The sequence below is a fragment of the Anopheles nili genome, chromosome 2 (assembly GCF_943737925.1).
Source record: "Anopheles nili chromosome 2, idAnoNiliSN_F5_01, whole genome shotgun sequence".
Lineage (NCBI taxonomy): Eukaryota > Metazoa > Arthropoda > Insecta > Diptera > Culicidae > Anopheles > Anopheles nili.
In genome coordinates this window covers 52,236,255-52,380,433 of record NC_071291.1, presented here as the reverse complement: position 1 = coordinate 52,380,433, position 144,179 = coordinate 52,236,255, and the positions used below count along the sequence as shown (strand labels likewise).

The following is a 144,179-nucleotide window of genomic DNA, read 5'->3' as shown; positions in this document are numbered from 1 at the left end:
TAAGTATGACACGTTGCATCGACAATGAACAATAATTGAGTACCATAGAATAGAAGTCGGGCACAACACATGATGCTGGTAAGCTGTTATGTTAAAGGTTGACAGTATTTTGACACTTTTAAATTTGAAATTTATGACTCAATCAGATGTCCTATCAGATTTTAAAGAATTAAGGAAGCTTCACATTGTATCCAAGGAAGCAAACAGCTAATTATTTACTGAAAAAAAACACAAAGGAAAAAATTATCGATGTTAGAGATAGAATTGGGAAAAGATCTTGAAGCTAACAATTATCAAAGACCCGCTCTTGTAGTTATTGCATCTGAAATCAAGACCTATACTATGTATAATGCACTAACAAATTCACATTTGTGTGGTTAAGTTCTTTTAGTTAAATAAAATCGTTATTAAATTTCTCTCGACCATTCCGACGCCTGCTTTAAAATGTGGAAAGGCAAAACGATGTAACAAAATCAGTACCAACACAAACCCAAATTTGGTCAAAACTATTATCGGTGCCCACAATCCGTTGTGGCCATTGTGTCTGCAAGTGCATCTCTCGCTGTCACCCTATTACAGGAATATGCTCGAGTGACTTTTCATTTCGTGTTTGCGTAGCAGGCTGCGATTTTTTTTGTTCAACACAAAACATTACATTTCGGCACATCTCTGCTGGAAATGTCCTCGTGGCGGTTTTGTAATACAATCTTGCCTTCTTTATATATTCTTCCCGAATCGATGCGGAAGATTCGAGGGACTGTTTTTATTTCTGCATTTTGTCTGCTTTTGCGTTCTGTGCAGCATTCGAGGAGGGTTTGATCTAGTTTACGCTCCGGTTGTTGCAATTTATTTGTCTGGTTTGTCAACAGCGCCGTTACATTCATTGGTCGTCGTCATTCTTCATTGTTCTCATCACAGATTTTTTTTCGAATAAAGATTCAGAAGAAATAATAATCTCCATTCTCTGCAATGCTACAATATTTTGCTTTGTAGTGCGTTTGCAATAGCTTTTCTTTTTCGTTTCAGCATACAATCAATCTTTTTTTGTAGCGACTCCTACTTTTGCCGCTGGATATCCTTTGATGATGATAACGCAAGTTTATGATATTTTCAACCTTCAACGCTATAAACAAAGCAGCGTAAAATGAATGTTGTGCAATGCTATAGCCGGATAATATGTTGCATTGTTAAAATAACTAATGGATATAGATAAAATTGATTAGTTGATGAAAGCTATTCAGATAAAAATTTGTTAAAAATGAAGTTTAGAATTGCTTAAAAATGTGAAGTAAAAATGAGTATCTAAATGAGTAAGGAATAAAATGAGCAATAATTGTATCATGACTTAAATAACAATATTTTTTTCACAAAATGGTGTCAAAAAATCCAATTACCGAATTACTTAAACGAAATTCCATCCATTTTACAACTTTTAATTCCATCTTACTGGTTGTTAAACCTAGCCTTTTCCACTTGCTGACTCAATTACCATTTATTTAGCGTAATTAATGAAGCGTCTCATTAACAATTCATTATGCGTGCCGTTTGAAAACAAAAAAGTTCAAATGATGTGTGAGATATCTGCATTTAGTCTGGCATGGAACATTCGATTCCTTCTTCACTCAGGCATGTTAAACACGACGTGATATACTTTCATGCCCATTACAGCCCTTTAGCGATGGGGCTTGTTCCGCGATCCGGCGCCTCCTCATCCAATGAGGGGTAATTTAATATTTGACCGCACCTGTCACGAATTTGTGGGTTTCGCTTCATTGTTTAGACCTCATCCTGCGAGCCGCACTCATGTGCATCCATGCACCATGTACACAAAATGTGTCTCGCTAACACAGTCACAAGGGTCAGCCCATTCTGGTCGGACGTTCCGTGTGTTCCTTCGTTCCGTGTTTCCGCCAAAGGCAACAACCGGCCGTTTCTCATAGCGACCGGGAACTAGCGGGAACTCTTCTAATGACGTCCCGCCGACGATCCTGCCACGATGGTACCGAGCCCGTTTTCAGTAACTAATCAAACCAATCACCATCATTGGATTCGGATATCTGTTAAGGGCAACGGGCTGGATTTGTGGGCAGACCGTCAATTGAATTAGCCGAGCCAAGAACGCACGCCCGGCGTTCGGATGCGGGAGAACCGAGGCCCGGTGCCGCCGTTTCCGTCCGGCACGGGATTTATTCAATTACGGTCTCTTGTAACGCATCAAGCCAGCACAATAATAATGATGTCGGTTTCATCTCGCCCACACGCACCTTCACGCTAATGGCCGTTAGACGTTTCGTGCGTCGAAGACGGGCGAGATGCGCCCGTGCTCGATGTTTAGCCGGTTCTCCGGGTCGTATGGCCGCGTGGCATTCTGAGGTGTTAATCCCGAAAACTATTGCGCATCGCGTCTGATCTGCCTGCGGAAACGCAGGCTACGCATCATGGCGCGTTTGCTGTCCTGGTGTGCGATCTCGAGTACGATGCACGAGCGCCTTCAAACGCCGGCCGTACGAGGAACGAGGTGGGTTTTGAATTATGAGTTAATTAAATAATCTGAAACGCATTCGAAGAAAGCCTCGATGGAGATTTTCGTCCGCCCGGAAAGGAGGTTAAATATGATTGATGGCGATTCCATACCCAGTGCTCCAGCGTACGGTTCCACGCGGTATGGTTCTCGAATTTGGTGCGAACGACGTTCGCATTCAACGTGCGGTGCATTTTCGCATTCGTTTCCTCCGGCTCCGGTGTCTTGCTTTCTCGTGGGGTTGGACTGGGTAACGTCAGCGGACGGTTTCGCGTGCCAAATCCCCATCCACGAGCGAGATTCGACACGCCGGTGAGTACGGTGGTGGATTAATGCATCGTTTTCCCACAAAACCGAGACCGAACAGAGCCGGTGTTCCGGGTGCTTCTCACCAGCCAGCCAGCTAGGAGGTGAATAACTTCGCAGCAGGCCATGCTTTCTGCACCGTGCTCGTGGGAGAAAGAGAGAGAGAGAGAGAAAGCCGCTGGATCCGGGCGAATGTTTTGACAGATGTCAAGATGCAGAAAATGGGTAGCTTGGGGGGATTACATTAATTGCGATATTTCGCGTTCATTTGGAAATGTGGAACAAATGGGAAACATTGGTGTATGGGGATGAAATGGGAACCACGAAACCAGCGCTCGTACCGGAGGCTGGCTGGCTCTCTCCTGTGCGAGAAGTCTGGCAAACGACCGGGATGTAGGCTTTGGGAAAAACGGCTCTGCCTTCCATTGCGAAATCCCAAAAATGCGTTGCGTGATGGTGATCAATCATCCAGAGCGGTGCACACTGGTTGCAAATTAAAGTCAACAGTGCGATAGTTTATTTAGGCTCCGGCTGCAGGACGAACCCCGCAAGTAATGGGTTGATTGATATCCCACATCGGCCGGCTCGATGCACGGTTTTGGGTTCGGCTGTTGTGGCAAACTTTGAGTGAAGGCAGAAACACCGGAATGCAAACATCATTAGGTGTTCAAATAATTTTCCTTTCTTTGGTTAAATCCCAGTATTTAATTTCGTGTAATTATTTATCTGCAAAATTCGTCCGCCCAAGCTCATTCGGTTTCATACGCTTGGCTTTTTTTTCTCGCTCTGAGAAGATTAATTAAATTGTTTACGCTTTTTGAGATAAAAATACAGAAACAATTCAGAAAATTTCAACCGAGAGTTAATGCAGAAGAGCGTTGATTAAAACTCTTCCCCATTTTCTGCTTTTCTTGCCCTCTTCGAAGGGCCCGCGAAGAGTTTCACAGCAACTTAGCTTCTTGATAACCGGAACACGATGGGGGCGAGTTTTCCAGAAACGGCAACGGTGGCAAGACTTGTACATTTTAGCCGCGCAAGGTGTATACATCAAACGGGAGCCCATCCTAGCCCCACCCCCACCCTTCTCCTCACGCGTAAACAGCCCAGTTGCATGATCTTCCGCAGCGAGCCCCTTTGGATTATCCTTTGGATGGATGTAATGGGTTTTTGGTGCCCTACGAGCTGCCTTTGCTGTTCCCGAGCCCAGCGAAGGTGGCGGAAAAATGAGTGTGCAAAAATATAATTTTGTGCCCTCCGCAAGACGCTATCAGACGAGACTAGATACGAGCAGATACGGCGAAACCGAATGCTTTCGAGCGTCAAATATAATTAAGATGAAAGAATCTGCAGGATGGAAGTGCGAGAAATTTAAAAAATATGAAAACTTCCATCTAGCGGGAGTGAAAGATTAGGACACGGTGTGGGCCGCCACCCCGGCAGGTAGGATTAGTAGCAGCACCCGAATACACCTCCGTGCGGTTGCATCGAGACGGAAAGTTAAGCTGGAAGGAGTGAAAAAAAAAACAAGCGAAAGCGATAGCAAGCGATGTAATTAAAAATATGTAAATGAGAGTCTATGTTCCGTGAAATCCGGGAAGAAAGCCGTTGTGAAAGACGCGCAAGAACCCAAGCTGGTCTCCGGTTGTGGCAAGGTGTTGGCCAAGGTAATGGCATGCTGCGGGCTTGGTTTAATGCTGCTAGCGCTGATAATCATAGAGTAGCGACCGAATCAGCAACAACCGGGCTGGAACACATTGTACAGGTGGAAACATCCATTCGCTTGCTGCTCGACGTATGCCAAGAAAAGCGATAAAGTAAAATATGAAAATGGCGACTAGTTTCAATTTTAAGCCACAACGCATTATAACTTTAGAGTTGAATTTCTTGTTGCTTTGTTGTTGTACCGGCTATTGCAATTTTCTGGTTTCAATGAAATGGTTTCAATTCTTTAAAGAAAATTATGCTTTGAAAGCAGTTTTGAAACAAGTTGCGAAAAAATATAAAAATAACCTTTTCTTTTGCAAGGAACGTGCAATTTGCATGAAATATATTTGCGTGCTCTGAATAACGATAAGGGGTTAAACAAAAAAAAACATGCAAGTGTGCCATAAACATTGTACTGATGGTACAATAGTATGATGATAGAATGGAGTATTTCGGGTCTAAAGATCGATCGAATAATTTTCTTACCAAGCAAATGTCTACGGTCCTGTCTAAGTTGAAATTCTAAATAAGAAATTTTGCTTTACATCTATTTTAACTTGAATAGTTTAGAAATTGAACTAGAATAGTTTATGCTGGAAGCACCTTTTCTGGCATTCAAAATTAATGCTGAACGGAACGATGATAGAATCTCTTGTGGTAGATTGAAGCTGAACTTTTCGCTCAATAACTACAATTAAAATAGTCACTATTAACTATTGTTCAAACCTTATAAGTACTTTTAACCATACCCTTTTTTTATGATTCATTCAACTAAAATAACATGTAATTTTCACATGTATGGCTAAATTCACATTGAATATATCATAGATTTCTTACGTCTTGTACATCTAATGCCGTATCAATGTGAGTAAGTTAGCATCAAATAGTTTCCTTTGGATTTTGGGTGCTGTTTCACTGTAGAAACTACTGGCACTATTTTCCCTGAATTTTCCAAGTATAGTTGTGTATAAAGTGCAATCATGCTTGAAATCATGCCAATTGAATTATTGTCAGAACTGATGGAATAAACTAATATCTAGTAGTTGTTTTGCGATAGCATCTCCTAGAAATACACCTTCGTGACAATTCAGCGCGCACTAAAATAGCCGCGTGCTACATAACCTCGAACGGTAATTTAAGACCACGTTGAAAAGCATTTCACTCACTACGCATTACCGTATTTCCGACGATGCCATATATTCCAGCGCAATACCATCCACCAACCCACCGGGCCCAGATATCACTCGCCCGCTATCGCCAATATTCCACCCGGAGGGCACGTCGTGGGCGTGAATCCATTCCAGGCCAAAGCCGTACCGCACAACCGGGTGGTACCTTTTCCGTGGGTCCAATCCAACAGCTCCACCCGGAAGACGGCGTCTCGGTCCCGTCGCCGGGAGACGTTCAGCTTCCTGAGCTGCCAATGTTGATTCGCCATTTTGATAACCGCCGGCCCTGTGTTTTCCATTCCGTTGCTTCCGGCAATTGTGCACGCCTGGGATGGCCTAGATGCGGGCATGGCCCTCTGCCCGGCATGGAAGCGTATGCGCAAACCAGGGCCCCCACGAACGTGAAGTTATCGTCTTGATAACGCAAAATGGTTGTAATGACAAAGCCCCCGAGCTAGCAGATAGCCGTCGCCGGTGTTCGGCCGAGGATACCACGGGATACCACAGAAATTGACAAGGGAGTTGGCCGGGATGCCCAACCACGGCGACGCTTCCAAGCGCTTTCCAGAGCCTAGGTTGGATCGGCTCAAACTTGAAATCGCTGCGGACATGTTTTGGGTGTGTGCCCCCTGCCAGCCCAGAAGGGGGTAGAACCTGGCCGGCCGCAATCCCGGAACGAGTGCTCGTGAATTTTGTGGTTGCGAAAGACGCTAGTCATGCCACGGATCGATTGCATACCGATGGTGGAAGGCAAAAGCATGTGGCAAAAGAAAGAGAGAGAGAGAGAGAGAGAGAGAGAGAGAGAGAGAGACGCTACCGCAAAAACGATTACTGCAGATGATCCACTCGATGCTGCGAGGCGAATCCCGGTGCTCTTTCCGTAATCCTTTTCGAGTGATGTATGTGAGTTTAAGCCGTGACGGTTCCGTTCAAATTGAGCTCGTATGCACGCTTAGCTCACAAGCTATTTAACAGAGCGCTTCGCAAATTCTACTCGACAAATGCCGTCGTACGGAGAAATAGTATTGATGAAAAACGTCACTACTGACATTTGCGTTCAAGTCCCTTTTCTTTTAAAATTTTTCGCTCTGGGAAAAAGAATTTTCTTCTTTTGTATAACAGAAAACATGTAGAACAAATTGATATGGTAGAAATTGCAGAACAGTAACGTTCTAGCAGCTTTTAAAACTAGCAGCTTTTTTTTTTCTAGCAGCTTTTTAATTAAAACACAGTGAGATCAAAAAATGCATAATGTATTCAAAATACATATGGTGGAAGATCGTTCATAAATTTTCCTAGAATAGTTAATTGGAAATCATTAGAATTTACCTGCAAAAATGCAAATGCAGTAAAATATTCCTTTAAGAAGCCGCGTTTCAACTAGTTACGGTGAATGTTCAATCCGCACGCAAAAGAGCTCACTTGTGCTGCCGAAGTAAATCTAATCACCCGCTCTTAAAACCACCCGCTACGACGCGTACCGGTAATCTTGAAGAGATAAACCGAGCCGCCCCATTTGCGGATTCCTTCCGTACCTGCGAGAACACCGGCGGGCCTGTGTCGCTGGTCAAAATTGAATCCGTAAGAATTACCGCCCGATGGCGCTAGAGGAACCCCCGTCGCCAGAACACTGCCCTCAGTGGGGTAGATTGTAGGCGAAAGATTAAAATTTATGGCCAATGATTGTTTTATGCTTCCCTTCCGTTCGGTGCGGGCTCTCGTGTCCCTTTCTTTTTTTTTTACTTTACTTTACCCCAACGCAGCCAATCGAACGCCATTGTTTGCGATGGTTCGGGTTCCGCTTCCGATAGTGCCGATTCAGCAGCACACCACCGGAGCATCTTGCCCACGGTTTCGGTTTCGTGACGGTGCCAAGCCGATCGATCCTGGCAGACCGTGGCAGAATGGCAGAGGAAAAACCTGTCATGGCCCCAAGGTCCTCGGCCGTGGTAGGAGTTTGTGCATACTTTTATGCTGCATCAGCCCGTCGCCGGTTTTCTAATCTAAATACTTTCACGGTCGCTGCATGTGCCACGGGTGGTGGCTTCTGCGCAACCCTGCGCCAGGGCGGCTTAAGATTTACCAAATAAATCCACGAGAAAAGACCACAAAGAAAGGGCAACCGCTTCGTGGCTGTGGGTTTTTTTTTTCTTCTTTCCAGCTCTACTGCCAGCTAGCGAGTTTCCTCACGCTGCTGTCCCGCAGGAATGTTAATGCCCGGGCTATTATTTTATTAACATTAGAAACGATCTAAAAGCCTTACGGTGCATTTTTGCGACCCCTTCATTTCTGCGACCGAGACCTGTTCGGATAGGATCACCTCGTTAGGAATGGGTCCCGGTTGGCTGTCTGCTCGGGAAAACAAGTGGCTCTTCGGTTTGCGGAACCGCGAGTACATTCTTTGCAACCCCCAAAGGTTTGCCTCGTGCCCTTAACGCTTTGTCGGGAACCGCCGTGCAATATTTGCGATAAAAAGTCCCAGCCCACCGCGGATCGGGCAGAGTTGACGGCGCCAAAACTCCGCTGCTAGCGTTTCGGCCTTCCCGTATATTCAGCCAGGTGCCCCAGAAGGCAGCTACTACGGGATGCCTGGAACACGCTTCCGGTGGTCAAGCCTTAGCTCCGTCGGAAGGCAGAAGGCAAATTTTCCTATCACCCGGCAAGATTGCGCCCTGCCCAAACATGGCTATTAGTAGTACCAGCGCTAAAGTGGCTTATCGAAACATTGTGCTACAGTTTTCAGAAAATCGCGAGAGAACGCGCACGCGCGCACACTCGCCCAGTTAACCTAAGCGTGTTGACCGCGTGGTGCATGTGCATCCGCTAGAATCACGTATCAACTGCAGCGCACGCGAATCGCGTTCGTGCCGGCTGCTGGATGTCGCTGATCGTGCGCGTGTATGTAAAAACCGCTCGCCCCACCGACACCAGACCAATTCCGTGTGGCATTCCGAGCGTACTCGCGTAACGGCGGGCCATAGACGCGTAGGACGCAAAGTGTGCCAGCACCGTTATATTGATATATCTGATAAAAAAACACAGGGTGCTGCACTTTGGTGAAAGCAGCCGTTTCCGTACGGCACGCAGGGACGGCCTGGGTAGGGAGATATTCGTACGCAAATGGTACGTTACCCAAACACCTACTCACCCTTGAGCACGCTCCTTTGGAAGGATAAATAAACACGCTTTCCTGCTGTAAACATCAAACGAAGCGAATATCTTGCATTGTGCAATTTCATTCGGCAATTGGCAGCGCTTCATGTGCACAGGCATTCGTTCCATCAATCTGGGAAGCTGGAAGGCAACTGGACTTTGTTCGATAAAGAATTAGAACGCATACATTGGATGGTCGGTTCTATGGTGGTTATTCCTGTTCCTCTGCCAAAAAAAATAGAAATGAATATATGACATAAATAGCATTTGAGAAAAACTACATATTAAATTCGTGAACGTTGCATTGTAAAGTGGTTCTTAGTAGACGATGGTTCAAGAATACTGGGTAGCAATAAGACAAATAATTTACTCCGTAGCCTACTGCAATCTTATGTGATCGTATTTTTTTTGCTGACATTTAATGTCACCCTTGAATCGAAACGAGCTATATACATCAAAATGTAAAGCTCTTCTAATGTATGTTCTTGAGCATTATGTAACATTCTTTAATACTCTAAATTTAAAGATTTACAGTTACACACAATACCAACAACGTAAGATGGAATCTGTAGTTGATGTTGTATAACTAAAAAATAACAACAATTTGAAATGCTTTTCTATACTTATGCTATAACCTTATCCTATTCCAATCAATAACCAGTTTTTTAAACGTCAAAAACCGAATGAAAAATGAACCCGAAAAAACATGCCCCAGCAACTTTGTCCCGTGCTTGCGTACGTCGTCAGCTACAGCGTGCGAATGGAGTGGGAGTGCTTGAAATATAAACGTCGGTTCGCAACATCAGCTCCCGAACACAGATTCACAGCCAGGAGTCCATATGTCAATCATATAAATTCTCCAGATGCTGGGCACAGTTCTCGACGCTGAGTGCAGCTGCAGCGCGCAGTGTAGCTCGTGCGTAGGGTAAATGTTTACCAGCGTGCTGACCTAAGCTATACGCCCCATTTCGCACCAACGTACGCGGGCGCCCGGTGATCCCTTCGCCGGCTAACAACGGTTGGGGTGTGGTTGGATATGATTTATTTGATCATCAACTCATGCTAAGTGCGCCCACGAGTGGAACACCGATAGCCATTTGTTGTAAATCTGGTTGTGAAATTCCGGTCCTGCCTCTTCCACGCCCTGCTCTAAGCAGAGATTTGTACACCGAGTAGGTTTGTTGTAACCGACAGACAAATTGCAGCTCGGTGCTGATGATGGTATTGAGGAAAAAAACAACTCTTCACTTATCTAAGTCCCCCACAAAAAATAGTACTTTATTTTACTGAAATTAAACTTCATACGCGCAGACCCCATTAGTAGCTGCGGGATTTGAAAACGCGAGCATCTGCGGTCTTTGCGAGACAGAACCATCCCACACGCTTCTTTCAGCTGAGGCAAATTGCTTATTCGCTGCTTGCTGATAACCTTGCTGGGTTCTGGGCCCTACCACGCGACGCGAAATGAATCACTCAGCGCAGCGTTTCTTGAATTGTCATTTGTATCAACGAGAAGCTAACGCCCTCTGGCTCTCCAGCCTTACCTTAAGCGCGCTTTGCATCTCATCAAGGTGTGAATTGCATCGGTGGAGTGCTTTCAGTGCAGCTAACACCGGTTGCGATTGCAAATGGATGCCATCCGCCGACGCCGGACGCCGACAGCACGAAACCGGCTCAACGGTTGTCCTTCTGAGGGCAAGTTTTACTGACGCCAGAGTGACGGGACGCCGCCGGCACACGACGACCACCGTGGGTTGTCATACCTGCTGGAGTGTCTACGGCGTGGCGAAGGAGTGCAACAGAAGTAGTATATTTGGACCTCTATCGAACTTGTATCGGATGCAGCTCGGAAGTAGCTAAAGTGGCTCGGCGAATCGAATTCCGACTATCACCTAATGGTTCGACGTGTTTGTATAATGCAGTTCGATATGCATCTGGAATCATTGATTGATCTAGCGGAAAACTGGTAATGCAACGTCGGCATTTCAAAGTAGAAAAAATGTTGACGAATAATATGTTTTGCAGACAGTGAATATACACATATTATTATTACTAAACTATATATTCCATTCTAAACTTTTCTGTAAATAATGCCGTATAATTCTACTATGTCTGATGTTATGGCATGCATAATTTGAATTTTTAGATGAGAGAAAAAAATGATTTTTTTTTCATTTAATTTACTGCAACATGAATGAAACCAGAGAAATTTTTGGTGATATGGTGATCGGGAATGTTATCATTACACACTGGTGAAAATGCTATACTATTTTAAAGGATGATTTATAGCAACAAAATTTAATTGATAACGTTTCTTGTTTTACATATAAAATACAAGTCGATATTTTTTTTAGGTAAGCTTTCTATGGTCTTTTAAAAACCTCCCAACAAGGCCGTACGTATTTAACGAGCTATCGTTTCCTATTCATGTAGATTAATTTTCGATATCATGGTGGCACCCCGCGTCCCCGCGTATGTGACGTCATGAAATATGCGCTCAATTTGTCGTCAGCCTGTTCAAAATGCACATTTTACAGTGCCCTATTTCTTGCCACCAGGTACCGTCGATCGAGCGACCCACGAGCGTTCCCAGCAGATTGAGTTATTTTTATTTTTTATGTTTTCGCAAGAAGGATTATGTTTTTGTTTGATTCTGGCAAGTGCTAACGATACGCTTTCGCAATCGAAAACGGTTGCCCGCGCACTCGGCACGAAAGTGAACCGAATGGGTAAATTATTCAAGTTTTTCTAGTGAAATCGCTTTTTGTCCCTATATCTGTGCATACAAAAAACCATCCCGCACGGAACACATTTTGCTAGCGGGTTTTGGTGAGTCTCTAGTCTCGTTTGGTCATCACCATACACTGTGGTGATGCATATGGCAGACTGTTTTCAACCCAATTGGATACGGCGGGTACGTAGTGGGTATGAGAAGCAGAAAAAAAAACAAGCAGCAGCAGCATTTTCGGTGCGAGAGAACCTCACCACCGGCGGCACAAATGTACGTTTTTTTATTCTCCGAATTTGGAAAGCAGTTTTTCGTGCAACTGGAACAATTTTCCAAACTCCTCGCTTATATTATCACATGCCAGGATCGGTACCAACACAGCGAAGAGTGAAAGAACGAAAGGCAAGCATGACGTGCCGGCTGGAGCCAGGATACATCGCACCCGTGGTGGATTTAAATTTGAATAGAGAATTTATTCGACTCGCTCACGTGAACCACCGGTATGACGTGCCAAACGTTGAGCCGTCGGTTGGGGATGCAGTTCCACCCCAAAACACCAACAACAAAAAAAGCATATCCACCCCAGCCTGGTTCCGCTGCGTTAAACGATGTGAACCGTTCCATCTGCGGAGGTTAGCCGAACCCGTGAATGGCGTGCCGGCGGTCTTCTGAGAACAAGCGTACCTAATCGCAAAGGTGATAAAGTTGTACGCTCTCATGCTCTCTGCATCGTGAATGAAATGCGAGCTGCACTGGGCAGACAATGCCGAGTCTTCGGGATCCTTGGCAACGAGATAAATATTCATTATTCTCTCGCGTACCCTAATCTAATGCCGCTTGTTGATTTCTTCCACTGCTCGGCGGCGGTAGTGAGTGCATTCTAGCATCAATCAATTTCCGTTTCGTTTCGAATGCTGTGATGCCGTGTCGATTAGCCGGAATGGTACACACGCATCAGATGCACTTTGTGGTATGAAAGTAAAACTGGTTCGCAGAGCTAAAATTGCGATTCTGATACGATCACTAGCGCACCAGCGCAACCCAAAAAAACCAACCCCTTTTTTGCTTTCTCGATCTAAACTAGCTCAACACCAGATGGTGCGCCTTTTTCACAAAAATTTGTGGTGAAATGAAGATTGAATTTCCCTCCCAGGTGAACGCTGAGTTGGCTCTCGTAAAATACTTCCCCATAAAAGATGTCTCACTCGGCAGAAGTTGAGATAGAGATTTGTTGTTCATGCATCGCAAACGGAACCACCAGCATACGTGGGTAGGAGTTTTGCAATGGCCGGAAGATTCATCTTACCCTCCCAAAAAAAGAAAAAAAAGGTTAATAAATTTAGAAGAAATAAGAGCCCCGAGGAAGTGCAGCAACGTCGCCGAGCGTGGCCTTGAGTTGGAGGATAAAAAAAGCATATTTTCTCCAACATGCAAGCAGGCAGGAAGCCACCGTTCGCTGTGGCACAATTTGTCACAGCATACGGCACGACACGGGCACGAACAGGACGTCGTACGAAGAAGTTCGTCCGGTCTCTCCGGCAGCTACTGACTGTTCCTTGCGGCGTACGGAGACGCAAGCCGACCCTGTTTGGAAGCCGGTTGCATCGTCATCGTTGGTGCGAGGCGTGGGCGCAATGAGAAATGACTTTTGTGCGCCGTTTTGTATCACAGTTTGTTCACACGGCGGGCACGAATCAATCACACCGTTGTTTGTCAGGCCGTTCCCCATTCCCTATTGCGAGAGTATGGGTATGGGTTTTTTTCCCTCTGTTTTCTGTGCCTTTTTATGCCGCTTTGTTCGTCCTCCTCCTTTGGTCGCTTACAGTTTCCTGCGTGGCGGGAACGGATCCGTTTGCGTGACGCAAGATGCCTACGATGTACAGTAAATATTTAGCATTTTCGTATTCTAGACAGGATGTGAAGCATAAAACTGTGCTATGGTCGCTTCTTTGGCGATTGCCAAACGAAACAAAAGTGTTGAATTTGAAAAAAAAAATTGTACACGGCATGGAAAATTGCAGAAATTTGTTGAAAATTTAAACAAAAAATTCAACTCCAAACATTTCTTTTATGGAATGACAACATCTTTCTTCAAACTCCAATTCGTCAACGTTCTATATCGAATCATGCTTCCTAATAATAGGTCAGATATTTTACTACGTCCATTTCTCTTACGAAACGGTATTAAATATTACATTTTCCCCCACGACAGGGCGGACAAACTTCGGATCACTTTCGGATTACTCATCGTTGGTCGGCTCCATCTCCATCAGCATGTTCTGTCATTCTCACCGCCACCGGCGGGCAGTGTAGCAGATCAGACCCGGGCTTGTCGGGTGGAATTTGATCAAGCCTTGTTAGAAATTAAATTTTTAAAATAACACCAAATACCAGCAGCAGCATCATTGATAGATAGCACCTCCGCTCTCGTCGAAAAAGCGGACGTAAAGGTTGGCGAGGATCGTTCCATTTCTCGCCCTTTGGCATCTCCTTAAGCTTCCATATCATGGGCCCGATCGAGTGAAGCGAGTGATGCCGTTCTTCTCTAGCCGCCCTCGGTGCGCTATCTTGGGCGGTTTGTTTTCACAGGACTTGACTGTCTGTTTCTTCTGCGATATTTCTGCTGCCGTCGTGTTATTTTTCTGTGTGTTAGCCATAAAGCCCTTAATACCGTGCAGCAGCAGCCGCCGCCGCAGCCGCTGCCAGCAAAGCGGAAACCGGTGATGTCACCATAATCTGCCTTCCAACAAAACCCACCCGTGTACCGTAGGATTAATGTTTCTGTTTATTTTCCGTATTATTCGTTCCATCCCTACGCAGCGCCCTATCGTTCGATACGAATCGGCGAAAATCCGTACGACCGCAGCGAGCAACGCCCGGTTCTGCTCCTGGTGCTCTTCTGCAGAGCATCGAAGGTAAACTACATCACCGACCGGAGCGGCATCCCGATCTATCTGACGGTTTTTTTTATTCAGCAAAAGGCAGCAGGAAGGAACCACCAGCTAGCGTCTACCGATGCGTATGCAGCAGGCTTGACGTGAATCCCCATTTGAAACTGCAGAATCGATCCCGCTACAAGACCGTTTCCGTAAGTCGGACTGTTTTTCAGGCATTTTTTTGTTCATGCTCCTACATCCCTTCCAAAAACCTGAAACTCATATTTGCCTTTCGTGTGTCAATTTCGGGTAAAGTCAAACCGTTCGATGACGGTAGCTTACCGTCCACCAGTCAATGCATAGCGGAGGAATCTTAAATTAAGCGTAACATGTCGGTGGTTGGTGCAAAAGACTCACTCACCGCATGTGCTGCAGTCAGAGTTGACGTTCAATTTACCAGCCCTACTCTGCTGGGACTTGCAACCCCGTGCCTGCCATGACGAGGGTCGGCGAGCACGGGTTTGCACTGTTGCAGCGTCTTGACATCACTTTTCTGCACATGTAGCTTGTAGTTCTCGTTGCAAGCATTTCCAACCGTAGTGACAGGGCACTTTGAGTGCAGGAGTATGAGTATAAAAAATTTAAAACAAGGAACATCTTCTGCAGATACTCGAGTTGGTAAATAAACTTGTACGTTGGCAACACGGTTTTTTTTTCGTCTCCCTCCGCTTTCGCAGTAAACTTTCCGATTCGAACAAGACCGGCATCGTGTGTTTTGTTTCGGTGACCTTTTGACATGAGCTGTTGATTTTCAATGATTTTTTTAGCATGTACATGTGCAAGATGAATGGATCTAATCGTAGAGTTCATGTTGATAAAATAACATGCATGTATCCTGAAAAATGTAAGCCATATTCCCGTACGGTTCATTGATTGTGTCACAATTGTTCTTGTTACAGTTCAGTTTTGCTCTACCCTTGTTGAGGATTTTATTTAAATTTCCTAACAATGCCGATAAAAAAATATTGTCGGTTCTATTTATTTCTCATTCTACAGTATAAATTTTAGCTAACAATAGTGCATAGTGAAAATATAACTAATTTTCAATTTTGTTTTCATGTTAGCCACGTTACAACGGGTCTTTTGTTCCAAACCTTGACTTTTACAGGTGCTTACCTTTTATTGAAATAAATTGTATTAGCTCATACATTATTTCTTCTAGAGCATTAGTATTCTTTTTGACTTCAGGTACTTGTTAGTTCATTGATTATATATTGAATTCAAACTCAGCATTCGGATGTTTTAATTGTTTATGCAATTGTTACTTTAAATTTTTGAAAACTTGCTAAACAACTGCTCTAAGTAGATTAAAATGTTTCGAAATTATGATAATCACTGAAGCATATACTTTTATTAAATTATCATTGAATTGTTTTAAATCGGATCACGGCTCGACTAGAGGAGAGAGAAAACACTGAAATCACACCGTAGATCTATTGTCGTAGTACCAGTATCGTCAATAAAACTGAGGTTTCATATATCAGAAAGACATTCGCACTTGAAAAGTTGGCACAAACAGACAAAGATGTTCTGTAAAGCATCGTTTAGCAAATCATCTTCCTATGAATAGATGCGACTGCTTCATCAGTATCGCAACACAAAAGGATGAGTCTCTTAGATTTATCGTTTTTTATTGGGACCGATTTAGAAATCGACTTTTTATGACATACCGCGACCAGTGACAGCATATTCTCGAGCCGCTTTTGCCGTTTTATGAGACCATTTTAGCGCCATTCTGCTCAATATTCTTGCGGCTTGTGTGCAGGGTTTCTTTTATTATTCGCCGGGATTGCTGCTCGTAAAACATTTCTTTCTCAATATTTATTCAACACTCACACTTCGCGTTCCCATGAGTCCAATCTGTTGTCTTTAAGGCACATTGAAAAATGTCTTACCAATGCCTCAATCACTAAGAGACTTTATTTAAACAAACTGCGTTTTCAAAAGTCTGTCTGAATATTGTCCTGTGAACTTATATTATTATTGAGTACATGTTTAAATTTAGGAAATATTTTTCCCTTCTAAATACGGCCAGGCCGTACTTAATATATAACAACAATAACAAAATATTTTTCCCGTTTTAGATACTCCAACCCATATTTAATATTATTTATTCCTATATTTTTATATCACAGTATATTCAGAACATAAACCTTTACCTACTGCAGTTAGATTACTTGTTCTGTCGGATTAAAAAAATAGGAAAAAACTTAATCGTTACTCAATACATGCTCATGATGAATGATATGAATACATTTTTGATTAATTTATTTCATAGTTAATCTAAATTTACATCCCACGCGTCCTGATCCAGCTGGTTTTGATGTTTTGTCTTCAGGAAATTATTTTCGAATACATCAACTTTCGCATCGGACGGCTCCCCTTCCGAAGCGAATTTGTAAATTTTTATTCCCATATCCTAATGAAATTGGAAGCAAATATGACGGATGGCTTGAAACCGAGGCGTCTAAATTATATCATCAGACGGGTGGCCGTGGTTTGAGGCGGCAAAATCTCTTTTATTATCCAACCATCATCACCGGTGGCCACACGAATGCCGTTTGGCAACACGTACGATTTCAATCCATCATCTCAAGCAGCATGGGCTTAGGAAATTTGCGCTTCCCGTCGCATCGCCTTGCCGAATTCCCTAGCCACACTCCCGGGCGGGCGTCGGGAAGCGGTCTTTCAATATTCGCTGTTTGAATGACTTAATTGTAGCGTTAACAAACATCTAGAAACGGCAGAGAGCTGCATTGTTGCGTTTCGTTCCGTGCCGGCAAGCGTGCCGGCGTACGTGTGACGATGTACAGGAAATGTCCTCAAGGGATGAAGCCACATGAGGGCGATACGAATCATTATTTGCGGGAGTTTGATCGTTGACAGGACGAAGAAACTGCACCACGAGAAAAGGGTATCGTGACAGTGGCCTCGCTTCGCCCAAAGAGGGAGTGAATAATCAAAATCCGCCCGCGTTTGAAGCATGAATTTGTGAAGAGCTGGCACAGCTGGCAGCCTCCGATCCCGGTTCCGATGGCGTATGCTAGGGTGCGACGTGCCGTCATGCTTTGCTCTTCAAAAGCTTAATTATCGACGAGTGGAATTCATCATTTGTTGAGTTATTCCGTTACACGTAACGTTACGCCACGTTGGAACAATTGAAGCTCCGGTGACGACAAACGGCACACGCTCGGAACCCAAAAGGAAGCAGCATCAAATGGGCAAAGCAATGAGCACACGATGAAGTGCGAAGTTCCGGTTTCATCACTTAAAGTGCGTATACGTTTTTGGGTTCGCTTGCCAGGACACCGAAAGAGTGGAATGAGCTGTTACTTGCCTTTTCCATTCTCGCTGTTTTTTTTTTTCATTATTCCGCCAGCTCTTCTGGCTTAATTTTATCCGTTCCGCCGTAATCGGCATGTGCCGAATGCAAACGGGGCTTCGGAAAGCATGATTGATTACTTCTTTAAGTGATTTCTTGTTTAATTTCTTGAATTGTTCACCACGGAAAGCACTGAACAGTCGCCGGGGAATGCGAATTCCCAAGATGCGATGCGTCGCGGGGAATGGATATTTAATCGCGCGATTACCAATTCAACAGTATGCCGCTATTGGAAGCGGACAACGCTGGAACACTGGGAATAGTTTAAAACAAAAAAAAATATATGCTGCGCCAGCGCAGAGACGGAACTGGATCTCGAAGGATGTTCGGATAGCAGGAGACGAAGACAGATGCGGTTCATTCGGCACTGGAAGGAGGAGGTATTCAGTGGCGCGCACGACGCTGCACGCAAGATATCGCATGCCTGGGTGCGCCGTTTAATATACCATCAATCAACATCCATTCTTTCAAGTGCAGTTGAGAGCTCGCAGTCAAATCTACTTTGGACTTCCTTGTCGAAGGGCGTTTTCCTCGAGAGACGGCTTTCAACGGCAGCCAAACGGGTGTCGTAGTTCCTGTTGATCGACTAGTTTATGCTTATGTCGTTGTTCACAGATTAAAGGTGGTTTAAAATTCAGCTTGATTTATGCACATTTTTGGAAACATGCAAAATTGCTGAGTTCTTGTGAGGTTCTTAAAAAAAAGAATTCAAAAATAATTATCTGAAACGGCACGAATCAACAATTGTTGGGATTATTGGATTCCGGATGCTGTATGATTCTCTTCCAGCGTGTGAAGTTCTTTTTAGAATCCAATTTGAAACTTTGAGTGTAAATTTGTTCTTCTTCTTTCCTGATGCATCTAATATATGTTATAATGATATAGACACTCCGGTGGTGAAAACGGCGAATTTAAAAACATGTGACACTGTTTTTGTCACTAATCGAAAGCTGGACTCGATCACCTATTATTCTTGTTGTCAACTATACTTAACGTATGCATATACTTATACCAAGTCAATTGTAATTTACGCAGAAAAAACTTGTATGAATGTTTGCGCTAAAACATCATCGACTCTACACGGCTCCATGCTTTGACAACAAAGCGAACGATGCAGCTCGATTTATCGATCAATAAGGAATGCTCGTACGAATCTTTACCATCTGCATCGGTTCTTGTGCAGTTGACAGAGCTGTATCGCAGAGATGTCAACGTGCGAATGATCTCTCTCATCCGCAAAATCGAAACAGATTTCCCGACTCCTGCCGGGCCAATCAATGAAACAGTGGAGTTCTGTTTTCTCTATCTGAAATTCTTCGGACGCATGCTTTCATGTCGTATCATGTGCGGGACGTTTCCACATCCGGTTGAAAGAACGAACCGAACAACGAGCCACGGAGGGGATACTCATGATCCGATGAAACGATAAGCTAATGATGCTTAAAGAGTTGATTGAGCTTTTGTATTGTCAGTGGATCCATTGCATCGGATTCACCGTTGTCCGCGAGGTTTTCAAACTCGACCAACGTCGGCAAACTTGAACCGGCACGAAATCAACCCGCTTCACCGCTTGCTTTGCATTTATAATTATCTTCTGCACTTGAAACCTGAATCTCTGCCTTCAGCCGCAGCACATTGATGTGACTATTAATCGGATGGCTCGCTGTCGAAGCCGAGACATTGAAGTAGTCATGTTCGACGGGAAAATATTTTCATATCACGGCGCAAACGGCCCAGCATACCTTTAGCCGGTGAGTTCTGGCTGCGAAAAAAAATCTCCATTCTTGTCGCACGCTACCGAGGTTCCTGGGAACATTGTTGTCGTGAAATGTTTTCTCGCTCCGATCGCAAGAACTCTACCCTGATAGTCAGGTTTGAAAGCAGTGATTTGAAGTCGATTTGACGATGGCACTCGTGACGATAGTAGGCGATGCTTGGCGTGCTCATTTCTCAACGGGCGTGATTGGAAAAATCGTCAGTCATTTGAATGGAGATAAATTGAAATCTACTTCAAGCGATTGTACGGTCTGTCACCAACTTCTTCTAATACAGCACCGTTTGATTTTCCCCGAATGCACTCCGCAGAAGCCCATGCAAGTGATGGTACCAATAATTCATCCAACCGACGAAGCTTCCATCGATTGGAATCGCATTTTTGTTTTCGAACTTGCCGCGGCTTGGCATTATCGCGAGTGAAAAATATGCACACGTCCGCATACGATTTCGTTGAAATTGTGAGGCCATTAGTCAACTTTCTCACCCCTCCCGGCACGATAAACGTTACCATTAGCTTTTCACACAATCAATAGATTTAATCAGGATTCATCGCGACCGACGGCTCGCGCTTACCTTTTGAATAACCTTCTTTGTGTGTGTTTTTTTGCCGTTCAGTCGCTAGCTTCTGTCGTGAATTGAAACTGGAGAAAGTTGGTTTGATAAATGCACACTGGTAGAATGATAAACATACTGAGACACCCAAAATCACACGAATGGGGAATGAATGCACATTCCGTGACAAATTTAACGGTTGAGCAGCATTTGTCACAACGTGTTTGTGGGATGCTGCATACTACAATGATAAAATTATTCATGTTGCATTTTCCGTTTGCTGTATGGTTGATAATAAATCATGGAGCTCTCATTTCGAATCGTTTTCCTGTGAGTGCACCGAGTATTCGATTCCGCTAAAAGGGCTTCGATTTTTATCGTACTGTAGGAGATGCATTTACAGATCAAAATGCAGTTAAAATGCAATTGCAGATTAAACAGTTCAACAAACTCGGGAAATAATATTTACGGTGCAGTAAACATTTACCAAAAGTGTCATCATTTCTTACCCATCACATGTTGTAAAAATTAATTAATTAATTGATATAGGATGATGGCTTGAAATGTAGTTAAAATCACATCACAAAGTCACTAAAGAAGTCAATATTAAAACTGAATGTTCGCGATGGATTATCAGATTTATTTTTTTAGTTACAAGCATCAAAAACCACTTTTTGTATGCATTAAATTTTACGTGAAAACTGAAATCACGATAATACATTCTTCTTCGATACTGAATAAAGTTCATCATATGCTGGTTTGGTTGAACGTTGGGCCTTTCCGATACACGCTTGTCACGCTTCCTCTCAACCACTGTTAAAAGGATGGGTGCCCTCGTGCTAGATCACAGAACAAATCAGCAACTCTATTGCTAAATCGATATGTTTATCACGCCAACTTGATCAAAACTTTTCCAATAAAAAATACGCACCGAAACCATTGTTTGCAGTTTGGATGAATGCCACTTTAGCACCATGCCATTCGGATGTGGGACAGAACAGAACACACAAAAAAGCCCACACAGGTCAGCAGTACGCCGGTGTCCTAGATGGTTACGTGTTTCTTTTTTTTCTCTGTCTCTCTCTCTCTCTACGCTTCTGGCCACGTCTGTTTTGGAAACTTTTTATTTACTCCTGAAATATGCTTCCTTCGCCTCTGCAGCGCCTCATTATGCGCATAGTTTAGAAGTTGCGGCCCTTCGACGTCCCTTATGGGGAGAGTAAGGGATGCAGCGAAAAAAAAAAGGAATATGGACGAGTCTGGTAAAGAGGATCATTAAAAAACTTTTCCAATTTAATCCACACATATTCACCGTTTTCATCCAGCTTCGGTTGTCGATATTACCGACTGTATCGCTTCGCAGCGTATGATGTACGATATTTCTCCATCGACAGTCCGTTCCCGCCATTCCCGCGTGAAGTGGTTTAACGAGCAGAACTGGCCGGTTGGCACCGGTGTGGTTGGTGTTTCGGAAGGCAGTAAAACTGCACTAAAAATGCTCAATTTCGAGACGTGCTTGTAAGGTGCCGTCGTTAAAATGTCGCCATTCGGGAACATCACGTAGGATAAAATCTCATCAAATGCTCCTCACATTCCACGAGATGCTGCCGGTACGCAGAAGCCGGCCGTTCCTGGTCGGATGGGTGTCGCACTCAATGGATTGAATCTTTATGTTGGCGTTAAAACGGGGCCATAAAATAATGGCACTCCTTGCAGGGCCCGCGTGTGCGTTCCGTTGAGAGCGATTTACGGGATAATCGGAAGCAGCCAATCAAAGGCGTTTTGCCAAAGTCAACACTTTATCAGCGGTTGATAAAATACGCTCTTTTTTCCGGGCTACCTGTGTAAGTACGAAACATGCAAACGGACCTGTTTCCACTGTTTGTTTGCGTACGCTGGTTTATGCTAGGGGTTGCAACGGACAGCAAAAAGTTAAAGTATTAAATCGTTTGGCGTTTAATTTGAGAGCATTAAAAGAAAAAAGGGTGCAGCGATCGCCATCCTAGTCCCTTTCCCTTTTACTGATTGAGCGCTTTACGACGACGGCAAGAGTTGAGGGAAATATTTCAGAGAAAACTTTAATTTTGCGTGTCCTACCAGCACTCGTAAAATTGCGTGTACCTTTCCCGGTCTCCAAATGAGGCTGGCGTAGGTTCAAACGAATCTTGCATCCAAGGCGTTCGTGCATGAATAAAGGATAAAAAGCGGGCAACGAACGCGCCGAGGTCCGAGGTATCGAACCGAATGTGTCGATTGGTGGGTTGGCAAACTTTTTCCCTTTTTCCCGGCGCAAGTTACGAGCGGGTCTGGAAAGTCATAAATTTATCGTATAAATTTCCTGCCCCGAAGCTTAGGTGAATTCCGTGCAGGCACTCCGCTGGCTGGCTGGCTCGCCCCATCTAAGTGGTATCACAGGACGATATTTGCCCGCCATTTGCTACCAGCCCTGGATGACGGGCCAAACAAAAAAAAGGTAACACGAACACGTTCTCCGTTACTCTGTCGGGGAAAACTTTACGAAGCGAGTAAGAGAGCGAATACACACACTCCAAAAAAAAAAGGCGCCTTCCATCGCCAAAGGCTTCCATCGAGTGGAGCACGTTTGGCGGCTGTTCGGGAAGTAAATAAATTTTATTAGAATGAATCCTCTCGCAGCATCAATGGCTTCCGATGATTTTCTTGTTGAAAATGCAAATACCTTTCGAACTTTAAAAGCTACCGCTCCAGACGTGCGTTAAATCGGGCACGTCCTTCACGTCCCAGCCCGGAGTGAAAGTGTATTCGGAGGGTTCGACGTATGCTACAGGTTGTTATCAGCGTACGATCCGCCATCGCGACGTAGAAGCATCCTTGCTACTGCTATTGAACAAGGTGGCGTGAAGTCTGCTAACTAGGATTCGCTGGTTTTTGGTTATTGAAAACGATAAATATGCGCTATTTGAAAAGTTATACAGACGAAAATTTTTTCCAAATATCTACATTGTAGGGAGCCTTAATAAATGTATAATTTTTTTTTCATCAATATATAAATTTTGTCCTTTTGAATAAGTTCACGGAGTACACTATAGTCTATATTTCGCAATGCATAAGACCATTTCCAGACATTTGTTGCGTGGTTTGTTTACCTTTTCCATCTAAACGTCATATTCCGGTTCTTGTCATTACTAAATCACTACAATGGTTGCTGAGATCGTTATCATCAACTGTACCATGAATGACACCGCTATAGTTATCATCATCGACCGCATCCATCGATTGTTGCAGATGGTTTTTTTTTCTTCTTCTTATGTCCCATTTCATCTTCCCGCAACTACGCCCCAAGCATGTGGAGGCTGGCAGTAGCATTAATGAGCTCATAAATGGAGCGCACTTTCCCGCAAACGACCGAGATTAGGAGCTAGAGATTGTTCGGGTCCAGTGCTTTTTCATTGGCATCAGAGGATGACCCCTCTCTCTCTCTCGCTCTCTCATTATTTCTCTGTCTCGCCCACCGAGAGTCAGCAGTGCTTTCTTGTGCGAGGAGCTGTCTCAAGATGCCATTTACCTTTAACGGTTCGCCACCAAGGCCAAGCGTTCCTCCTCACAGGTTGACCTAATGTCTGCCATCGAAGCAGTCGGAGCAGTACGTGCACCGCGTAAAATTGTGAAGACAAAATGTTTATTGTTTGTGTGTCAAAGCGTCGAAAAAGCTTAGGCCAGGTGTGCACCGTTTGGAAGATGGTGCCATCTGAACACGTCCCTTTGTTGGGAAGCCGTTTGAGGACTTTCGACGTCCGCGGAGCCTGTCCCGGTCACCAAACGGTGAGCCACTATTTATGGTTATTGCGTCGGACCTGCGACCCGACTCATTTACGCTCGACTTCAATCCAAGTGGCTCTTTACCGATCATCATCGTCACCACCACCGCCGGGGTACCATACCGGGCTGCCTATGGATGGGGCCGTTGTTTAACACACCATCGATTCGCTACCATCGGTAGCGGTAGCCGTGCTCCAACAAGAGGCCTTCCAGCCCGTTGGGAACTGGAAGTGTTGCGTACTTTGCAGGACCGTCTCTCAAACGCACTTCAACACTCGGGCGGCTGTGTGACCGGGGACCGGTGGTGGGTGAAAATAAACAGCCAAACTGCCTGAAAATGAGAGTGTCTGTGCCCTTGTTGCCATTTAAGGAAGTGCTCCTTCTGAAGTACTCCACGTGCCCAAGCATCGTCGGGTGGCGTGGACAATCGCGAAGTTTGGCGTTCTAGTTTCTGCGTTCAAGAAAGATTAATAATGGTGCTGCGTAGCCCGGGTGGAACAGCCACGAAGCGTGCCGGTGACCTGTCGCGGGTTGGTAAAAAATGACCGTGACATAAAGCTCATTAAGTTTGAATTTGCTTCAACCCGTATTCATTTGAAAAGATGTGCCAATCTTGTGGCGGTTAGAATAAGCTTTCTGCATGCATAAAATATGCTCAATTTTAGGAAAAGAAATTCAAGCTTTGATTTGAATTTAATCCCATCGATCAAATGGGTCTGTGAATTATGCCGTGCCATTCACCACAACTGCGGTTTCCAGTACACACTTTAGACGACACAAATAGACTATGCGTTATGTTTGTTACCATCAGGTGCGGCAACTGTGGTGCGCTTACGATTGCATTCGATACGACGAGGCGAAACATTTGGCCTTGTATCATGCTGAGAAGCAAAGATTAATGACATTTAAACTGAGATCGTATTTCCACAGGCGCCTGAAGAAAGCATTCTCATATGCATTTTCGATGGCAGCACGGGAAAGTTCCCACCACAGAATAGACCAGCTACGAGTTCGAGTACTTCATCTCTTCACAGTTAGGTGAAAACGGGCGCCCTAAATGATTTCTTGAATTGTTTCTAATGCCAAAAGCCACAGTCGAGTGGAGTTTATTCCTTCCTCTTTTCACGAAACAGTTTTGACATTCTTTACCATGGGCGAACTGACGTCGACCCTTATGCATATCCATCGATGCACTCCATCAACCTCCGGTGCATAAGCACCAATGGAACTGCCGGTGCAGTTGGATTGGAATTCATGCTCAGGTTTCGGTACATATTTTAGAGTTTTGCATATCTCCTAGCTTGTGGTTCTCTTTGCCTGAGTACAACACAAAAACATCCTTTCGTTCTACTTTATGAAAACAAAAAAAACGCTACATATCCATTCCCAGTATCGCCGTGTGTGTGTGTGTGCTAGACAAATAGCATCGTTTGGTCGAAGAGCGAAACATTTTCAATACGTTCGTGATAGCCCGTGATCGTTATTCTTCGAACGAGAGCACGCTAACGGGGCGAGAAACCTGAGATTCCGGCACAAATATGTATATTTTATTCGGTAAATATTGTCTTTCTTGAGAATCTTCAAATGGCACCCGATAGGCGCCTGGCGGGGTGGGCCGGTTTTATATTCTGCTCACTTGCCAAAGACTAAAAGGTTTCTATTATTCCCGTCCCCATGGCGATCGAAGGGGGCAAAAAGCTTTCAGTCTGCATGGAGGCGAAGTCGTGCCATACTCGTGCACTACTGGCGAACAATTTAGTTCAAAAAGTTTTCGTACTTCGAGCTGTCATCATGTGAAAAAGACATTTGCATCAGGGTTCTCGGGATCGAAAAATGTTAAGCAATTCGAGGTACCGTCAAGTCGAACAGGCGGTAAGTTCGAGAGGAGCATAAGGACATGCAAACCGAACATAAAATAGGCGTTCTAATAATGACTAGCTACACAGCAATGCATGGCTGCTCTTCATGGCTTGCCCCTTCTGGCTTGGGTTGTTCCAACAGAATAGATGATAAAGTCAGGCTATAAGATGATAACGAGTTTATCCTGCGATTGCATATCAGGAAAACTGTGCAATGTGAACGCTAGCAGGCTAGTATGGTACCGAAACCGAAGTGAATTGGGCCCATTCCAGCTTCGTAGGATCATAAAAGAAAACGATTTGCGAGCAAAATATCACAAACGAAATGGAGAAATGTTTATTCGTCCATTCGTTTGGTTGGTTTAGATTTTAATTAAAGGGGCTTTTGAAGGGGCTCGATGGCAGTGTATATTCGGAAAATCGAAGAAATATCCTTTGAAGAACATGTCTGTGAATATTCCACATCCAATTGAGTATTGAATGTTAAGATAATTATAATGCATGGAAAACTTTATACAAAGTGAATCTTATAGAAAAAATGTTATATATAAATTATTCAAACATCGTACGCTCAACAAGATTCAAAGGGATATGTTGTTTTTTTTTTCAGTAAACTCTTTCAAAAATTGAGCTGAAGCTCAATCAAAAACGTATTCGTGCTCACTTCCTTTTTAAACTAGCCATTCATTCGGACCTTTAGACACGGTTAAGCCTTACAATTCGAAGCGATAGTTTCAAGGTAAAGTGACTTACCGCTGTCTCGGACAGCGGGCACCGTATCATTATCAGCGGTGGTGTTGTTATTTGACCAAACACGGTACCGTCCATCAGCGGCCATTGTTGGAGTTTGGAGGGACGTTTGCCCTCGAGGCAAAATGCTGGACGCATGTTGGATGATGGCCATGTATAGCATCGTGGTGGTAGCCTATGCTGCCAACCGAAACTAGCCTCGGATTACTTGGATCGGTTTCGGTTTCTACGAGTGTTGTATATAAACTCCTTTGTTGTCTGACAAACTATACAAGGCTACTTTGATGAGATATAGATGGTGATGATGTGATATTAAAAAAAGTAATGTTCGCAAATTATACTCGATTAGATAAATCGAGTTTCTCTGTTAGCGTTGAATGTGGCTGCAGCGAAGCAAGAAATATAATCAAAATTTCGCGACGATGAAATCTTTAACCCATAGTATTAAATCATGTTTCACACTAGATGGCCCATCGCGACAGCGAACGTAAATGACCGGTTTTCTAATAAACAACATAATGATTCCTTTAGCTTGGAAAAAAGGAAGGTGTTTTTTGAGCCGAGAATCAAATGAGAGGGCAGGAAACTCGCTCAGGAAATATACGCTTCCGCCGTCAAATTTTTGCACTTTTTTGTCTTGATCCCTTACCTTTACAATACGACCAAGCGAGCTGCTCGGAACGTTAATGAACAATACCGGTTCAATAATTACTAGCTTGGTGATTTATAGTGCCGACGATATTTTCTACTTTCTTCTATGCGCAGTATACGGTGTCTTATCTGATGTTCGTTCGGACCGGATGCCTGGAGGTGGATGTATCAAGAGCAACTGGTTATAATTGAATGCCCAGGCGCTTTGAAACACACTTGGGAAGACTATCTGTCAGGGAACTCGAAGACCCTTGAATGCCTGGAAGGCTGATGAATGGTTTCTATCGATTCCGTGTGAACTATGAAGCACGAGCTATAGCAGTCTTATAATTAGCCACATCAAACACCTCCGTACCTTGTCGACTGAGGATATTCCTTTCTATGAACTTCATAATGGCGTTTTTAGAAAATTCATTCACTAAAGCAGTTTATTTTTTTTTCGGTACATGCTTTAAAAGTGTTATATATATTTATGCATTTATGCGTTAAAATTTGTAGGGAATTGGTTAAATAAGCCATGTGTGAGCAGGCGAATCAATCACCGTGTAAATTTGAAGCCGTGTCGTTTTCTCCGTTCGCATGAAATATGATTCCCAACTAGTTTTCAGATCGTACGCGCCAAGAAAACCAGTTTTGATAGTTAAATCCCCAAGGCGATGGTCGATGCATAATAAATAAATATGTTCCCACGAGCCCCGGTGTTGTTTTTGGAAATAATTTATTTGTCCAATAAAAAAACCTCATGCGCGGTTTTAAACCGTCAATCAACGGCGCCAAAGCACGAAATCGTCCCGCAATTGAAGGTATCAGTTTTAATCGCGCATACATGCGAAAGAAACACCTAGATGCAGAGGTGTACTGCAAGCTTTACGTATTATACAGTCGTATTTTTAGCTGTTCTGGGTGTTCTGGCTGAATCCGTAAAAAATTCCACGCAATGATCAAACAACATAAAGCGGCAGGATAGTTGCGGTCAAGCCACGTCACGTGCGGTTTTCAAAATGAGCTCGTTATCGTTATTTTCCTTGCATGTTCAACGGAGTGCTTGCGGATACAAACGCAATTGCCGATGAGTAACATGATCCCTTTGAAATGTTAAATGGTTTATCCTTGACACATCCTGTATTTTGTTTGTAAAGAACTATGTATAACAAATTTATAAATGTTAAAAATGTTTTCAAAAGCATATAACAATATTTTCTGTTTTGCTGAATAACGTCTAACAATTACATTTGTATCACTTCACAAGACACTCAAAACATTCTCTGAACTGTTGCTTTAGTTACGTTAATTTTAAAACAAAGTAAAAAAAACTGAACACAAACTAGACAAGTTTCATAGTTAACAAGAGAAAAATATTGCAAACGAGTTTTTTTTACAAAATGTATCTTAATTGCTAGAAAAGTTGAACGATAAAAGTTTATTAATAATGCTCCTTTTTACGCCTCGACACGACGCGCGAAAGCTCCGCAGTAAACAAAAAGATTTCTGAGGCGGGCGAGAAATTAATTGCGGACTGGATTGCTGTTGTCAATGCTACACCTCTGCTACGCGTGGCGTGCAGACTCGTAAAAAAAGCTTCCTTAAACTCCCCCCGGGAAAGAGGAGCGAGATCCCAGCGCCCCGCGTGGACAGTCGCGTGGTTTTGTGGCACGCTCGTAACCCTCGTTATCGCCAGAAGCCCAAGGTGCCTATATCCGTGGGCAGTGACGGCAGACGGACGACGCTTACGACCGACCGGGGAAACTTGCTGTAGAAAATGCGTCTGGCCGCCGGCGAGGAGCGCTTTAGATGGCAGAAAAACCTCATTCCTTCGTACGGCCAACGCATCCCCAGCACCGGCGTGACACGTGGGCTGAAATAAACGTCGAAAGGCTGAGCGGTCGGTGTAAAAAATTAGCATTGAATCAATGTTTCTGAGTTCAAGGTATTGTTTGGTACCACACGCTCTACAATACAACGCGTCATATGTGTAGAGCCGATTCGTCAGCTCCGTGTAAAGGCCATAAAATACGCAAAATCTACTATAATCCCTACAGCATCTCTATTTGTTCATTCCGCTGCTGCGTGAAGCTGACTGCGTGGTTAATATGTCTAGCAATTTTTGTATTCCTTTGTGGCCCTATTTTTTGTTTTGTAATCGATCGATAGTAGTGCATTTGTGGTGTAAAATTTTTCGCGTGCGTGCCAATCCGCATCAGCCGAGAAGTGGAACCGGTAAAGCGTTATCCTACTTGCGCTTTCTTGGCTCCGCGCAGGGCAATAAATATAAACTGATTGAACCACGCGTCTGTATTTTTGTTATTTTTATTCTACTGCCGCCTCAGCTAGCCTCACCCTCAGTATAGGGTTGAAACAAAAAAAAAACGCGTCCAATCTTTTTGTTTATCGTGCGGCGCGTGATATTGCGAGCCTGTAGTCGCGCAAAAAATGACACCCCAAATATAATTTGCTGCTGCAGCCTTCGTTTCTGCTCTACAATGAGAAATGTGTGGGATATACCAGCCTACATCATACCAGCATGCTTATACTACAGACGGAGGGGCTCACATGCTGGTCTTTTAACATATAACGGCTTCATACTTGAAGCTTTAGCTTTTTATGGTACTTATGTTTGGTTATTATGAAATAATTTCTATTACAAGCTACCCTAAAACACTTTTTTGTCGCCCATTTTATTAGACATATTATTTAGTATTAAACCTTAAACTTGCGCTCTTAGAATCGTAAATAAATGTGCAAAATTTCAATTTTAAATGATATAGCATTTTCAAGCGATAACCAGGAATCGTCTTTTGTCCACTACAATGTGGCACATGCACGTGTTTTTTCAAAAAGTTGCCCACCTCTCTTTGGTTTATCCCAAAACAACCGAACGTCGTGAAGGTGCGAAATGTGTTTCCTCATGGTTTGTTTGGCAAACAATTCATTCGGACGAAGCTCTTCCAAAGCGGGTCCGTCCCTTCTTTGCATAACATCTCAGCATATTCGCCTCTACATAGTTCCCCAGCTCCGCCAATGCGTTAGGTGGTTTCTTATTTTTTTGATTGAGTTCGCCTGCGTTTTTACCCAATCTGTCGAATCGTAACTAATTAGTTTCTTCAGCCGCGACCGTGGCGCGATAACGACAACCTGTCGTCGTCGTCATCGTCGTGATGCCGGGCGCGACTCGGAATGCCCCGGTCGCAGATAGGCTGAACCCGACGGGGCTCAATTGCCGTTGCTGACCGGCGTCTGGCTGCCAAGCCCACGGTCGAAATACCGCGGGGCCAGCAACACCTCTGCGCAGCCAGCGCAAGAGAGGCCTGCTTGGCAGAGAAAGTTGAACGATCGCCGCCGCCGGTGGTGGAAGGCAAAAAGTGGTACGGGCATGCGCGCAAGAAGGAAAGGTACTTGGCGCCGAGTGGCCCACCACCTGGATCTGGAGGCGCAGCATAGGAAATACGTTCGACAACTTTTCGAAGCAATCCCACGCGCATCGAACCGCGTACCACGAGAGGACCCTCCTCCGTACGTGGATGAAGGAATTTAGCGCTGCGAAAAACGCGGAGTAGGTGTTGCTGCGCAAATGCAAATATGTTGTACCTTTTCACGGGCAGATCAAGTTGTTGTTACATTAAGATGTTGTTTAACTAAAGCATTTTATTTACATTCTGCTGCGGACAAGTTGCGGAACCAGCTTGATTTTGGCTCAATGACTAACAAATAAACAAATTGAGAAAAAAAAATTATGTAAAATATACAGTAAATATGAAGCCAGTTAATGCTGTTGGTACATCAGTTGCTCCATAATGCTTATTTATACAAATTTAGGCATTTTTTTAGTTTTGATTACGAACTGTTCCAAATGATTTGTTCATAGATTATTCTATCAGGTATGTGATTGACAGGTGGTATAAATAAGTTGTAAACAAATAGTATCGAGTAGAATATGTAATTGAAGAAGAATATGTATCTATATGTATGTATAGTAGAATATGAATTAGATAGTAGAATATGTAATTAAGTGCCTTAATACCGATCGAGTAATGGTTTATTTTTAAACTGTTATTTTTAACTTACTGTAAACTAACTACGCATCTAAAAGTGGACATTGATCTAAAATAAACTACGTTCTTAATTTATGCTTAGCTTCAACAACGAATAATCTTCAACACCTTGAAATTGTTACAACATTGTGAATGCTGATTTATTTCAATTATTTTCAAAAAGTACCAAAAATGCTTCAAAATGTTTTCAATATTACGCCTCAACATCCTCCAACAGCCTGAGCAAACGCTACAACATTACTCCGAGGGGAAATGTATCCGCATCAGCACTCATTCTCCTAGCTGTGGCTGATAAATTCTCTCTTTCACGCGCTCTCTGGGCAAACTAAAACTCTGACTCTCCAGACAACATATCGAAGCGCGAGAGAGGCACAAATTGAACGAAAATGGAGCGCGCCAGAGCCAAAGAAAACTACGACGCCATGAAGAGCAGAGAGCAGAGGAGCGAAAGAGCAAGAGCACAAACTCCGCACACAGATCCGGAGAGTTTCGTCGAGCGTCGCTTGTTTACAATTTTTTGCTCTTCCAACGCGAACGGCGGAGCTGGAAAACTCAACGAAGCCAGCTTCGATGCCGGTCCTCGCGTTTGCAGTTTGGTTGTTTCGTTTAGTTTCTTTCTTCCGATGTGTCCGCGCGTCGACCGTTCGCTCGTTCTCGAGAATAATACGCGCTGCGTCGGTCACGGCGTATTCAACGTGCAATGTGGTGGCTGCTCAAGTAAACTTTTACCTGTGTTCTGGTAAGCAGTGTTTTTTTGTTACTTCTTTGTGTGGTTTTCGTGATAATATTTCTCGAAACGAAGCAGGCGTGGTGATCGCGTGGTCGTGTTCCAGACAGTACAAAAGGTCTAGAACTGCGTACAATTTGGTTTGCTTTGTGACTTGTGTGGCAACTGAGGAGAATAATAATCCCTGAAAGTGGTGCAAAGTCGATTTCTTGGAAATGGTAAAAATTGAATTGTTCTCAAGATATGATTGCCTGTCTCGAAGTAGCCGTGTTAGTGCCTGTCCGTGCGTGAAGTGCTGTGCGAAATACGCCGCTATCGAAACTCGCTCGCAAGTGATACCGTATGGTAGCGACCATCGTGTGCCCCCGATAGTTTGGCATTTACTACCGAGCTGCCCGGATCGAGCCGTCAGTGTGAAGAAAAATTCAATCCACGGTTGCAATAAAATGCGCTTTACGACACGGATGCGTTCCACCGGTTCCGCAGCTTCTTTCATCTGACCGCTTCACCAGGCCCCCGTCCGAACCGGGCCCGTGCGTGGTGCTCCTGCCGAAAAGGCAGAAAGGAAGTTATTAATAGTCACATTTTCCCCGTGGGCCGTACTTCGCTGTGCTGTAGGGTGACGATCTTCGATGCAGCTCCGGAGGCGCGTAGCACGCATCTTGCGTCCATCCCGCGGGAGTGGTTTTTATTAGTGGAAATACGTGCTCAATGCCGGTGCAGATTGCTAATGATTTAATTGCTGCAGAAGATTAGTGAAATAAGGCGAGCTGCCCCAGAGGCACGAGGTAAAGAACGCGGAGTAAAAAGGGCGGAATTATAACGCGAAAGGGCAACAGTTGCGAGTAGTCTCGGGCCACAGTGCATTTGACGTTTGCTTTTTGACAGCGTGTTGAACGGAGTCTTCTTCGTACGCTTTGCTTTTTGAGACCAAGAGTGCAAATTTTGCTAGCTGAAAGTGCGAAGCATTCGTGCTCATGAAAGCGACACAGGTCGGTCGTTAATCCCTGCGTGCGTTCTTGGTGGCGTTTCTAAACGTGTGCGAAGTGAATGCGGAAGCAAGAAGTGTCCGATCCTTTTCCGTTCTTGTGCGTGTGTGCAGAACAGCGTGTAATGTAAAGGGTTTTGTGCGAGCGAACTGCATATGCGACTCAACGCGATCATTTTTCCCCCAAGTAGCTAAGAGTCGTTTGGAATTAGACTCATTTCGTGACTAAACATCCTTGGACATTGAATTCTATGCCTAAATTTGGTTTCTTTTGTGTCTAGTTGGGTAGCTTGTAAAGAAAGCGATCGCGCTAGCATTTCGTGGTATTTATTTATTGTTTACCATCTACAGGCTTTCGCTGAATAGTAGTTTAAACAACAAAAAAAGTAACTACCTCCCGTTTGGTGGAAGATTTATTTCCATACTACCAACACGCGAGTTCAATGTACGTGTGCGATTCGTATCGCGCACCCGCCAGAAGACGAAACGCGAAAGAGGCTCGCACACGCTAAACGAATCAGCCCAGGCCGAAAGTCCCTCTTCATAAATCAACGGATTTATCAGCCAAAGGAGGGAACCTTCCTGCTCAGCCGGAGGCAAAGTGTCAAACGTCACAAATCGCTAAATCATGAGCCTAACATGATCCGTGCCGGCAGCCATGGGCGACGTCGCGTAAAGTGGGCCCAACAATCAAACCCTACGGCGTTGGAGAAAATCTGATCTTTCTTTTAAAACAATACAAAGGACACCTTCGTTGGTAGAGTCTCGTGTCTCGGTCCAAAGGAAACAAAATATTCAAATACAAAGGATAGCCGCGTCATATTTGAAAATACAACCAGCCACGTTGTTTTCTGGGGTTTGACAGAGGAGGCATTCAAAGCCAACGGAAAAGCAACGGTTGTATATTTTGCATTTCGTTCTGACGGAAAGCAGAAAAAACGCTGCCGACAGGAGAGAATAACAACAGTGGACGAAATACTTTTATGGCCATTTATTATTATTGATGGCGATTTATGGTTGGTGCGGTGTTTTTCGGTGTAAAACGGTGTCATATATTTTCCGTGCGATGAACGAAAATTGATGATGTGTATTGGGCCCAACGCGAATGGCCGTTTATATGCACATTACGACCGCTGGTAGTCGTGCGTCTGCATTTTATTGTGCCTTTCGGGTTTGATCCTGTGATGTTAGTGTAGTGTTTCTCGGCTGGTCGGCTTTCCGGGAATAGTGGGTGATGGACGATCGTGTGCCCAGAGGCACACGGCTGCTAAGGACGTGACCGAGAGTTTTTGTTCTCCTAACGCTGGCTGAAGGGCATTTCCTGTCAGCAGTAAAATGATAAAATGTTTGTTTCTGATAAGCTGACAGCTGAAATCTTCAGTTTCTCTTCATAACCTGTGGATGAGCGAATGTAACGGCTCGGTTGTCCCATAACTCGGCGATTGTAAAAACTAACTTTGCTGCAGCCATATTGTTTTGTGTTGCGTAGTAGTGTGACGTTGTTTTTGTTACAAATTCCAATATAAATCCATACTGTAAATCATATTTTAAACTAAGTTAGCGAGATTTAAGGATATGTTCTATTCAAATACATTATTTTTGTTTTTTTGTTACAGAATAGTGACAGGAGTATCATCAAAAGTGTAAAAGTGGAAATAAGCGCAACCTACAAAAGTAAAGCTTCGTATAATTTACAAAAGAAGAATGAAATGCAGTGTTTTCATTTGCAATAGCGTGTTCAGAAAAAGCGTCAGCTTCGGAAATGAGTATTTATGAATCGTAACGAAATTTGAAATAATTAAGCATATTCAAGTGAAAGTGAAAAAAAGCTATTTATAAAGGCGACACAGGCACAGGTAACAAATTTGCGTCTAATAATAGGTTTTTGCATTGGAATTGAGTTAAGAAAGTGCACGTGTGTTTCCTAATTAAAGCGATAATCAACTCGCTGTAGTATTGTTAAATCTCATGTAGAGTGTTCATTCTCTAAAGATTGATCAATATCTCAAGTAAGGTGAGTAAATAATGGTTTGGACATTGATCATTGATGTAGTTTGTTGTTATAGTATTTTTTAAGTTGATTCTAAGCACGTAGCTGAATATTATTTTATTGAATTTTCTTTTACTAAATAGTCCTTGCTAAGACAAAATTAATTATTCAGGTATAGGAGTGGTGGTTGTGTTACTCTAAGGAAGTTTTTTTCTATGACATGAGATATGATAAAGAGTGTCGAATGAATCTAAAATGTACGAGAAATTTGTTTTGTCGAATTAACAAGGTTGTGAGACAAAATCGGAGTTTTTATTGTTATAGTTTTTTCTTAGATATTTTTCATCCGAAGCTGTTGGCGGAAGTGGTGAATTTTTGCACAAGCTTCTTTTTTTGTCGTTCGTTTTAATTTTCTGAATGCAGCGGCATAAAATATGCAATGTGGTTCTTGTATGAGCAGAACATATCCGGTATACCAAAATGTACACTGTAATGTACATTCAACACCACCCTAGACAGCAGCACGTTCCAGACGGCACCACAACGATGAATCCGTTGGGATTTGTATGTGGTGGCGTAAAATTCATCGACCGAAAACCACGATTCAACAACCTGGAACCCGAGGCCGTACTGGAACGCGAGGGGAAATGCAATGAAAATTCGGCAGTAAACTACGAAAAACTTTTTCCGCTGCATCAAATTGAGTTCCGGTTTCTTGTGGGGTTGGCTGGTGGACGGAATAAAGTGTATATTAAGTCCGGTGTGGATTAACCGCACACCACCAACCCAACCACAACAAACCAAAATACGCGCGCTGGTTTCCAAGGGAGTTTTGTTGTTGGGCCTCCCTCTAGGGATTCAGTGATGGTTGGTAAGATTCGGTGCTATAGGACTCGCATTAAATTTTTTTCCATCGGTATCTTAGAATCTTTTGGTAGAGTGTGGTTTTCGAAAACCAAATAAAAATGTGGGTACACATAGCTAGAAGGTATGGTGCTTATATTCGCCTAGGGGTTGTCTCGTTCGTTCTCCAATGGTCGACCAATATAGCTCTGGTTGTTCCCTGCGGTACAGTTAGTGACCGGAACTTTTGCAAGGGTGTCTGGTGTTAGAGATATTTCATAAATTCATACCTGTTTATCAAAATTGCTTCGTATATATACTTTGCTATGTTGTGCAATATTGTAAAGTATGTATAATGTTGAAGTATTTTAATGATACGTTTATCTAAAACAGATATTCAAATTTAAATAAATTTAAGAACAATTAGATTCTATATATTCTAGGGCTAGAAGTGATCTTTTAGATATATCTGGTATCCGTATTGTACGTTATTTTTCAAGTTATTTTTATTAATTGTTAACTGTATGTAGTTGCATCATGCATATAGTTTTGCATTGGGTTTTCAAATAGTAATTGATTGGCCTATTATGACACTGCAAGTGAAAATCAATTTGTCCCCAACACCTTTTCTAAGGTATGTTAATGAATTAATGGTTGAGTACAGTTCGGTCACGTTTTTCCCGTCACCGTAAGCACGCGCCAAGAAAATGACACAACAGAACAGATGAATGTCGGCTTCGTCTTCACGTCTACGACAGATGCAATTGACACATTACCGGTCTGCTAAGCAGCGAGCCGTTAAATGAGGCTGAAATTTAGTTGTCCATTTTTTCCCAGCTATCTCCTTCGCCTTGACGCCATGTCATTCACGGTTATTTTCCGATATTATTGTAATCTGAACCAGACATACTTCATGCATCATTTCTAGTTCGTAACTGATGTATAAATTAAGGTGAGTTACTTACACAACAGACGAATGTGCGTTATGTAGGAGCGTTAACATTGTACAACATTACAATTTTAAAGAAAAAGATGATGATTTTTTGTGCTTCGATTTGTATAACATTGTCCCAAGATAAATGTTGACTATTATTTTTATCAAGTTATATTGCGATGAAGACCACTTTTACAATGTACCAGCCTGCAATTATGTTTGAAAGGTTGAACACTTTTTTCATGTTTATCGAAGTAATGATTCATCCAATATATTGCGTATACGTAGACATTTGAGAATATTTTTTTTTCTCTTCTGTTTCCATTGCTGAAACGATATATGTGTCCCCTTTTGCTCTTTTGTTGTACAAATGCACGATCATAAAACATGAAACCGGCATCGAAGTGTTAACACGTAACCTTCCTTGCGTGTGGTTTTCCCCCAAAAAGGTCGGAAGGCATAGGTTGGAATATAAACCCCCTCGCTATTGAGGGAATGATTCGTGGCGTGCGCGCACTAATGAAGGAATTAAAGATTACTGGTATTTTTTTTCGAAACACGAAACTTTATCGGTGGCTCCCCGGTGTCTCGCGATGACGATTTGATATCTTAGTCAGTTGAAACCCCAGTAGAAATTCGGGAGGCCAACGCGCCACTGAGTCGTTGTAATTGGTGGGCGACGGTACATCCGCATCGGAAGCGGTCGAGGACAATGGTGGGTAATCTTTTTTGTGTCGAGTGGAAAAAAATGATGAAGGCGGTACCGTGAAATGAGGGGAATGTTTTCGTAGATAATCCACGAATTTACTAGTACTTTCATTAATGTGATACGCTCTCATTAGGGGGTGCGTTGGTTTCTTCATGGACGGAGTGATACAATGCCAGAGAATTGTATAGAATTTACTGAATACTTTTTGCAGTTATTTTACTGCAGTACATATTTTCTTTAATTTCAATAAATGTAATTTTAAATGCAATGTTAGATGACTCATTGTGGTGGATATCATTAGTGAAACGTTTGGTGGTTGGAAAAATAGTTGAAAATAAGGAAACTGAGCTGCATGATACGTATCGCATTGTTTCATGTCTTTCTTCCTAAGCCGCGTCTAGAAAATGATGCTGCTTCGCGCCGTTGTCCTGTGCATCGGTAGCAGCTGTTATTACAATCATGATTTTTCTTTCCTCCTTTTCGGCGTCCGGAGAGCAGCATTCCGAGGGCGCTTGTGCCGCGTGCCCTAGGACGCAAGCCGTCGCGTATGTGTTCGTTTTGCCCTGACTTCGCGTCCCCAGAACAGCGGAACATATGTGCGTTTGTCGACAGGCAATTCCCCGTACCCATAAAGGAGGAAAACTCATCCCGTGCGCACCCTCCGCTTTTCTTCCGTGTGTCATTGCATTTACGAGTCGGGATTGTATGCGTTCGCGTAGGAAATTCGATGCCTTTCCAAAATCAAAGGTGCTCGAACCCTCGGCAGCATCCTCCGAACCACCGGAACAGAAGCGTGGTGGGTCGGAGCAAAAGGTCCGCTGTGAGAGGAGTGGTATGATTCCGGGTGTCCCAAAACGGGAAGCCACACACTTCGCTTTTGTATGATATTCGTTTCATGGTGTGCGTTTAACAGCCAGGCTGAAGCTGTCGATCCTGACAGTCCCAGGGGCAGAGAGAGCGGGCTCAAAGGAAGGTGTGATCAACTGTGACGCTAAGGGCCAGGTCTCTGACGCTGTTCGCAAGCAGGCCCTACAGATTCGGGGTGCGAGCTGGTGTGCATGCTCCGAGCCGACACACATCAAGCGCTGCTCTGAGGTTTCTACCGGCATCCTGCTGTTTTTTTTCGGGTATGCCTTTTCCTTTTTTGCTTTCCAACCTCTACTGTCATCATAATAAGCTGCATTTTGCGCCCAGTCGCGAATGCGTTGTCGGTATAACAGTAGAATCAAAGAGGAGCGGGGGCATGCACAAAACTCGAACAATTGATTACCATCTATTTCGAACTTGTAATTTTGCCCAACTTACCTCACCAGCTGGGAAGGAAAATTTGCGTGAAATTATTATTTCGCTGCCCTTCTAGGCACACCATGAACGAAATCAGAGATTTCCGTTTGTGGAGGATATTATTTCAGGTTTCAAAAAGCTGTCAGATTATCCGTTGCTATTTGGGATAAAGATTCGATTGTTTTGTGGTTTCTGGAATGTTACCCTTTTCTGCTTTATACGAAAAAATGATAACTTTAGTTTGCTGTTTATGTATGCTGTTTACTCAGATCAATTGAATGACTCAAAACATTACAAAAACTCTCACTTTTGTGATGGATTTTATTTTGACTAAATTGTGTCGATTTTCCTTTGGCTTTTAATATGAGCTGACAGAGAGAACATTTAGTCGAAGAAAGAAGCCCTTTCTATCCAACAAATTGCGTGTGCGTTTACAACTCCCGTAATAAATTTTCTGCACGCTCCAAAAGCTAAACAAAACGTAAGTCGAGCGACCCAAAAGGGAGATGTTATCAATTATCAAATATTTTAATAGGGATTTACGCCTCTGGGGAGAATCGAGACACGCTCCTGGCACGGTTTGTTGGAACTTTCGTTATGGTTTCGTCACCTTTAACGCGAGAGATCATCACCAGCGCATGCTCGTGTGCTCTCGCCAGTAACATAGGCGACTTTGTACGGTACCCCTAATACAATGCCTTCGTCTAATTCTCCTACAAATTGCTGGCACGTCAAGCAAGGAAGCCTTGACTCCCAAGTTTCGGATGAATTTATTTTCTTCTTTGTTCAAACCGGTTGTTTTACATATATTACAGGGTGAATTAAATTATCGCTGACGCCAAGCCACTAACGATAAGCGTTGTTTAATTTGTCTCACTTTACCCATGTCGTAGGTCAGTTGTTTTATCCGGAACCGCTATCTTTAATTTGAATCACAATGCGATGCATCATTGCTAAATGGCAATGAGAGAATTTCGAATTTCCAGTTCTTTCTGGCAGAATAAAATTGGTCATGGTAGTGCGGTGCGGGTGGAGAGGCGAACGCGAGGCGAACCAAAACGGTGCTAAACGATTTATGTTTGCGAAGTACGGACACGTGACCGATGGGTAGATATTACGGGGCGAACGTTGGGATGAATGTCTACCAATAAAGTAATATCAGCCACGTTTGGAGGAGAACATTCTAGAAGGGCGAAGTAGCGTGCGGTCTTTACTCAACATTCGTGCAGAAATGAGATAGGATTAGGTTGTAATTGGCAATTTATTTAACTGTTGGAGTATGTCTGTACCAATATTTGATGTGCTGTTCGTCCTATACACTGATGGATGGTAATTGGCTTGTACGAATTAATACATAGTAGCAGAAAAAGTGTTCAAGAGAATTTTTTTAGGGAAAATCTATGTTGATTTGAAGCATTAATCAAAAAGCATTTGTGACAAATAAATACGAACAATTCGTTTGTTATTTGCTTTAAATGAACACAGTTTTTTTGGTTCATATTTGATAAAAATATTTATACTGGTTTCTTTTAAATTTATCTGTGATAAAAAGGAATCAAATGTATTGAGTTATATTTGGTTGGTTTGAAATATTACTTGTAAAATTTATTCGTAAATAATGTTTGATATGTTTAAAAGTTTGTACGTGTGTCTAGCATATGTAGCATACATGCGATAGCACATATATAAGCTTCCTGTCGTCACATGAATCGGTTCTAGAGAAAGCAATATCTTTTTAGTTGTTTTTCTGTCTTTGTTGTTGCGGTTGCATTTAGCATAGTTTCATCAGCACAATTACATGGCAGCATACATTCCTCTTGTACCTTAGTTTCGGATGATGAAGCGAGACTTTCCAGGTATAACAATAATCCGAAACATGGTCTAGTGTCATGAGGAAACATCAAAACAAAAGTAGATCGTCTGTCTGTCGCTACAGCACACGTAGTCTTTTGCTTCCCTACCATTGATGTTTTTTGTTCATTGCCCTAGTACTTTCTAGGGCCGCTGTGCCTATCACGCACACATCCGTGCACACACCCAATGCATCTCCGATTTGCGTGGAAGATGCGCTTCTCGTAGCTATGGTCACGTGACTCCATGCCGTAAGAACATTACAGCGCGGGATGCCGGAAAGCGACACCACCGTCGTTTGTTAAAGTGGGGGGGGCTACGGAGATGAACAACATGGATGAAGGCTTGCGGGAGAAAACCGGTTCATATTGTAATGTTTTTGTGTACTCGACACATGCATTGGCATTCAAAACAAAAACAAGAATAAAAGCTAGCCGGCCCGTGCCTAAGAACGTCCCAACCGCGGCATGGGCGATGGGGGACCGCATCGCCGAGTGCTTTGGATTTACCTTTCTAAAGGTAGGTCTCCGCAGCGGGGCATTGCTTTTAGCATGGTCTTCTTCAAATCATCCCCCCCATATGGTTAGTGGTTTTATCAGCGTTTGCCTCGCATGCTCTCGTTTCGTTTCGTTTTTTTAATATTCCTCCGCTAAGCGCAAGCCGCCATCCTTATGTTCCTCTGCTGGAAGAACCCCCGTTGGTCGATGGTGCGGCCCTAAGGTGCTTTTATAGTAATGATATGCTTAATATATGCACACAGTCATACTGGATGCATATGTAACGATGGCTGGTGCGGGTATTGTTGCCGACATGAGGAGCGAAGGCGCAGACTTGGGTTTAATAAATGAATGCATGAAGCCGCAGTATTAAGAAGGAGCTTTTTGGGTAACGAGGAAGGAATGTGTGAGCTCGCTTATTTTTCGTATGCTCCCTACCATGACCATGAAAATTTACCAGGAAGCTGGATTGTGGACAATCATGCGACGGAGGAGCGCAGGGCGAATGTGTCGATCAAGAGAAGAGCCGAAAGAGGAAGCAAAATCACACAAAACGGAAAATAAGGGCATATTATGTCTCGAAAGAAACGACGACAGCCAGGGCATTGTGTTTATTGTGTGACTTTGGAAGGATCAGTTTCGGTAGCTGTTGAAACACTTCACGTATATAGCACGTTCATATCGTACGCGGTTCCTTAAAGAACATATGCAGATCGGTGAAACGTGTTGCAATTTTTTGTGTGCTTCCTTCGTGAATGCGTTCCCAAATTTGGATTGTTTTGGTTTTATACTGTTTCATCCATTATTGAGCCCGATGGTGTTCCAAACAATCGCTTTGGAATAATTTATTGGTTGCTAACAAGATTCAGATTCGGGAATAACGTTGCCAAAAGTGAATTAGATGTAATGGGAACGTTTTTAAAGTAAATTGGGCTGTTGAATACTATTGATATTTCGAAGCGTTATTTTTCACACAATTTCTTTGGATCTCCAGGCATTGAACATCGAAAACCTTGATCGCACGCTACCCTGATATCAGTGCGCGTTTATTTGCTTTCATTACAAAAATCAAACGCTAAAGCCTTCATGCGAATTCAGCTACTCTATTATTAAATGGCCAGCAATCCGCGAGACGAAGAATGTTTGAAATGAAGTCACTCACCGCATGAAATAAAAGCTCGTTCACGACTTTCGCAATGCGCTCTCTCTCCATTCCCTTCCGGGATCTGTAGGCCGTGGATCACACCGTGGCTTTGTGGAGGGTGGTTTTACGAGGTGTGGTTGTTTGTAAACAGCGAGAGCTACATAATTATTATAATAATCAACTGATTGTAGAGCAGAAAGATGTTTCTATCGTTGGTTGAGCAACAGAATTCGGACCATGGCGCGGGCTTCACGTGCGAGTGCCGGGATGCTCCAGCACGCCGAGAAATCACCCGTAATCATCTCTCGTAGATTGTAGATCTTAGACCGTTGTTTCGCTGGCTGCCGTTTTGCGGAATGCTGCAGTAAAATCCCAGATTGAGGCAAGGTGCGCACATTTCGATCGATCGACTGGACGATCGACGGTGACTGTGGGTTGTAGGATGGATGGAAACCGCGGCGCAGCGATGGATGGAAGTTAATAATGCTCCACATTTTGACCGAACCTGGGCAGAACGGTGCTGCGCTAGGCTCTGCGGATTGTGGATGTACTCCTTCGTACAATGGGCTGCTGCTGGTTCGCTCCAGACATCAGACCGTTCGCTTTGTGCTCCAGTTTCAGTCATTTGTGGTCAAGTCGGTCGGTCGGCCATTAATATTTTTCGGCCCGTTCGATCACGAATAATAGGAACGATTTTTTTCTTCTTCTACGGCTTCCTTTGGCAGAATGCAGAGGAAGGGTGACTACAATTTAGGTTGAACATAATTTTTGCTTTAAGCCTTGGCATTTTTGCGCATAATGCTGGGTTTGTGCACCTACTGGAAGGCGAAAGAGGGAAAACGTGTCGTCTACCTGTTTGCACCAAATAAGGAATAGAGCATGGCAATGGTTTTTAGATCGATTTGGTTATGATTGAACTGAACTTTGCATAAGAGCTTGGGTGTCCTCTCTCCCCCTTTTCCGTTTGTTGGCTGGCTTATGTTTGCTAAAGAGGCTGACTATTGACCTGTGCAGTACCGCTGAGATGGTCGTTGTTCGAACGCTTCGCGAGTACATTGAGCCCGAAAAGCTCCCGACCAATGGAACGTGTAGTCTGTTGTGTACTTGTGTGGTGCTTTGTGTGCGCTACTAAAAATCATACCTTCGCTTTTCTTGGAGATTCTTCTTCCCGCTGCGAGCTACGAGAAGGTGGTGGAAACTCGAGAGCTCGCGGAGTTCGGGAGATGCGCTGAGAACAATGACCATTTAAGGAGGGGATGGGATTTGTTCCCAAAGTACTTTACAGCTCGGTTGGATGGAGATGCATATATGTGCCTCCCAAGCGTGGCTCAGCTGTTTGTTTGGTGCCATTTTATTTACGTTTTACTTCTGCCTGTTTCGACTTGAGTGTTTTATGGCGGCAAATGGAATGGCTGTTTTCTGTTCGCGACTTGTTTTATCCTTCAGGATGTTCACTCCGGTGGACGGTGTCTTCTTCGGACTATCGAGTCGCAGGCTTCGAAAGGTGAAATTCCTTAGGGCTAGTTCTCGTAGCATAAAATCCATTCGAAAACAGAGTCAATAGTAGTCAAAACAACAAAATATACGAACAATTTAATACATTATTGAATGAATGTTAGACGTTGTTTTAATTATAAAATGAAATGTTAGCTCAGAAAGGTACTATGTTTACAAGATATGTGCAAAATTTTTATAATAAAATTACGATAAGGGCATCGATAAGAACGGTTTTTTTTGGGGAGACCATAACTCTGGTTGTGAAAAAGTTTCCTTCCAGCGTGTAAGCCAACCGTTATAATTTTGCCACGATGCAGCTTGCCTCCGGCAATTCGCTAGCCATCGGCCCATGGCGTACCACCATGACGCAGTATTTCATGTCTCTCGGACAGTTCCGCTGCATGACGTGATACCAATTAATTCGCCGCCTTATGACGCCACACGGCACACCGCGGCTAGAGAGAGGTTGGATACTTAATTTTAATTTAACGAAAACAGCCACCCCTGCAGACTAGGAGTACGAATGCGCATAATTCGTTCCTGATGGGGGGTGTTGTTTGTAATTTCTGGAGCCACCAAGGGTGGTATGAAAGTTTTGTCATGGGTTAGCAAAGTTTTGGAATGATTTGAAAAGTTTTTTTAGTACCTCCTCGTTTTGCTGCTCATGCTGATTCCTTGATGGGGGACGTGCGTGATGTTAAGCTGAGTATTTTTTAGATAGTAAATGCTAAACTTTAGAATATATATGTTTTGTTCGTGTTAAATTCTGATTAGTAAAATTTTTGAAAAAGGAACCATGGTTGTTTGTACGAATGAAAACTGGTACATACGCACCAAAGCAATTTAAAAATCTCTCACTAAATTATTTGTACCAACTTATCGAATGTTTTGAAGCTACTGAAACATGTTTTGCTTATCTTTTTTTAGATAAGTTTTGATAAACATGTTGTTATCGCTGAACCTTCTACTTGTGTTGGTTGAGTGTCGAAAATAGTTCGAGTTTATATCATTTTTCGTAAAAACATCACAAAATCGTGACTCAACTGGATTGATGGAAATAATCCAATTATTAGAGGTGTACCGCCTGATATGTATTGGAATTGTGTGCCGCCTGGAGAGCGGATTTAAGAATACACGGTAAGGTGGAAGGCAGATTTAGCGGGATGTACGAAACATGGGCTGACCTGGGGGGATCCTCAAAGCAGCGTCATTCACACCCCGGAGTTCGGTCAATTTCCGCAAAGTCAGCATTTTGCATTCAAAAATCCTCTAACCAAAGCCTCGGGATTTCCCCGCTGTGAACCTGCTGCTGATGGTATGGTGGGCTGTAATTTGAAGTGTTTTAGCTAAATAATAGCGTTCCCTAGGCGGGGCGCGCGTGTCCAGCTGATTGCGCGAAGCACCCGCCAGGAGATTGTGGTTCATCGTATCTTCCTGCAAGGTAACGTTCGTCACCGTTCGAGATTTGTTTGGGAATCGCCATGAATGAGTGCCGCTTTTTTTGACAGCTTTCCATCGCGGCTTGTGGTTTTTGTTGGCGATAGCCCGGGTCGACGCTTTTCGCGTTGATTGTGTGAGCGTCTAGCATGGAATGGAGCGGCCCGAGGATGAAGAACCGACGGACCACTCACCTTGCCTTTGTACGCTAGATCGTAAACGTAGTCACAATGTTGCTGAATCACGTACAGGAGAGCTAGGCTGACATGATACACCTCCATAAACACCGAATGATGCGTGTGTCCCGTACTTTGGAATGTTTTCCGGACACCACGGCACTGAATTCCGTGGTCCCAGGTTCCTGCAATAATGTAGGCGCTATATAACGGTTACCCGCAATCTTGGCACTGGAAAGTCAACTGTGGAATCAATTACATTCGCTGTCGGACGGCGGCGGTACTGAGTATGCTGTGTCGAATTTCGGCATGTGCCTGTGATGTGATGGGCATCTTTTCTAGGTGATGCGGTTAAATAGTTGTTTTGGAGCAAATTTTCTCACGTAGTGATGCACCGTTACGTATGTTTTTCTAGCGCTATGCTTTTGGCTCGATCCGTCTGCGTATCTGCGGGCACGCACGGGGGCACTAGATGAGCCGTGAAATAGGGCAAGCTCGCCTTGGTAAATAACGTCAAAATCAAGAGCAGACATTTGTTGATTCATTTTTTCCTTCTTCACAGACTTTTCGACGCCAAAGCACAGATCCTGATCTGCTGAAAGATAGAACGAATGGTCTTTGGTTATGGTTGATGCATGTCAATCGAATGGAAAATTGGGTTCCGAGGCCTTTCTCCTTTTTTTTCATTTTCCATTCAGTTGAGCATCCGCGGATCTGATGTCACTACCAATCGGCTAGTGGTTCCGTTTAAAATGTCTTGAGCTCCGCCTGTGTGTTTTATCAGAACGCGTTCCTTGTTCATAATTTCAGGCGGAAGTACGAACGTGCATCGGGTAAATAACTTCCAGTTTAGCATGAAATAAATTCAAGACAGTATACTGGTGCGCTGCGGAAGATTTATAGTAGGCCCCCATCACCATGCTCATCTTTTTCGTTTACTTCACCCGAGCAAAACTCATTTGTAGGAAGAACCCGGAACTTTGGCGGTCGATGGTACTCTGTCCATCGGCTTTTTTCCCCAGGACGGTAGGGACTCTTTCTCCGCAGACTTAGAAATAAGCTCACTTAGTGTGTAGCGATGCAAGATGGGAACGTTCATCGTGAGTATCGTGTTGGGCTGCTGAAGAGCTAGTAGCAGCCACTTGGTTACGGGCGATGATCAGGCAAGTCACACGCGGTTCCCTATTTCTAGACGTCGCCATCTTTCATGAGGCAAGCGGTGTCACCATGCCCACCCAGCAGTCCTTGCCCCATGATGATGGTGAAAATGAACATTTGCTGGGCCGTTTCCATGTCAGATCGCCTCCACTGCTCGCTTCTCGGTTCGCTATGTCCTTGATTGCCACGCTATCTCTATAGGGAACCATTTTTCGGCTGGCTCCCGTTCCATGGCTTTATTCGATCAAACTAAGAAGATTGCTTTCTCCAAACTCGCTTGGTCAAAAACACCAAAATCTCCTTCCGACCGACATGTTCTGCTTCTACAATACTTCTTCTTGCCTGTGCTAGTGGTAGCTTCTAGCGGAAGTAGCGCAAAAGAGCTGGTGTGCATCTTTCTGGGTACTGGTGGGTTTTGCTGTGTGGAAACTGTTTTCGTTGATTTGGCAACGAGGAAATAACCATCAAAACACCATCTCTCTGCCTTCACTGGCTCGTTTTCAACGGCGCCCAATCGTGTGGATTCGGCGTGTTTTCCTGCTTCTGGTGGTTTGGCGCTAAAAAATTGTCGAATCTTTTCCCGGATCCTTTTTATCACTCTAGTGGCAAAGGGCCTAGAATAGAACCATGACTGCGCGGGTATCCTTTCCAAAAAACATGCCCGTTTGTCAGGGTGGGAGTGTTTTGGGTGATATCTTTTCTCTGCCAACCGTATCCCGGCCAAGAGAAGTTTTCATCCGGTTGACAGAAATCGGGAAATTTATATACTTTATACGTTTTTTCCATTAAATTAACGAATTTTTACTTCTTTTTACTGTGGCCGCCGATGGGTTTTTTAGCTTTACTATTTGCAAAAAATACCTTCAACTCGCTCTTGATGTAATTTATATCCAGATTTGTCCGTCTATATTTCAAGAGAGTTTGTGCAAGCCTTGATCCGTGTGATTCTTGGAAAAAGAAGGATCTCATCATTCTCTGTAGGATGTTTTTTTTTGTTAATATTTTTTATCTTTTTGTCGATGGAGGTGTCTGTTGTTGCTTCAGATAAATTTTTATAAAAAAATTGCTTTACTAACATGCTTTGTTTCTTAATTTCAAGGCGTTTATCGTACCGACCCTCAAAATTTAATGTAAATATTTGCGATGCATACAAACTAAATTAACCGTATTAAAATTTCATGTTTCAATTGTTTCCGTTTAGAATTACCATTTTATATAAAACTAATAAGTGTAGAGACGAATTAGGTTGAGGAAATATTTGTTTGTATAATTTGTTATTTTGTCTTGTTATATTATCTTATTGAGAAGGAATCCGTTGAGAGTATAATGTTGAATTAAAAAAAACCTAGCAAAGTTTTAAATAGCTAAAATTTTAGACAGCAAGATGGCATCTTGGAAGAATAAAATGCAGAATGTAGTCAGTAGAATATTCCTTTAGAATTTAGCAGAACTGTTTTGGTGGCCTATCCATCAAACATTTATGGATCAGCAAGTAAATTGCATGCGTTCTAATCTATTTAAAAAAAACACGAGGCTACCGCTTTTGAAGGGGAGTTGTTCGTATTGCATTGAAGATAATCCACAAAACAAATAAGTGACCCTTTCAAATTTCAGCTGTGTTACTAGAACCATAGAGACATATTTTTTGCTGCTTCTTTTGAGAATCAATTTTCTCTTCCTTCCATCGTTAAACCTAGCTTTAACTGTGGTGACAAAAAATTGCATTAGCTCCATGCTTATGTTTCATGAATATGGAAAAGATATTCGGAATATGATTTATGCTTCATTTCATTCTCGATGCATAGGGGTGGAATAATATGGTACACTTTTTCACAAAGAAGCTTATTTTGTAAGGGCCAATTAGATGAGTGATGCAGGTTAACATATTGGGCATATCAACATTGTACTTTTGAATATATTAATATTGTATTATTTAGGTGGGTGACGCTATGTTCACTATAATGTATTTTTTATTGTAGTATTTTCTACTGAAATATTTTTAGTCGTGTAATTCCATGTGTTATTTCAGTAAGAATTTTTTAAATATTTTTTTATCAATTTTACGGTTGATCATTTAAATTTTAATTTATTGAAGGTTATTGTAATTGTATATATAGTTCTTAAGAAGCATCGTGAAATAATAAATTAGATAAAAATTTTTTATATAATCCATACCAAGTGAAAAAGGCCTAATTGTTACAGTTTTTTTTATGAAATACTTATATTCTAATGTACTATTCAAAAAAATTTCATTGCATAAGCTTTTGAATGCTAAAACCAAATATGATTATGATTTATTGTCTGTATCTCACTTGTTCAGTATTCCTATATTTTAGGCATCAAATATTAAATTACCATTTAATTACTGTTCCTTTATGGTACATTTGTGCAACAGTCGTAAAGGTTGGATTTGGGAATAAATTTTCTTTCTGGGCAATTTCTGGCATTTCTCTGTTCATCATCAACTGCATCACGACCATATGATGCCTTTATGCACTGCAGAACCCCAAGGTGGGGGGTTTGTATCAGTTTCCTGTTTGCTCCTCATTTATAACGCAAGTCCCTTGTTCGAGATGCGTGTATTTTCTTCATCTTGTTCCACTGTCACCACTCGTATACTGTCATAAGTATGAAATTGAGCATAATTCTTTTTTCTTCTGACAGTCGCCGTTCCGACATCGCCGGCTGAGAATTAACGGCGATTTCCCCTTTTGCCGCTACATACAGTGATAGAAAGAAAGAGAGGGGAATAGAACGAGAGCTTGAAAAGGTTGTGGAGAGGAGGTGCCATGAAATTCTGATCCTGCGAGATATTATGTGCACTTCCACTTGGTTGATTTTCGCGTCATTTCAGAGACACAACGCCTCCGGTGGGTTTGAGCAACGCCATACGGTAAAACGGCCAGTCGTCTACTAGCACACATTCTGGTGACATAAATAGGCGCTGGCGAACGGTTTGAGTGCGGCACGTGGTGTGTGTCGGCGACACATGGTGTTGACATGCTTCGTTTGGAACATTTTTGCCGGCATACATATATCCCACGAAGAGCGAAATCATAATTGCTCCTAAATGACTTCTTCGAAATCATCCTCCCTTCGGTTGGACGCAGTGAGAATAGAGCACCCCGCGGTGTAGGAGGAGTGACGGGTACAGGAGCGTAAATGCCTCCCTCCGCGATCTGCTTGCACAAGTTCTTTCTTTTTCCTCCGTTTTACCCCTCATTTGACAGCAAAAGTCGATGCGAAGGGCAGAGCAGCAACATATCGGAACAGCAGCGCATAAATGTCAAGCGTCATCATTAATAATGCTCTCCTTCAGACTCTAAATTTTGCACATCCTTCTTCACCAGCAGCCGCCGCCGACATTTTGACGGCGAGCAAGGGAGTTCAATTATTATTGTCAGCAGCAGGAGCAACATTCACATCATCGCCCGCCTGCAGAAGGGGTTTTCGACCGGTCGGTCGGTCTATCGCATTGCTGGGTAAAGTGAATTTCTTCCCTCGACAACCTCTGTGGCCCTTTCGGCCCCAGGGCCAATGTGAAGCGACAGACTGAAGCTAAGTTTAATTTTCGATACTACAAATCAAAGACCAGCTGCTACTGGTGTCTGCGTGTGTGTCACGGGTCTGAGGCTTTGTACCAGGATGCGACGATCGGAATCATTTCAACCATGCGTTACACGATCTATTTGCATCCCGCGGTTCTGCTTGTGCTCTGTGTCTGAACGAAATTAATTTTATTGTCGTGACATATTTGTCTGAAACGAATTCATGGATATATACTTTATGCAACACTAGATTTTATTATAAACACATATTTATCAAATAATCATCTCTGTATTTGCATTCGGCTTCAAATATTAATGCTCTTTGCTTATCTCTGCTCGCTTGTTTGGTGTCCAATTACTGCCGCGAAATCGTTACAACCTTCAGTATAATCTTATCGTTCCCTCAGTGGTGTTTTAAAATCAGATTAAAGTTTTAACGTTAAATACGCAATAAAAATGTCAATTAAAGCAAATTCAAACATTATCTTAATTACGTTGGAAAGTGGCTTTTGCTTGGTCAATTATCTATAGCGTAAAGCTTTGCTTAGGGTTTCATGCTTTCATGATCAGGTTGAGCCCAGACGCGCTCCGTAGAGTGATTAATGGAATTGGTTCTCACCGAAATAAAACTTCATTTTAACTATCGCCTGCAACCGAACCCGGGGCTTATCGTCTGGTATCTTGGAAAATGCCTTCGCGACCACCCATCAGGTTGGGAATAATTGACGCGGAAACCGCGGCACCTTTTACGAATCTTTATCTTGCATTAATTGTCTTGCGATTGCTTTGGAAAAGTAAATGAATCGTGTATAGTAGTACGGGTGCACTCGGTTGGTTGCATTCAAACCGTGCCGTTTTCATCCTCTGAACTGCCGTCAGGTTCCTGTTGCTAGCTTAAATTGCATCTTTGCTGGTTATCTGGCTGCCGTAATCAGAACCGAGCGAGAGTCGTCGCAAATAATACGCAACACCCATGGTTCTTCGTGTGACGCAGTATATAAAATATCTGGTTTTATGCATCAAAACTGACAGCATCCGGTGCTCTGGGGAAAGCCAACCATTCGTTTCAAATGAAAAAATGCTAAATTATATTCATTATAATCTGACTACCTTCAATAGCGTACGTCGTTAGTAATGTGCCCTGATATGTTATAATTAACACACATATTTGCATACACAAAGCACAAAAGTTTCAGAATCACTGAAAATATAATTTATTCCGTAACGTACGTCTTTAGCCTGTTTTCTTATATTGTTAATGTACAACGAAAGTTTTGCTGTACCGTTGATTAAACAATCACTTTGAGGATTCTCATAATTTCTTATTTTACATGAGAGAAATTTATTCGAGTGCTTGCTTTAGGAAGAATATTTTTGTGATATGATGGTTTATTGGTTTTCAGATCTGTTGAAATTTTGCTTGTTGTTGGTCTCTTTTAAGACAATTTCAATATCAGCCATATACCCATTCGCTCGTAACTGTCGCTGCCGTTGGTTACTCAAATTTAATAAAACAATAAATGTACGTCGATCATTCTATTACCACGAGCACGACTGGCATCTCCTTTGTGGTGATGATATCAAACCGCTGGAAACACTCCCTTCGCATTAGAAATTCGACGAACCAGACCGATCTTTTCTACTACGCCTTCGCTCATCGTTTTGACATTCAATGCTTACGAGTAAATTATGTTTATTTATGTTTAAAACATACATTCACGCACCGCGTTTGCGCCGCTGGTCCCAATGGGATACGTTCTCCTTCTTTCTTTTATTCTTCTCTAAGCAGGCTATCTCTCGCTTCCGTCAAAAAAGGCCATTAACCCTTTATTACTTTATTTTTCTTGAAGCCTCGGGTTACACGTTTTTCTATTTCAAACGTTCTACGACTCTATTGTCCATCCCTGGGATTGGGTGGCTAGTCCGGGCGGGTTTGCCCTGGAACTGCGCTGGTATGTTTATATTCATCGACCGCCATTTGACTTGCACGTGGTTGGTACACGTAATCGATTTTCTATCGTCATTATTTATGTGGGGGAGTAACGAGCCATAAACATTTGGCTTTGTCGGTAAACCACACTAAAATTTTAGCTGAATTAGTTTAGACAACGTGTCTGTACACATTTTCATAGATTTTTTTGGTAGGTAGTAATTGTACTTGAAGAATTCGAACCTGATAATACATTCAAATCAATCCTGTACGCCAGTAAATTATTTGCTATTTTTTTTATTTGTGCATGTCATTATTTAGTACTGATAATTGTTACAAACTGATGTGTTATGTAATTTAAATAAATACATATTTAAAATTTGTAACGTATACTTAAAATTAATAAAGCAAATAATCACTTTATTTTATCATACGCTAGGTATAATATATAATCGAAAATTACAATAACTGTTACTGTGTCAAATTCATGTTTTAAAGAGCTTTACGTATACATTAACAACCATACTTGTATATTATAATTTATACAGAATATCATGCTCAAAGAAAATATAGTTTCTTAAAATGTTGAAAAATTATCATTATTTACTAAAACTTTCCATGGTATCATTGTTATGCCTTTTTTACTACAGGAGCGTTTCACCTTGCGAAGGTAACGATTATTTATTATTAGTTTCAAGACGTAATACCATCTTAGACTCGGCGTGTCTAGATGGAAGGATTTCAAAGCTATCCTTAGAAATATATTGGCCCGTATCACACATTCTATGTTGAAGGTTGCCGACTAGGGGCAAACTAAAGTGGTACTATCCGAAAGGATTCCGATGCCATCATTCTTGCGGAGAAAGAAGTGCACCGAATGGAAGGGAAATGGATGATGGAGGACGGCTTACTGAAAGGCGTCATTAGGTTTTATGTGCAATGTAGACCGAAGGTGCTGAGTAAAGCAGTTGCCGAAGATAACGGAAACAGATAGGGCATGTGAGTGAAAGGATGGAAAGGTATTTTATTTCACGTAGTTTTAGATCCGTGCATGTGGACGATTGGATAGGAAAAGCTTAACTCCGCTGCGAACCTGTGCACCATTTTTGGTAGCGTTCGCTTAGGTAGAATGTGCATGTAAAAAAGAGGATCCTGTGAAGCGGAGGATCAAGGCCAACATAAAGGATGGTTTTCTCCAGATGGTTGAGACCCAAACGTGGTGATGATGCTTTAGCAACGTAGTTTGTGGATGAGGCTGTATATGGTACAACGCTCCGTTCCAGGCTCACCAATCCACTTAGGAGAAAAATGTTGAAAAATTATTCCCAAGATAAGAGCAGCACTTCATGCCATATGTGCTGCTCTCTTCATTGGAGCAATAGTTAGTCTGTGTTCTTCCATTATTTTTTTTCTTTTTATGTCTTGTCTTTTCATCCTCTCTAGCTAACTATACAGGAGAGCTCTTCGTGAGACCTTAAAGTGAATGGTTGACTAGAATTGATCGTAGACCTTTGGTCCACCATCCACCGTTCATTGCGAGTGGCTTACAGTGCTAGAAAAAAATGACTACTTCGTGAGACAGTTGAAATATTCATTGAAAGGATGTTCTTTATATCACAACAGTAGTTGACAAATTGTATTTAAAGCAACAGTATTTTAAAGCCAAAGCGTAACTTTCGGTAGGATAGGTGTATTCATTTTAAATTGATTGAATGCTCTTCTAATAAAAATTTATGAAGTAAACGATAAGTAATAAAGTTCAAGTCTGTCAATATTATTGTAACGCGTACTTTTATTTTATCTATTATGGAGTTAATCAGGCATAGTGAAAGTTATCTTTGATGCCTTGCGATAACGATTTTAGGGTGGATTTGCTTCAAATTTTGCTTACGTTATGATTATAAACGTTGCGTTGACTCCCCAAAAGTCGTTGAAGAAAATGTAAGCGACCTCCAGCAATGTAAATACATTAATTTTCGTTTTTCCCTTGGATTGCTGTTGCCGGTGCTTCAAGATTACTTTAAATGCTGCTCGAAATTCGAGTGTGATTAATGGAGTCACAGGTGGTAGAATTCTGTCAACGGCAGAGCGACCACCCCCCGTCGATGTAAATGGTCACACTAGCAATAACACGGCTTGTCCTTTAAAGAAATCGTTAGAACCTTCATATCGTTGCCAGAAGGCATTTAAGTCTTCCAAGCGGAAAGCACATCCTTGAAAATGAATCACAAACACTTCAAAGATCGTTTTCGTGCCCTAGCCATCCCGAAGAGTAGAAAAAGAGCATCAAAAAGGACAACAAACAGTACGGCGTTCCTTAGATGGGTTTCATCGGTTTCGCATGCCTTCTGGCTGTTGCTGTCCTTGCGTCTGCAGAATTTAGTCGTATTTTTTTAGGTTTTTGTTTTATTTTTGCTTCTAAAAATGCCCCACCGGAAATGAGAAGTCTGGTAGCAAGGGGAGATCGTTAAGGAAATCTAATTTCCCAGTGAAAGAAAAACAAAGGCTCTTTGAATGAATAGGGAAGCAAGGAAAAAATTGAATGTAAACATTCTTTGTTGATTCAATTTAACGCCAATTTGAAGGATAAAATCGTTTTTCGCTCGAGGGTATATTGGTTTTATCCTATGCGTGTGGCACAGGTAGATAATAAGTATGATATGAAGATACGTGCTCTAATAGCATTTGGTAGTGTGATGCTGGGGTTTTCAGGAAAACGTTTTTTGGGATGAGATTTTATTCTAAATATTTTCACAGAACAAAACGTAGAATAGCGTGTTTTTATACAACTCAAATGATATAGAATTTAGACTAATAATATCAGTAAAAAATTACTGATGAAAGAATTTTGAATTACTATAATGTAAAATAGATTTTAATACACATCGTTTTTGTGCTTTTTGAGCATACTTTGTCATTTCATGATCGCAATGTGTAGATTATGCGTTGGTGTTGGTTTCGAATATTTGTAACCATAATCAGAATGTATAAATTTGTCCAATTTGACGAGGTTCGGTAATATATTTTTATCGCTTCGACTTTACGCTTTTTTCGTCTTCGGTTTTACGAAACTGGCAAATAAAGTGGTACTAAATCATTGACAGAAAGGAAAACGTGAGGATTATAAAAAATGGTATAAAAAATATTCAAAATATATTCCTTGTTTTAAATGAGTAGAAAGCAAACGGCGGAGTATCCCGATATGTTATTAAAAATCAATTACAATATCGACGGGGTACCATTAGGGTCGCACACCGGTCTTGGCTGAACCACATGTGAAGGCCATGAATTTGTAGCCTCAACATTTTTCCTCATGTTTTTGTCCAAGTAGGAAACAAACGACATAGATCCCGTGAGGTCGTTTAAATGTGTCGTAGTAATTCATGAAAAAGTGGCGTTTATGAAGATTCTTTCGCACCTCTCTGACCGCGCAACGCTTTAGTCCTCAGTCGAAGAGCAGCGTGTGCCCGGAGCTGCTTCGCACCGCTAGTAGCCCGATTGGAGAGCGGGTTCAAAAGAATCACTTCAAGTTGGTAGGGAATTTATGTGATTGTTTATTAAAACGTACCCCATGGTCACATTTAGGCGAGAATCGGTCGTTATTCGTGCTTCTTTCCCAGCCTTTTGCCGTCTTGGCATGGACGCGCTGGAAAAGAGAAGAGTGTGATATATTTTTCCTTTTCGATCCCAAAACCAGCCGGTAAGATGACGGTTGGGGCTGTTTTTCGTCTTCGGGTGTAAATGCCACTCGAACAAATACCATCATCAATGAAATTCTTTGGGCTGAACCATTAAAAATAATCGGCGGCCCAGCGCGCACCATATGTTCTCATCTTCGATCGTGTGCTATGGAAGTAAACGAAAACGAAGCTAGGCTAGCCTAATCCATGCATGCCTTATGTTAGCAAAAAGTTTTGTTTAAATATATTTTGTATTGTGGATGCAGACTGGCAGGAATTTTGTTTTGAAACCATTTTAAAGCTATCTGCTAGTACGTTTGCATTCTTTTTATCTTTCTACTTGTGCACTGATATTATCTTTATGATATAACAAGATTATGTGCAAATATTTATACAACATAATTATCTTTCATCTATATTTTAAACAAACGAGACAGGATTCAATTTTGAACTATATTTACCAATAGAACAAATTTGAGAGATTTGTGTGTTTTAGATTGCTATAAATTGAATTAGTAGAGTTCTTGGACTGAGTATTTTAATTTTAATTTCATACAAAAAGTTCAGCTTTCTAACGATGGTATAACACTGGAGTAATGTTTATTTAAAACAAATATTCAGTGGTAATAGAAAAAAAAATGCTTCTCATCGAATAAAGACACAGTGCGAGCAAAACGTCGTGCGTTCTAGATATCTTTTAATGAAATTGTAATATATGAAGAAATCGTGATACATAAATTCTGCGAAATGATTCCGTATGCAGAACGAAATTGGTACCACTGGAAAGCAGGAGCCCAAATCCGCGCCTGCTGCCATCGAGCCACTGGTTCGTTTTGTGCGCTGATACGGAATTTTTGCCTTCATGTGATCCAGCACCGCGGGGTGAAAATCTGTCGATGCATGCTGTTCCGCCTCAGATCTCTCGCACAATCTAAACTTTAACATTTAGACCGGAGGGTGGGTAATTGTAAAAACTGTGTACCGGACGACCGGCTGCCTTATTGGTATAACGCGATATTTACGCCTGGGAGGTTTGATTGGCCTTTGCGTGTTGATCTTTAACCGTGCACAAACTCACGACTTTAGTTTTCATGCAATTTGAATTTCCTATTTTTTTGTATCAATTTTAGAGTGTAGCAAATTACTGTTTGTGATAGCTTGCTTATTTTTGTTTCACAAATAGAATTGTGGTTATAATTGTTTGGTTAATATTATTTATTCGTATGTGACCAATGAAAACAGTTTCGAAGGTACTTGAATTTCTCTAAGCGCTGCATTCGATATTTTTTTCTCAATTTGAAGTCACTTTACAATCCATACAATATCATTAAATGTTACTTTATGTCATATACATTTGTCGTGACAATACCAAATTTATTATAGCTTAATACTGGTTTAGTTCAATATTTTTTTTTCATTCTTTTCGCATGAAGCGTGAGTTCTTATTTATTATAAATGCATGAAACATATTCGCTGTTAGCAGTATCTTTAATTATTGTATTTTCATATATTTATTCCTTTTCAGAGTGATAAACATAATGTGCGGTGGATAACCATGCCAGGTTCTGTTGAAACAAATAAGTAAAATTTAAACGTTCGGATCAAAGAGGATGCGGTTCTGCTCGTAATTGCAGCAGATAGAGTGCAAAAGGTATGTTTTCCATACGCACAAATACGCGCTGATGATCATTTAACATCACAACAATGCTTTTTTCGATCGTGTATATAAGCATATGAAATGAGTAGTGCATAAATATTGTTCAATCAAAATTAATAATCAATCTTAAAAAGAAGCTAAAATGTTTTCAATTCTATGAATGTGTAGCGAGTGACGCGTTCGAAGTGTAGTGTCTAATAAAGAGTAAAGTTTTGTGATGCTACGATATTTGTGAAATGTGCATAAAGTGGTAGTTAGTAAAAAAAACAAAAAAACAGCAATAATTGGCTGATATCGATGATGGAAAAATAATTGAAAAGAAATTGATTGTGAGTGCCGTAGTAAAATCTTTATTCATAAATGTCCATCATCTAGAGTAAATTGAAGGTTTGGTTGGAGTGATTGCTGTTTGGTGGAATAGACTGTTCCACCGAAAAAATGGATTACCTGGTTTTAGTGGTGCTGCTTTTGACTTTGTTCATAAGTCCAACAATTCAAGGTAAGCTAGTCTAACATGCTTCTTTTTCTTTTTGCTGATGGTTAACATTTTATAATATATTAATTAATATATAATATATAAAACAAAATCACATTGGTTAATACAGCATAACAAAAAAAGCAAAATTTTAAATAGCACAACCATATGGTTCTTATATTCAAAGCTATCAAAATGAAAATATAATATAACATCAAAATGTATTTTAAGATTTTATTCAATTTAAGAAATTTAAGATAAATGAGGTCCCAAACTTGTTTTCAAAGCAATTTTAAAGATAGCATGCCATCGTAATAATTACAGCAACTTACTACTTTTTAGGCTTGGTAACGCAATATTTGATTTTATAATGATATATTTCATTAAAATCATTATGTTACTCGATTATTGTTTTGGAACAAACATGTAAAAATCAACACTACGTGGATTATCTTTGGATTATGGAGAGCGAATATAAAATAAGATTACAGCCTTTCTAAGCCGAAGTGAAAAATGGGCGAAGCATGTAATAACATACACGCAGCGCCACTCAATGAGTCCTAAACTTATAAAGCCGAATACTTTTCGACATCCCAGGGGATGAACATTGGCACAGTGAAAAGTGAACATGAATCAAGTTGATTAAATCTCTGGTGTCACGCGTGAAGTATTAAACGTAAGAAAGTTTTTGCTGTATGGCGTACCTAATACTTTCGAGTTTGTAGCCGTGCGCCTCCTTAATGGCCTTAGTTGATGTATGAAAACTTTGGATGTAAGTCTAGAATGCATTTTCCCTTGCAGATGTGTTATTTTTTTTTGATATTTTTGTTGCTGCCCGCATTCAGAGTGCGAGCATTATTTCCGGGAGTAGGGACACTGATATGATCATTTTGCTTTGCTTTGTGCATTTCACGGCGTGTTTCAACGTGCTGAGTAATTGAGATCAAAGTTGCCGCTAGCAAAACGCATCAGCTCTGCAAGGAAACAGTTTTGTCTCAATATAAACGGGAGAAGACGGTGGTACACCAAAGCACGCTTTAGACTACTCGTTAGTCAACGGCAATGTTGCTTTGGGGCAGTATTTCCGGTTTCAGCGCACAGTGGAAGACATTTTGCGCTTATCGAACATCGCAAGACCGTCGTTCCAGCAACGCGAGATTCGTACAAAACTGGAGGCTGTCTCTGATGCGCTCACGGTCTGATGTAGAATGTGGTAGCGGGTCTTTCGCTAATGAATTTACTTGTGCAAAATTTTTGGGAGCTCCGGGCTTAAATTAAAAGATACTTATCTGCATAAAATTATCTCCGATAGTCTGAGTCGCGCAGGCCTGCCGTGTCCAACGGATAAGGGCGTTTATTTTCGGGCGTTCGGCAAAGCGGCTTTTCAAGACGCTCCACCATCACCACCGTCTCATCGTTTTATACTTTCTTTCCTTCCTCTGACGTACCAAAAATACATCGTAATGATATTCGCTTGGCGCGTTGACTTGCGAGCTGGTTGGATGCTTGGAAAGTTTTGGCGCCTTTAGGGGTGCAAACGATAAGAACGGTTTCCTGCTTTTTAGGGAAAGCTCCAGCATGAACCGAGAGGGCTGGTAAAATGTAATATGCGGCAGAATCATAACCGTGCCACGGTGGCTGTGAATTTGTGGGATGAAGAGACAAAAAGAATTTAATGAAAATTACCCGAATTAAATGACAGTTTCCGAGAGTTGTTCAAAAACGGTGGTTGCAAGACGGAGGTGTTCCAACAAGTAGAAAATGACTGCGGCTAGTTTGTTAACCGTCGATGCCGGTTGATTACATGATTAAACTCTCTCGCCAGGAGTTTGTTAAATTGGCAAGCTTGAATTTTGATCGTGTAGTTTGACGACCTCTAGTTTCACGAATAAATTTGATTCAAATTCATTCCTAGTTCGTTTTCATGTAAAGGTTTTCATTTTTATTATCTAAGTCCTTGTGAAAGTTTTATCAAAACCTTTTTTTATTGATTGCTGACCATATCGTTCGTTTTTTGAAACATTTTTTCTCCAATGTTTCTTTAGTGTGCTTGTTGGTTTTATCTTGAAACCAAATGGTTCATGCAATTTTTCGGGATTTGATTGGCTTTAATGAGATAATGAACGTATTTTTTATCTTATTCTTTTGGTTGTAATAATGACAAGAGTATGTGTAAACATTGCTCCGTAAATTATTCTTATTGCTAAATTCGTTAAGTAAAACACTACATATCCTGTGGTGCAGTGGAACGATTTGTTTTCTTTTTTGCAATCTTTTGTCTTTAGAAACGCAATGATAGAAAATTTCATAAAAATTTCACATTATTGACATTGGATCAGAAGTTGAACTCAAAATTAGCTTTAAACAATAGGACCTGCCTTAAAGGGCTGGATGCCATGACCACATGATTATTTTTCATGAATCAACATCCGCCACAAGAGTGGTAGCAGGTGGACTTGATTAACTTAATTTTTCCGTTTACGCTATCGTTGCTCTCCCCTGGCTCAGCCACTGGACAGTGCCCGCTTCCCGAGACGATCGCTTAGTTTTACTGTTAATCTTGCTTCAATTCTTATGGTTCGTTGTCAATAATTTATTCCAAGCCATCGCTTACGAACAAGGCTGAAAACAAGCGGAGCAACCGGCTCCGGTAGTAGTGTCCTTGCCCAGCGCGGGCCAGTCGATAATTCTTTGCTTGGGCTGTAATTTATGACTTTCATGGCGCCCTCGAAGCATTCTTCCTTCAAACTGCTCGTTTCCGTTTCTCCTCCAGGGCCGAAGCACCCGTTGCACAGCGATCAATTTCTCTCCCTTCCAGGAATTTTTCTGTTTGCCTGGGTGTATTTCGTTTCGCATAGCTACCGGCGCCAATTTCAATTTGGGGCTTAGTTTGGCCAACACGTTGGGATGATTTTTTGGAACATTTTGATAACACCCCAACGGCGGTGTTTTGCAACGTTGGCTGAGCTCGTGTTGTTACGACGATTGAAAGCGGTGGTAAAAAGGCAAAGTGTATTTTGCTGTCAACATGTTCGCAAGCGGCAACGAAACCGACAAACAGAAGCGTTAGATGGCGCATTGTTTAAACATGACAGCGTTTGTAATGCAGGAGCATAAAATAGATTTCCTTATTATTTTTAGGTTTGAAAATATTTGAACGTTAACTTCTTTGGAGTTTTTCCATATTATGCTTGTTAAAATCGCAATTGGTCCATACGACAATGGGTATATATGTTCTTATTTTTTATATAATTACTAAATTATAATTTGTTTTTATATCGTTTATTTCGATAATTGTTCGTAAAATATGATTATTTTTCTTTGTGAAATTCGTCGTAATTTTTTTTTAATTGGAATCTGCTATGATATATTATGGTGTTTGATGTCGCTTTATTGTTCTATCTTCGACTCTATACCACGTCCGGCTGGGATTGTGTGAGTAGCACACGGAAGCTCCACATTGCAGACGGAAACAAAGAACAAAAGGCATTTTTATTGATTTTACCTGCAGCCAACGGTTTTCTACAGAAAACTGCTCTGGGTTGGCGTAACTTTCGTCCTTGGAACATTTCGTCCATTTCAGAACATTTTCAGAGGGTGTTGGACCGTTGAATCCCTCCTGCATTATGATCCAACATTCCCCAGCCAAAAAATCACCCCTAGTCTTCCCGTTTTACTTCCTTCTAGTACACATGCGCCAAGCTGTGTCTCGCATGCGAGCATGAAGAGTTTTCACATTTCGGGGTCTTTTCGACCTTATCTTGAACTTGATCTTGGATACCGTCGTTATTTGCTGTGACAGAGCTCCATTTTGCGCCGTAGCGTGTTAGAACGTAAGCAGAGAAACCTGCACCTATTGCACACAATGGATAGTTTTCTGCCGGGTTTTAAGGATGGTCGAACGAAGGTGGATTCCGTGATCCGGATGATAGGACTGAAAAAACTGAATGGAGTAAACGAAGAGCTATGTACAGTTGTTAAAATTATTGAGCAAACATTCGTGCCGTGGGTTTTTCATTCAGAAATTTCATCACGTTCCATATTTTCGTTTTGATGATAATAAAACTTACCCTTTTTTGGCCATTCCGTTTGTAATCATCAATATTGCAAATATACAAGAACATCTTCAAGCCAATATAACTAATTTTAATCAAGTAGTACAAACGTATTAGCATTTGAAAAACAGCAATAGATGTGTTGATTTAATTACTGTAGTTTGTTTTTCAAAGTGTGGAATTCCACAGTAGAATATCTTTTACTCGTGTAACTTTTTACTGGGACATTTTTTCTTTTGTGCGGTATGTTCTCGACGACGCCACAGACACAGAAAACGCACTGTGTGCAACGTCCTCCTCCCTACTTCACTCTTTATGTGCCTGCCTTTGGAATTCTCAATTCGTGTGCGAACCCGTTACACTAGAAAAAAGGAAGCATTTTGGTAAATTGTATCTTTTTTTTTCACGCCACGGACTAATACTTTGAATCACGTGACAAGAATTCATGAAACCTACTAGAGCCTTGATGAGACAGTTGTCGTTCTCACCCTATGGGTGGCGTTGCTTTTTTGCTCCTAGCTTAAAATCTTTCTCGTTTCGTGGCATTTTTTTTGTTGGATCCCTACGCCCAATACCTTCCGTTGGATTGAGACACGCGCACTCGTGACTGTCACGATGGAAGCAGTAAGTGTACGCTCTCCAGTAGCATGGGGAAGTTCGTTGGCATGTGTAGTATTTGTTTGTCTTCGCGACGACGACCCTCTGGGCTTGCTTAAACACAGGAGTGGTGGGAGCAACGTTATTTTATGGGACAAAAACGAAACCGGGAAACAAAACACCAGTTCCAAGTGTTGATGGGTGTTCTCTTTGTTTTGTGAAGGACGTACTTTTACGTTGCGAGGTTGAGCACCTATCAAGCTTTTAGTAGTGTACCTTTCCCTCTTTGGTTCTGGTGGGCGATGAAAGGATAAGATTTGCTTCGTTTATGTATAGTAAAATTTAAAGGAAGAAGCAGAATCGTTTTTGTCATGGCTTATACTCTATGCTTGGCCAGGTGGTATGTATAAATATCATTACCCTATGCAGTGTAATACTTCTAAATAGGTGAAACAAATATTAAATTTGGTTTGCTTATTTTGATTTATTTAACATTATAATGATGATTTTAGATAATATTTCGTAATTTAATATGTATGTAAAGTAGTATCTTTCTCAATCAAAACAAAAATTGTATTCTTGGACAAATAATGTATTGAATTGACAATTAATTAACTTGAATTTACTTTAATTCAATTTAATTTAAGCTTCGTTGATTAAATTGTAGTTTTAATCAATGACTGCTTGATCTTTTGCAAGCATTTTTAAGTTCTTCATTTTGTTTATTGTTGTTAATACGATATGTAGAAAGTTTACATGAAGTACAACGCATTTTAGCAGCCTGTATATGGTTCTATCATGTTGTTTTTTGAAGTGTAAATACCTCCAACCATGGTGGGTCCGACAACTCACTCAAGTTTATAGAAGGCTTTTGATCAGCAGAGCAATTCGATATGCTCAAGGTGATTAAACGAATGGACCATAAAATACGACTTTCATGCATATGCGGTCATCTGGAAATATTGATACAAAGAATGTCAACTTCGTCAGCTTAATACATGCCTGCTGCACTGCAACTATTCTTCATTCCCATTTTGGGTGGAATATTGGATGCAAGTGATGTTTTCTTACCCTTCAACGTGAACTATCAATTTCACCAATAAAACAATACGATGTATGCAGAGACCCGTTGTAATCGTTCACAGAAAATAAGCATTGCTTTCAAATTCTTTCACTTTTCCATTCGTTCTGTTGACTTCATTTGTCAATGAACTACGATAATAAAGTTTAAATGAAACCAGAAGCTTATCAGATGTGTTGTTCATACTTAATTTTCCTCTTCTACGATTAGTTAAAATTTTGCTTCGTGGTATTTTATAGTTTTCGTGTCTATAATTCTACCGTATATCTTTGCCTTTGACTTAACTTAATATTAGTTTTACTTCTTGATTATGATATTTACAAGCGATTAATAGTAATAAATTCTATTCAATGGTAAATGTGTTTCTATTGTAAATTAAGATCGCATAGATAAAATTTATTACATGAAACACCTGTTTTGAGTATAGAATATCTTGAAAGACTATCAAAGCAAAAAAAGTATTTCTTAATTATTAATTATTAGTAAGCGACTAAAAAAATGGTGGGGTCATTTGCATTACATTAAAATAAAGTAAATGTATATTATATGTAAATAATGAAAAAGATTGGGACAAACATCTTCATACCTCTTCTTCAAAAACCCTGATCCTTTATTATAATCAATATTTTGAAAATATTGAATATTTTCAGCTCGGGTTTCAAATTGTTCCTTAACTTTTGTGGATAGTTAATTTAAAGTCCTATCGCAATAGTATTATACATACCGCAACCAGCATGCTTGCTTAGTGGTGACGCGAGAATTTTCTTCCCACAGCATTTAGGAGATCTTGCGTCAGTCTTTTGCTGGATGTGTGCTGGATTACATCAAGTGACGATTAGTGAATGTCAAAGAGGCTCAATGAATGAGGGCATAAGGGGTCTATTCTTTTCCTCAAAACGCTAACATATGCCTTTTCTCTGACATTGAGTCATGGTGCACAAACCATTTGGCTTATATGTGCTAGTCACCATACTATGGTGCAATTTTTGATGCGGATGGAATTTGAGAAATGTTTCCATGCGGTCACATTCCGTTACGAAGGCCTATGCAACATTTTACTAATATATCATTTTTTTATAAAGATATGATGATTCAAATTTGTCCATAAATCCCACACGCAGCGATGGGATATGAACTTGTGGGATGTTTTTTCTGTCGTTATTTTTTCAACCTATGTGTGAACGAATTTCATAGGCTCTCTGAATTTTAAATGAAGATGTTTTTTATGTTTTTTTTTTTTAGAATTGTAAGTTCGTCAAACAATTAATTGTATTGTATTTAATATTTTTGTAGCGCAGAAGTATGAATTGAATTATTAGTTGTTATAATAATGTTAAATTAAACATAGTCTTTTTTTCATATATTACGTTTTACTTGGTTTGTTGAATTTTGAACTCAATCGTGATATGCATGCTATTTTCTTTCATTACTTCATTACAGTGTAATTAATGAGGAACATTATTATAACGACGTACACAGTTTCCATATGTTGATTTCCTAGGAGGATACTGCATTCTCGTTTCACTGATGAGCGAATTTTGTTCGATTGCTCGATAATAGTATTCAGTTAAAGGGAGCTGTGAGGATAATTATTGTTGATTTTGTCGAATCTACCAAATGATACCCATTTGGTTGTCGCGTACCCATTATGAAGCAATTGAAATAATGTGAGAACCGACTTAAAATGTATTATTATACTGGGTAAAAACTAAATCAGATCAACTCTCATTCAGTTGAATTAAAGTGCAATATAATTTCAAAGTGCAATAATTTATAACACATTGTATTATCAGTCCTTTAAACTATCAATGACATATATAGTGTATCGCAAAAAACATATCCTCTTTTTACATTTGATATTCTGGATAACGTTACTTAAAACTCCCTGTTTTATGACTTGTTCAAGCAAAGTTAGTTGTGAATTATCAGCAAGTTTTAGCCAGAGCACATTTTACGATCAAAATCAAAGCGTGTTAACATAATGTTGCAAACGTAATTTTTACATAGAACCGTTCTGCCTTTCTTTGCATATGTAAAATTATGTTATGTTGTCATCGCTAGAAATGAAAAGATGACATGGTCGTGAATGTAAAGGTCCGCCGCCGTCCCAGGTAGAATACCGAAGCATGCAAATTTGGTCTACACGTTGGTCGTAATTTTTATGGTTCTTGTTTCAAGTCGCAAAATAAGCAAAACCTCAATTTTACTCCCTTGTTTGTCTGGTTGAACTGACCAACATGCTACCAAAGTTTACAGTCAGTATTTTTATTTTGTGTATCTGACTAGTTTTCCGTGATTTACGATAGTATCTCTCCTTGGAGTGAACTGAGCGTGTCCTGGGTGGTTCAGTTTATGGGATTTTATATAGCTCAGAATTGTATCATGTTTTGGCAAAAATATACCGTAATAAAAGCATTTCATCAGCCTACAACCGAGCACAACGAATGCGGATCGTGCCATCGATGGTGGTCGTGATTTCCGAGTCATAAACTCTTCACCGCTGGAATTCCCGGTGGTGGGAAACATTTGCCGAAGAAATAGCTCCAACTACTTTCTCCCACTGCCACCAGAGTCGCGGACCGATCTCGCAATTTGTGACATGTGTCGGAAAGAACCGTCATTACCGAGAATTGTACTTAACGGTGCTAAATAAATTAGCATTGCATGCAAATGAGTAGGAGCCTTCCGACTGTCCTCGACAAGTCGTTGCGTGAACTCAGACGGTATCGCACATGGTCACAGGAATAGTTAATGTATCACCGCTATCTGCTGTGTTGTAGCTGCTTTTTCGCTTTCTATTTGTTAATGAACGAAAGCATCTTCATCCCTGGTAACCAGAGTCTTGCTTGAGAGTAGTTGCTCCAACGTAGTTTTTTTGCCTGGCTTGTTAAATGTGTCGATATGCTCCTTCCAGCGCCATTACTGTTACATCCCGTCCCGCTTGTTGTGCTGTTCAACTAATGGTATTTTCCTGTTCTCTTTTGCTTTTCTTCTGTTCTGTAGGTATGTGCATATCATTAACTACCAGGGTGATCTCCGGACAAATCTTCTCAGCTTTGCAACGATTTAGTATGGTTTCGGCTGTACGTTCTGCAAATTAGCTCTTTTTAGTTAGTCTGGTGTTATTTTACGAAGATGGTATACGCGATATTTCAGGGAGAGAAGGACGCTGCACCAAAGCCCCCCAAAATGTTTTAGATTGAGCAACAACACACGCTAAATTAGTGATGCATTTAATTGATTCAACTGCTAGCCTGTTTCGGTTACACCGTAAACTTCATCAATATCGTTACCAGTAACACCTTTGCAGGCTAATGTATTCATTTGATGACGTTCTACTGTTTCACGATTCCTTCGAATCGTTTACTTCACATTGCAAGCAATCAGGTTGAGAAACCTCATGGTTTCGTGGAGGTGTTTCTTTGAGACGATTATCATTTTTCGTGCCTTGATCATTAGCACGATCTGATATGCAGTTTGTTTTAAGTTTAGCGACATTATAGAATGGACTTGAGTTACAGAGCTACGGTATTAGCAGAACACTATTAAACCAGTATTTAAAGAACAACAAGTATTACTTGTGTGGATAGTAAAATAATAATAGATTATAGTAGAATAGTAAAGTTTTATAAAGCATTTGCAAGATTGCAACATTTACTTTTGGACAACAAGATGAGTTTTTCACCAAAAGATGAATCCTTAGAATGAATAAAATTAGAAAGATGAATCAAAACACCAATCCTTGGTGTTGGGCTTGGCATTTTGGCCCAAAAAATATTAAACCCACTTGTAAGGCGGTGGAAGAGCGTGTCACGATCGATTCGCCGTTAAACTGCATCCAATCGTTTCATGGCTCTATTTGGGCATTATTTTATTTTCCAACATTTGCCTCCTACAGATCGCTGTGGCAATGACGATGTATACGATCTGTTCGATACCACGTATGCGGTCGTAAGCCTCACTACTGTTTTGTCCCTGGTGGCTGATGACCAAATCGTGATATTAGCAATCGTCGGACAAACGACTCAAATGTTTTTCGGTCGCTGGTTAGTCTACTGTAACGGCATACTTTTAACCACCTGAGCCCTGAAATAGGATCGTGGGCAAATGCAAGTCGCCCACCGATCGTCAGAATAGATGTCGTCAAATCGCTTTTAGCCTGCGGGTTGGCACGATTTCAATAACAAATGTTTTAATTTACCTGAAAGTTCGTGATATTTGCGTTGTCCGTTACCTTTATTGGCTTTATTCGATGCGTGGGAAAGGTAATTTATTGTTGTAATTAGTTTTTCTCCAAATTACTTCAAAGATTTTCAATTTTAGGGCCTTCGGGAATAGTGAAAGGCGACTTTGGCTTGCTACGAATAAAAATCACGAAATGTAGAGCGCGTTTCCAGTTCGCACTGGAATCTTAATGATTGGTCTAAAAAGGAAAAAAAAAAGTTCACCATAATGGGTCAACTACTGCAGGGGGAAAATCAAAACTGAAATAGTTTTACGGCCTCTAATGAAATATACACCAATTAGCCAGTAGGAAGTTTATTGGTGCAAAATAAGGCAACTCGCGGAAGCTGAATGATAAAGAAATTTAGGAAGACGCCTTCTTTAGGGCACAAAATGATTATCTTATCTCTTTGCTAATGAAAGTATGATTTATGCTACACATTTCATGCTAGCCAAATTGTAAACTATAAACGGGTTTATTGTTCATTAAAAATTTCAGCTGCACTGCTTAATGTGGTTCAAGTAAAAAGAAATGAATATGTCTATCAAAATGACAACTTTATAGTTACCGCTACTGGAACTGTGCATGCATTATAATTTAGAATAACCCTTTATTCCTAGTTGCTAATTCACCATGATTAAAAACCAAATAAATTTGGATTTAACGATTCAATTACTGTCTCAAGCCAATCATTTGAATGTTATTCATGAATGATATCATGAATATTTTTGAATGATATTTTCATAGAATATTTTTGAGTGTATATTATAAAAATTGGGAAGCAATTTGTAGTATAAATATAATAAAATAAATGTATAACAAATTAAAAATGTTCTAATTTAATTAATTTATATATATATATATATATATATATATATATATATATATATATATATATATATATATATATATATATATATATATATATATATATATATATATATATATATATATATATATATATAATCTTTTCAACATATTTTCTTATCCTTGGCAAGACTTTATACCGACATTTAATATCTTAACATTCTGTTGTGCCTTCACTTAACGGTTTAGGTAGCCAACCTTACCCGATTATCTTTTTGCTCGTATAATTTACTGTCCGACACGTCGTCGATCGGGTTTTGCCGGGATGAAGCGGGGATGAAAGCAGGATCATTTCTTCCAGCTCTCGATTTTTCAGCTTTCAAGCTGCAAAGGAAGGCGTTGATCAATTAAGCACTTTACGAGTGTATCTCTCCGAGAATGCGTTTGAAGGTCTTATTGCCGTTCACCAGTGTTAGGGCTAACCTACACCCAGTATATTTATACTTTAACGATACATTTGCCTTCCGTTGCCTCGAGCAAGAAGGTCTCGGTCATGCCCTACGATGACATGGCGTCGCCCACGTTGACACGCCAGGCGCTTTTGTTTCATGGCGTTAGTCAGTTGTAACTGGGGTCTCTCGTCAGAGTTATCTTCTACCCTGTGGCAAGTTTAGGTGCAGTCAGAGTGATAACAACTCATTTAGGGAGGGTGTAGTGTGATGGGATAATAAAATCTGGTCGAAAGTATGATCGTAAAACATAAAAAGCAGCTCGAGAGTGTTCGTGGATTGTGGCTTTCTCCTAGCCATGCTGGGACCGTTAATCTCTCATTTCTCAGAATCCACAAAAAAAAACATTGTTTTCCAGGTGGTCGAAGCGCTGAAGAATTTCATAAATAATTATCAAAACAAATAGATGGGACCAGATGCCGTCCGAAATGGTTCATTATCAGTTTAATGTCGAGCGTTTCGGGTGTGCCATTCTCCTCCGGTGTTCGACATTCATAGCAGTGAGATTGACTGTGGTGGCAGAAACGAAAGTAGCACAATTTGCAGCGGAAGCAGTTACAGTTTCGCTCGTTAGCCGCAGAGCTGCAATGATCCCATGCTTCAACCGTTGGGGCCGTCCTAAAACCAAACGTTTTTGCGAGATCTTAAATTCGCTAATTAGTAAGAGGAAACTGCAAAAACCGGGTGCGAAAGGATATGAGTAGCGGGAAAATGCGCACCATTTCCCACAATTGCATTTGTAGCTAAATTAATTGTTCATCTGCCAGCCGGTTCCACCGCAGCAGCTACTCAACGCTTGTTACACGCCGAGTTGAGTCATTCGTCCGCGATCCAGCGTTCATCAACATACAATTGCAATTTTCTGACACTGGTGGTCAAAATGTGGGTAGTAGTGGAAAAAGGTTCACGATTTCAATTTGTTTCTCATGGCCGAGATGACGACTCAAATGGTGGGCGAGTATGATTTAGCCTCGGTCGGTTGGAAGGGTCTGCGCACACGCTGGCGTACGCGGACACAAGTGCGATTTTCTGCCATGAAAAGAAGAGTCGATGAGCTTTCTGACGGAAGTAAGTTGATATTTTCAAGCGAACAACGCTAATGGCGCTACTTACGGTTATGGTTTGTTGATAATACGTTTGGCTCTTAGTGACAGCTCTCTTGTCCTGAGGGTGCACTCCAAAAAAAATGACTCAAATACATAATTGAGTGACAATAATTGGCCTTTATTTTAGCAAAAAAAAATAAATAAAAATTAATATTAACAGAGTCTTCCGTTGCTTGGTTAATGTATGTTTTTCCTTGTAGGTTTCCTACTCATGTATGGAGTAATTAATGTAATACATTTTTAATTTCAAAACTAAGTAAAGAAACTATTTTCCTAAATTCGTTAATCTATACGTACAGTATTGTTAGCAATCTACAACTTCTTCATACGGTGGTTGGTTTGCTATCCATCTCTATAATAGCTGCTCAACTCCGATAACAAAGATTGATTTCAATTAGTATTATCGAGGTCTTCAATAGATGCCACCATTATTCCAATCACGTCTTCTGCATCCAATTTCTGTCGGCCGGGACTTGTAATTCCCATGAGTAATACTGAGATGCGAGATCTTTTCGCCTTCGCTGTACCAATGGTGTCTAGCGCATTACAATCAAATCTGAAACAGGGAGTGTTCGGATGTTAGATGTGATGTCTTTTTGTTGGTTGCGTAGGCTTAACGTATTTTGTAGGATTGATCATGTGTCGTCAGTTTAGAGAATATTTACTATTACTATAACGGCTAAAAATTGTACTTTGGTGATGTTCGTGGAGGAAAGTATTTGAGTATGACAGGATCGTATTTCGATTGAAAAAAAAACATAAGTACCTTGCAGCTTAGAATATAACTCAAAATATAGTAGAAAATGAAACCGATTTCCAAAAAATACCCGGAATATGATTGCAATGCTAATTGTTATAGTTATAATATTTTTTTTCATTTACGACAACTCAGAATCGTTGCTTCCAGTTAAAGCTTATTCAATGAATGCCTTAAAGATTTTTCTCTAAAATGGTAATTAGGATTTTTTAATGTAAATAATTTTGCAGCATATATGCATTAGAAAAATATTGTAATTAGGTTTTTTTAATGTAAATAATTTTGCAGCATATATTCATTAGAAAAATATTGTTGTCGAATGATTCACTTTCGCTGTCTATTTTCAACCGCTCATAGGCAGAGTGAGTAAAGTGAAAGTGCTGAAGCACCTGGTGTTGGACGATATAAAAATTCCAGCCCACTTTTTGTACGTCTGGTCACGAATAACTCGCGGGGATTGGCAAGAGTGCTATCCCTCGGAGTTCCGCGCAATGCATCGTCATGTAGCTGTGGATACTATTGGGAATGTAGATGATCTTAAGCTTGGTTATATCGTTCCTTTGGTCGACAGTTACTCATGGGCCCGACAGGTTTTTTTTTGCTCCGGGAAAGAGGACGGTTTCTCGAGCGAAACTGATGTTCCTTCTTTGTATAGCTTCACCCTTACAGACAAAGTTTTTCTTCGCCTTCAGCATGCAAGCTGAAAATAGTAAATTATTAACAATGTAATTATGAATTATGTGTCTAGTTTTCTAATTAGATTATTATCCTAGTAGGGAGCTTTTATTGTACAACACGATTTTTTTTATTGTTTACATGAACGTGCTGAAAAATTCCTCTGTGCTTGTAAATATAATTTCTTTGAATATATATATTTTTTTATTCGAATAATATATTTTTTTAATATTCTTGTCATTTAACATTTACAAATTTTATCTTAAGGATAACAACATGTGTGAGGTTAAATTTAAGTTCTATCTACCACTAACAATTTCATGTCCTATTTTTTGAAATCTTTGTAATATTAGGACTCTGCTTCCATGAAATGGGCTGTAAATTTTTATCGATGTATTCGCATTAAAGATACCTCAACCGGCAGTTTGATTATCCAACGCCCCCGGTTGCTTGTTACTTGTGAGCGGTTTGATGCGCCTTCCGATGTGGTCGTTCCTTTATAGGCAGTTTGCATAATGCTTACAGTTTGGTGCTCCTGTGTAGTAGAAAATATGTATGGAAAATAAAACATTTAAATAAAAAAGAACTCCAAAAGGCAAACATATATGCGGTTTATATGGCCGTATCTCTCAACTGCTGAACAAACACAGAAAAACGTTGTCACGCACCATCTTTGAAACACAGGGTAAAACATACGCGCTTACATCAACAATTTCATAACATCCAGAGAAGAACAATTTGTTTGCAAATGAGCTGGCCTGCTCGGGCTGCACACATTTTTCCATCGTTGGTTTATGCTTAATGGTTATGCTAAGACGCACTATATGATACGCCTAGTGATTCGTTCATCGGATGGCACTCCAAAAGAAAACAATCTCTGGGCGTCAAGATATTGCTTCCTGGAACCTAATCTATTGATGGCTCTTGGAGGCCGCTACACGCCAGCTGTGAGTTATGTTTCAATGAGCGAAATATGATCCAATTCCTGTGGCATTCAAAATATATGCTATGCACACGAAATATTTTATACAGGCATTAATTTATGCAGTAACAAATGTTAAGAAATGGTGTAGCAATTCCATAGGATCGTTTCTTGTCGGAGGTTATTTGAAGTTTACAAATTACAATACAATACACATTATTATACATTTTTAGGCGATATAGCTGATTGCAAATGCTGTGCGTTTGCCATCAAAGATAAGCGAATTTTCCTATTTTGATAGTCAATACCTCAAGCGCAAAATTGAGATGCTCTAGTTGGTATACGTTACTCAATCCAATTGAATGAGAATAGCACTTGTGTTTAAAAGTTTGATGATAGATGGTTAGAAATGTTTATTTGAAGAAAGGATAAATTGTATCTGTAAAAATATCTATTTTATTTATTGTACAGTATCAATTATTTTAATGTGTATAGAATTGAGTGATCAGCATTGCCTATAAAGATTTATAATATTTGTATGTGTTTTTGGTTAATTTCTTGAAAAGAAAACTATATTTTTTTGTCAATCTGTTATTTGTAGATTTTTTTTGGTTGATACCGCTTAGAAATGTCAGCGTAATTTACGATGGCTATAGTTCATGGAATTGCTGCCAAACAATAAAGTTCTGCAGTGCATATCGGCAGTCTGCTCCGAAATCTACGATTATCATGTGGCAAGTGAGATTGATTACATTGATATGTCGAACACGTCCTCCATGGCGCTCCTTACTCTCTACGACAGTCTGTGGAACGTGGTGTGTAGCATCGAATAACCGGAATATCAAATAGTGCCGTCGAGTTGAAGCGATGGTTTCGGATAAACTTCATCTATCAGCACATTTTTACGACGAAGACAAAGCAGCTAATTTTTCTGTGTCCTCCATCAGACGGCGGTATGATATGCCGCGAGTTGGCTTGCGTTTATGGGAAATATTTACATTTTGCTGAAATTGAGACTTTCGACGACTTGCTTGTACAAAATCTTCGGCCGCGATCTATAGTATAAATTATGGAAGCATTCGCCGCAAATATGTTTTTGTTGTTTATTTCATATTTCTCTCCTTGTTTTTTGGTTTATTTTCTTTTAGACAATGCTTGCAAGATTGCAGGAAAATTGCGCAATTTTGTTTTATTTGTTGTTTACATAACGAATGTACAAAATAGCTTCCAGTAAAGAAAATTTCAAAAGTTGTTGCGAATTGATTGGTTGGTTAGTCTTCTGCGAATGTACAGAGATAAGCCGAAAATGGCTGCGGCAAAATCATAGTGAAGACCTGCGGCGATCCCAAGACGCCGGCATTACCATTAGTTTTTTGATGACTTCATTAAAAATGCCACAAATTTTTATCTTGCATCGAACGCTTTTTTTCTTCTTTTGGAGTTTTATATATTTTAGCCAATGTTAATAGCTACCCGGACGGAAGTTCATTTAAACAAAACGATTATTTTCTTCAGAAACCTGTTTGATGAAGCGCGTTGCCAACCAGGTGGATAGCGCTAGTGTGAGATACGTAAAAAAATCAACGAAAAGGGTGCTTGCCTTCACCTTTTGATTCGTTCATAGAGCATCGAAGAAGTTAGAAAAAACTCGAGAGATTCCAATATTAAGATTTGGAAAACGATCTATTTATATCTTCAAGCTCAATGCCACGGGTGAAAGAAGCGTTCGTTGTTGAATTATCTATAATCAACAGGAGGAATACTATTGGCAGGGAGAGCAGCAGAATCGATAGATTTTAATTGGACGGTAAAGAATTTTTTTACGTATGACCTATTTACTGCATTGATAAACGGCTGTGAAAACTCAATTATATGCCACTGTTGTTCAAAACTGTTTTATGCGAATAAAGTGTTGTGCAACTTAGTGTCCATTAATAATCATCTCTAGTCTTATATCTTGGAAATGTGGATTGTGTGTGGTACCAAATAACACTTGCCTCTCTTCAAAACTACTAGAAATCACGATAACTAAACGTTCAGTGTTGTCCGTTTGAGTAAAATATCTCTAATCATATATGCATTCGTATGGCCGGCTGACTTGCTAGGTGTTCATGCCATGGTCAAGAAATGCTTTGCAAGGCGCATTTTACTGATATATGTCGGTCTATCGGCTTCTGTCCGGTATGAGATACACATATTTCATGCACGTCTCGCTCTCGGACTCTCATTGCTTCTCCTCTTCACACTAGTTGTAAATAAGTTCAAGTTGCCGGTTTTACCAGATAAAATGATAGACAAACAAATTGGAATGCATTACTCGTAGCAACATCGTTTTTCAGATGCATGCGGAATTACGGAGCCGCTGAACGACAGGTTGAGTGATGGTTTGTTGAGAATTAATAGACTAATTTCTTCCTGGTCAAGGGGGTACGAAAGTGTATTTTAATGGTGACGTTGATATAATACGCTGGCGTGGAGGTCAGAGCGATCTATGGTGCTCTTTTCAGTTAGATCTTAAAGGAAATATCATTAAACCAGCTCACCACGATGAAACCGATATGATTTTCTTATAGTAAAATTATAAAAATACAAAAGTAAGCAAACAGCTTAGTTAGAATACAATACATTATTTTTTCTTCTTATATTTCAAAGAATACTGTCAAAAGCAAACTGTTTAGTTTACCTTAGAAAAAATATATGAAATACTACGTTTTATATGAAGAAGTTACTGTTTAAAGCACATGCATGAAAAATTTGGATACATCGAAAAATTTACTTTTTCTCAATAATACTTCCTTTTTATAAGTCACTTTTTATGATTTTTATGATTTCATTGGTGAAATATAATACAAAAAATACAAAAACAAAATTACAATGATATATCATATTTATGAATCTTCATCAATTAAATATATCATACATTTGAAGAATTTCTTCGAAGTTGAAGTTGTTTTTGCGTGTCGCATTGTAGGATGTTTATCCTAATTATTAGTTTAACGCAGCATATCGCTGTCCAACAAGCAGCCATAGGGACGCGAAACGCATTCTTCCTAGCTTTCCGGGTGTCAGCCATTCCAAGTGCCTTATCTCATTATCAACGTTTCCGAAATCAGCTCCACATGGTGGCGAGTTTCCCGGGTGAGACATAAAATCTAATGGAGTCATCATTTTGGATTCTTGTCATTGCGCGTCAAACACACTACACACTGCGACCTACATGCAGTCTTTTATTGAAATCAATTCGTAATGCTATGGTGGCAATGAAAGGATGGGAAGCATGGTTCTAAGAATACAGTTTTTTTTGGTCTTTTTGCTGATACGCTGGAAAATGTCTATTCACATCTTTCAGTGGGGATACAGACGTTCTTGTCGCCATCGTCATCGCACAATCGCTTCGCAATGGGAAACATCTCATTTTATTTCATTATTAAATCCGATGGAAAGATAAACACACACGATGATCACCATCCGGATTTGGCACGTTTGACTGACATCGCCACCATGATATGTGCTATGCTTCGAAATGCGGAGGATTGCCTCATGGATTAAGCTGTATTGCAGTAGACCTGGCTTTAAGAGAATTTAATACCATTTGCTGTTCTCTCTGCAAATACATGACAGTTTTTTGCTTGATATGTCTACATCCGTTAGAAATTAAGACCAGGAAAGTTAGCAGATACCGGAATTTACCATGACACTTCAGCTGCGGCAATGGCTGCGTTTCTGGATTTTGATATCTTATCGAATGTTGTGCAAGACTCTCCAAACGATGTAACATTGAACCATGTTATATCCATTTACCTCCCTGCAGCATACTTATTACGAGCAGGAGTACGATATTATGTCACTATCTTCTTGAGCCACAAGAATTTTGATAAAATATTCCTACGGTTGGTATGAACAAAGCCTGTAACGCAATTTCTTAGTAAACACTGTTTCGATCAAATACCCGACAACGCCAGAGTAAAAGGGTGTCAATTTTTGCGGTGTCGGTGCTTGATTCAGCAGTAAGATTAAACTGCTCCCACTAGTATAAACGTGTAGCGCAATTTGAAAGGTCCTATTTGGATGATTGGCTGAAAACAATGTTCCAACCCTTCCTGACTTTCGGTGTTTGGCTGGAAATTGATAGCAGACTCTATCCGGAACCGGATATACCGGAGGGAAGTTTATTCGTTAGCTCGCCTTGGGCCGCCGCTTCCTTGGGGCCGTAGTATTTGTGTATTTAATTTTAATTTTAAATGCATGAAACCCAGAGGAATGGAAGGAATTAAGCGAACGACAACAAATACTGTTTAGGGAGCGAAGGGTAATAAAGTCGGTTTCTGAACCACCCAAAGCTGGAGCTAGAAAGATACTAAAAGGGGTTGCTATTGTTACTCGATGCAAAACTCTAAAAAGGGGAGAAAATCAAGTTTGAAACTGTAAAAGCCTGTCGGTCCTTCGTTTGCTTATTCCATCACCGTACTGAGAGTTGTTACATTTCAACCTGGCTCCAAACGAGCAATTTCAGCCGATGGTGGTAGTGGTGACTGTACTAGTCCTTTACTAACTTATGCCTAGTAATTTTAAAATCTCTGCGTATACGAATGTGTACAGTAAATGATTTTTTCTAGGTTTTGTGCTTTAAATTTTGATTCTATAAATTTTAAATTATTTTTTTGCTCATCTCTTATCCTTAGAATTTAAATTCGGTGAGAGTTCAAATTCCATTAATTTATTTATTTATTGAGTCGATCTTCCTGATGAGAAACAAAAAAATGGAGAACTATTCAAATGTTATTTCTTTCGTCAAGCCGTTGTTCAAACTAATTGTTTTGATTTTTTGAATTAATTGCCTTATTTGAATCTGAATGAAAGCTTATATATTGTCCCAAAATATATTGTTAAGTTGGATAATTGTTTTTTGAAAGTGTAGTATGTTTGTTTTGGTTTTTGTATTTCTTATTCTATTAGAAAATAATGTATACGGGTATGGACTAATTCAACCCTGCTTTTATTTTAATAAATGATACAATTTCTAATTTTGTTGTGATTGATATTGCAAATCCAGTTTATTACGATACGCTTGTCGATCTTCACTTCCTCTCTTTGGTCTTTGGTGTTTTTTTCATCTGGAATAAGCTCGAATGATAAGCAATAAAATGCTAGATAATATTCACAATATATTAAACAATTAATTTAAGCTGATACGCTATTTGTACTTTCACACATAAGCTTTTTGAAACACATTAGTCTGTTCACATACTAATTTCCGAATATTTTTATTTGTTGATTAAGCATTTTGATCGGTTTTGGTTTATCTTATCAGATGGGAAATTTTTGATTATAAGAGCGATAATGTTACTGCTTGTTACTGAATGTGCGAGTTGACACTTTGTTATTTTTGTTGTCTGTTGTATCTCACACTCATGAGACTTGTCTAAAGGAGATTGTCATCAACATTTCAACAGGATCCAGTTCTCCTAAAATCAACTGGTATAGAGTTTTGTACGGCTTCTGCTAACAACCCGTCACTGCCATAATCCTTAATTTGTTCCAATCGCTTCAATCAAAAAAACACGTTCTCCACTCGAAATATTCGGATTAACTAAACTTGATAGCAGATCATCCGCTCATCGCGCATTCGTGATTGTTTCGTGTGAATTTTTTTTCATAACTCTAAAGAAAAGAGACTCACATAGCATGTTTCTTGATCTCTTTTGACATTTTAAGAAATATTATTGTATGAGCCAAAATTATACATAGTTTACAATGCAATATAATAATAAACATATTAGTTCATGTTACTGCTTGTTAGATGCTTCATATTTAAAAACATGAAAAGTGTGTGGTTTTGGCCAAGAAATAAATTATGCTATTGGAGTAGGTAATTATTATCGATGTCTTGTTTTAAATTAAAAAGATATACAAATTTGGTAACTCACATTGAAATGTGATTATATAAAACATTATTATGTAATCCAACATTATTTATTATTTTGAATTCGAATTATAATACAATTTTATGTATTGTATTTGTTGAAAACATACCGTAACAGCTCGCCAAAGGTGTGTTGCCATCTCACGACGAAAAACAGAATTAAATTTGAGCGTTCTCTTCGGTAGAGCAACTGATGCTGATGTGAACTGGTTGAGATCGATGCTGGTGCTCTTTTCTTCATCCGTAAATTCCATGTTGTATTTGAGGAGTGCGGCGTTCGAATCATCAAGTTATCGAGTTTGACGGTACCCCAGGAGGACGTTTTTGGAGCCGGTTTTCGTCACGGTTTCGTTCGCTTGTCTGTCGCCTGCTTAAACCCGTACCCACCATAAACCAGTTCAACCTACCGCGTTTTTAGTGATGAATTGTGTACAACGCAAAGTAAGACATCTGGGAAAGATGGATGATCCGAGCGCTTAAATTTAGCATTTGTTTTGGCGTTTCAGTTGTTGCCGTTTCGGCGATGTCAACAAGCACACGTCAGGCTAACAGTGGGGCTATCGAAAAGCGAGAGAGGAAAATACCTTTCTGTTCACGCCATGTCACTGCATGCGCGGGGGCTCTTCGAAGAAAGCGGATCGATTGAAGATCGGTGTAAAGAAGAACTTTACAACGAAACTTTACAATGAAGTTGGTAAATTGTGAGAAAAGACCACAAATAAATTCTTAAAGTGTTTACTTTCGATGTATGTTGAAAATAGCTTTAAATCAGTCTCATCGCTGTTTCTATGTTGGCAATTTTTTATGTTGTATGTTTTCAAATTGAATGAATCAACGAATGATGTTTGGGCGTTATAATTAACACTCCGATTGAATGCCGTTGGCTCATTGGTGTCTCTACATGGAGAAACTACATTCTAATTTAACGAATTAATCAAATATCAATGAGGGATAGAAAAATAGCTTATACATATAGTATTGGTACAATAATGAAATAGTATCGTATTTGAAACAAGCCATGATGTATAATTTTCATAATGTGAGAATGTGTCGAAATGTTCACCATCGCTACTAGTGTTGGATGTATTGATTGTTTGAATATTTTTTGAATTGACATTAATTTTATTATCTGGAATTGGGCTGGTGTTGTTAAATATCATATTGTTAAATACACTTGTTAAATATCATCAATGCCAACGACCACAACCCGCGTGATTGGGTGTCAGAAAATGATCAAAACAGACTTTTCAAATTGACAAACTTCATTTTTTTTGTCTTTCTGGAGTCAACTTTAATATCATATCCTACCATCTAAAATCATGCGTATAATAGCTGTGAAAATAAGAAAGAATGTGAAAATGATATAGTATATTCCAAATACACAAAAATTAGTTATTCTTATTGTCATCGGTTTTGTAAAGTTGGCAAGTTATAAGCCTGCCAAACTCGGTGAGGTGCTGAGAATCAAGGGCGTGTCAAAAGTAGACTGTAGTGGCTTCTTGTTCGTAAAGTAAATTCATAAGCTCATAAGAAAAAAGGCCGCAAAACTATACGGGTTTACTTGCATGCCGCAAGTGTAAATAAATGTGAATTCGACTAATATATATTGCAAAATTAGTTTATCAATTTTTATGGATATGTATAAATATACACAGAGGCTCCCATGGCGTTTTAATTGTTACTTTTTGTTTTAAACAAAATTCAGTTATCAAAAAATTATTACATTAATTCCTTCAAAATATTAGCTTATATTGATTCCAAGATAATTTTGAGGGTGATGGAAAGGATGGAAAGATGGACAAGTGAATTTTAGTATGTCTTTGCAAAAGAAATGCTCAAAATATTTTATTGTCACTATATCTTTAAAATTCAATATACAGTGTTCTGGATCCACATAAATGGGTCATTCATTTGATGTATTATTGTACACAAACTTACGACGTTGTCGTTGATTATCAAAAAGAGGTAACATGGCGTTGGTTATTTTTTTCTCACATACATCGAAACGGAACATTGAATTTTGGAATAAAGAATATTGAATGTGTCTTAAATGACTTCTTCATAAGCCATAATATCAGCGGGCAATGATACTCCATAAGTCAAACGAGATTAAAAAGGCTCAGACTAGGACGCATGAAAGTGGAACCGAATTTGTGCATCTTTATGTGTGATTTGTCAGAGTTGTAACTGGATCTTGCTTTCAAAGCAGCACCACGGGATCCCAGCAATAGCGAACGAAAGGTTTTTAAAAGATTCAAATATCAATCATTAATTTGTGTCTTATTGGTGATGCGTCAGATTTTTAAATGCCATACCTATTAACTTGGTAAAATATTAACTAAAGTGCAAATAAAAAGCAGTGACATAAATACATAAACGGGGTACAGAAAAGGAAATATGTTAAAATTCGACTGCAATCAAGTATAATTATAATATATTTGATTTAACGGAGTACGGTTTATTTGGCTGACATTATTAACTGCACAATGCATAATTTATTCTTAAATATTATTTTCATTATATTTTATCTCAAATCGTACAATTGATTCCAGAAAGGAACTGTTAAAATTCAATAAATGAATACGAATGGTATTTTTGTTCCTGGAAGATAATGTGTTTGTTTTCAAAACATAAAATGCTCACGTTGGCTGTAGAAATGCTTTGCGTAATAAGCCTATTGATTTCATGTACATACGTGAAAATAATGTGTGGTGTGAAGTGTTGTTTAGTCAATATTGTGTATTTCGTTTTGAGAATATTTCGAAACTTACGATAAGATTGTTTTTGTCAATGAAAACTTATGCTCGTCACTTCTTACTTCAATGCAAAATTAAATGGTCGCAACTTTTTCATTGTATTAAGTAGGCCACGAGCATTTAGGAAATCATTTGTATTTGGAGCAGCAAAGCGCGTAGTGGAGAATGCTTACGAAAAGACCCACCGTAAACCAATTTGCGTAAAAAAGCATTAGGCAATTAGGAGCAGTAAAAAAGCCTAGTCAAACGTAGGCTCGTTATTGGGCTTTTTTTTGCCTTGCTCGTCAAAGCGGAAATCTCGCTCCTAAATATTCTATGAATATGAAATGATACGCAACGCCGAAATGGGGTTGGCGTGTCTAAAATTAATTAAATCCTTAAAATGTAGCCTCATTCATGAAGGCGGCACTCCCAAGTCTGTTGGAGCGCTGGGACAGAAAGGCAATGGAAGGATCAACACAATTTGGGAAAGAGACAAGGGCACTAGTTGTACGAAGCCGCAGCACACATCGGGTTCTGTTTGCGTTAGGTGTCGTGCCAAGCCAACAACCGTGCCCTTGCATTCCTTGCTGTAGTGGTTCGCGTGTGTATTTTGCGATGAGCAGTTATTGTATAAACCGCCTCACCGCGCACCAAATTTAGTGTACATCCGCATTATTTTCCATTTGTCGTTTATGTTGGGGTCGTAAGAGGATATGCGTGTGATCCGGCGATGGTTCTTTGGAGCTTGTGCGATGGAAACGAGTTGCAAATTTGCGCTGTTTTTATTTTACAAAGAAAAATGTTTTAATAGTAAGATTTTTCTTCAATCCTTTTATCTTAACGTAAGATTGATGTTTCAAAAATTAATAAATGTAATAGGTTTCTATTCGATTAGGTTCAGAATGTGGTCCCCGTAATTTGTTAAAAAATTAATTCCGTATATATTTTACGCCCCATTATCAAGAAACGTATAACATCTGATGGGGACATATTTCCGGATCCTCCACGCGGTCAAACTGCTTTGAAAAATAAATGCTTTTTTGAGGCGTTGAAGCAGAATGTATAAAACACCCTAACAAATGAACTAAACATGGTTTAAGCATACTAGCATAACATCGCAAATTGAAGTCTGTGACATTAGGCTATGTTGTCAAATAGTTGATAATAGTTATCATGCTAACACGAATGAAGTAATAAGGCTAGATAACAGCTTGCATCTCGTTATCGTATAAGTAATATAATTGTGTAAACTTTGAGATTTTACTATGTTTAATTTATAACATTTTAGAATTATCATGTTATAGCTCTTAAAATATGTTGTAAATATGTTGATGTAAATTTCTAGAGTGAGATTGATTTTCTGCTATTTTTATGGAGTAGTAGTGTACTTTATAATGCTTGTCAAGTAAGTTAAATTATAGGGTAAATTGTAATGGAGAAAGAGCTGTTCATGTTGACAGTTTGCAAGCTCATTGAGCTTCAAGCTACGTGGTTGCATTTGAAGTCAATTGGGACGGCTCTCAACAAAGGCAACGAACGAACGTCCACTTTGTTACCTTTGCCCTGAACCCTATCAGTTGTCGTGGTTTCTTGAGAGCATGCATTTTGTTTTCCTTTTTTCACTCAGCATCGTAGAAAGGACCCAATGGTTACGGGGCAAACTGATTTTTCAACAGAGAAGCCCGTACGCTAAATGCTCATGTAGAGCTGATCGTTCCTCTGCTGGGTGCTAAAGCGAAACGTCACGAAAAGTCAAAGAAGTCAGGCGTGTATGGTGTTGATGATGATGAGCGTTGAATTGGGTGAGGAAGGAAGAAGTATGACATGGCCCGTTGACTACAATATCTGTCTCGCACTAGGTGTGGCGTTTAACTACCCTTTATAAAGTAGAGCGGCACAAGATGAGTGATTAACCCATGTCTGTTGACCTAACATCTACAGAAGAACAATATTTTAGCACGGTCCAGGTCGTCCCCGATGAACCATGATTACTAATAAGAAACTCATTACCATCATTTATGTTTTAAATATCCTCTTGACTGGCCATATACACTCTTTTGCATAATCTCATCGTAAAGCAGCGTACTATTTTCAATGATTTCCTTTAATAATAGCTTTTAACAGCAATTGTATTTCATATTTATATTTTTCAAAACGTCAACAAAAATTTTTGTGTAGGTTTTTCGTTACAGTATGTATTAATATAAATATATTTCATGTTTAGATTGTATAAATAGCTGTTAAAAAGCAGAATATGGTTAAATTTTTGTTGTTGTTTAGTTGTTCGTCTAATATGATAGCGTAACTTTAAAGTTCTCGTTTAACATGAATAACATTTTTCATAAACCAAAGTTTGTTCCTTGTGAATTCAGATCTGCATTTTGTGCATAAAATGAGACCTAGTGTGAAAAAACACGCCTCGCAACGATATTCAATGCTCTCACTCAACTAAATTGGTTTGAATCAAATCGGCTCTGGCTTAGATGTGAGATGCGCATTGAAGCATTTTGTTTTTACATATACGAACGGGTGTTAGGTTGGTCGTTAAATTTGTCAAAGGCACCGCCATTAAAAACTATATCAATAAAATTTCCCAATAAAACCTAGCGGCAAACCGACAAACACAGGGAGAGCTCAACTTTAGTGGATCTGGCATTGGTGCTCTAATTTTCATCACTGGCAGGATGGTTTCCTGCAGTTCGGTCAGTGAGCCACAATAAAAGTGCAAGGGGATTGGTATCCAGCGGTGGGATAAACCGCCGTATACGTTGGTTCTCTTCTGCCACGAAATCCCCACGCGAATGGTGCAGATTCGAGTTATCGTTGTTACGGAAAGGGAGATGACCGTATGGTTGGAGCATTTTTAGTATGCTGGATGATCTAACAGCCAGCCTGGTTGTAGACTTTCTCACTGCACAGCTCATAAATATTTGGATGCAAAACTAACGATTCTGGCTCCCGGTTGTGTTCGAGAAACGAAACTGATGGGTTGTGTCCAGAGCAAACGTGCTAGATGAACGTTGCCAGCAGTTTATTGTATATCTTGGCGCCACTGGAATGTCTCATGGCAGGGCGACATAAAAAGCATTTATCTTTTGCCTGGAACAAGAAGCTTGAACAGACGTGTCCCGTTGCAGTGTGGGTGCACCGTTAGGAAAGAGGTAACCGGTGTTGATTAGGTGTCCGTTACACACTGATAAGGGTTTTAATTTAATTGGGCGAATAGTGGCGGCCTTTGAATTGAGTGAAAACATTATATCACCCAATACCTACCGTGAGAGAACGCAGGTTTTGACAAATGCTGATATCGTTGCCACCACCGTAATTTCCTACTTAACGGAAGATGAATGGCCACACAATCATCACATCTCATCTTTGTGTTAAAAAAATAGAGTACACGGCACGGGTGGTAGGACTGTTTCGCCTTTTGCATGATGATTGGCGTTGATTTATTTATGGACGAGGTTCGCCTCGTCTGCAGCGTTCGTGTACACCGCCGTTTGGAAACGCCTCCGAATTCCGACCAAGGAATTTCGAACTATTATGTCAGAAGAACGAGAGTGCCCTGTCGGAAATGCCGGGAGAACATCCAAAAGTCGACAGTTTGAACGGCTTGTGGAAAGGAAAATATTTACTCATCGCAAATCTTGGCTGCTTTTTCTACGTTTTTCTCACTCATAGCATCAGAACTGCACAGGCAGACGGTAAAAATCAAACCAGAATAAACTTCTCTGGGACGTTGCTCTTGGTGTAACGTGATGGATAAAGTTGTCAGGAATTTCAAAATAAGCATGTTTTCTTTACTTTTATTCGCTATTCATTTCTTTTGCATCTTTAAAAAAACAAAACATAACTTTTCGAATTTTTAGGATGCATGCGTATAGATAATCACATCTATAATGATTTCCATAAATGTGGATATTAATTTTGTAAATTGTTAACGAAATTATAAAATACGAATCAAATGTGTAACATCGTGTATGGACATTGGTGGGAGATTTGGTATGTTGCTCACCCAATCTTGTTCACTAAAATAAATTTTAATTATAGGCTAAAACAATTTCATAAATCTCCTCAAAAATCATAATTTTTGCAAAATTATATTTCAAATTTGAAATAAGTTTCTCAAATGATTAGACTATGTTGTACGACTATAATAAAAGGTTGTTGATATGGCTTTTTATTATGATTATGATAAAAGTTTTTTGATATATATTACATATAATATTGCTAAACTATTTAATATTACTAACATTGGAAGAATGATTGGATATTAAAGGAACAATCTTTTCCACTTGTGAGAGATTACGATCATCGAAGAAAAATTATGATTCCTCTTAAGCTTTTTTGCCGGTCTAGTCATGCTAATGATACCTGCAGGTTATATTAAAGAGCCGATTTATTCATCGCATTCGCTTTCGGAATGGATCACAGAAAAACGGTTCATGTTGCTTTAGGCTATAGAGCACGCTGCGCTGAGGATGGAAAAGAGTGCAAACGACCGATTACGGTGCATTTCATGCCACGCACAAATGACATTTCCTTCGAGACAATGACTAATAAATGTGCAATTATGGAACTGCTCTAGGCGGGTGCGTCCCACGTATTCACCTATATGCAAGTTGCTTGTGCAACTTTCCGCTAGTCCGACGTATGCATAATATGTGTAAAAATAGGTTGAAAGAGCATGCGGACGGGTTCAGAGGGGGTGATAATGTGGTTCACCTGATTGATCTTCGATCTCTTCTCGCATAGCACGGCACACGCTTTTCCGTATTCTCAGTGCATAGCATGCTTTTTTCTGCCCACAAACTCAACCATGTGGGTGAAAGCATTGACAATGGTGACCCCATGAATGGTGTGGGGGTAGTATTGTGTAGGTTTTCACATCTGACTATGGCGCATTAGTGCATAAAAGTGCTCGCTCAGAAGTTTCAAATCACCGTAGATGCACTGGAAGTAGAGAAACCACCATGCGCTCTTTAATTGCCATTTTATTTACTTTTTTTGTTACTTTTTATTTTTATATGCAAAAGTTACTGCCTGTGCGTGGATATTCATATTGCCATAAGAATTGACCGTGTTTCCACGTCAATGTAACCATATATATCATTTCGGTTGAGATCAAAGTGCTTCGCATTATAAAATAATGAATAGATTGCTGGTTTGCCTTACTCTGGCTAGAACAATTTATGTTACTTTATGTCGTTCAAGATATGTTAAGAGCTTAGAAGTTTATAATACCACAGCTTACTAACTTATTTCACAGCTTACACGGTATGCATAGTTTTATAATTGTTTGAACGATATAAATAAATCAAAATAATTTAAGGATTAAGACTAATAAGAATATATGATTAGTCAAATACTGAATACATTTGACTTTACCGAAAAGTAATGGTCTTTTATTGTTATTTTCTTTGCTTTTAATTTTTATTCAATGTAAAAACAACTATAAATTGAAAATTGAAAAATAAGATAATTGTCTTTAAATAATATGACTAGAACATCTGGATTTTTATTTCCATAGTAAACCTAGTTTTTAAAAATTCGAATTAAAATTTGTACATGCTGTAAATTATAAACGTAATTAAATAAATGTTTTGGAAAGTATAATTTGATCGAAATTCCATACTCTTGCGATTTCATTTCCACACTTGTTTTGTGCCAATTTCTCAGCTTGCTTATCACTTGTGCGAGTGCATCCTACCCGCCTCATCGTCTTCTTCATGCCGGCGTGTTGTCAGATGCACTTTCGCTGCAGGCGGATCGAAGCAAACTTTATGAAGACAGGTTGCAGACGCCATTCGAGCTTAATCCGTAGAGCGGTTCGGGTTGGAACCAGTTTGCTTGGTCCTTCAAGAGCGGGAGTTTACCGCTGGCGGCTGCTAGAGCTGACTCTGGTTATTTGAGAAAGTGCATCGCAAAGGAAATCCGAACGTCGTTGCCCAGGACCACGATGACGCTAGGCTGCGTTGATTAAATGAAGCTGTCAAATTGAGTGTATATTAAACGGCTTCCATTTGCATTCCCATCCATTGCAGATGGATCGAGCGGTCCTTCCGGTCCTTCTAATCCTGCTATTTGCGCCTGATGTTGTTCCAAAGATATTGGGATCATGAAATGAGAACTTGTTATTACAGCAGGGTTGGTCGTCGATGCTCCAGCAGTCTGAAAGCTAGTACCGTGGTATAATCCGTTGAGTCATTTGAAATCATTACGAGAACATGGCGCTATCAACAGTTTCGCAGCCGTCTACCGACAACATAGGCTTTTAGGATTAGTTTAGGTTGCCAGGGCAACGGGATTCCATGTGCGTTAGGCTGCAAGTTAAAATTATAACTTTATCAACGTGTGTCTTTGCAAAGGTTTTCGTTTTAACGTTTCCCTGGCGCTCGGAGAGGGCCTAAGATTTGTGCATATGACAGTGTGTTAGTGCTTAATTTACATATTTAATGCTGATATTGCTCTACGTTATTTCATATTAATGATTAAACGTACCTCATATTTTACCCCTTTTAATTTCAGGTCCGTACCGAGCTCCTCGTATCGTCGAGCATCCAAACAACCAGGTCGTACCCAAAAACGATCCCGTCACGTTGAATTGCAAAGCCGATGGAAAGCCGGAACCAACTATCCAGTGGTATAAGGATGGCGAGCCTATAAAATTGACACCAAACCATCTCTTGTTGCCCGATGGTTCGTTGTTTTTTCTCCGAACATCGCACAGCAAAAAAGAGAACGATGCTGGGGTCTACCACTGTGTTGCGACAAATCATGCTGGGATGGCCGAGAGCCGAAATGCTACGCTGCAAATTGCATGTAAGTGAATCAATACTAAAACGATGTAGTATTTAGAAACAAACCGTTTATCAATAATCAAAACTGTTGCAGTTTTTTTATATTATAATACTTTTTTTCTAATGCAATATCGATCACTACAACGCATGGTCGCTTATAACTTTTGTTTATTAGATTTGTTCCTATATAATCCCCCTTCGCAAAAAAAATCAAAATTGTTCATATATTTACAAATGTTGTAAACATATTTGTCTGAAATATAATACTTTTGTACTTTTTCCTGCTGTTTCAAAAAAAAAATAGTAATGTTTAACTCCTCTCAACTGAGTGCTTGACAAAATTGGGTTTTATACAACATACTACGGAATATAAAAAAAATCTTTTAAAAGTACAAACAATTCCAGGTTGCAATGAAAAGTTGGCATATACGCTTCTTTCAACGAGTAGTGGAGTTTCATGCCCTCACTTACAACATTGGGGGCTTTCGAGCTACTTCCCAGAGAAATATTTAAAAAAAATTTAAAGATATGAATAATGCCCGATTTTGCTGAAACTTGATGATTTATCAATGCATTATTAATGCTTAAGTACTTATATTTTAAAGAGTATCATTAATGTGTTATAAGTTATGTAATTATTTATTCATATAAAAACTTACTTGCTTCGGTGTTACTTTCGTGTAAAGTTAGTGCTATAGAAAAATAATAAGTTGTATAATTGCCAGTCTAGCTTACCAGAATTTACGCGGTCAAACATCAATCTTTCGCCGTTCATAATGAAACATCGTCGCAACGGTTGCTTCTCATTGTTTCTATCTGTAATCAATATTCTTCAGATAAGGAAGAAGTATCATGGCGCCACCATAGTTCAGATGCGAAACCTTCAACCTGTTTCATTCCACCTATTATACTTCAGGCGGAGTGTCTCAACCTATATAGCGCTATGCAGAGTTGATTTGCATAATTATTTATTACAACAATAATCCGTCTCGATCGAAACAACGCGCTTTAATACCGTGGCACTTGGAATGGCTATCGCGTCCAAGCCAGTTTGTCTCTTGTTTCTGCATCGACACTTTCAAGTCGCCACCCAACGGGTGGACGCGTTTGAGGCGGTATCGTTTCGAAGCCAATTGCTGATGCAACCAGGTTGATTTTAGATGAGCCTATCTACCATCACCTGCGGCTCTGCAGAAGGCGAGAGTAATGATGATAATGTAAGGAAGACAGGAAATTAAATGATAGCACTAACCTCATCTCTATATTCTCTCTTTCACGCCTAGCTGACTCAGTGCAGACTAGGTGAAACACTCTACACTGCTTATATCTTTGAGCCAGTCCATCCATTTTGCTAATAGTTACTGCTTCCTCAGCATCAATTCAGGTGGAGTGATGTTGTGTCACATTGAAATTGATGCTTTGACACTTTTATAAATAACCATGAGGTGGCCTAAGATTGATGATGCTCTCATGTGCTGTGAAATATATATTTTATTCGAGCACCAAAATAACTCCCAGCAAAATACTGATGAAATTGATTTTATTTCTACGCCACTGCGTTTTTATCTTTGTGAATAAAAAGAATTTTGAATATCTAATTCTCAAAAATATCGAGTCAGAAAATATTAAGAAAAATAATAATAAGACGTCAATCATTTAGGATAATGACTGGTAACAACAAAATATAGTCTAAATTTCTCCAGTCTTGTTTGAATCAAATGAAGTAGCAAGCTTGTGTTTTACGTTGTATGTGATAACTTTTTGTGAACAACAAGTGAAGAACAGGAATGCAAATCTGCATAAATCAGATACCTCTGTTCATTTGTACACTACAATAGTATTTTGGATACATTTTTTGAATTCATCAGTTCATCCTAGGAAAGTTTTATCTTACCTGTTGAAATGAAAAGTTCATTTACAAAACAGATGACAAGTTAAATGCTTATAATAACATCGCTTAATGATACATTTCACATGCTCTCTGCACTTTGAAAGTTGTACATGCTTGAACCAGGTCTCCAATTATAATACATGATTGGGTTGCTTCGCGCTGAAACTCGGGTTTATGATGGTTCATGTTGGTATCCTGGTGTAACATGTTAAAACACGTTGAACGTGTTATAAATCGCCCAGACGTGGTTCTTATACAGGTCACAGACGATCGCTCATCAAGGCATTAGAAACACGATTTTGTTGCATCTCAACTAACCTTATAATTGCCCTCCCGTTCATCAGCCAACAGCATAATTACCTGTCTATCATGCACCCCGTATTAGTGTATCGTATAAAATCATGTAATTGTAGGATCCTTTACAAGAAAGGCACTACTGATGGCTAGACATTGACAGCGTCTGAACTGGTTCCAGAAAAATCTAATCTCCTTGTAAAACGGTAACAATTTGATGCTAATGATGATCATTAATAGCTTACTACAGAAATTTCAACAACAAAACGAAACATTACCAATTGTTTTGTCGGTAAATATCGTGCACCAATTTTATATTTTTATCTCTTTTCAGTATTACGTGATGACTTCCGAATGGAACCAAAGGATACACGAGTGGCTGCTGGTGAAAAAGCCTTATTGGAGTGTGGAGCTCCTAAGGGCAGTCCCGAACCATCCATCCGATGGATGAAAGATAACGTTCCGCTACTATTGGATGATCAACTTCGATCGGCGAAAGAAATAGGGCGAATGCGGATCGTAGACGGGGGAAATCTTTTTATCAGTGACGTTCGACCAACGGATGGAGGTCACTATCAATGCATTGCGTACAACATAGTCGGCAAACGAGAGAGCTATACTGCTCGACTCACAGTGCAAGGTAAGCATGAGAAAGGTATAAATTAACAGTTGGAAATAGATAACAATTTTTTGGTTTGATTATTGATTTGATTGATTCTATGATTTAAACTCGAATGGTTTTTCAGTGTATGATAGAGCATTTATATCCGTTTTTAATCCTTAAAACTAAGTAAAATCTAAGCCATGTATAAGGCATTAAACATTCAATTATCATTCCTTATTGATTCAAATGTCGTGTTGCAAGTATGGTTTACAAATATAAAATAAAAAATTTAAATTATCAATTTGTACTTCAATATTATGTAAATTATGTTTTATATAAAATTGAAATATACAATAGTCAATGAAACTGTTGATAATTTAAAAAAAAAACATAAATTAATGATGTTCGAGAAATTTTGCTACAGATATTTAGCTCTTAGTTACATTCACATTGACATTTTATATTATTATGCTTGAGTGTTTTGTACGTTGTTTGCAATGTTAGCGGCGCTGTACATGAACATCTGGTTCTCTAAATGAAATTGCTGATCAATGCCCTTCTTTCAATAACATAATCGAATTGTAAATTAGCAGCTGGCGAGCTATTCGATATTCGAAATGGGCACTGCTAGCAATGCCAGCACAAAGAAAAGCAGCCGTGGTTTGTTTTCCATTCGATTTCTTTTATCCCGCTCATAAATTTTTATATTACTTTCTCTGCAACGCCCACCATTTCTTTGTGGAGCTAGGCGATTGCTTTCCCCAACAACGCACTTAAACGTTCTCAAAAAGGGGGATATTTACTGGAGAAATTCTCCGCCACAGAAGAATAAACAGTCATGGGTAGGTCCTTGTGATCACCTTCTGCATGAAAACCTATAAACTAATCAAAGGAGGCCGGGACTAGAACGACTCTAATGCTCCCTTCCGGTACGCTTTCGTGGATTGTATCCAATGGTATTCGGGGTTTTCCTTTCTGTTGTTAGATTTATTCTTTCATCACTGCCTGTTCCGGTCACGCCTGCAGTGTTCCGCTTGATATCAGTTGATTATTGCTGACTTCCGGATATTGGCAACAAATGCACACTCATGCTGTTTCACCACCAATACCCACAATGGAAGTGCGATTGTAGGCAGCTGGAACAGTTTGCCCTTGTTTCCTTTAAGCCCATGATACTGTGTTGAAAGTTCTTCGTTTTTCTGGCAAGGGTATTGCATTGTACCAAGAAGGATTTTCCTGCCCTAAAATTAAAGCTAAAAAGAAAGGAGGTACTTCGAAAATCCGTACTTGTTTTGCATATTCTTTAAGAACTGATCCATTCGGGCGTCGGTGCGAAAGCGAGCGGACCGCAAAATTGGTCTTTCTTGAGAAGAAAATTGGAATATTGTGCCTAGTCATAAATCATTTCAGCTTTATCGCACGTTTCATGCTAACGATAGCGTAACCGTGTGGTGTTGAAAAGTGTTTTTTTCCTGAGGGTATTTGGTGGTCTACCGAGCTAAAATAAAACGAACAGGTCTGACCGGTCAACGAGTGCAAGCTGGGATAGCAAAAAAAAAAAAATCTTTCGGGAAGGGTTTTTCAATTTTTGTTGACAAATGTGCCTTTCCATCTTCGTTTCACACACTAACGAATATTAAGATTGATAGTTTGTTAGTATATTATCAAAGATGGGGTCAAACTTTGTTATGGTTTTTTGTATGAATCTTCCGCAATCCTGAATATTGAATTGAAAATGGTTTTTGATGTATATATATTTGTTCTACGTAGGTTAATAATAATAATTTTTCTAAGTCAGTTGATCTCAATTCTTTTTGTCCTTTTTTATCAAAATTCTAATCAGCAGCGTATGCGCATGAGATCCACTTTGTCTAGGACTTGAAAGCACCATTTTTTTATAACACGTTATAGGCAGTATGAGATATGGAACATAATTTAAAATTGGTTAAAATAAAAAACGATTGAATAATCGTAGATATTATTTTTCAACCTTAATGATTTTTTAACTTTTTTAAATATTGTAGATGTATGCAGGTTCTGTCTCTCCTTCTATTTCATGTTACTGCCATATAAGAAATCAAAATAAATGCTTTTTCCTCCTTTTTTGTATAACATAGTGCAATTTAATGGAACAATATAGTTTCGTTGCAACATCGGCTGATTGATGATCAATTGAATTGACGAATTGACTTACATTCCAATGGCGATTTATCTTTCAACTCCTTCGTTCAGTACCATATTTTCATTTTTTGGTTTTGCAATTTAATCTGTAACTTTATTTTATTTCCATTCCAGTGAAACCATTTTTCAAACTAGAGCCAATGGATGCCACGGCACTTGTTGGTCAACGAGTGCAGTTTCTGTGTGCAGTAGAAGGAGATCCTAAACCGCAAATCCTGTGGAGCAAGGAAAACGGCCACATTCCTGTTGGCAGGGCCATAATTCTAGAGGAAGACAGCAGTTTAGTAATACGCAGTGTCATACACACAGACGAAGGGATGTACATTTGTGAGGCTCACAATTCGATTGGTCAAATCAGCGCAAAAGCACAGCTATTTGTTTATTGTAAGTATAATGTTTTAAATTCATTTCAATTGTCCTTCGTTTCGGCCTATGCTAGTTAGATTAATATTTATCAACATTTCATTTCATTATAATAGTTCATGTTCATTTCATGAGTGCAGTTTTCGTATCATTTTGAGAATGGTAAAGTACTTGACACCGACTGTTGTCATTAATCATTTGGTTTCAAAGCAAGCTAGCAATCCATTTGCTTCCATTAGTACATGCTTTTTCGTTTGCTGTATGCTTCATTGTACATGCTTTTTTGGTAGAAGTCAATTTTGTAATACCCAACCTCCCTAATGACGTCAGGGAAGTCCGATAAGAATTAACATCAGAGATTTATGACCTCATGCATCCTTTGCTTGGTTCATAGAAATAAACCTACTCGCAAAGGATTTGGTTGTTCAAGCAATCCCATTATTCACTGTACCACTGTTTTTTTGTAATACAGGTGTAAATCTGTTTTTGTTGAATTCTATAACATAAACGTTATAATATCTCTTCTGAAATGCATTGTTTGAAGCATTCTTTCATTGATGATTCATTGGCTTTTTTGTCCTAACTACTTTCATTATTATGGTTTATATCTTTATTATCTAATTTTTATTATTATCCAACAAATAATGATAAATTTAAAATAATGTAAGCATATGTACTTGATGAAAATCGTAGATAATATTGGATAATTTTACTGAAGTATCATTGAAAAGTAAATTAACTGTTTTCCTAAGTGAGCCAAACATCTTAAATCTTCGTCAATTTCGAATAAATACTGTTATAATATTGAACGCATGGCCCGACAACTTATCCTTCGTTGATTTTTGTAAATCCATATTTGCAGTATCACATTAATCGACTGTTTTTTCTTTTCCACTTTAGCTCCGCCAACGATCGTAGTTAAACCCGAAGATCAGAAGGCGACATTGAACGGGGTCGCAAAATTTCAGTGCAATTCCTCTGGCAACCCGCAGCCTTCCATCTTCTGGACAAAGGAAGGCTCTCAAACGCTAATGTTCCCCAACAATACGTACGACAACCTGGAGGTTTCGGCGGAAGGAACGCTCCTTATTCGCGGTGTTCAGAAGGATGACGATGGCTACTACATCTGCTCGACACTAAGTGTGGCCGGTTCCACAGCCTCTCGGGCTTATTTGCAGGTACTTAACTGGAAAAAGTTCTCCGAATGAAGACTTCCGAACATTTCTGAGAAATCTCACCAAAAACTAGAATTATATTCTTTCCATAACCGGAACGAGTTGTTCAATGTCGAAAAACACCAAACACCCTAGCCACCAGATAGCTTAATTCCATGGTTCCTTTTGTTTCTTTGCGCTTCCACAGGTCCTAACGTCGGAAGACAGCAGCCCTCCGCCGATTCTGCAGAGTGTACCGGCCAATCAAACGTTGCCCCGGGGCAATGTTGCCACGCTGCCGTGTCATGCCAGCGGTAATCCGACGCCCAAGATTCGCTGGCTGAAAAATGCGACCGATATCAACCTTTCCGGCGGTAACGGACGCTTTTCAATCATCCATGGTGGCTCGCTCAGAATTGATGGTAAGCATAAGCTCGCTTTCTACGCGTGTACGTCCGTCGCCTTCCGTTCTATTGGGGGGTTTTCGTGTATTCGGGACGGAGAGAGATTGTCGACCGATCGTGATGGTAGGCCCCGTTGGCTATGTGCAACGTCACGAAGGCTTTCCGTTCTCATACAGGACAAAAAGGGCTTGGAACGAGGTGGCCAAGAAATTTAATAATTGAAATACAACAAATGTTCCAAGAAATAGAGCTTCATGGATCGAAAGAGTAGCTTTGAACTAGCCGCGGTTTTGCATGTTATTTTATGTTGTTTATTTTTCACGTTAGCTTTTGATAAAAGATTTATGTGTTTATTGTTTTCGTAGAATATAACTGCAAAAATTCTTATGATTTATTGCATTATATATCCTATTTTAGTAATATTTATTATACAATGTTGTTTGTTCCTCTAGCTCCGATTCCAATAATTTCGAACAACATTTTTTGTTTGTCCTTTGTCATTCTGTAAATTATGCTGTTCGCTATATCAAGAAATATGCTAAGCTACTTTTATCTCGCTCGGTTTGAAGTTGTTTTGTTGTGACAGTTTTAAAGGTTGACGATTATCTACGCTGTAACTTATTGCGAGACGGACAAAATCATCGTCCTTTTCAAAGATATATTACAGGTTCTTTTTTTTTCGCTGTCACTTTAGCACCTTAATGACAGCGGATTTAATTGTCAAGCTCCTAACGGAATAAAATGTTGGTTAATGAAATGAACGCCACCAGATATTTTCCAAAGAATTCACGTCCAAAGCTTGAACTTATCTTACAAGCATGGTAGAATGGCAACTAAGCGGACCAGTTTGACGTGGAGGAAAATATAATTACAGCTAACAATGCGGATTACTTCAAATGCTAGTTGAAAAATGGCCAAAAGATAAGGGAAATGAAACAGACTTCAACATCAAAATGAAAGAAAACCACAGCAGCAAAGATGCTTACAGCTTAATACTCAACAATTTCTTTTTATTGCCATTTTCGAGTTTGTGTTGCGTAGTACATATAAATGAATATGGTTAAAGTAGATGACTAAAATAATATATTACTTTCCATTGCAGTGTAACAAAGTTTTACACTTGACTCTTTAAATCAGTTCAATTTATTCTTAGTTTTCACAATATTTGTCGTTCATATAATTCTAAGCGCGATTTGAAACAGAACATAAACAGAAGCTTATATCTTTGTTAGAAAATTTGATTCAGTTGACATTTGCTACAACACAAAAATGCATACTGATTTAAATATTATTAAGTACCTGTTAGTGTTCATAATTGATGTCATTTCTATTTAGATTTAGAGAACAAAATTATGATTCGGTCTGGATATGTCGAGCATAGTTTTTTTTTTAAATTGGCAAAAGCATTGCCGAGGAGCGACTCATACTTTAAAATATCGTTGGTCAGATGATTATCTTGCTTACCACATGCTGCTGCATGTCATAAGAGCACTTGGTGTTGTACTCGTATCTGTTGATCGGTGATATATCAACCATTCCAATCATTCCAAGAATCAGAGAAAGTTAAATCTACCATCTGCATTCGTTTCCATTCATTCTGAACGACAATGTCGATGTACCGTTTGCTCGTTGCAGATATACGAAATGAGGACAGTGGATGGTATCGATGTGTGGCATATTCCGCGAAAGGAGAAACATCATGGAACGCCTATTTAGCGGTAAGAATTTATCACTTTAACATCATTGACAGATAATGTGTTTGCCAAAGTAGTTCATAAAGAGTGTAACTAATTTTATATTCCATCATTTGTTTGCAATTTTGATTATTCTTTAGGTTGAAAGTAATCTTTCCTCGATGGAGCATCGCGCACATAACGCTGGATTGCTTCCGTCCGCTCCAGGGATTCCTAAGGCTGTAAACATTACAAATAGTAACATTACTTTAACGTGGATTCGGGGACAAGATCAACTCCAGATAAATCCTGTAACAGGGGGCTACACGATAGAATACTACAGTCCAGAAGAGAAGGCTGGCTGGATCAAGGCTATGAGTCGAATCCCCGGTTATACGGCAACGGTACGTCTGAATACAATCTCTAATTTTAACAAACATAAAAAACGCTATATATTACTAAATATTAATAAAATGTAATTATTGTAATTTTACATACTTCACAGATTACAAATCTCTCTCCCTCAACGTCGTACATGTTTATAATCCGTGCTGAGAATTCGTATGGATATTCCGCTCCCTCTCCAATATCCGCAATCATGCGTACACTTTCAGCAAATGATCGAGTAACAATGCCAGAAGAAATAGAAACTGCCAGGGTAGTGCTAAATGGCCAGGTAATTTGTCCCTATATTCATCTTTTTACATATTTTACTTCTCTATTACCACACTTCAAATTTTTCTAATATTTAAGTGTATAATTGTTATACAACCGATTGCTTATTTATGTTTTATTTAAAATAATATTCATCCCCTATAATTTTTCTGTTCATATAATATTTCAATCGTTTCATGACATAAAACAACGCTTACATAACTATTGTTTAGTTAATTTGATTAAAAGTTGTTTCATATTGTTTCTAAATAATCCCGCAGGTGCTTGAGTTGGTTGATGCAATAGCAATTAATTCGACGACTGTCAGGCTTGAGTGGCAGCTGCATATTAGTAATACGGAAGAATACGTCGAGGGCTTGTACGTGCGTTATAGAAATCTTTCGACGATCGATACCCAAAACTATAGCATGTTGACCATTCCTATAAATCCCTCTGAGACACACGTAATAGGAGGCTTGGAAAAATTCACACGATATGAGTTTTTCTTGACCCCATTCTTCAAGACGGTAGAAGGACAACCGACTAGCTCGAAAGTGGTTCAAACATTGGAGGATTCACCTACTGGAGCGCCCATGAATGTTCAGACCGGGATGGTCAATTTAACCACAGGCTTTGTGAACTGGCTACCGCCGCTAGAAAATCTCATCAATGGTATTCTGCTTGGATATAAGGTTCAGCTACGTACTAGTAATTCCTCCAAAGTGTTGGCTCAGATCACTCTCAACGCAACCACGCACTCGATCGTGTTCCATAGTCTTACTACCGGAACAACATACACAGTGCGCGTCGTTGCGTATAATCGTGTGGGTGCTGGCCCTTACTCCAAACCTGCCTATCTCGTAATGGATCCTGCTCACGTTATCGCACCTCCAAGGGCGCATAATTCCCTCAGTGATATTGAGGGCTTGCGACAACAAAATCTGTTACATGAAACATGGTTTATGGTGGTTATGATTGTGTTGCTGCTGCTTGTCCTAACTTCGGCGTCAGTGGGAGCAGTATTATTTTTCCGAAACCGTGCTAAAGTAAGCAAAGAAATGATGAGTGCTACTGTTACAACGAACGCTAGCTCTGATCCTACTCGAAGACCGATGGTAGTCTCGCGTAGAGATTGTCTCTGGATTGACCGAGGCTGGCGATCAACCGATACTGATAAAGATTCGGGCTTGAGCGAAGCCAAACTGCTAGAAAGTTCTCAAAACACAGCCAATTACGCCGATGTTAGTACAGACTACGCAGAAGTGGACCCTAGAAGCATAACGTCATTTTACAATAGTCGCAAAGTAAGTATTCTAAATCAGGTTACATTTGAATCTACTAAACTCAAAATCGATTGTCTTAGTTCATCGTTTTCATACTGCGTGTTGTTTTCCTTTACTCATTTTGCCAGTCACCAGATAATCCATCACCTTACGCTACAACTGTATTGGTAAATGGAAATTCCAACGACGCTGGTAAATTAAATTTCCCTGGTCTAGATGGGTACATCTCCGGAACTTCGGCTAATGATCCAGCATACCTTTCAGGGCATCCTAAAGCCTTCACACCGGTCTCGTACAATCAAGGTTTGCGTTAAAAAGATTTTAATTGAATATTAGTTTATTAACAAGAAGTATGAAACTAGTATTTAGCAATGATACTAACAGTTACGAATACGTTAACCAATATCTGCTTTTCCACTAATTAAATATCCCTGAACTTCTCCAGCTCCCCCTGCCAACTGGATTGATTTCCTACCCCCTCCACCGGAACATCCGCCACCGATTCCGCAAGCTTTAGACCATCACATACACCTAAATCATGTATATCCCTCGGAACTGATCGGCTCCAATGGAGGTCCTGCCTCCACAGCTGCCATCGGTTCCCAGGGATCATCTATTCGTTGTGGATCGGCGCAATCCGGTAGCTATAAGTAAGTAGAATCTATTACACTGTTTCAAAGGAGTTGTGCTTCTTGGTCGACGGTGGTTTTCGGTGGATGCAATCAAAGTACTAATACAGCCTTTTTCCTCCTTGTCCTCCTCGTCATCTGCGTGTGTGTTTTCTGTTCCTTGCTGAACTAACACGATCGATTAATCACGAACACGGTGCTAAAGTGGAGGGAGTGCTCATCATTCATATCAATATGTAGATCCATCCCTACTAGGACGAGGATCCTCTAGAAGCAGTTCCAACGAGTGTACCATGCGAAATGTGCCACCACTTCCGCTGCCTGCACAGCAGGCGCAATTCATACCGTATGCGAGCAATACTCCAGGCTCCGCTGAGCAGGCAGCCTACTTTGATGACGAAGTGTACAACAGTCCAGTTAAAAATCCAGGAGAGAACAACTATCATCCGTATCGGATGCCAAATTCCTCCTCGACGTCTTCTATATCATGCTGCCAGTCTAATCACTCTCGAAGTAGTCATTCTGGTGGTGCAAAACCTCACGAATTCCTCAATCAACAGCAGCATCCGGAACATCAGCCCCAACTGATGCACACCAATATAGTGTTCCAAGGACCCCAATCACACCTAAACAAGTAAGTGTTGCTCTTAATTAACAAACCATATTTTACCCGTTTTTTTTTGCAACACAACTCAAAACGAAAGATGGGCTCCTAATCAATTGTTTAAGCACATATTTTACGTTCGTCCAGGATTTCGGAACGGAAATATTGTCGATTTTCCAAATAAATTTGGTTGATTTAAGTAGTGTTAAAATCTCGAATATATTTCATCCTATTCAACTTTCAACTCAAACTTGGATTTATTATTATTATCATTTCTGAAAAGATGAATATGATTGTTTTAATTAAAGTACATTTGATCACTATTTGGTTCAACGTGCGATTAACATCATGTTCTGTGATTATTTGTTCATTTTGTCCATTTTGTTTCGATCATCACTCATAGCCTAGCCTTTCTTGAATCCCACTTTATCTTTTCTTATCCAGACTTAATGGTGCTAGTGGCTATGATGGACATCTCCCCAAAGGTGTATGCTTCAATGAACAATATAGAGTTTTGGAAGAAAGTGGCAAAACGGATGGAAGTGGTAGAAACCATCACGAACACTGCTCCTATTTCACGAATTGTTCCGACGCATCCGGTGCCAGTAGCAGTAGTGGAAGTGGCGGTTTCCGTAAACACCCAAAGTTTGTGAAAACTGTACATGTGAATATTGAAAATGCCATCAACGGCAACTACCACCAGCAACAGCAGCAGTTCCACCGGGATCAACCGGCCGTTCCTAAGGAGCAACCTATTATAACCAATGGCCATAATAATCACAATCACCAGCCGTATATGTACAATCAGCAACATCACCACCAGCAGGAACCGATCAGCGAGCACGATGAGACTGAAACTGACAAAATGCTCACTGGCGATAGTAGCTGCTATAGTGAAAATGAAGACCATACGATCAGCAACGGTTGTTCTGGTCCCGAATCCGATACCCATGAGGAAATCATGAAAAAAATGAACTATCACGAAAACGACAAGCAACATCAACAACGCGCAGATGCGTGTATTGATAATGGTGCACCAATATGCCCGCTTTATGAAGAACCGGTGTATCAGACGTCTTAAGCTGTTGGAACAATGTCGTCATGATACGTAAGTAAACGCGCTTATTGTGAGGTTTTGTTGCGCATTTCCCGTGTATTTCTTATCCGTTTCCAACTCCTTGACATCATTTCGTTGGTAATAATTAGAGGCTAGTTTGAATCATTTCTGGCCTCCATCATCGAACAGGGATGAGTTGTTTGCCTAACAAATCGTGAAGCATTAGGAAAGGTAATAGAAAATTCTAAATAATCATAACAACGTGCCATCCATAGGGTGTCCGATTGTTCTATTAAATACCAAAACGAGTCAGTCCCAAGGGGTTTAAATATTTATTTATCCAGCGTTTGTAGTGCAGGTTACATTAAGGTGTGATCGTTTTGGCAAGATTCGTTTGATAGATTGTTTCAATTATTTGATGAGTAAACGCATTAATTTTTTATCGAAACATTATTTTTACATCACAATCAGCTGCAACCAACACGTTTCATCTTCTTTTTTCAAATTATTCATACTATTAAATGCTATTACGAAACTCTAAAATCAACTTTATTTCAGTAATTGTCACTGAGAGGTGTCACATTGTCACAAACGATCTATCTTTTTACATTATCAGTTTTGATCAAAAATAGAAATCACATTTTTGCTAAATTTGTTTTTAAGTTTCTTAGATCATTTTGATTGTGGTTTTATCTAAACTACAACATCATGAAACTTTAAAATCTACTTTATTTCATCACTAACAGGTTAACAATATTTTCTATCTTCTTACATTATGAATTTTGATCAAAATTGATAAAATACGATTTAGATAAGTTTTTTGTTAAATTCCTAAGATCATTTTGATAATGGTTTTACCTTAAGTGACAACATCACGAAACTTTAAAATCTACTTTATTTAAATAATGGTCACTAACAGCTAAACGATTTTTTCTATCTTACAGTATCAATTTTGATCAAAAATTATAAATCATGATTTTGCTACATTTTTTGTTAAATTTGTTGGATCACTTTTATTATGGTTTTACCTTAAATGACGACATTATTGGAAAACATTCTTTAAATACAGCTAAAATATTTATTTTTTCACTATCTTCATCATACAAGCATATAGTATACGGTTTCGTTTGTATTTACTTTTTAAAAATATAGCAAAATGACGAACACTGTGTTTGTTGGACGCACATGTACTATGATTTTTTTTATCAAATTAGCCAAAACCATCTCGCAGACTGCTTCCAATGCTTATCGGACGAGTACGACATAGACCATGGTAAATAGCACCACATTGAGCAGAGCATCTCTGCACATTCGTACAACAGAATATCTTGTTCAACATGTTTATAATTCAATTGGGATGAGTGAAATAGATCTTTAAGAGTTTGAAATTTTGTTGAATCTCTGTTGAACAGGAAAAACTAACTTTCGTTCTGTCAGTTTAAAAACAACACATCTTTTTCAACTGGGATGAAAGAGGCACGTTCGCTTTTTCGCTCTGCAATTGAAAATGATGCAATGACATTAACAAGAAAAATTCGTACAAGTTCACGTAACATGCTAAGCAGTGTTACAGGGGTTTTCCTGCACTCTGTAAGGATTATTTTCTAGTACTCTTGGGGAGTACACAAGTATCAATATGTTTTCTCTGTCATGCCGCTGTAATATATGTGCGGGTTTTTTAAACCACACATTCTATCGTTCAGAATGCGCTGATGTTCAGCGTTGGTCTAATGTCGGTTGTTCATCACTCCGTTTTACAAATTTGACACCGCAGCTGAAGAAAAGTACCTTCTCATTTTCTCTGTGAGTGTAAGAAAACGTTGTCGCGAAAGAAATTTGGATTTCTTTTGTCGTATACGAGTTGTTTAGGGGATTTTTATTGTTATTGGTATCATAAAAGTGGTCTTAATGTTCATCATAATTGCTGCCATTAAGAATCATTTTGAGCATGGTATTTATGAGTTCAAAATCCGTTCCACACGAAAATCTCATAAATTTCAACAGCGAGTGTGCACGAATGTGACAATTTGTTGAGTTTTATGCGAGTTGATGAAAATACAAAACCTTTTTTTATGAAATAAGCTGTTGGCATCAGTTTGTTTTTGGAATTGAATTACAAAAAAATATTTCAATCGATTGACATGGCTTTTACATAAATTATAAACCATTTTTGGCTAAATCGAATGTCTTGCAATGCGTTATTGTGATGCTCCTCCGTATAGTTTGTGAAGTAATCGATCTGATAAGCAACAGAACAAGTTTTCGTTGCTTTCCCTATCGATAGGCGAAATGCGTAGCACGATCTATGAAAAAAAGCAGAATATTTTTCTTTCATTAGTAAATAAGCAGATTTTTGAGTTCTTTATTTCGTTCGAGTAAAAAGCGTAAGGTGTTTGTCAAAAGTTGATTGAGCTATTGTTATTTCCTCGATACTAATCTATTTGCGTCATTTTATGGTTTAATCTATTGATAGATTTGATCTTATAAAAAATCTGAAAAACGTTGCAAATACAGAACAAACTTTTTTTTTATTGTTTCTAAGATCTACATTATAAAAAAAGATACAATACAGGCGTCAGCACATCAGAAAATTAAAGCAATGTCAGGGTCCTATCAAAATGTTGAATTATATCCGTCAAACAATATCTTACGTATTTGGTTGCATCGCTGAACAGTTACTAGTTTTGTTCTGCATCACTGGGGTTGAGGATAGAATTCGTCACGGAAATCGATCGTACAGGACAAAATGTAAAAGGTCCGTCATTGCTAGAGTGTTAATAAACAATCCTATCAACACTACGTTTATTTGAGGGTGAACAACAAACCAAAACGTCTGTTGTGTTGTACCTGTGATATTATTTAATGTGATAAGCGAATACTCTGAACTGGTAGCATATTTCACGAGTCATATTTCATTTCCCAACAAAAGTCGCTTATTATCATTCTATGCTATGTGTAATTATTTTGCTTAATACATCCCATGGTTGCGTTATCCGCCACAGCGAGCGATAATTCTTGTTAGTCCTTTTTCGTAGAAACTTCTCAAATGTACTTTTTAAAATTCTTCTGAGTAGTAGACACCCAGCTGCCCAACAGAATGCGACAGCTTAGTTAGCGATAGGATGAAAAGAAGTGTACAGAACGCGTGAATTGTAAGTTGGCTTATAGTACGAAATCAGAAATGATAATATTGCCATAACTACAGTAATCATAAATGCAACGCAAGAAAGTTAACTATAGCAATAATTTTGGCTCTTGCGCAGTAAGAGTAGTACGGTAAGAGTGGTAGAAAAATGCAAGCGTTTACATAATCAAGCATAATATGCTTCAATATCACGAGACGAAAAATCGGGAACAAGATACACATATTGTGCGATATCAAAAGAATGTTCCAGTTGTTATACTTTGCATATGTTGCGCAGGTCAAATGCATACATAAGATGATCACTTAAAATTTAATTTCACAAAATTATAAACCAACCTAACGAATGATCAAAAGAACGATAAACAATCTATCAAAGCAGTAACAAAGTATGTGCGTGTTTAAAAGTTACAGTTAACTGAGGTGAAGTTATCTTGTGCACAAAAACAAATGGCACAAGCGTAACAGTATCATGGACTACAACTAATCAACACACTTTTACTCATAAGTAACGAATGACGAACGTAATGCTCTTAAGCAGTCTTACTACTAATAATCATAAACAACCATTGACTATTGATATTGTCGTTGCGCCTGAACATCCTTTCTTAATCCAAATCAACAAGCTTAAAATAACGGATACACCGGCTGGAAGGAAACGATAGACATTGGAAGGAAATTAAAGTAAAAATCCAATACAAATATTAAACCGACTAACCAGAGCTAACTTTTGAAAACGAAATCCACTCGAGTAGCTATTAAGTGCAACAATGAAACAGGAAAATAAACGGCAGGACGTATTACTTTACTGCATAAGTTTTCTACCGTTTTACATATTTTGGCCCGTTTAGAACGTGTAAAGGATTGGTTGAAGATTAGGCCGATGAAGAAGGTGAAGAAAACTGAACAGGAGTTAGGAATTTGTAATGAGTAACGAAGCAATGTGGAATAGTAGAGTTTTCGGATTCGGATCAAAAACCAGCAGTTGAAAGATTAAAGCACATCTTCGGTCAAAAGGATATAGAATGCGTTAGCGTGCGGTAACGAGATTGTTAAAAAGTACCAGTTCCAGTACCAGTTGAAATCAAGAGTGTAATGAAACGGAGAAATGGTGAGAAACCGATGAAAGGACTGTAAATAAAATATGAAATATAATTTGGAAGCTTGACGTCGTCTTTTATTCTAGTTGCTGTTAAATTTTATGTTATACACAACGTTGCTTGATGACAAACTTTTACTGGAAAACAAAGTATTAGTGCATAAAAAGATGCTGATAATATTTCATTTGATAAAACTGATGGTAAGTAGCTCGTATTATTGTTTACTACATGAAATACGTTAGCTGCAGATGTTATGTACACTTGTGCATTTTACACGTCTGAGCCTCGTATTCGCACGTATATGCAAAGGTCTCGCATGTCTAAATAGTGTCTGCCACTAAACTTTGCCCTCTTGCTGATTGCATAGAAACCCACGTGTCTTTTTTGCGTTTTTGGGTAATCCCTATGGCTACCTATTTGTGCTTCCATCTGAAACTCTAGCCTTCATTCCACCAGCAAAAGAAAGCTCATCCTGATTACTACAGTGTTATCTTACAGCTGGCATGATAAGCTGCAGTATTTGGGGCAAGGAGCAGACGGATCCCTTGAGATGGATGTATGACGATAGTTGTACTATTTCGGTCGTAAAATCATGGGGGTGGTGAGAATTCAATCTACAAAGTGCACCTGTATTACCCTCACGTAAGATATTTGCGAACAGATGATGCCGGGATCAGTAGAAACGTGTGCTACCGGGCTGGATTAATTAGATCAATGTACGGAGGAGAAGTTTTGGTTTAGCAAACGAAAGTAGGCAACCGAATCTATCCAATTTCGTCAACCTCGCATCGCAGTCTATTTCTCAAATGTTACGTAGATTTCTCGTAGAAGTGTCTCTTTTTTTTCTTACTAAAATAACATAAACAAGGAGAATTTATATCAAATCTCACCCAATTCAATCAAATCCCACGTTCCATTTGACAGTACGTTTAGAATCCTTTCTCCATCGATATCAGAACGCTTTCCGATTGATCATTCCCTTTGATTGCTGCCGAAAAACGGTGTGGAACGTTCTGCGAATAAACCGCGCTTGCGACACGATTCGTGAAAGAATTGTCAAAAAATTTCGGGTCACCGAGCGAGCAAAAATTACCGAGCTTTTTACTAGGGTCGCAGCATTTAAGGAGGCTGTTTGTTTCGGTCCAGCTGGTACTCGTGGGCACATGGTAGCATGTGGTACTAAGAGACAGAACTACCATTACGTGAAATGAAAGAAGAGCGCGACTGCCGTCTATTGCTCTGAATGAATAAACGCAATTCGGTTAGTCGATCATGTACTGCACTATGGGTCAAAGTAGAATGAACCGATACCGTTTTATCCATCGCTTTAATTGCGATTACTTTAGTAAATGAAAGACGTTAAAAGCTACACGAAACGTTAATTTATGCCGCAGAAAGATATGAAAACAGTTTTCGTCTTTGTTGGAAGTTGGAGCTCAAGATGGAACTTACATTTCCTGCAAAGTAGTTTTAGCGCGATTGTAATCGCTTATTTTATGGCCATCAAGCACTCACAGAACAATACCATGGTTCCATAGTTCGATCTCATACATCGATGACGATCGATAGACAATCACGCCCCCGCACGAGAGGCGATATAAACTGATAACGTGAGAGGGAGCTACCATTCAAATTTGGCAAGCGCGTGAGGGTAAGCAAGCATTCGGGGATAATCGATAAGTTATCCCTTGTGTGACAAGTGAGGTTAGTTGCGGACGAGAAACCAAGCCACAGGGAGCCTCCTCGAGTCATGCTCTCCTGTTATTATAGCCGGTTTTTGGACAGAGAAATTTCGGCTTCAAAATCTCCTCCTCACGCTTATCAGCGACGCGCTCCGATCGATGTCCTTTTTTTGCTTCATGCGCTGTCGCACGTCATGAGTGAATTGCATCACAGGGATGGGGATTCGTTTTTAGGGAAGGTTTTGTAGCGTTTTCAAATGCATAAGGGGTTGTTTGGGACGTTTTGCTTAAATTTGTGTTAATAAATACCGGAATTGGCGCTTAAAGGGAGCAAACATGCGAGGGCTGGTCGTAAGTTTCGGATGCGAGCTTTTTTGTTTTGGATTGTTTTTCTTTCCATTTTCGAGGATTACAATGAGGATGTATTAGTAACAAGATAAAATCGTAGGAAATGTTTGTTTAATTTATCTCTTGAGTGTATTTTTGAACGTTTTTGTCCAAAATTTGTCGTGAAGCTATTAAGACTAAACAGGAGGAATCTTGCTGAATATATCTTTTACGTGATTCGTTTTAAATTGTTGGCAAAGAGGGTTTTATAGAAGCCTTCCTGTGCCACCCTCCAGAGGGAACCAAAAATTTTTAAACAAAAAACTCTTTTTCAAGATGTTAGAAAGAAGAAAAGAAGAAGCATCTGTTCTAAATAGCAAGCAAATCGGATATATTTCGCAGTTTTTCAGGGATGCCGGGAAAGAGAAATTTTCCTTGCCGAAGGAGCTAAATTTTCGGGACTAAATTAAATGATAAAAGTATATATATTGAAATATTTTTCCCTCATTTTTATTTACTTTGATTCATTCGTACAATTTAAAACAGAGGCTGATGAAAATTTACATTTAAATTGAAGGCAAAATGAGATATTTAAGTGTACCATATACACATTTAGAACTGAAAATCCCCAAACTTTTGCTTCTAATTGATCCATGTCAGAGCAAATGCTGCGTCGAGTCCCGATTGTGTTTCCACGGCTAACATCCACAGTATCTGCCGTATCGTCTCCACTTGCCGGAGTCAAAGTTTGGAAAGAAAATCAAAAGCCAGGACGGAGGAAAAACTCTTCCCCGGCAGATTCGATCCGTTGCGCACGATTGCTTCACGATGGTGTCTTTTGAGTTGAATTTTTTTTAGTTTATTCATTTCTTCTCTTTTCCATCCTTTTTATGGGCGCCACGTAAGATGCGCGCCGCAAGATGTTACACTTCATGTAATGCAAATGCTTCCAGTCAACCGATTTTACCTTTTCCGTCGCCAACGGAACAAAAACGGGGCATGTTTTGGGGGAAGAACGACTTTTATTCTTCACGTGCCTGCCATCCGAGGTGGCAGTAATGGTAGCGCCAATTCTAAATTTCAACTCTCCAGCTTCGGTATTGGAAATGTGTGGGAAAGGATCACGTCGCTGGGTTTATCCTTTCACCCGACATTCGGCACTAGTGCCGTTTGTTTTATGAATATTTCACCCGGTAGAAGTTCGTTCATAAATATGCAAGATTTAAAGTTTCCAACCGGGGGTGGGTGCTCTCCTTTTTTTCTTTCTCCTTTGCACTATAAAAAAGGACCTTCAAGGAATGGAAAATCGTAGCCGGTCTTCTTTTAAATTACAAGGTAAAAAAGGAAATGGTAACCATGCCGGGAAACGAGAACGGTGTGTTTTGCGACCGGAAACCGGAAACTTATCGCCTGTGAACTTTTGGATACGCACCACTAAATTGCCATCACGTTTGGGGTGTTTTCTTTTGGCTTTCTTGCTCCGCTATTTCGGTGGCAACCTGGCGTTGATAATGATGGTCATTGGCTGAATATTGAATTTTCTGATTAGCTTCATAAACTTACCCAAGGCATACAAACCCATGCAACACGTGCCAGTGCTTCGGATGCTGCAATATTTCATTACACACGCTGGTGCTATTAGTTTAACCACCAGGTGTGATAGATTACTGCAACTATAACGTATTTTTTTTGGCTCAATAAAGGAACCTTCCCTGCTCATCGATATAATTACATTCGAACCGCCCATCCGTGATGAATTAACAATGCGCAACAATAACGCACTCGGAATAATGTTTCATTCTCTTTTGTAAGGCGCGCGCGATGATGCTGCTAATAAATTTTCCGCACAATTTCGTTTCGCGTCCTGATCGTGGCACATGAAGTAAAAAACGATAAATAGCCTGCCGCCCGTTAAACTATAATAATGATCGGAATTGCAAATGTTTCAGTTTTGAGTGAAGCGCCATAAAATAGCTTAAAAATTGTAGCGCGAATAATTCGCGCTGCACACGCCACTTCGAACTTCGCCGGAAATGGTGGCGCTGGGTCTGACACTTGCATCCGGTTGCCCTGTTCGTTCGTGCGTGCATATGTATGTGTGTACGGATGCATAACTACTTCCGAACGGTGGGGAATTCCGTGCCACGGGAATGAATATGTCTCCCCCGCCCGGATGGTGGCTGGAAAACCTTATAAAATGGCCCCGACGCACGCGGTTTTTGTGCACGATCGGTATAATTTTAATTATGGCTCCGGAATCTCCTTCCGCAGCCGTTTATCTGCGTTAATACGAGATCTGCTGCATAATTCATGCGATTCCGGTTTGTTTTCCGACGCGCGTTTTGGGGATGAAATATCGGCACACCGGACAGGTGGGCATGCAAAATTTAAATCATTTGTCTTGTTATGGGGCCCTCGTTTTGTGGCGCGTGGTTCTTACCGTAACGGGAGTGAAAATGTGTGAAAATTTTTGTATCGTTTGTTGGTTTCGTAAAACACAATTTTACCGTATTTTATGCTTTCGCCATAGTTGCCCATAATATATCACGAATGTATTGTATTGATGAATATTGTGCAAGCAGCACCATTTGCCTACACAGATCATTACTTTTCAAATTCCGATTAAATAAAACACAGGTTACTTTTTATTCATAGTTATTTATTATTGGTTTCTAATAGCATTTGTTATCGGTATCAATATTTATCGCTTTATTTATTATTTTCTAAACAAAATTCGTGAAATAAATAATGCAATTGTTTTATTTTTTTATACTTATTATTTTTAAATAATTACTTATTACTAAAAAACTACTTAACCCTTCTTTGCATGATTTTAAATCTTGTTCGTTTCTTCCAGTCCCAACAAAAAGTGAAATGACTTTTTGATAACTGCGTTTTGCAGTACGCAATAGTCGCTTAAGGAGTGGCCAGGAACAACAAAATACAGTACAAGGGTTCTGAGTACCCTTTTTTGGTAATTTAATATTATGATGGACATTTCGATGCAAAGAAGGGTTAATTCATAAAAAATGAGAAAACTGATCCATCCTACATCATCCATAAATCATAAATAAGATAAATACAATAAATGAATGAAAAATATCTTCATTACTGATAAAATTCGTGACATAAATATTTCAATTGTTTTTTATTTGCTTATTTTTAAATAACTGCTATGTACCTTAAATTACTTAGTTAATAAAAAAGGACAACTGATCCATCCTACATCATGTTAGCGGTACGTGTTAATCTTAGCCGCGGATGTTGTAGATGGTTTTAGAGAGACGAAGTAATAAATAGGCCTGCCATTTCTTCGTTTAGTAAACCGTAGGTGCAAATAAGTAGAACTTTTACATCCACGAGATCTGTTTCAATTGTAAGCTTTGGCATCTACACACCACCACCCAACAGCCGTCTAGTTTCCGTGATTCCGAAAGTCACGCATTCAAGTGAACCCGAAATCGCTGCTTTGTGGATTTTTATGGAATTCCAAACGTTGGCCCATGTAATGCCCTGGCTGAAGTCGCATTCCACCGTGGAATTACTTCGTGCAGATAGTTTCGCATGTTGCACGAAATGTGTGGCGCAGTCTTTGGCGTCGGGCGCAGGCTCTGCTCGCACAATGTCTCTACGAAGGAGGCGAATGGTAATGTGCCCACGAGAAACACGGCAGACACTTATCGTCGGAAGCATTGGGCGGTGATGATTGCGACCTGGGGCAGGGAAAGTTAAACACGATTAATTAATTTCATCCAATTCCAACTTCGTCGTATCGCGTGGAAACCAGGCACGGAATTTTGCTAGTGTTACGACGAGCCAACCCTACAGGAAAATGCCGTAAATCGGCATCGAGAAAAAAAAGGAAGCGATCGTTCTCGCTTCTACACAAATAATTCTCTGGCTTACGCTTATTTATCGTGCATTGTATGACTCGACACATCGCAACTAATCCGTCGTCTGTGATGTATGAGTGGGAATAACGATAAATGAGAACATTGCTAGTTGTTCTTCTATGTAGGTTCGCTTAATTCTAACAAAAACCGAGCTCTAATGTTAAGTTTCGCATGATGGATTTCAAAATAAAACACATTTACCAACAAGGAACTTATTATCATGATTAGCTTAGTCGGCATATAAAGAAAAGCGTTTTGATGAGGTTTAAAAATACTCAACTTAAACAAAACAAAAATGCGCACAAACACACACACACGCGCAAAAAACGTTTTTTCCTTAAGCCCTGGTCACGCGACGAATAGGGAATTACTTTCTTATTAGCATACCTTATGCTCACACGATTACGCTCAGAATAGTTTCAATCAGCCAAATTACACCGTCACAATCATTTACGAGGCGGATAATGAGTTTTACGTTTTGCGAACCTTCCGTGCAATGATTCCTGGCTTTGAGGTGGACTTGCAAATCGCGATTATTCACGCCAACTGCCAACCCATCACGCACTTTTGGCATTAATTTAACGTTTCATTTACTATTGTAAACAAAGATTAGCAGTCGAGTTGGGGAGTAGAGAAAACGCGGCGATTACAATGCGATGATGGGCTTTTTTTTCACCCTCCTCTCTCTCTCTCTCGACATCACACGATAAGAATCCTTTCCACGATGCCTAGAATCGCCCGAGGGCAGTGTGAAACGACATGCAAAACTGCGGCTAGTTCAAAGGCTACTCTCCTCCTTCCAACCAGTTCACTCGTTCTTAGGCGCATTTGTTGTATTTCAATTACGAAATTTCTTGGCCCTCATCGTCCTGTGCGAAAACGGAAAGCCGCTTCGTGACGTTGCTCATAGCCCGCGGGGACAATCTCCCCACCGGGCAGAACGGAAGGCGATGGACGTACACGCGTAGAAAGCGAGCTTATGCTTGCCATCAATTCTGAGCGTGCCACCTTGGATGATTGAAAAGCGCCCGTTACCGCCGGAAAGGTTGATATCGGTCGCATTTTTCATCGCAGCGAATCTTGGGCGTCGGATTACCGCTGGCATGACACGGCAGCGTAGCAACATTGCCCCGGGGCAACGTTTGATTGGCCGGTACACTCTGCAGAATCGGCGGAGGGCTGCTGTCTTCCGACGTTAGGACCTGTGGAAGCGCAAAGGAACAAAAGGAACCATGGAATTAAGCTATCTGGTGGCTAGGGTGTTTGGTGTTTTTCGACATTGAACAACTCGTTCCGGTTATGGAAAGAATATAATTCTAGTTTTTTTGTGAGACTTCTCGGAAATGTTCGGAAGTCTTCATTCGGAGAACTTTTTCCTGTTAAGTACCTGCAAATAACCCCAAGAGACTGTGGAACCGGCCACACTTAGTGTCGAGCGGATGTAGCAACCATCGTCATCCTTCTGAACACCAGGAGGAATAAGGAGCATTTCTTTGGCCGAAACCTTAAGGTTGTCGTACTTATTGTTGGGGTACCTGAGCGTTTGCGAGCAGGAAGATGAATGGTTCCGAATTGCAACACTGTAGTTGGGAAGGTTGAAAGGGATTCGCAATCATCGATGGCATCCGATGAAATGTTTCAAGATCAAAGGCAGTTGGGACAGTACGGCATTTCGGTGAGTCGATCAGTAAACTGTCATCCATGTGCATTCCAGTTTTTTGTGGTAGTCGTAAAGAAAAATGTGCTTCAATTGCATTGGGGAATGTTCCTACTTTTTCTCAGCTGAATCTTACCTGAAGTTGCTTTCTAAAACCAAACAAGAAATTAATGACAAAAATCAAAATGGTAAGTGAATGAGTGTCAATTGCATTCGCACATAACCAAACTCATTAACGATGTTTCTTTATGCTCATTGAGGCTGCTATCCTTAATCCTTATTAATTATCCTTGATAAGTTGTTATTATAATTTTGTACTATTTCACCGTATTCAATGGGTTTTCTTTCACCACGTACATTTGCGTGAGATTCACTTGTGATGAAAATTTACGGCAAATGATTCAACTCTATCCTGTGGTTTTGTGCGTATGGTGGTGATGTTAGTGGTTTTTCCGCGCTTCCATTTCACCGTTCATGGATGACCAATCGACCGGAAACCTCTCAACGTGCGCCATAATTGAACTAGCATAAATTTTTGAACCGGACGCCGGAACCGCGACAAGACGCATCGTGTCCCAGCGGATCTGGGACGTTCTACAACTCATCACCATCTAATTCGGACGAGCCCGTGCTGCGTACGTCGCTGTAGGCACGACTGCAAAAACCAACGGCCTGCTTAATCAGATTGTCTGCCCGTGTCAATTTGCATAAACGATGCGGCCCCAGCCCTGGGAGGTGAAATTTTAATCAATTTAACAACAATCGGAAAACAAATCACTCAGCAATTACCGGTCTGCGGGATTGCTTCGGATGTGCAATTATGACATCTCGCGAACTCATCGTGCTGGTGCGCTGCATTGTTGAAAGCCAAATCAATCACCATCAAAATGGCAAGCTCGAGAATGCGTGCGGGACGTGATTTAACGTTGTCTAAATCACGCGCCTCCCTTTGCTTCCGACTCCACCGGAAACGTGTGCGATTGTGTTCGTCCTTTTGAGGTAGTTTGTTGAGTTGAGTTACGGTTCACGAAGCGAAGGCTTTTCCCTGGGGAGGGCAAGTGAAAAATCATAGTTTTGCCAAAAAATGGCGAGCTGCTCCTACGTCAATTGAACACCACGCAAAATAATCGGTAATTTTGGCCATAAAAAATGAAACTCTACCACAATTCGATTTGATGTAGCGCTCCAAAAACTCCCGAACGCGATGGAGGATAGCTATGTGTTACAATCCGACGACAGGGCCATGTATCACAGAATTCATTGCCCCTGCCCAGAAGGTTAGTTTCGGATGGTCTGACGAATGGCTAGACGACTGATGTATTATCCACTGTAGTTTTTTTTTCTCATTGTCGACAGATGCCATTTTCCACGGATGCCAATTTCAATCTAGCTGATTTTTTTTTGTTTTTCATCTGTTTTCAGCTGGGTTTATTTTTGTTTTTGTTACGTCAGCTTAAATAAAACAAATAAAATTCAGAAAAATCTCAGAGAAAAAAAAGAGTCGCATGTTGAATACCTATTGATGAAAGTAAAAAACACTTATTCATTTTTCTTATAAACCTTCAGAAATAATGCTTCATACTGCAATGAGACCCATTTAACCATAGATGATAAAATTTAAAAGGTAGGCTTGATTAAATTACTTGCTTTTATTTTTTTGAAAAATACTAATTTCACATTAATATTGGAATAAATTTTAGCCACAAGCATCAAAAACAGTGACTTTATTCTAATTATTTTGCTCTTAAAAGTACTCAGCCAAATTAAAGTTATGCAACGATTCAAATGACTTTCACAAATTATTAGCCACATGCAATTACGCTTTGGCTGGCAGATGTCCTCATCAACGCAATTGGCAACAGAAGCTTAGTTAAGTATGCACTCGAAAATCACTTTTTTAATGCTACTCCATAAAACGATGACTGTTCAAGTGTACGTGTGCGCACAGTTACAACAGACACTGGTTACTTTGCGGGTTTAACATGCAATTAGGAGCGCTTAACGATGCTCACACCAGTAAAGGACGTATGCATGACGTTGCTCAATCTGGTGCGATGCGGTTGCAGTTATGGTTTTGCATTCAAAACCGATAACGGCACTGCTCAATCAGTTTGGTTGATTTAATTTGCCTCTTAACCCAATCACCGGTTGCCTTTAATTAGAAATGGGACATAAACCTGTTACCGAGAGCTGTTCAGCTCAACTCGATGAGTTTTCGAGAGTTCATGAAATCGTCTCAAGCACGCTCGTTGCGTACATGTCGCTATCACTTGGCTGTTATCGTAGCTGATGATCCTCCAAATGGTACTCTGTGATTCAAATCTGCATTTGATTTTCATTACCCATTTTCGAAATTTTAAATTTAAAGATATGTCTAGTTCACTTTTAAGGGAATATTTGATGTATTTTTTTTATAAGTTACCAAAAAAACTTCAGTTAAATAATGACTGTGGAAACGCTGATAAAAAGAAATTCACAGCAGAAAATTACCGTTCAACTACTGATAATGAATTCATCAGTAGTGCCGTAAAATAGTCACCAAATTAGTGCGTTGCAACAACAACATGGATTACGAGTTAAATCACCATTACTACATGAGCATCAACTGAAAGCGAATTGCTTAGAAAATGAAAAAAAAAAATATTCGGAATTATTCGCTGCTTCGCTAAGGTATCTGCTGCTTGCTAGTTGCTTGAAAGCTCTGCCGTGAGCATAAAGTTCGCAAAAGAGATAAAGTGCGAACATAAATTTAAGTGCACTTCTTTGATGGGAAATTTATTACAAGCATAATCACAATTTATTGTTTATTTTAAACTACATTTTAAGACAAAAATTTATTTACTGCCACTGAACTTGACTGAGAAAACACATACTGTTTGCAAACTAGATAAAAATGTTTAGATACTGGCTACATGCATCCATTTTCTTCACATTTACTTCCATAAGCTTTTAAGTCTATTATTTTTATCAATCCTATATAGCAATTTCGAGTCGAATTATTTTTGTCACAATTAATGAAAATCTTATTAATTGTTAAAATGTTATTATCGTTAAAATGTTATTAACGATGTATACCAAGGAAACCTTGTTATACCATGTTACCTGTATCATTTCAATTATTCTAAATTTTTCTAGACCATATGAACGAAAACTGTTGAAACTATGGCAATAAAGTACACTTAGTACTAGTAAAACAATAATATACATTGCAACTAACATAAGTATGCAAATACTGTATATTTATTGTACAATACACTTATAATATACTAATATACAAACAATTCTTATTTTAGTGAAGTTCTGAATACGTACATTCGACATACATAATGATAAATTCATTATATGTGTTCGATCTTTCATAATATTTTAACTTATATAGAATGGTACACATTTTAGAAAAAGCATTGTATATCACATTATGACAAAAATCACTGAAAAAATACAACTTTTGATATCATACGATTTTCATGTACCGTACGGTCCTTTTTCCCTAATATTCCTTGAATTCCGAAAATGTCTTTGTCCCAGCATAATTCTATGTTTGTTTTTTAGCACCATTCTTGGATGGGACACCTTTACACGCTCGGCCGTACCGCTAACGCGACATGCCAAAATGAAGTATATGATTTAGAGCAATCCTCGCACACACCATGGTTTCCGAACGAAGGACGACCGGCCGTTAGTTTAGGAAGATTTAGGTCCATCCGGAAACGTAATCACCCATTCTTCCTCGTCGTTAGGCCATTACATAGCATCATCATACCATGTTTGAAATCAGGTGCCATAGACCGGACTGTGTCGAATCGTTTGCTGCGGGACGGGAGAACTCAATTAAATCAGAGACAACCGTGCAATCCAAACAACCAGAGGCTCACACAGGGTTTGCAAATGTTCTGCCGCGGCTGTAAAACCATGCAGACAGTCCTAAATCTAGCAATAAACTGGTTGTCCGGGACATACCCATACATATAATAAATTCGCGTAGAACCATATATACCTGTCACGGTTGCCAAGCGCGGCGGCCGAAAAATGCTTCTTATAACTTTAACTTCAGTGAGGTTTTTCAGTGAGACATTCTTCCTACAGAATCTAGGAATAATATTCATCTAGATGGAAAGGGGCTTTAAATTCGTTTCAATGGAGTTTTAAAATCTTCAATATTAACAAGAGCTATCAGATTATTTTGTTTTAGTAATAAAGATATGTGTGCTTACTAATAGAAATAAAATTACATGAAAAACACAGGTTAAAAACATGTCAAATTTCCGAAATTAAACTGTTAACATTTGGTGATAAATTGCGCGAAAAAGATCATTAACGCCTTATATGCAAAATTAATGCCTTATCGCTGATTCCACTTTCAAACGTTATTCCACACGAACTCGGATATCGATGCAGTTTGTTGCATCGGAAATAATTTGGAGCAGCGGGTGTTGGCTGAAATAATTGGACCCAGATATCCTCGCTAGGTCGAAGAATATATCTGATACGGGCTCCAAATTTCCCATTAATTGGAAGAGGGCAAAAGTGATAATTTCTCACTCCATCGCTAAAGCTGCGGGATCAGATCGTGCTAATGATCGCAGCACGAACACTGATAATCAGGACTCAACCCACGAGCTCGAACGCGAGGCTACGGAATCCGCCGGTTAGGACGAAAATGGAATTCAGTTGTGGCATTAAGGCGTGAGTAGGTGGTGTTGGGAATGGCCAGTGATGATGTTTACTACGTGCTGAAAATTTAAACATTGTTGGGGTTGTATATACATTAGGCATACGGATGAAAAAATAAAGTGAACTTATTTTAAGCAGGAATACAGAATGCAGAACAGTTGTGCATTTATATCTCAATAAAATGTTTTTAGAAATGCCCATCTATTCGTTAATAATAATAATAATAATAATAGTAGTGCATTTTATGATTACACTATTGATCGTTATCGTTCGTCAATGATAAAATGAGGTAAGGTTAAATAAACATCGCAATTTTAGTTGGCCAAAGTAGTGAAAGTATTAGATTGTTAAGTCATTTTTAACATGCTTGCAAGTATAAACATATATTGAGTCTAATAATTGATGATATTTTTAGCAACAAGCAGCTTAATCATGATTTAATCATTATACCTGGCGTTGCTGAAAACCTCACAAGAATGTTAATATACTTTTCAAAAAAGTGGTGGTTATTAAAACTGTTATAAAGCATCCACCCACGCAAGATATTGCTGCCAGTATTGAACCAGTTTGTGCTTGAAAAAAAAATGGCACTATCAAGACGAAGATAAGCACTTAACGAGCTATGCATTCGGCGACGTATTTGATCAACGCCCTCTCTATTAAAATGAAATCTTTAAAAACACACTTTCTCACTTCGCTCCGAGAAATCCATTAACCGAACGCGTTCAACTTGCGCCGGCAAAAATGACAGGTCGCAGCCACAGTAACGGGAATGTATCAAGTTCCATCATGGTAAATGATTTAAATCACTCAATCAAAGGCTTCCCGAAGCTTCACTTTGGAAATTGATACCTGCCGACCACCCAGCCACGTGCCGAGACCATGACAAACTGGTTTTGACGGAACCTTCCGACGGACACTAATGTCGGAATGACGCCCCCATATGTTTTTTTTCCTCGGATGGCATAAAACTCTCTTCGATCGGCCCGTGGCAACTGGTAGTTGAACGCTTGTATGTTTTTTTTTGTGTGTGAAAAATTGTGTAACACAACTTATTTAATGGTTTTTAAAACCGCTCACCTGCAGGTTGCACTATTCAAGGAACACTAAGAGAAAGGCATTTGCTGTGGAACATTTTGTGCCGGCATTCATATTATTCAAAAGCAATTATTATAGCTACCAGCGACATTTACACTTACGAAGACCTAGTTTAAACTACATTAATTTATCTCATTTTAATCCTGTTGCGTATGACGGAACATTCGTATCACTAAAATCCAGGTTTTGATCAAGTATTCCGAAGCACTGTAATGAATCGATGATAATGATAAATATGATAGTAGAAAATTGCAACCGTTTGTCGTTTTGAGAGTGAAAAAATGCAAAGTCATTGTGATGGTGAGATCGATAATCAGGCAGCGTTGACACAATTCATGCTAATATGATCAAGCGCCGATAAGATGTCACTTTTAAAAATGGTTACCAGATGAGTAATATTTATCTAGGCGCCATGGCAGAACAGTTCATCACCGCTGCTCTGCGTATTCTGCTTCTATAATACTTGTCTATAACAGGATAATACAAATGATGAAATAAGCATGTAACCAATACAATAATTGTTACTGTACATAGCGATCAGATGAATCAAGCTAGTGTCATCTCTAAGCATTCTATTAGTCTTTAGTTATAGCTTAGTAATTTATTGTAAGGTAGGTACATTACGACTGAACGTGTAAAAATAAACCTGACTAGCTGATTTTATTATTTAATATTCTCCAGCTAATCATATTATCTTATTTTACAATGTTTAAAACAAAAGAAGATGCTAAAATAGTTTCTTCATTTTATCAAAATCAATTGTCGAAATATTGTTGTGTTATGTTATGAAATATTGCGGCGTCGAGAAAAACAAATGATCTGGCGATACGCGTAAATCGTAGCAGCCAATAATGGTTGAACAGGCTAGAATCATCGTTGAACGTTACAATCCATTCGGCAGCCTATTCTAGTCCGGGCGTTATAATCTACGTCGTCATCAAAAATGACCGGTCAAATATGCTCGTTTCAGCACCACATAACCAATATCGACCAATTATTCCTACATTCCCAAAGATTATGCCATTAATATTCCACCAGCCAAACGCTGATTAATTCTTTACGAGCTCGAACCATGCAGGAGCAATCATGCGCAATTGTTTCCTCTGGTGTAATTTTTTTTCTTCTCTACGTCTCCCCACGAGCATGTACCACTTCCTCGGTGGATCGAACATTCCATATCTCACATATCGATCGAAATGAGCGTCCCCGGGAACAAACCGACGGTAGGTATCCTATCGATAGCTCCACCAAGTAAACAATCGAGTTTCATAGCACTAGCACATCCTCAGGGCGCCGCCGGCACGTTGTAAACAAATAATCAACGTATCAAAACCAACCCAAGGCCAAGTGCCGGGATCGGAAAATTGACGAGAAAATGGATAAAACCAGCACGGAAAGGATGAGCGCTTCGGCAGGGCGAAACGTGCCGTGCATATCTTGTCCACCGAACGTTCTGGCCAAAGCGCTACTCGTACCGTCCACGAAAGGATCCTCTGAAAAGGCACATTAGTTTCCTTTTCCCTTGTGCCGCCCCCGTTTATAGTCGCTCGCATCAAGTTCGTCTGGCCAGCAACCCACCCGGGGGCATCCTTACGCCCGGGGGACATAAATTTTCCACGATTGCAATCGAACCTTCCCCCAGCAGGTTGCTAGTAATGAGTACTCGTCCCATTCTTCTCGCTTGGTTGGCATTTCTTCTTTGTGCCGGTGACAAAGCTACGGTGGGGGTTTCCTACTTCAGGAAAGACCTTAAAAACCAGACGAAAAGACGAATGAACGCGAGAAAGTGAATAAGCGCACTATTACGGTGCGTATTTATGGCTTGTCCGTTTTGTACGTCAGGGTATTTTCCACTAACGGCGCAATAATTGTGGCGAAATGAAAAGTAGTCGCTCGTGCGAGTCAGGTGTGGGAGAACATAATTTAATCCTTCGAAGCGCAAGAGCTTCCGCACGTACATAGGAAGTCCTTCGAACGTATGTAACGTACAGTCAGACTCCCCAATCATCCACGTCGGGGCCACGTGCAGCCTAAGGTTATGTACTATCGTAAAAGGCAAACACGTGAGGATCGACCACCGGCATGGAGACGATCCGGGTGTCTCCGTGTTATTGTTAAGTACCAATAAAACCAACGCCAACGGGCTGGAGCTTCCATTGGACCGCATCCTGTATTTAGACCGACCGAACCAGCTAGGCAAATATGTACCAACATCGAAGAGACAGGATCGTCGTTTACGAAACCCTTCTGCAAACGCTCCGACGTATGGTTCCGAGAGTGTGTCATGCAAAATGTATGATTTACGGACGCGTAATTCAATAATGCAAGGATACAACACATATAATCACGCCGGGAAATAGCAAAATAGCGGTCCCCAATTTGCTTCTGGGTTGGGCAACCGGCCAGCCTAGACAGCGCTGTAATAGCGCTGACCGCTGCTACATCTGGTTTTAGCTTTGTTTTGATGGAGCTCGGAAGGATGGGTTTCATCCTCAAAAGGATTTGTTTTCTCTATCACCCACTCATGAGGGTGTTGTTTGCAAATTAGTTTTTCTCATTCAATACCGGACAGTAAATTAGGAACAAATCAATCCTTAAGCTACTAAAGTGAAGCATTTTCTTTTCCATTCAATTGTTTTATAGTTTCACACGAAGCACGAAACATTGAAAGGATTTACTGAAGTGGATAAACTGAAGATGCTTTCATGCTTAAGCTGCCGACTATACGCTCTGGAACAACATTAGTATTGAGAGTTTAAAAGCATACCTCCGTTGAAGATATTTTTGAACTTGCAACCGAATTTGGTCGAAATCATGCCATCAGTGGAGCTTAAGGGATTTCCCGGGGCTTGAGGACAATCTCTGGCACGCAATAATAATGCAATTTAAAACTTCACCAGGTGCTGACACAGAAAGCCGGCTTGCACAACGTCCATGTTCTTTGTTCGGAAGGTGCTTAGTGCAGAAATCGTTGGGCAAAGCGAGCCGAAAAGCGAGACAATTTAAATTCACCCACAACGGGGCATTGTCGTTTTTATCGTCCTGTTTTCATTCCCCCATGCTGTGCAGGACCCAGCTAGAGTGGTTCTCTATGCAGGTAAGAAGCAGCCATCGACAAAAGGAACGGAAGTGTGGTTTCTAAAGAAGAGAATACTTCCTCCGGCCAAGATAAATATGCAAATTGCATCCGGAAAACGTTGCATTCCGCTTACGGTTTGGCAAAACTTTGCAACTCGCCTCTAGGCTACCGCACACGCATTGCAGGCTACCGTAGTAACACCTGGCATAGGAAAGCGCACTATATAAACGGATCAGCTAAGGCCATTTACCGATTATTGATTTGTTTTTCTATTCTCGAAAGATGTTATCTATTTCCAATGTTTAAACCATGCCGCGCATAATGAAGGACGGTTTTTAATCTGTGATGATCTGGTAATAAATGTTTTTGACGCACTATAAAGAGAAAATAAATTGAATATTTAAAAGTGAAGTATATAAAGCTCATTTTTTAGCAATGTCTTTAAAATAAGAATGAAACTTATACAACGTGTGTAGATCAAAATCCTAGAAAATCCATATTAATAAACAAGAAAAACGGAGTAAGAACACTTGGAGTATTATAGTGTTAAAGTTGTATATAAAAATGATATGTTTTCCACAAATGCTGTATAACAATTTATTCAGTGCTTTTTTCACGACATTGACGAATTACAGGATGCTCACCATAAAAGTACTGGCGTTAGCAATTCGCACGTTTGAGCAATTTGTTTTCATTAAACACCTCAGGAATACGCCGGATTGCATGTGTTGCACGCGGCGATGGTTGTAATGGCGAGCATTCGGATTATTTGTATTTGCAGACCGCGGTCCTGGCAATAGGATTGTTTTATTTTGAAACGAAAGTATTAGAATATATGCGTACGTGAGAGCTGGATGATTAAAAGTTATTGTGCCATTATCATTAACTCGGTGGCTCACGCAGGATGCTCCCGTGACGCTTGGGTTTATGTCGAGCCCAGATTCATTCTGAGTCCCTAATTGCTATCATCAATGCTGTCATTATCACGTACTTTCACACCGTGCGCTATGAGCACGCATTTTTGCACGAGCATGAACGTTCTCGTGAGCATGCGAAGGAGCCTTGACAATGGAATGGACGCAGACTGATGCTGTTTTTTTTTTGCCCATCAGGTCAACCGTAGGGCGTGTAATCACTAACATCATTAGGGAATGATGATGGAATTTTGTCCTCGTTTTCCTGCAAAGAGATTTTAGGGAGGAGGTCTAATGCAGAATACAAATAAAACGAAGAAAAAAATGTCAATCTTACTCCTCATTATCACCTTCACGCCATCAAAACCAATAACCGACGTTAGCATCAGCTGCTATCTTCACCTAGTCGAATAATGTAATCGATGGTGAATGACGGTTGGCATAATTTTGCCCTGGGCGATATTATGCTTCAACAAGCGGCTTGTAAATGAGGTCAACATGAACAGTCGGAGTGAAAAAAACTAACGATAAACACCTTCCATACTGTCTAGCTCTTTTAAGAACGCCATCAGGATCTATTACATTTGATGAAGGTGGTTTTTGCTAATAAGATTAATACAAGGTTCAAATATATAAAATTTTTATCGATCCTTATCGATGTTTTTGCTACATTAAACTTTTTTTTGTATATCACGGGTTTTTGGTTTTTAAATATTTTTTTGTATGAGATTGCTTTTTTATTTTTACAGGATCTCAGTTACCGTTGCTTTTTTTAGCAATCTCATTGTTTTTTTGAGTTTGGTTTCTTCACTTACAATTTAAAAGTGAAGAAAAAATAATCTGCCATTCATAAACTCAAAAAGCAGCACTCAGAATGGCCTCACGAGCATTGCACAAGTCCACTGTTGTTTATTTTTATCACCGTGTCACATCATCAATACTATCTCGGACGCGTCAAAAACGTAGTTACCAAACCATTCCCATCGAAATCATCCTCTTAGTTTATGAGCTACCGTTCGCACGATTCGGCCATGCCCTCGAATCCGTACACTTCTGAGCTAAAAATGCAGCGAACAGATAAAAACTTTCGCGCCGTTTCAACCGTAATTCAACGGCGTGCGGTTTTTGAATTTCGTTGTTATGCGATCAAAGATGTCGGTTTTGATTATAGAAGGCCATAATTCAACTCGAGCTGCTGTTGTTGTGATACTTTTAAAATGAGCTGAACATCACATCACCATCTCCGCGAACCGATTCGAATGACACCTCATTTCAATTTAGATTTTGCAACAAATAAACGCCTTTCGGTGTGTTTTGATACGTTCAGATTGTAGTCCGATTTTTCTTATCTTCCCTCTGCGGTGAGATCATCGCTGTCGGAGTTGTTGTTATTTACAGTTCGTTTTTATGGTGATCATAAATGAATTGATAAAAATAAACTAACATGGAAAGAGCGTGTTTGAGGACACACGTACGATCAAGCTTGCCCACAGCATGATAAAATTTACCGTGGGGTATCACCATCAACAAAAACACAATTATTGTCAAAAGTTACTTGATCGTTTAAGTAAAATAGAATCAAGCAATATAGTAATGAATGTATACAACTTAAAAGTATACTTATTAGTTCTAGTTACTAATGATTTTTCCAACGATCATTTTTACAACGCAGTAGCATACTTTTTCGGGGTTTTGTGCTTATATTTACAATGAATCGACATCATATATACCTAATGCTGCATTTATGATGTCGGTATAGCATACATATATTAGTCGTTTAGTAAAAAGATTATACAAGTTGAACAACATTACACTTTGAATGCATGTAAAATACTATACATTGACCACCGAGCAGAACTTAGGCCACGAAACTTTGCATGACTACACATACAGGAGATATAAATTATTACGTAATCCATTGCAATGCGCATAGCTTTACGCCAGAGAAAAGTTTTTGCGCTGTTGTGTTCATATGGCAAACATCATAGCTACATGACACTTGTTATCTTTACAAGCGGTCCTGCGCCTGAGTGCAGACATTGCAAAGTTGCCTTAACTAATTTGGTACTCCATTTGATCAAAGGGCCTATTGGGATGAGCTGATGGAATAAGTTTCCCTTTTCAATTATCGGCATTGTTGAGCATTAGTCCTTGTGCTGCTTGTGCTACTAATATGATCACTATTGTAACCATTCGCAAGTAGGCTGCCAACTAGTAATTGAATCTCGTGAGGCTTGTGCGCTCTCGATAAAACTTACTTTTCCTTGCGTTCATTAGCTTCGGCGAAAGACAAGTTTGGCATTGAGGCTTAAACAAAGCATGAGCAGAAATCGGCGTTCACATGTCTTATATTTATAGAAATTATTTCTCATGACAGCGTGATGTGAACGTGCAACTTTGCAACAAATATCTGAAGGATAGCTTTCAAAATAAAAAATATTAATATTGTTCTGTATAAGATGAATGAAAACCTCTCATTATTTCCTGTGTGCATTATTTATAAATAATTCAGTTAAATAAGATTATTTTCACATACTATTAAGTAATATTCTTATGATACAAATTATTTTTAATTGATAAGGGATAATGAAACAATGAGCAATGTATATTTCAACAAAATCACAAATTAACAAAATACAATTTAGTACAGTTGAGTAACAGTCATTTTTGATACTACAACATTTTTGATACACAAAAAAGCAACTATATTTTCTATTCAAATATATGTCATGGAAAATTTGCAAGTCGCCATTGAAAAGCTACCTATTTCTATTTGCCCATATTATTTAAATAGCACAACCAACAGCTGTCTGCCGGCCGTTGCACCCAAGTTTCCATGCAAATGGTTCATTCACTTGCTGAAGAAAAATACAAACTGCTGTAGCGCTGCTTTGTCGTTTAAGAACTAATTTTGCATTCAGGAGGGAATTATTCAGCTTCTTTACGGTGGATTAGCTTTTCTACTGTCCACTAGCCAATTCAAGGGAGCTATAATGTGCCAGATCCTGTTTTAAGGCGTGCTGTTTGTTCGTCCTTTCACTCGGCCATTCTCAAAAAGCGCTTTCAACACAATGGAGTAGTAGCAGTACAACAAGTACATTGTTTTATCATTACTCCGGAAGCGTGTCACACAGCATTTAAAGCTATGAAGAAAATCGTTTTGCGAAAGCACATTGTATAATTTTTTACTTTAAGTTTTTAACTTTTAGGGTTCTCTAGGAGTCAATTCAGAAAAAAAAGTGTATAATCATTATTAACTATTGATTTAGGACTAATAATTCCTTTCCTTTTTTACAGGATACTACCGATAATGTTTATATTTTAACTACTCTGGCATTAGTATCTTATTTTTTGACATGAAAAAGAATAAAATGAAAAATTATTTCATTTTCAACCACTTTAACCAAATTAGAATACATTAATACATTTTTCAGAAAAAAAAAACACAGCAAAATGAGTTGAAACTTTGAGAAAGATTTGCGCATAAATTAAGAAAAATTAATAATCAACTTAAAGGTTTGCATAACCTGTCTAAACTGAAATTTTTTAACATATCAGCAAAATAGGCAAAAGAGGAGAAAAGCAGAAGGCCTATACCATAAAATGAAACCGGCATTCTAGCTGTTGTAGTGGGATGTGCAGCGACAGTTTTCGCGCCTTGACGCCTTTTCATGAGCTTACTCACGCCAACGGCTGGATGGAAATGGTTTGCAGACGATCCTCTTCGTCATATGAGTGGGCATGTGAGTGGCCTTTGTTTATGATTATGGCGGTCTGGATAATTAAATGCACTGTGAAGATTTCCTTGCAGACGCTTTACGTGGGCCGAAATGGGTGTGAGACACGGGATGGCTTTGTCTCGGTTGTATCTTGGATGTTTATCAACGAAAAAAAAAAATACGTACAATAAACTGCGTGATGCGATAATTTAACAGAATAATGTTAAATTCAAAGTGCAAGCGTTCCTAATTTGTTTGTTGACGAGTTGGGGAATTAAATTCCAAAAGCAGGATTATTACTCAACGGCTGTACTTATTGTCCACCGGGGACGCAATAATTCAAACTCTTCCGTGTAGCTTTATGCGCGCCTTGTCCTTTTGCACGACACGTTAATTGTCACTCTTCAATTGCTACGCCACTCCCTGGTCATTTTCGTTGACCCGACCCGAGGCTGACGGAGTTCACCTGTCACCGGGTTTAAGTGACGCAAGTATCACACGGAACCACATCTACAGCATATTCTACCAGACCACCCACGAGCGCCAATCTTTAAACATAATATTGTACATTTTATTGAAATGGCGCACCGAGAGACGTTAATCGTGTAGGAAGGCAGTTCGCTAACGGTTACGGCCGGTTTACAGGCCCGGCGTGACTGTCTGTGGGCAGGAAACTACCATAGATGACGTTAAAACTATTTTGCCGTAATATAAATAAAAGTGCTCTGGTTAAAGTTTTGCAGATAATCTGAAGAATATTATTACCGTCCAGGCGACCGTCAGCGGCAATCCCAAGCGAGCGTCTGGGAAGTTCATCATCACTCGGGCTGCTCGGGACTGCGAAAACCCAGCAGTCCAGCACAATTTCCATAAATAATTGCTCGTAAACTAAACCGGCCCCGTACCGAACCGAACGATCTCATCATTCACTTCTGCCGCACTCGATGCATGAAAGTGAGGTAAACTATGGAAAAGTTGTAAATTTATTAACAAACCCAAGCACCGGCTATCAAGCAGGGCCCCGAACAGGGCAAGGATTCAAGTTTTCCACTCAAACCATGGCGCAAAGTTAAAACCCACCCCCTTCAGGTACGACGGGCCTTAGGGCTATGAAGTGGATAGAGTGATCGTAAAAGGTTCATCCGGTTGATTCAGCGACGTGGTATGTGAATCAGCAATAATTTGCCGTTGCTCTTCTATGCAATTCTGTGCAGCTCAATCGGAGCAGTACCTCAGCGGACATTTGCATCACAATAGGGGATTTTTGCTCGCCTTCTTAGTTCCGATGCTGAGCAGTGAAAGATTATAGGTTACAGTATGTGTATCAGTATGAGTATGTGTAAACGGACAGCTAACCAGACAGGGTGGCTTGTGGGTGGTGGACGAGAAAAAAAAAACACCAAGCAAAAAATAGGTATTGGTTCCGCTCGCCGTTATTGGGTTCGCGATTCGCATTACATGTGTTTATGTTTGGATTCGGATCGCAGCATAAATTTTGTTCCACCAAAGCAGACGTCGCCCGTGCAAGTGTAGGAGCGACTATTTACGATACAGAAACATCGTGTTTCGTACTCGAAGGTAACCGCGGCGTTCATTAAAGGGCATACCGGTGCTGCCGCGTCGCATGGAGGCGGACGGAAAGCCCAGAACATGATGCGGGATATCCAGCAGCCAACCAGCCGAGTATGGCCGGTTAAACCTCGCTCGGTTCTGCACTAAACCTGCCTACGTTTATTTTAATTTTTCTCACTCTCTCTCTCTCTCTCTCTTTCCTCATACTCCTGATGCGAACCGTGACGCAGCTTGCAGCGTTAAGTGTTTTTATACCGAGACGCGTCTATCGGCCCTCGGACTGAACAACACGTCCAGCCACAACAGTAGCACAATGTACCTGCGGGCTGACGATCGCTTCACCAGCTGAATTCGGTGCACGGGAGCCGTGTAAATTAATAAAACCAAATTATTAAAAACACACACCGGCGTGTGCGGTTGATGGCTCAATCATGATCCAGTGCGGGCTTAAAAGTGCGAAGAAAGTAATCGCCGGCAGCATCCTGCTACTAATGCATCATCAACTGTATGCACTTAGTGAAGCGATGCTTGCGTTTAACTTACGCTGCAATCATGCTGAAAACATAACACAACCGTGTAGCCTGATACTGAGACACAACAACACCAGTAGCGTACGGTGGGCGCGTAACGGGGTGGCAGTTGTTATAAGCATCGCAATTTATTGGCCATTTCGACCGGAAAATGGTAGAGCGCGAGGCTGAAACAGAACAAGAGGAGCTTTGATTCCACGAGGGCTGCTGGTGCTGCTGCTCCTCTTGCGAGAGAGTACACATTTGTTAAGCGCAAAGTAGCGCCATTTTTATGCGGATATATTATAACTATATCGGCGTACACGTGGTTAAATTTCCTTGCCGGAATTGAAGAATGAAATGAACGCGTTGCTTTTTCTTCCTCATACAATGGTATATTTCCATCGGAGTACTCCGTGTGTGGTAAACGAACTCTATTTTCAAGCGCTCCAGAACGGCTTACCATCGGGTGATAATTGTTTCGTCGTTAAGATATATATTATTTGAAAACTTGGGCGTGTAGCATTTTCGCAATGAATTCTATTTAATGGTTGTCAGAATAAGGATTGCGGAACGCCGCAGGAATAAGTTTTTAATTTGGATGATTTTCTGCTCAAACCATCGGGATGCACGCTCGGGGTGTCATCGGGTGCAATTTAATATTCACGTGAATGGAAAGAGCTTTGGCGAAGATCAATGAAGAAATCATTGGGAGTGAGAAAGAGAGATAGCAGAAACGGTGGGCAAACGAGGAAGGCACTTTGAAGTATTTGAATTCCAATAAGAGAACATTCGACTGAACTGGTGCAAAGTTCTTAGCCTTAAGCAGTTCTTCAGCTCGGCTACGATGGGGACTAATGGGATGATTGCAAAAGTTTGCCAATTAGGTTCATTTCGTGTTCAGGAGACGTTTAATTGTAATGTATAGTATCTTCCGGCCCTTCGTTTATTCGATATCCAAATTACTGAATCAACAATTTTGAAGTAACATATCACAAGCTAATTAAACGATATTCTTTCATGCAGGATGGTTCATAGGTTTAACTTGTATTTTGAATTTGAAAGCTTTATAGGTTCAAAACATTTAGCTTTTATAAGTTTGTAAATTTGCTGAATAATATTTGTAGAACTATTCTATGTCTGTTATTTTATTTTCATATAGTATTGATAGTTGATGAATTATTTTTACTTCATATCATAACATATCATATCATATAATATTTCATATTTATCCAAATATGAAGTAGGAGATACATTTTCGGTCAAAATGGGTAGCTTTCTAAATAAGTGGTAAAATTCTATTCTTTAATGCTACTAACGTCCAAAATTCATGTTTTGATAATAGTGAAGTGTAACATTGCCTTCATTTTTGTCTAAATGGTAAAGAAATCATCTATCCACGGGGACTCTTATAGCCGGGAAGATACGAATTATCTATTTATGGTAACGCAGAAAATATCCCCTGAACACCAATGCTAAAGTTAACATCGTCAACGAAACAAATTAAAACATAAACTACTTCACCTTCAGGGAATACAGTCGGAACCTTTTTACTGCACATCTAGCAAAAGAAGGTTTCAAAAGTTTAAAGTATATACACAGTCGTATTACAGCGCATCGTTTTTAGAAGGTACATAAATGTCTCGCTTTAAAAATTGTTGAAGTGATAATGTGTTATAAGGTTTAAGAGAATTCCAGTCCAACACGCAATACTTAGTATAACGTTTTTAAGGTTGCTAGGTTTTACTGAAAGCCTCTCTGTGGGTTACTCCTCCCCTCTATTTAAAAGATTTTCGTTTGTCTATTGGAACTTATTTTTTCTTCATTTGCTTTATTATCAATGATAGTGTGTATTTTTAATAAATTTTTATTTAATAATCAAGGCTTTGCACGATATCGTCGTCTTAAAAGCTTGTTAGCTAAGATTCAAGTAGAAATTCAATGTAAGGACAATTTCAATAAATTCTAATTAATTTTTAATGCAAAAGCCATAAACTGTAGAGGGGTATACTAATTTATTTTCACAAATTTTCACGCATCGATGATTTTTAAAACGAAGTTTTGGCGTAAATTTTTCGCCGCTGAAACCCGGTTGCTCAAACCACTTTACAAACTGTGCCAAAGTCGTGATTTATGATCGAAATAGATTGAAAAAGTTATGAATTTTACATGGGATGCATCCAACGCGTTACGCGGTGGTAGAGAGCTGCATCAACTTCTCCTTCGAGCAATGCAACATGCCAACATAAATCCCACCATGCAAGCGAGGTTCCACAGCATCTCTCGTGAGTGACTTTCTCCGGCTGAGAGCGACCCTACGCCGGAGAGCCAACGTTTCATCTGCGTTTGCTCTCACCAAAAGACGGCTGAAACTGAACGAAAGCGAAGCATAAATGCCGCAGCGTGAACGGTACGGCCTACTGATGCAAGTATACGCTCTCATTCTATCGCACACTCTCGCGAGGCAGACGCGCTCGGAGTCTCGTTAAGTTTGCTCTCTGCAAAGAGACCACTCTTCACGCGGAGCATATATTTCCCCAAGCGACGCCGGGACACCATCACCATGTTGGTCAGTTTGTTCTCGCGTTTAATCGCGTTCGAATCGTGAAAAAGTGAACGTTTGCGTGCGTCGCCGTCGCGAGGCTTTCCGCCAGTGAAACAATGGAAAACCCCGTCCAGGGTTAGCGTGTGTGACGGTGGGTAAACCGCGCTTGAAAATAGCGTTTCGCGTTCGATCAGCATCCCTTCCGTAAAGGGGACCGCAGCATCGATCCCAGGTTTGAGACGCCGATTTCATTGCAACACCCACGCACACTTTCCTAGCGCGGTCTGGCGCATCTCGTGCACGAACGACCCCTTAAGAGGAGGCCCAAGCCGTCCGCTAAACACTGACGCTCTTGTCCGTGGCTAGATCACAAACATCACAAAACCTCGCGAAGAGCAGCAGCTGCACCCAATCGCGCAGCTAGTGTTATCGCGCGTCCCGTTGTGCCACCTCGCGTGAAAGAAGTGCATCGTGTTTTAGGAGAAGCAGCACAACAACAACAACAAATCGTGCTCATCTCAACAGTGCTTTTGTTGTGAAAGTGATCATATCGAGTGTGTCACTGTGCTGGGTGTTTTTCCTAGCGTGCTTTAAAATCCAGCAACAGCCTGCTGCTACGGCTAGTGGCGTCACGATGGAGGCTCGCTCGAGGTGCGCTGGTGCAGGATGCGCTTCCAGTGATTGCAGTTGTGCATTTTTGCGAGTGCATGCGCGTTGGTGAAGCTTTGCGTCACCGAGCACCGAGCGGTGATAGAGCGGTTTGCATCCAGTTTCGTATTAATAGATTTATCGATGATACGCAGTGCATAATTTAATTGCACTTTGCCTCGTGTTAGTTAGCTGGGCTTAGTTCTGTGGCCGTTGCGTGCTTGCATCGGTGCATCGCGGCGCGTGAAGAAGCAAAACCACGTCTCGCACGCGTTTGAAGTGCCAAGTGAAGACGTTTCCATCGGAATTTGGTCAATCGTGCGTCGCTTCCTGCTTTCGCTCGTGCTGCCCCGTGGTCTCTTCCAGGCGTGGCCAAGGGGTTTCCGGATGCACTTGGATGCGCTGGCTGCCAGCAAAAGCGTGTCTCTCCCGGCTCACCCTTGGCATGTGTGCGTGTGTGTGTGTGTGAGGATAGCGTCGTCGTCGTCGTCGTCGTTGGCACGAATGCTATTTCTGTACCGCGAATGAATAATTGCCGGCAATTTACGCCTCCCGGTTTTCGCTCCGGCAGTCGTGCGCGACGTCCCGCGACCTAAGTGAAGGGAGTAGAAAATTGTGATCCGTTCCCGATCCCGGGGGCACGCCTGTCCCGTTCCCCGCGTGTGCGTGTGTGGTTCGATGAATGTGGTGGCGCGAGAACGGCAAGGGGGGCGAGATTTAATTGTCGAAGCACAAATTAAGCATTAAACGGTGGCACGCCAAGCCAGCCAGCCAGCCAGGAAGAGGTCATCACCGTCATCATTCGCTGCCGGTCGCTGGCGCGCTGTTCAAACGTCGTGAGCTGTCGAATAAATCTGCCCATTAACTCACGGTGGCGCAGGATTTACATCGCCGAATCAACCACCCGGGGCGGGTGAAGTCTTTCTAGTCAACCGCAACGCCGGCCCGAGACCTGCTAAAAACGTAATCGTCTTATTTTGTCTAGTCTGGCGCACGAGAAGCGATCGTGAGCGGGTGTCATCGAAGAGCGACGTTTCTTTCATTTCATGGTAAGTTAATATATATGTATGTTGCAGGCGAGATACTAAATAGTTTTTTTCAGAAGCGTTAAATTTTATTTTGGGCTGGCGTTTTCAACAATCTGTGCGAACAATCGACAATTCCTATCTTCCTCTGTACTGGTGGCGTACAATTAACCAACCACTGCTTGGAGTAAATATCAAACATAATGCATCATTTTAGCGCGCTTGCCCAGACGACAAATAGCAATGCGTCCAACGACAAACTGATAACAGCAACGGCTTGTTTGCGAACCTGCTTGTGCTTCAAAGCCAAACGAACTGGTAACGTGTATGTGCGATTTATTAAGATCCCTAGAAATTGAAAGGACGTCGTTGGCGAAAATTTACATTTTGTTTATGGTTGTACTGAAAATAAGCACTCTAGTAGCGTTCCCGGGCACCAAAGTGCCCGCTAAATAATGTTTATGGTACGACATTCACGGCGGTTCGTGCTAATTCTGATGTGTTCGCAATGAAATATACGCGCTTCAGCAAAGTCATAAACCTCCAAGTTATGTCTTCGCGTTATTTATTGTTCTTATTGTTGCTAAGTATCGTTGCAGCGTATTGTTGCCCTCTCGATCTCTACGAACAGTTCATTTACGGGATTTGATTGTTCTAAAAATACTTTTTTTTTGTGTTCAGAAGGCTGTGCGCTGTTTCAGAAGACAATTCAATAAGCAGCTCTACTTTTCAATATTGTTGATTAGAATTTTTTGCATTCGATCCTATTTCATCGTAACCACCTCTAGATGCACTCAAGTTAGCTCGAAATTCTTTGATGCATTTTTCTCATGGTGCAATTTATATTTTCCTTCCGCATACGCTCTATTTCTAAAACCTTTTGCGTATTGAATCTTAAGAATGACGTTTTATGATGTTTAAACTAAATTGGGCTCCGTCTTTAACTTGCTGTTGCGAATCGAGAATGGACTTTCCTATGGTTCAATAGAAGTGATGCTTTAAAGACCTTTTGCGTCATATAATCTTACTTCCGCATTTCCAAGCTTCACTGTTTATGAAACGTATACAATTTGTTATGGTCGACCTTCATTGTTTCAAATTGAATTTTTAGTCTTTCATTTTTTTCCCTCGAGCACCTTCAGTAGGACCTTCTGAATCGCCATGCGACGGTATGATTCATTTCACTTAGTCAGTAATTTTAAATCACAAAGGTTTTCGTTTGATTGAAAAAAGCAAGAGCGGCAAACTTGTCGTTGCCCACAAAAATTTTCAAAACGTTCAGATAATCTACTCCGTGGCCTTTCCGTCCATAAATCACGGCAGAGGGGCGATGTTTCCTGCCGAAGTAGTTGTTCGGCTTCTTATTACGAGAGCGGCGATTATGATTGATTGTCGCTTCCGAAATACGGTGGTTTTAGAGGAGGCTTCATATTTATTGAGTTGATAGATTTTTCTCTCTTGACGTGTACTGATAACGCACCGAGTACGTGCTTTCGCTTTGAACACGTGGTGCGTGTCAGCAATGCCGCTTCTGCTGCTGTCACAGCCTATCACATTCTGGGAGCTGTCATCTAACATCAAAGTGTCAACCCCTCGGTTCTGTAGGGAATTTTTGATATCGCTACAAGGTTGAGCGAGGAAAAAAAAACACCACCCATGGTCTACTTATAAGACAGCGTGCTTTATTTGTGCAATTGAAATCATTTTGAATTTTCACTTCCCCGAATTAATGCTTCAAATATTGCTGTTTTTTAGTAGGTCAGTACGACACCCATCAGTAATGTATTAGATTTTTGTTTGCACGAGAATACCATGTACCATTTTGCAGCTACCACTCGAATATCGAGATCTCGTATTCAGATCAAATTGGTGTTTAGATTAATAGCACAGGTCCTTTGATGGATGTATCCATTGACCCATATTTCCGGAAAATTTCCATCACCACTCCTGACTAGCAGTGCTGGGATTGATTGATTGCCGTTTCAGTGATCCTGCATTGGCTGGCTCTTGACATGTTTTCTGCTCAAATGATGAGCATTTGAGTAGGTCGTCCTGAGTGCACTCACGCAACGGAAGACAGTTTCATGCATGATGTCATTTCTGTTGAGGATTCGTGTATGGATATGTAGAACACTTAACATTTCTTTTCACCATGCGCCAGTTGAAATCGCTGTTTTTTATTTACAATATTTTATATAAATATATTGTACATGATAACATTTAGTGGATACGCATGAATATCGTACGAATAAACACTGCATTAGAAAATTTGATGCTCCGTACGGCAGTGAGCTTATACAAGAAGGCCCACGCAACGTCCTAATTTAATAGCCCCTTGTTTTAGCGTGCGGTGAAAGTTCAGACATCACTCTTAGTTTTTGGGAAGTGGTTCATCGCTTCAATGAAGCCGTGTTGCTTAACGAGAAAATGATGGCTTGCCAGTCAAAAAGTTGAAACATATAACAAAACTAGCGGACAGCTCTTTCGTGTGGCGCGGTTTGGGCGTTCAAACTTGAGAAGCGAAACATGTTGTTTGAAGACCGAACAAGGAAGACATCATCTTTGAAGGGTAGTAAAAAAGAAGTTTGGTTTGATACGTTTACCTTTTCATTTTCATTTTCTTTAATTATCCAGAGAATGCTGCAACTATCATTCTTGCGTATCTTTCTTGAGGGAAAGATATATTTTGCTAATACAAACTGTCAGTCACATGTTTTGACGAGTTTATTTACGATGAGCAATTAGCGAAATCTAATTGAAATAAAACCAAAAACAACATAAACGATCATTAAAAATTATTTAATCCAGTAATAAGTATTAAAGTTTTGAAGAAAGAACAGCATTATGCGACCGGTCAAGATCACGTAAAACTAGGAAATAGACAATGCAAAGGGTGAAATATGACAAAAAAAACTAATTTTGGTTTCTTAAGTCTGATACCCTAGGGGGAATAAAGTATAGCCGATTAATAGAAGGGTGACTAATGTTGATAAATTCCGTTACCAGTGTGACTCCAATCGTTCCGGAGTACGATCAATGACTTTTTAATCATTTGAAACGCCCCCTAGCTATGGTCGGAACCCTAGGAGGTGCTAACCCTTTGAAGAAATGCTTAAAGTGGGGCAGCTTTTGAAACTATGCTCATGTCCTTCAACGATACCAAACGGTTGCCGTGCCATCGGAAGCCTTACAAATGTTTCTATTAAACCCATGGTTTTAACTCTGGCTAGCCAGACCTAGAGTCAAATGATCCGCTAATGCAGAGTCAATGCCCTTGATTTACGTTTTAAAATTAGGCCACAAACTTTCAAATACAATCGCATTGTAGACGAAATTTGGGACTGTAGAACTGGAAATGTAAAATATGCATTTTTGACATGATTTTTCATTGAATGCATAACCTTTTTCACCAAAAAACGCCTTCGACAAAAAATATGAAAGTGACTAGGTAAGTAATTGGCAGGAAATGCTAATAAGAAGCATATATTAATCATACTCTACTTGATGTCTTTCCTTTTTCGTTATATTTAAGAAAATCATTATTGTTTATAACCTCAAATAAACTAGTATTGAGTACTTCGAAGAAACGACACTGTCATTGTATTTTAGAAAGTAGAGTTCATTTGAAGATTGAGCGACATTTTTCCGAAGTATCAACTCTGGAATATAAAGAATGGGGTTGTGTTTCTTTGGCGTTCGTCACTGGAAGAATGGACTCGTTATGATAACCCCCCGCACTATCATAGAGCGCCTTTTTTCATACATTCATTAGTTTCCATTGCAGCTCAAAGATTATAAAGCGCATTCGTTCCGGCTCACCGCTTTTAATGCAGCAGCAGAACCGGTCTGAATCGTCGCTTCGCATGACATCAAACGTTTCAAACAAATAACGTTTTGGAAGTGACCGCGTGAAATTTAAAAGCGTTTTTAATTTTTTATCTATGCAACGATGAGCGGTACGGGATATCTTGATTCAATTCAATCTGAAATTAGGTTTCTCAGATTAGTTTTAATTATAGAAGGCGGAAGTCTTGTGTTAGAACTGACCAGAATGAATAAATATGTGTCGCAGCGGGTGAAAGACTAATCTATGGCAGCGGCAGCGTAAAGAAAGAAAAACGAGATTAGTAAATTAATAGAATCGAAAATTTCGTGCTCTTCGAGAAAGGGGAAAATGTTCCTAATATCTACTAGTCTTGTAATGTTATTATCACTTTTTCGGTTTGGTTCGTTGTTCGAAAAAATCTCTTTTTAATTTTCTATAAAACGAAAATAAGAAACGCCATACATTGTGGTCAAAGTGGTAAGAAAGTGGAACTTTTGCTTTTATTTATCTTATACTTATAAAATACTATTATTTTTTCCAATGTTCGTTGAAAGTTTATATTATTTTTGTTTATAAATTTCGTTTCAGCTATTGCATATACAGTCATGAATTCGAGAGATTCCAGATACTAGTTCGCTTCCAAGTATTTGCCGCTGACAGCAATCATCATCCATGTTCCTACCACTTCAAAGCTTAAGCCAGCATCTAAGCATTTATTCTACGCCGCTCGAAATATCCTCAAATATAGAAAAGCAAAACGAAAGATCCTCAGATACACAGCGGCAAAAGAAAAAGTAAGACAATAACGCTGGTCTCCTTGGTGATAAAACTGGCAGCTGACGGTGCTTTTAACTACACGTCGACTTCATATCGTAACGAAGACATCCGTAGCAAACTTTTAAGAAAAAGGCTCATTATTGAATACAGGTATATATAAAAAAAAACTTCTGAGAAGGGAACTACTCAAACGGACATCTGGAAGAAAGACAATCGGAAAAGGATACGTCTCCGGTGAAGATACCATAAATTCATAAATCGTAAAGCAATTAGATGCATCATTTAGAAAAAAAGGTTCGCTAGGAAGGTCAAACTTTCATCCCTTAGTAACGTATAGAAATTCGTCAAGCAGCATCGTTTTTGCTCTGGCCCTTCGACTGAATACATGTCACTGTGATAGCATTCGAGATTCCTTACAATCGTCGTCCCACACAAAGGGTCTTTGTTGAGAAATATAATTGAACGACAGTATAGGTTCAGCGTGACACGATTCGCTGATACGAGTAAGGCTTTCAGGTCGCATACCTAAATAGAAATGCAATTCTTAAGCTTAATGTAGGACTTAGCTGGCGTACGAAAAATAGTTGAAATTGTATAACGAAAAAACAAACCATATCACTCTACTAATTACCACTGATTCGAGGGAATCGCTTAGAAAAGCTGCTTACCAGTTTACGATAAAGCTTAGCATATATTTTGAAGAGTTTCGAAACAAGTGCGAAAAGCTTGCAGTTAGCTCTTGAAGATGGTTGGAACCAACGGCGCCAAAAATCACACAACAATGGAGCAAAACAGAACACTACACTGGATCTTATGGATCATGATAGCGGTGTTACCGTTAACGAATGGTAAGTTTAAATTCCTTTCCGGTGCTTACACTTCTTTTACAGCCAATCTCGCAGTAATGCCGACGCTTCGTTGTCGCTCAAACCATCATTTACGGCAATCACACGATGCGTGTCCGTTCGCTCTATACAAACATGAACTATTTTGCCGAGTCGTGAGTCAGTAAACGGTAACAGAGCCATTTCTCAAACCTGATGCTGAAATCATTACACCTCGAGCAACTTGTCTCACGAATGAGATTAAAGGGTTTCTTTTGTGGTCAGCTATGAAATGCTGCTGCATAATGAAATCATAGTCCCGAGAGATAATCTAACGCAATTTTCTGTATTCTTGGTTTCTCTATACCCTTTTAGATTCCAACGAAAGACAACTTTTTAACATTGATATATTTGATGAAGAAGAAAGTGAGAAGATGGAGTTTTAATTATTTGGAAATAATGTCACAAATCAAACATTTATTGAATTCATTAGAAAGGAGTTTTTATCGATCAGAAACAAATCGGTTTTGTTAATGTTATGAGGCATAGAAAATATTTTGACCAATTAATGTTGAGGAAAAGCTGATAATATTAATTTAAATACTCTCTATTGCTTTGAATTCTGATTTTTTTATTCAGTAATTAATACTCAAAAATTCAGTTCAAATACTTTCAAGAAAACAAATTCTCTTTTATTATCAAACATTATATTTTGATTCCAGTTGATGGACAAAAATATTTTTCTTAATTTTTATCAATTACACGAGCTTTCAGAAAACGAATTAATCAAACCAAAACACCGAACAAGAGTGCTTGGGATACATTTTCATCGTTTCATCCTTCCGGGGAATTTCAATTAAGCAGTCAAATTACTTCACTTTTACGCGCCATGAAATAATTTTGCGCCTTGGTGAAAGTAATGGGGCAAAGGAAAGGCAGGAGTTCCTTTTTACAAGGTGTAATTTACAATGTAGCTGGTGCTTGTATTCTGGATAATTTTAGCCCAGGTCCTAAGATTTATTTTTGTAATTTTGCTTTCCGATGAAATATGAGCCGTAATAAAACCAAAGCTCATTGATGTCTGTAGGGTTTTGTAAGAGGAATATTTACATTCTAAGGACTAGTAAATCTCCATCAGCCTTAAGCCGAGACTTTTGTTTGCACCATAAAAAATGAAAAAGATTAACATATTTATTTCACATATTTGAATCCGACATGCGTAAACAATAACATAGTAAAGACAATAAACAATAGTGAAGACAATAAATATTTTTCGATGACTTTTGGATATTGAAAGAATAATATTTAATTGGCAATGATTATACGAATTAAAACCTACTGAAACTGCTCCTTGATATATTCAATCAGCAGGAAGTGCTTTTCACGTACTATAAGGGTAATTAAAAATAGTTGCCATTATGCTTATCGGAATTTTTTAAGTATCGTCTGTGATACCTGAGTCATGTTTATTTTATGAAAAAGCTTGAATATTAAATAACCATCATGAACATGATCTAGAACAACCTGAACATGAACATGAATTCATTTTAATCCCCAAACATTATGCATTTTTTTTCATTCAAATTACTGGAATCGAGAGTTGCAATGAGCACACGAGAAGAATCGTGAATGTGTGCAATATGGTACAACGATTATTAATGGTTTTGAATTCAAACTCATGCTCGGAGCATGTATTGCCACAATGTCCAGTATTTTCCCAACATGTCTAATTGGCGTATGTTTCATGTCAATTGTGGTCGGCTACTGCACCACAATGAATGCAGGATGCATTCGCCTATGTCGACGCCTGAACGGTCGGCTATGAAATCTACAACAAATAAGAATAAATAAATAAATGTCGGTTTTGGATTTAGCTCCAAACATGACTGATACCAGAGGTACTCGGTTCCAACCGCATTCTTTACGCTATGTGAGCTTACCCATCTCGTTAGCAAAAAAAATATTACGATTACATCAACCATTGTGAACTATCTGATACGTATTGATAAATCTCATTTTAAGGCATGTGTTATGTATACAATTTAGCGTTATTAGAATGTAAGAATGATTAGGATGAAAAATTGTTTTATATTATCATGAATGGCTTAACTAGAATGAAACATTGGTTTGTATTATCAACAAAATAATTTTTTGAAAAAAAAAAAATGATTACGTATCTTTATAACGCATTTATCACTTAAAGAACTATACATCTGTCAGCATTGAAATAATGATTAATTTGCTTCTTTTTTGCTTTAAATATGTTTGATACAGTATAACAATTTCTAAAAAAAATTCAAAACAAAAAAAAGAAGTATCTAACTTTAAAACTGAGAAAAAATATGTATGTTTCTCTTCGAAACGGACTGCCTTAGTTTTTCCACACACACACACAAAAAAAGAAAAATCCAATATATGGCAATCACACATAGCAAAGAAGGGATCGTTTGGGGATCGTAATAAAGCGAAATTTATGTCGGCTGGGAGCTTTTACATGTCGGGATCAGTTGAAAGGGAAACAGTCCCTAACGTGGAGCACAATGGGCCACATTCCCCAGTGCAAAAGAAGGTTTCCCTGATATGAACAAAATTAATGTATCTTTTTGGGCTTTCGGTGTTGGGGTTGGTAAAAGATAGACGGTCAAGTTATTCTTCGCACGTTTTCCTTGCGTCATTTTGTTTCCCTTTGTTAATTTTCAAACCTTTTCGATATGGGCGTGTGGTTGATAGGTTGAATACTTGTTTATAGTGTGCCGCTAGCGTGTAGAATTGATTGAAAATTCGACTATTTAGCGTTTCCGTTTCCTGGTGCTCATTTTCTCGGCTAAAACTATAAGGCGATCATCTCCTACACAAGGCTAGGCAGTGTTTTTAGAATACATGGAGAAGCATTTACTGATTGCTCCTGTACCGGCGAAACATGTATGTAATTAATCAGCTTGTAGTTGTAAGAATATTAATGATGTAATTTTGGGGAATGTAAAAATAATCGGTCAACATTGGTCGCGTTCTGCTGGTTTTTGTTTCACAAAGTGCAACGTTAGGGTCGGATGTTATTTTTCGATTATGATTCTGTAGGCCATTATGGCGTATTGTTAATTATGGGACGTGATAGCTCATGGGGTCAGGATGTGTGCCATTCATCGCTCAGTTAGCACACTTCGTATTTTGGGCTGAGCACAGAAAGACGGACGTTCCAATATTTAGCAAAGAATAGGGATATTGTGGGTCACTGGGCAAACATTAATCAAAAGTTCTCATAAGAACACCCCACCACCACAGTAAAAGCTAGCTCGCCATTTTGCTCATTCATGGGGCTACGTGTATTTCAAGGACTACATGGCCGATGTGAGCAGACGATAAAAATAGCCTATTTGTTACGGAAAGCTTGCGAATCACCTCAGCATTTTCTTTGCTTTTCCTTTCTCGGAGATGACCTGAATCTTTTCATAAGAACGTAGGTTTTGTTTACTTTAGCTTCCCTCGGCTGTGCGCAGGTAGTTCGTTATGAACGATTTAGAGCTTCCGAGGCTTTTGTACTTAAGCTCACGTATGAGTTACATGGCTGACGGTGGGGTTTCTTCTAGAAAGATTGTTTTTTTCTACGTATGAGTAAAACATTGAAGTACGTAGTGCAAAGCAGATAAAACCTTGCTGATAGATTATAATCCAGACATGAAAAATATCGGTAATGTTCTTTTCAAAAACTCCTAATCATAAACGGATCAATGGGAAATAATTTTTCAGGTTCTACGCACCAATCAACGCAACAGAGTGATTCGTCTTTCAGATGAAGTTATGTTGTGAAGTGTTAAAAGAATGACGAATATGTTGCGTATGTAGCAAAACAATTTTACAAGAGGAAAATTAAAATTCCCCTCTTGATGCGGGCTCATTGTCCGGAAAGGCAGACCGAGATCAAAGATTCGTTTGATACCGTGGCACGTTAGGGTGATATAAGTTGCCATCACTAAGTGGAACATACGCTCATTCAATTTGGCGTCTCCGAGAGAGCCTTTTATCGCCTATCTTGTGGCATGTTGTTAAAAGGGAAATTATGATTTAATCAAGGGCATGGTTTTATGAAAAAAAAGTACGTGCTGAAAGCGAACGTTACAGTTCAAAAAATGATTTCACTTAGATTTGGAAGTAAAGAATGCAATGCTAATTCATGTTCATTTTTGTATTGGTTCTGGCTCTGAAGCCTTTCTCTACGTTCTAACTGACGAACCATTTCCATAGCCATGGTTTCCGTAATATTATGCCAAACTATGATGCAAATTACCTCAAGTTCATATTACGCTAGCCTATTCCGGAAATTTGTTCCTCGGTTGATCTTGTCGCATACGACTGAAACCTGTTGAAACTAGATTATATGAAATGCACCATTTGTTTTCAAAAAACACTGATATTCTATATCTTTTGTCGGTATGAGTGTTGAAAAAAAAATAACCGTAATTTTAAACTAAAGTTAAACACCTCTTTATATGTTTTTAATAAACGGAAGAGCAACAAATATTTTGTCAACGATTTTTGTATTTTTGACACATTTTCAACACACAGTCAACTGTACAGTGTACATTAACAACAGACTTAGTTCAGTTTCCACCAAGTATAATCGGAAATTGATAACCGTATCCCAAATACGAAGCACGCGGCATCTTTAGAAAGCGTAACATTTTCATGGACAGCACCATCTATCGCAACCGCTTGTGTGATTGTTCCATGTGGTTTAATAAAAACGTCCAGCTGCAACGCGCCATATATCATGCCTGTCGTCAGATGAGCAGCTACACTTCAAAAAAGAGGAGTGTCTGCCCGTTGCGTGTGCGTGCGCCGTGAAATTGTAAAATTCAATTATTACCCCCACGGCATTTCCGAGCTGCAGTTGTCCTTTCGATATTGTGCGGCCGTTTCTCGGTGAGCGTGGGGCTTTTTTCAACTCTACAATTGACCCATCCAGTACGTGCTGCTGTTGGTGCTGCAATCGCATCCCGACCAAGTGCACAATTGTGCACCGACAGGAGACTTCGGCGTAAACAAGTGTTGCATGTCACCAATCATTCCGCGGAAACCGGGACCATTATGCTGACGAACTCCGGGACCCCGGCTGGCTGGAACCAGGAGTGCAAAGACAAAACCCGACCCAAACAACTGTATCGGTAGGGCACAAACACGCACGGCCGCGATGACGCGAGTTAAATAAATCAATTTAATAATTTGTTGAACCAATTACGTCGTGCGCGATGGATATGGCTCCGTTGCGCCACCCACTCAACCATCAGCCCACTTAAAAATCATTCCAGTAGATAAAGAAACGAGGGTGAACGTACACGACTTAATACTAGTTAATTTGGTATCATAAAAAAAGAGAAAGATTAATAAAAACCGCTACGCATCATCCCGCAACATGATGTACGACAACGAAGTGAAACCGATATCGGATGGTATAGTTATGATTCGCAGCGAGGGCACGTTATTTATAGTGTATTTTTTAGCGATGTCATTGATGATACTCACTTTCAGTGGGTCGTTTTTTTAACAGGTCATTATTAGTCACAGAACTGTGTTTTATATATTCGATACAAAGTAAACAATACTGTAAAAACATCGCATAGCATTTAATAAAGATGATCTTGTGATGGGTTTCATCATTACCAATAGGCTTTTTGATACATGATCATTAAAACTTTGATTAAATATAATGAAATATAGATTTAGAAAAAGTAAATTGATAGATCATAAAACATATGGCATCTTGATTCAAATTGTAATTTTTTTTTTGCACAAAGTCCTTCATCTATTATTGACTGCTTTGATTTTCTGTTTTACTTCCATTGTTGTAATCAGGTTCTTTTCTTCATTAGAAAGTGATAAAATTAACACAAGTTTTACTTGCTGATTTGTTATACACATAATTTCTAAAGATGATTTTAAACAACTAATTTTTATATACGTGAAAAATTTTTCTCTCTAAAAAACGCGCCTGGGTAGCACGTTTTATTTCAAGGAAAAATCCATAAGTAAACAAGATGAGCCAGTGCAGCACCAGCAGCATTTAGGATTCAAGATAACCCGACCACCGACGTTGATCCTGCCGCAACGCCTTCCAAACGATCAAGCTTCTTCTCCCCGGTCTACAACGTCATTGCCGTTGTCATTATTCTGCAATGCTTCGCAAGCAAATTTGTATCAAATTCTCGAAACAAAGGCGTATCATTGTTTGCTCTGCGTCTCACGATGGCTTCTGGCACTTGATAAAACCGTTCTCGACTGCTGGCTGTGAAAACTTTTGCGAAACATCATTCGTGACGCCCAATGGC

General features: G+C 39.9%; 2 protein-coding genes and 1 pseudogene across 2 annotated transcripts in view; 2 read left to right on the top strand and 1 right to left on the bottom strand.

Moving 5' to 3' along the window:
• The first annotated feature begins 57,822 nt into the window (after nt 1-57,822).
• LOC128725790 (protein sax-3-like) lies at nt 57,823-100,869 on the top strand. Its single transcript, XM_053819563.1, has 14 exons — nt 57,823-57,883; nt 87,783-88,076; nt 90,574-90,879; nt 93,139-93,408; nt 94,288-94,565; nt 94,750-94,963; nt 96,581-96,663; nt 96,780-97,022; nt 97,124-97,294; nt 97,554-98,576; nt 98,684-98,858; nt 99,001-99,205; nt 99,390-99,818; nt 100,233-100,869. The coding sequence occupies exons 1-14, from the start codon at nt 57,823-57,825 to the stop codon at nt 100,867-100,869; spliced, it is 4,389 nt and encodes a 1,462-aa protein (XP_053675538.1).
• Nucleotides 100,870-111,893: 11,024 nt separating this feature from the next.
• LOC128725779 (roundabout homolog 3-like) lies at nt 111,894-112,660 on the bottom strand (annotated as a pseudogene).
• Nucleotides 112,661-137,813: 25,153 nt separating this feature from the next.
• Nucleotides 137,814-144,179, top strand: part of LOC128730246 (roundabout homolog 1-like) — a 21,083-nt gene continuing 14,717 nt past the window's right edge. Inside the window, exon 1 of the mRNA XM_053823282.1 lies at nt 137,814-137,880. Coding sequence (XP_053679257.1) covers nt 137,814-137,880 — 67 coding nt within the window. The remainder of the gene's footprint in view (nt 137,881-144,179) is intronic.

Bases quoted from the DNA above. Each gene is read 5' to 3' on its own strand.
- LOC128725790 (XM_053819563.1), top strand. From the start codon at position 57,823: ATGGATTACCTGGTTTTAGTGGTGCTGCTTTTGACTTTGTTCATAAGT. The intron at 88,077-90,573 runs GTAAGTGAATCA...ATCTCTTTTCAG, and splicing joins TGCTACGCTGCAAATTGCAT to TATTACGTGATGACTTCCGA. The intron at 98,859-99,000 runs GTTTGCGTTAAA...GAACTTCTCCAG, and splicing joins ACCGGTCTCGTACAATCAAG to CTCCCCCTGCCAACTGGATT.